The following is a 144,179-nucleotide window of genomic DNA, read 5'->3' on the forward strand; positions in this document are numbered from 1 at the left end:
TACAACACCGATTTCAAACATTTAATCATACACCTTCAGATCAAAAGGTTTTTAAGATCATGAGAAACATTTCTATCAAGTGTCTCCAAACTTTTGACCAGTAGTGTAGGTTCGATTTCAATTCACCAATCCGCCTACTGTTATGTTTTGAGAGGTATGAGGAAAAGGAGTGATGGAGAATCTGGAGGAAACCCAGACAGATAGAAGGAGAACCCCACGTGTTGTGTGAGGGAAATTATTATGATTTTTTTGTTGTTGTTGTTGTTTTTTTTTTTTTTTTACAGTTATGGTTTTTACAGAAGTTTTACGCTATTTAAAATGGCCGTGTGCTGTATGTAACCAATCATTGTTGATTGTTGCTGACACCACAAATATGCAAATAAAAACATTAAACCAGGGTTTAGGAATTTACAGTGTGAAACGTCAGATTCTGAATACCCAGGATTAATCGTTAACCCCAGGTAGTGTGAAACATGATAACCCAGGATTCTGAATGACCCAGGGTTAAAACTATTTCCAGTGTGAAAAACCTTAGCGTGGTCTTCTGAGAAGGAGTTTAAACTGCCATCTACCACAGAACGAGAAAGAATGCTGGTTTAGCTCTATTTGCAGATGTCTCTGGCTTTTAAAACCTAATTAGAGTTTCAACATGTGCAAGTTTTGTTCGTCTAATTTAAAATACTGATATAGTCTTTGCAATGATACATGATTGTTGATTGTCTGAATTACATCTGTGATGTCATAACCTGTATGTAATACTGTATTAACTAAGTTTTGTCTTTACAGATTGTTGGGCTCGTTTAAATGTATTTTGGCACGGTTTTTATTGAAGCTAGACACAAAAAGGTAATCTTGAACTCAATTTTTAAAAAAAAAATACTTGGCATGACACGTGACTTTTCTTTTGTCATCAACCGGACTTTGCGGAAACGGAGAATTTACTCAACCATTTCCGGCTTTACAGGCTCACTCTCAAACAGCTCTCTACTTCCTACATTAGGGCACTTTATACAGAAGTTTTTACTCCCTATGTAGTGCACTATATGACCAAAAGTTGGCTATTTGCTATACGGTTGTGGCGCTTGCGGTTTGTTGGGTCGGAAGGAATCGAGGTGTGTAGCCTAACAGTTTACATAAAGCTCTTTAATACATTAATTACGGTTTTGTGTGGAGTGAACTTATGTGGTATTTATATTTCGTAGTAAACTCGGTTGTTTTTGTCAAGTGTTAACAGTTGAGTGTTTAAGCAGCGAGCTAAATGTACAGGGTCCATTCACACAGGAATGAAGTCGTTCGCCGGTGTTGTGTTGATTTGTCCTGCCTTGTCAGATTTTCCTGCCGTACCGCAGAATAATGGATATATCTATCTTTCTATCTGTCATTCTATCTTACCATATATCTATCCATCCTAGCGCATGGAAAACTCCTACTGCGGGTTTCTGCTTTGCGTCTGTGAGTACGGACAATAATTCAGTGTAACTTTGCCGAAGATTCCTATTAGACAATGATAGGATGATTTTACAGTACAAAACCCCTATCAGATTAGCGATATATAATAAACAGGTGGGTTGATTTTACAAGGCGAAACCCCCGATCAGATTCCAAGTCCACGCGCAAGTAGTAACAAGAAAATTATGGGCGTGTTGTTCAGCGTGACAAAAATGACGCCATATTGATGTGCGCATGCGCAGTAAGCCCTGGTAGGACCATCTGACGGGTAGGATGAAATGTCAGGACACCCCGTGGCTAACTGTGTTTATGTTTAGTAAAATCTCCTCCCTTTTTTTTCTCGGTATAAATTCATTTGTAAATTATTTGTGTGGAGTATTTGGAGCATGTCTTTCATAACATTAGCTAAAAGGGTAACTAACAAGTTGGCTAACGTGGCTAGCTAATGTTAGTGGTCTTGCGTTAGCGGTTTAACACTAGTAGTTTTACGTTAGTGGTTTAATTTGAGTAGTTTTACGTTAGTGGTTTAATTTGAGTAGTTTTACGTTAGTTTAACATTTGTAGTTTAATGTTAGTGGTTTAACATTAGTAGTTTAACAGTAATGGTTTTAGCTTAGTAGATTAACGTTAGTGAGTTTATGTTTGTAGTTTAACGTTAGTGAGTTTATGTTTGTAGTTTAACCCTAGTAGTTTAACGTTTGTAGTTCAATTTTAGTAGTTTAACGTTAGTGAGTTTGTGTTTGTAGTTTAACATTACTGGCTTGCGATTAGTCGTTTAACCCTAGTAGTTTTATGTTTAACATTAGCGTTTTTATGTAGTTTAATGTTAGTGGTTTAACATTAGTAGTTTAATCTGAGTAATTTAACGGTAATGGTTTTACGTTTGTAGTTTAAGGTTGGTGGTTTAATCTGAGTAGTTTAACGTTAGTGGTTTTCATGTTTGTAGTTTAACATTGTTGGTTTAACATTAATAGTTTAATCTTAGTAGTTTAACGTTGGTTTAATGTTAGTGGTTTAATTTTAGTAGTTTAACGTTAGTATCTTAATCTGAAAGAAAACAGGGACGTGTTGTTGTATTCCGGTAATGATTGTCTAGAGAGAGCCACCAAAAAAGAAGACTTCAGCATGGTGTATAGTGTTATATATAAAATCTTTATACAACACTTAATCCAATAATTTGATTGGACGAGGCACGTTCCAAGAGTGATCATATTTAGTATAATGGCACTGGGACATTTCAGTGTGTGTATCACGCGGCTTGTCCCTGTCCACGGCATAAAATTCCAGTTCTAGCAATAGTTCATTCCACTGAAACCGTTACTACACTTACTATGGGCTGCCTGTCATTCAGTCTGTGTGTTGGCATGGCAACATGCAAGCTCCATCCAGCTGTGGCTTCTCTGGGAACTATTTTCGTTGAATGCACAAAAATAAACAAAATAGTTGACCATACTGTGTCTGAAATATCAGTTACTTGATATTAATTTCTTGTTTAGCGAGCTGTTGTATTTGAACAATATGACATGCCTGCAGGTAATCCCCGCCATGCTGATATTTAGTACAACAGCACTCTTTCTTGTGCGATATTACTTAATTATACCACGGCGCTGTAGAATCGTCTAATCTGAAGTTGTTGGTTAATGTCTACGATCTACATGATCTAAGGCTGATTAAAGTTACGTCCCAATATTTAACAAGGAAAATTGTGTAACAGTTTATGTAAGGAGTCTCCAGTGTCAGTGCTTTCTAGCGTCTTCTCAGTTTTCCACCATGGGACCGTCAGGACAGAGGAGTTTGCTTTTCCCTGAGTGCTTGGTAACATGGCAAGCTGTGTCTTTCAGTCCATACAGGATTTCACAGCGTTTTTTGGGGGGGATTGTTGCAGCTAAAAATACTTGATTTTGCTACGGATTATTTTTCTTTTAAAAATTTGTGGCGCGATTTGAGGAGGTTTTTTTTTTTTTGCAGAAAACTACTTGAATTGGCGAAATTGCAATGGCACGAAATTGCTTTGAGCGGTCTTTCGCAGTGATGTTTGTCGGTAAATGAGACCTTTTAGCTCTGCTCACGTTTGGCAAACGTGAATCGAAGGGGGTTTTGGCTGATTGCGCGATGTGATGACGTTGCATGGTGCGTCTTGGCCCAAATCTTAGTAAAATCTGTGGTAATGTTGAAAAATCGCAAGCTCCTGCGAATATTGGGGAGTTTCCTTGATTTTTGCATTCATTTCTGTGATCGTGAAATCCTGGAGGGACTGGTCTTATTGTCTTATTAACTTCAAGGAGAGGGGAAAAGGGGGAAAGACTGTTGGGAACGACTGTTTTATAGCAGCATGCCCTATTGCATTCGTTCCTTACTTATTCATCGGCTTATGACGGACATGAATTTCATGTTTCACTGTACATGATGAAGCACTGAAAGGGAAAAAAAATGAATCTGGAGCTGTAACTGAATGTAGAAATAGTGTCCTTTTTAAAACCATTAGAATATGTTTAATTTTTTTTTAACAATGGAGACATGTAAGACGTTGATTCGTGTTCGTGTTACGATTGAATATCTTGCATGTTCTTCTTCTAGGTACTCCCGCTCAGCTCTTTTATGAGGCTCGTCTCATTTCCAGGCACCAATGGCTGACAATGCACAAGATTTAGTCAATAATGTGGTAGGTCCTGAAATTTTATGGCTTGCTTTATAACTAATATTTGATTTCATTGCTTGTTGAATATGCCTCAGTTTTGCTTTACACTTGGCTAAACAGTGATGTGAGGGTCATCTCCATGAGGATAGCGTTTTACTGCTTGACCCAACCTTTCTGTGATCGGTGCCAGCATCACACCCAGGTGTGGCACAGACGATAAAAGTATAGAACAGCTGCAATTACATAATCATATTGCCTTCTGTAGCTGGAGGCTTTCCTGCCTGGACTTGTCTTTTTTTCTTTCTCTCTACTTCCCTGTTAAGAGTCTTCAGTAGCAGAGATTTACAGTTTTATCCTAGACTCATATTTCTGATAGGCTTTGAAGCATGACTGGGAGGTTTTGTGTTCGGTCACTGATCTTGTTATTGAGAGAAATACAGTCTATTACCATCTATAAGACGCAAATAGAAAGAGGCGATGATAAATAGATAATCATTAATTATCTATCAATTATAGATAATCAGCTGTTGAACTTTGTGGCGTAGCTTAACTGGCACACAGTTTAAAGCTCTGTAGTCATATACGCTACTTACAGCATGTACCTTTAATCATATTGATTTCATAGATCAGAGAGGATTGAACGTAGAAATCGACTTTTAATTACTTTCCTGGAAAGAAGATTCTTGCCTCCTTTATTCCCCTGATGCTTTTGTTTTTTTTTTTGTTTTTTTTTTTATTTTATCCATATGTATGTTTATGTGAACATTTCAGCAAATGACCACTGTACTGATGATCATTCTGCATGCTACTAAACCATCACTCTTGCCATAGAGGCTAGCACAGTGCATAACACCATTCTGATCATTTCCCTTTTGCGTGCAGTCACGTGAAGGAGCAGAGGCCAACCAGCACACGGACACCGGCAGATCTACAGCCCGGCCACGGAGAGGGGTCGAGCTCAACGGCCAGCCTCCTTCCACTCGCGCCCCACAAGTGGTCACCGACAACGAGGAAGAGGAGGACGAGGAGCTCACTCTGAAGTATGGAGCCAAACACGTCATTATGCTCTTCGTCCCAGTCACACTGTGCATGGTGGTCGTTGTGGCAACCATCAAGTCGGTCAGCTTCTACACGCAAAAGGATGGCCAGCAACTGTAAGTCTTGACACTATTCCAGTATTGGGAATGAGTATTCCGCACCACTGTGGCGTGCATTAAGTTTAAACACAGCTACAGAAATGAAAACGAGTTAGTAGTTGTTAGTACGTGTCTTCTGGGCAACTACGAATAAAAACTTGAATATCCCAGACACAGAATCTGCCTGTCGCATGTGCCCAGGCTGCTGATTCGTCTACCCGGTATCTAGCTAACCATGATATCATTACTCCTACAGTATCTACACCCCCTTCCGTGAAGACACGGACACTGTGGGCCAGCGTGCGGTCAATTCCATCCTCAACGCTACCATCATGATCAGTGTGATTGTGGTGATGACGCTGGTACTGGTACTGCTCTACAAGTACCGCTGCTATAAGGTATGGTGTTCTAGCAGTTGATTCTTCTCACATGGTTTTTCCAGACCTTGATTCTCAGAATAAATGAATAATCCATGGTGCTAAATCTTTACAAATAATTCTTTAAAAAGTATATTTTTTAGTGTACTTAATTATTTATTTGTATTTTTTATTTATTTATTTATTTATTTATATGAATTTTTTTAAGTATAAATCTGTGACATTGGTACCTGTGTTATTTGCACATGACTTGCCTTTCTATGTTAGTGGCATCTTAATGACATGTTGTTTTTGCTATTACAGGTGATCCACGCCTGGCTGTTCTTCTCCTCCCTGCTCCTGCTCTTCTTTTTCTCCTTTGTTTACCTGCTGTGAGTCGTGTTTCTGCCTGACATCGTACATACAGTGTCCTCCACTAATAATGGCACCCCTGGCAATTATGAACAAAGAAGAATGTGAAAATTTGTCTTTATTGTTTAACCTTTTGACCTTTTTGTTTTTAAAAAAAAAAAAAATCACAAAACTACTCTGCTCTCATGGATATCAAACAATTACAAACACAACACAAGTTTATAACAAAGTTAAATATAGGTGTGCAGCAATTATTGGCACCCTTTTAGGCAATACTTTGGGCTACCTCCCTTTACCAAAATAACAGCTCTGAGTCTTATCCTTTAATGCCTGATGAGGTTGGAGGATACATGGCAAGGGATCTGAGACCATTCCTTCATACAGAATCTCTCACGCTGGTGGACTCTCCTCTTCAGTTCACCCCACAGGTTTTCTATGGGTTTCAAGTCAAGGGACTGGGATGGCCATTGTAATTTTGTGTTGATTTTGATGTATGTTTTGGATAATTGTCCTGCTGGAAGATCCAACTACGTCCCATTTTAAGCTTTCTGGCAGAGGCAGTCAGGTTTTCATTTAATATCTGTTGATATTTGATAGAGTGCATGATGCCATGTATCCTAACAAAATGTCCTGGTCCTCTGGCAGAAAAACAGCCCCAAAACATTAAAGAGCCACCACCATATTTAACCGTGGGCATGAGGTACTTTTCCATATGGCTACCTCTCTGTGTGCACCAAAACCACCTCTGGTGTTTATTGCCAAAAAGCTCTATTTTGGTTTCATCTGACCATAGAACCCGATCCCATTTGAAGTTCCAGTAGTGTCTGGAAACCGAAGATGGTTGAGTTTGTTTTTGGATGAGAGTAGAGGCTTTTTTTCTTGAAATGCTTCCAAACAACTTGTGATGATGTAGGTGACTTCAGATTATAGTTTTGGAGACTTTCTGACCACAAGACGCAACTAACTTCTGCAATTCTCCAGCTGTGATCCTTGGAGATCTTTTTGGCCACTCAAGCCATCCTCTTCACAGTGTGTTGAGACAATATAGACACACGTCCAATTCCAGCTTGATTCACAAGATTTCCAATTGACTGGAACTTCTTAATTATTGCCCTGATGGGGAATCATTTTTGATAAACATGTATTGTGTTTGCAATTGGTTGATATCCATGAGAGCTGAGAGCAGAGTATTTTTGTGAATTTTTTAAATAAAAGGTTGATTCAATAAAGACAATTTTTCACAGCCTTCTTTGCTCATATTTACCAAGTGTGCCAATATTAGTGGAGGGCACTTTAGATAGCTAGCTGCAGACCTGGAATACTTCCAGAGAGTAAAAATTAGGAGTGGGCAATGTTGTAAAAGTATCATAACACAATAGCTGATAAACTGTGTGCATCATGATACAGTAACTTGCATAAGTATTCATCCCCTTGAGTTTTCCCCACATATTCCATGACCAGATGTGATCTATAACAATACTGCTTAATCTTATATGTCCTTCGTGTCCACGTTGCAGGGAGGTGTTTAAGACGTACAACGTGGCCATGGACTACTTCACGCTGGCAGTGATCATTTGGAATTTTGGGGTGGTCGGAATGATCTGTGTCCACTGGAAGGGTCCACTGCGACTGCAGCAGGCATACCTCATCATGATTAGTGCCCTCATGTCCCTAGTGTTCATCAAGTACCTGCCAGAGTGGACTGCCTGGCTCATCCTGGCTGTCATCTCTGTCTATGGTTAGTAAGTTAGTTAGTCTCATTAACTAACTAATACTCATGTCAAGTGATTTTCTCATACTTTTTTTTCTTTAACTTAATGCTACAGCTTGCAAAGAAAAGAGAAACGTTTTTGTTGGCGAATAAATGGTATGAAAATAATAGTATGGGTATGAAAGTGTATAAAAATACTCTTGTGATGATTATAATAACGTAGATTGCATTCACTGCTGAAACACAAGTTCTCTCCATCCTGCAGTATAAGATAAGACAGGATATAATTTGAGGAAGGTCCAAACAGAGCAAAAAAATAGTGTTACGAGTGCTAATCTAAAGGAATTTTCAACAGAGCCAAATTTCCTGTAAGACCATCCCTCCCACGTGATAAATTACACTCTTGATGTTTCCAAACAATGTTATCTTCAGAAAGCCAGTTATTTTAGGATTGTTTTCACTAGGAAAAGAGTAGATGTGGTGTTGCACTTTAAACTGAGCTCTGCTCTGGCTTTCCCAGTATGAGTACCTATGCGAGGCCTCCTTATATTAAACTGAAATGCCTAAATACATTATCTTGTTTAGGTTTAAGACCGACTTATGTTAAAAAAAAAAAAAAAAAAAAGTCTGTTAGGGTGCTTTCACCTCTGCACTGTTTAGTCTGTTAGAATCAAAGCCTGGCACATTTTCCTCTTTGGTTCAGTTCATTCAGGCAGGTGAGAAGACCTCAATCGCGCTCAGGTGTGGACAAAAACAACCGGCTCAAGAGAATCTGAGCGAAGTGGCCTCGGTCAGGTTCCAAGCAAACTTGAGCATGGTTCAATTGCACTGAGATACGTCTGTCCCTGGGGGCATTCAGAACATCACCAATTAAAAGCTTGTATGTTGAGGTTAATGAACTCTCTCTTTAGAGAATAGACCTTTCAGATTAGCACTGCGATACACAGAAAAGGTATCAACTATTACAATAATCCATTTTATCATGCAGTCTTGGGATATATGGGGAAAAGCTAAGGCATATCCATCCATTTGGACTATGGATTAAGACCCATCTAGAAAATATATAAAGTTGATCTACATGTACTAGGTCAGACATAGTTCTGCAATAATCCCCCCAAATATTTTTTTAAAAACACATAATCATGGGTCTAACAACGGGAAAAAATCTCAAACACATCCCGATGCACCAACACCTCCTAAGTATCCGAGAAAGCTTTCCTTAATACACACCGATATATACAGATGGATCAAAATTTGGAGATTGTGTGTCAGCTGCATTTGTGGTTAACCATCAGAAAAGTGGCATACAGAGTCCCACCACATTACACTTTTTACTGCAGAAACCAATGCTATTATCATGTTAAAACTTCTCAACAACGGAATTTCCTATCATAACAGACTCAAAATCACGTTTTCAAATTCTGGCGTCCCTCAGAAATGAGCATCAGGCTTTTGTCGAAATTTTAAATGGATTGCAGTCCTCCGGGGCATGGAATTTAAAATGAATTTTTTGAGTTATACCAGGGCATTGTGGAATTCCAGGGAATGAGCAAGCCTCGTGATGTTGCTTCATGTTTAGAGCTAAAAAAAAAAAAAAAAAACCTATTCCACCATCAGACCTCAAACCCATTACAAACTCTTATGTCTTCAAAAAATTGTTAACCGATTGGGATCAGTGTAGTACAAATAAACTTTTAAGAACTCAATCCTGTTGTTGGTAGAAAATGTTGTTTCTACTTGGATAATCTCAGGGACCATATCATCTACACCTGTTGCCAAATACGCCACTCCAGACCCAGTCAAGTTTTTGTTAAAGGGTGAAGATCCTATACTTTACCTATATCCTTATCTTTACCATTGACTTTGAGGCATATTTTAATGGATTGTAATGGCTTCAACTCCTGTAGGACTCTACAAAAAAAAATATTTTGAGACCAGATATAGTTTTACATTTGGTATCAAAGATGAACTTAAAAAAAAAAAAAAGAAGGAGATTCATATGTTTTATACACTACCAGCCAAATGTTTGGAGACACTTGACTGAAATGTTTCTCATGATCTTAAAAACCTTTTGATCTGAAGGTGTATGATTAAATGTTTTAAATCGGTGTTTTAGACAAAAATATAATTGTGCCAATATATTCATTTCTTTCATTAGAAAACTAACATTTTATATACTAAAAAAATTCTTTAAATGGAGGACTTTGAGCTAAATATTCTGAAAAGTAGCCAAGAAGTGTCCAGCGTAGGTGGGAACTCCTTTAATACCGTTTAAAAAGCATCTTAAAAAATTTCCTCAAGAAATCAGTTGAAAAAATACAGAGAATACATTTCTGGAAATTCTAGGCAAAAAGGGGGCCTACTTTGAAGATGCTCAAATATTTTTATAAATTTTATTTTATCACAACATAATTCCCATAGTTCCATTTGTGTTACTCCAGAGTTTTGATGACTTCATTATTATTCTAAAATGTGGGGGGGATAGAAATAAAGAATGAGTGTCTCTAAACTTTTGACTGGTAGTGTATGTGTTACGTGAATGAACCGACATGGGAAACCAGGAAAAAAGCACACGCATGCTGTTTGTGCTCTGTTCCGCTATATTATGTTTGGTAGCTCCTTAGGAAATCTAAGAGAAGTGATGATGATCTCACTGTGTAAGATTATTTTATAAGCTTTAACATCACAAAACATCTAAAATCAGTGTTTGCAGTAAACCAGGGTTAAGAGCTAGCACATGTTGGGAGATGATGACCTGTCCTAGAGAAGATGATGTGACTCATCGAGTGTTTTATTTTATCCCCCCCCCCCCCCCCCCCCCCTCCTCTGACAGACCTGTTGGCTGTGTTGTGCCCTAAAGGACCTCTTCGGATCCTAGTTGAAACGGCTCAAGAAAGGAACGAACCGATGTTTCCAGGGCTCATCTACTCTTGTAAGATTAACGGGAAGATCCTAGTGTTGTAGATTCCTAGTGTTACTTTTTATTCGCACACGTTCAGTTTTAACGATGACATTCTTTGTGTTTTCCAGCGACTATGGTGTGGCTGGTCGGCATGGCAGACAACGGAGAATCGAGGAATAACTCTTCAGAAGCTGCCCCCAAACAAGAGGGCGATGGTAAGTCTTATAGTTGGCTGCTTCAGAGGCCAAGAGTGGTTTGTGTAACTCGCTTCAGCTGCTGCAATGCTATGTCTGGAACAAAAACAGCATTTATTTAATGAATTAGTATGCACTATTGACAAACAGTATTTGATATTTTCTTCCCTGCTCTAACTTTAAGGCCTCTCGATGTATCCTGTAGTTGCAACGGCGCCAGTGGCTCAGCCAGAGGATGATGGGGGTTTCACGCCTGATTGGGTCGGCCAACAAGAGCAGCGTCTCGGCCCTCTGCAGTCCACCGATGAATCGAGACGTCATATCCAGGAGATGCCATCAGCACGCCCACTGCCAGCAGATGATGAGGAGGAGAGTGAGTATCAGTGTAGCGGAGGCCCATGGCCAGTCCTCCAGGATAACATAACAGTCTACTACCAGGGTCAAATTTTATGTTACTTGCACACCGTGTAGACAGAATGGATGCTAAAGTCATGCACAATTATTTCATTTAGCATTTAAATGTATTGCGTTTAATGAATTATTGAAATTCGTTTAACAAGACTGGCATGATTAAATGTCTCATGACATGACAGAGTAGAGTGGAAATTGACTTTCTTTGGCCTGAAACAGAACTGAATATCAAGAAATAAACATGTTTGTTGGATGTATTTTATTAATGTAGCCTCAATCCATGCTGGGTCTTACAAAACTTCTGTCCCTTTAAATTGAATACATGTACATTACATGAGCTCCTGTCCAACTTGCCTAACTCGCAGGGCTCAGTCATGGGCTTACCGTAATGAAGCCAAGGGTGCCAATATTTAAATTTTTGGTGAATATTGAAGACTTGTGTTAAAATAAAATTAAGTTTGTAATGCTCATCACTAATGAAGGGGCAATAAGGCAGTTGGCGATGCTAATTTCCAAATAGTTTTGACATGAGACGGTTCCTGATTAATTCCCAGAATGCTGGAGTTTAGACAGTGGCCCTCTGTTACAAATTGCAATTCCCTTTCAACTGTAACTACCCCCAAACAGGGAAGCAGCTGTAGGGCATGGCTCTAATCCATACCGCAATGCTTCGGTGCATCGAATATAAATTTAAATCTGTATTATAGCTTCTTATTATGAGCACTGCTTCTCTAACACTTTTCTTACCTACAGTTTATCTCCTCATTTATACAGTGTTGGATTATAATTAGGGAAAATAAATATGGTAATCAGATTTATTAGAGATTTATTATAGATTGAGTGAAGAGTGAGAGTTTTAAGATGTATATGGTTTTTTTTTTTATTATTATTCTTCCAGGGGGAGTGAAGCTAGGTCTTGGTGACTTCATCTTCTATAGTATGCTGGTGGGAAAGGCTTCAGCTACAGCCAGTGGTGACTGGAACACAACATTAGCCTGCTTTGTGGCCATTCTTATTGTAAGTAATCCACCCACATATTATTATTATTATTATTATTATTATTATTGTTGTTGTTGTTGTTGTTGTGGCATGGTGACCCAGCAAGTAGTGTTGCAGGTAGAGCTTGAGGGTGTGGTTCGATCCTGTGGTTCGATGCTTAGGTTACTGTCTGTGTGGAGTTTCACATGCTTACAGGTTCCTCCGGGTGCCCCCCCCCAAAAAAAAAAAAACAAAAAAAAAAAACATGGCAGTAGGTGGATTGGCTACTCTAAATTGTCCTTAGGTATGCATGAGTGTGTGAATGTGTGCGCGCAGATACAGTAGTTTCCTGTAATGGTCTGGCATTCAATCCAGTGTCTGTTACCTGCATCGGATCCGAATCCACTGTGACACTGACCAGGATAAAGCGGTTACTGAAGATGAAAGCATTTAATGCATGTGTAAATCGGAATAATGAATCATATATATATATATATATATATATATATATATATATATATATATATATATATATATATATATATATATATATATATAAATAAAATAGTAGAAAGGTGTCAAAGATATAAAAATATATGGCGCAATAATAGTAAGCCTTTCTCTAACTGTAACTAAAGCAGTTCAAAGATAATCCAGTGTCCAGATGTGTTACTTGCACTGAATGAAATAATCAAAGTCGAATTTCGCAACGCTGACTGAATGTCCTGACAGCAATTAGCAAGGGATTATTCCCCATTTATTTATCCCTGAAGCAGTTTGAATCATAAGTTGTCACAGGTCCAGGTTTACCAGTAAAGATGAATAGAATTTACAGAAAGGCACATCGATGAGTAATGACAAGAAAATGAATTGGCTCAGAAGAAAAGAATAGGCCTAAACTTTGGAGAAAGCACATCTGTATTCAGCGCTTGGGCAGTTAATGGGTATGACAATGAAAACTCTGATCTATGCAATATCATTAGTAGTAGTTGTAGTACACACATCCCATCTAAAAATATAGGAACGGAAAGTCCCCCCGCTTTGTAATTTTTTAATATTTCGGGGAGTTACACCCTGAAGACATTTGAGTTTGAGATCAAAAGATGAATGAGACGACAGATCAGAATATCATCTTTAATAATTTCCTGATATTTACATGTACAGTGGTGCTTGAAAGTTTGTGAACTCTTTAGAATTTTCTATATTTCTGAATAAATATAAGATAAGATAATACTTTATTAATCCCCAGATGGAGAAATTAGGGATATAACCTAAAATATGACCTAAAATATCATCATCAATACCCTTCTGTATTTCTTTGTGAATTCCAGCCTGGCCTCCCAGTTCTTACTACTGATGAGTGGTTTGCATCTTGTGGTATGGCTTCAAAATGGCTTGGGGTTTTTTTCCCCATAGACCGATCTCTGGTCTTCTTGTTTGCTTATTTAATGCTCTGAATGTCTACTCTTGGTTTGAGGCCAGGCACAGCTGTGCAACAATAAATACCGGTGTCACATGTTCCAATATTTTTGATGACTTGAAAAATGGGTAGGTTCAAACAAAAGGTGCCATCTAACACGTCTAGATTTAAAATAACAGGAAATGAAAGCTTAAATTCTCATCTATTATCAACTCAATCACCTTTTGAATTGGCCTTGCCGTTCCAGTACTTTCAGAGGCGACTGAAGATCTCTATAGAGTCCATTTCGTAGCTATCTATCTATTTTGTTTATTCATGTGCTACCTTGGTTATAGCTGATGACTTTTCTTTTATTATTTATTTCTGTCATTTTTCTTTTTACATTCGACATTCTGTGAAAAATGATTTGTGTGTCTTCATATTTTGCAGGGCTTGTGTCTAACACTCTTGCTTTTGGCCATCTTTAAGAAAGCCCTCCCAGCTCTCCCCATCTCCATTACGTTTGGATTGATCTTCTATTTTGCCACAGACAACCTGGTGCGCCCGTTTATGGACCAGTTAGCTGTGCACCAGTTCTACATATAGCAAAAAGTGTTATCCTACAACTTGCTTCATGCTCTGGTCATACCACAGAGGACCTGAATCTCAGCAGGAAAGGGTGGAATCGATGGCATTGCCATTTCCCTGTTTCCTCTGTGATGGCTGTGTGACTGGATTAAGATTTTTTTTTTTTTTAAGGTTTGGAGTGGGACCTCAAGGAATTCATTCCTCCCATGTGTTTTCCTTGTTCATTGATCTTTGTAAATGCAGCATCTCTTCAATGACCCAAAAGATTGACACTGGCATTTGTGATAATTGTGTAGCAATTGTTTAAGGGAGACAAATTGTGAAAAGGGGACGATCGGCAAAATGGTTAATCACCAAAAAGTCATATTCAAATTACATGAGCGAATGTTTTATAATAACCGGATGAGAAAAAAAAATATGCATGGCTTATTTCTGGGTTGATGGACTCTACTGCATTAATGGAACCATATCTGGGATCCAAACTTGATACAGACATTACATTTTCCATTTACTTGTACAAAGCATTACTTTAGTGACCTTTAATTTGTAAGTGATTTTGACTAAGTGGTTGGTACTGAACACCTTTTCCCTTCTAGCATGTCTAGAATTATGGTTTGGGGTTGAACACTGGCACAGTCCAACCATGTTTGTTAGGTAAGGTATATTGACTTATTGCTGCAGTTTGTGTTAGAATTAAAAAAGGTAGAGGCTACTGTTTTGCTCTCATCGTCCGAGGGCATCGTTCTGGAATGTATTATAAATACGGTCCTAAACATACGTTTCACCAAAGTTTGTGGAAATGTTAGTTTTTATTGTTTTTGTCTGTCTGTTTTGTTGATTGTCTATTATGTTTATAGAATTACCTCTCAACTTTTGTTAATTACAACATTCTTTTCCTACAAAAAAACAGAACAGTATCATGATTGTTTTTGTAATTGGTTTATAACCAACTTATAGTTCTTGAATAAAGGAGAAGCTCTTTGAGCACTTTTCTTCCTCTCCAGTGTAATCTGTAATAGGTTGAGCTAAGTATCTAGCTAAATGGGATTCATTTCTTGTAACAGTAAGGAACATATATGCATTACTTAAATTTAAAAGGTCTTAATAAACAGGTTTGATTCTGTGTCTATAAACCTATTAACCTGAGAGGATTAAAAAGTCTTAAGCAGTTATCCTCTAGTATACCACTACCTCTGTACTGTGAGTCACTCTTATTTATTTACCATAAGGGCCTGGCAGACTACAGGAACAATACAAGAACTCCATGGATACCAGAGCTTTGGTGTTTTGTGTGCCTCCTCCCTGCTGTACCTGAATGAACCTGGCAGCTTACAAAGCTCTCCAAAGTTTTATTAGATATCACCATGAGGCTGGGCAAGCAGCAACACTAAATCTCTATTATAATAGTATTAAGCTTCATGTTCAGCTTTTATTTAAGGACTGTCTCTTCCACTTTACTGCCCCACCTGCGATTTGCAATGATCTGACGAAGACACAGGTAAATGAACTTTGAAATACTCTGCAAACACGGCATAGAAATTCTAGCTTTGATGGGTTTACGGTTAAAAAAAAAAATACATTGAAAACCTACCTTAAATGGAACCCTCTAATTCAACATGTGCTCTGTTCAGTTTTTGCTAACGCTTTAGTAGGACATACTTTGGAAACAATAAAACAAGTATTCTTTGAATTCAGGAGCTAGCCTATGGAGGATTCACTGTCCAGATGAAGCATACTCACATATAGTCTTCTAAAGGGATTTCAAAGTGGAAGAAATACTTATTAGTTCTTGAGAGTTAGTTGTGTTTTAGCTGATTTCAAGTACTCCTTGCTGCAGAACCAAAAGTCCAGGGGTTGGAGTCGAACCTGATCCAGTGCCTCCTTCCTGGGCAGAGTCAAACCAAAGGTCCAAGAAGTGGAGACAACTCAACGTGATAAGTGTGTTTTTGTTTCATGTTGTACAGCATGTTGAGGGTTAGGGTTAGGCTAATAGGAGGATTGAGTTCCCCCCACTGGACTTTTGGTTCTGTACAGAGAACTACCTCTCTAATTTGGACACATGCCAATTCCCACCCACCAGCCCGCTCTCCTCGAGCATACAATAGCTAACAACCAGCGAAGGTGAAGGCCAACTTGTACTTCCTCCGGGACATGTAAAGCCAGCCAACTGCATCTTATCTACCTGCTGTTCATGCTGCAGTACAGCACAGTGTATCACACTCGAAAGAAAGAGCTATCTATCCTCTACCGTATACATGATTGGATAGTGTTTCTGTGATTATCGAGAGAGAGAGAGAGAGAGAGAGTATGACATTCCTCCAAACCACAGCCAATTTTGCTTCCTTGGCTTCCCTTTGCTGTGGCATCATAGGGATCTGTACTTGATACTGATGCACCACTGGGGAGCCCTGATTGTTGTATGCTTTGTATTAAAGCCTTTTATTAAACATTTATTTATACAAATGAGACACTGGGAGTTGCACTCAAGCTTTAGTATTTTTTAAATAGTTATAAAGAAAATTGACATGTTTATCATAATGACACACAAAACCACTTTCATAAATACTGTAGAGGAAAAACAGGAGCTGATTGAGGAGTACCAGCTGGTACAGGACATGCTAAGGTGAGGTTAGCATAGCAACTTGGCATGTGGAAATGGCAGTCTGAATATCTAAATAAGCACATTTATTAATACATTTTGGATAGTTAAGTTAAAGTAGTTTAACATTGAATTAAATGCTATGGGTTTGTTTTTTTTAGGACTCTGGGTAGGTGTAATGAGCAGCTTGTGAAAGATGTGGAGATGTGGAAGTCTTTCACGATGGTTGTAAAAGGGGTCTGGTGAACGAGGCATGAATGTGGATTATAGATGAGTAAATGGCGAATGGAAAAGAGCAGAACTTCACTGCTACTTTTTATGTGGTATGTGGCCTTCTGTCATTTTCCCACTTTGTACTGTTTTATTTTATTTTTAGCTTTAGACCCGATGAAGCAATTATTTGTGGTGGTTCACACCTGTTGCCCATTTGCAAGACTTGTGTTTACATGCACACAGGATGAAGTCTGTGAGCATAATTAGAGGAAGATTATCTAATCAGAGTTAAAATGGCTACCGTGAGACTTGCGTATGAAACACTGATTGCCTGAGTTCCCATGCATGTAAGCCAAACTCACAGATCCACTAGAAAAGCAGCAACTGTCATGACTTTTCACTGACTTCTACATACATAATAAGCAGGAATCGTATGTGCGCATAGATCTTTTCATGCAAGCAAGTTAATGGAAACTGGGGGAACTCTGGGGACCAATGAGCTCTGCAAGAAAACCCTCATCCTGCTTTCCTTTTCATGTGACTTGTGATATTTTATAGGCACACAGAAATGTGACTCTCCCAGAGGCAAAAGCAGATCCACCTTTCAGTCGTCAGGCCTGCTACATTCTCTCTGCAGGCCACAGCTCGAGCACAGCACACATGTTGTTGGTATGACTTAACCTCAAGTGGCTTAATGCCACTACAGATGTATATTTTCACTTACCGCAGCTGTAGTTGGCACCCCTGCGTTAAAGTAGGGAGCCACTTTTGGAAACGGATGGTAATATTTTCCTTTCCGTAGTCTCCATTGTGGCTTCAGTAGTTTCCCCTTGAAAAACGTGTCTATGTATGGATGCACTGTACAATGGCGCCTTGTATATGTTAGGGTTAGATTATATTTTTGCATGTCTGGTGTAAAATAATTATTTAAAAATAGAGTATGCAATATGGTTCATCATTTCATCAAATGTGTGTGGGCGAAAGTGATCTAGTTGGTGTGTCTGTATAATTCTCCCTAATTAGTTCTCAGTTTACAAAGCGTGAGTCACTTTCACTGGTGCTAACTGTGAGATCTTGTGGCTTTGTTGGTTCTAATTGTTCTTCATTTTGCAGATCAATGAATCAGAGAACTATAATTCCATTGCTTGATTTTGGTGTTTTAGAGACAATCTTTCTATCCACCTACCTACCTATCTTTCTATCTACCTACCGACCTACCTATGTTTCTATCTGTCCACCTACCTACCTATCTTTCTATCTACCTACCTATCTATCTACCTACCTATCTTTCTACCTATCTAAATATCTACCTACCTATCTTTCTACCTACCTACCTATCTTTCTATCTACCTACCTATCTTTCTATCTACCTACCTATCTATCTACCTACCTATCTTTCTACCTATCTACCTATCTACCTACCTATCTTTCTACCTACCTACCTATCTTTCTATCTACCTACCTACCTATCTTTCTACCTATCTACTTACCTACCTATCGTTCTATCTACCTACCTACCTATCTTTCTATCTACCTACCTACCTATCTTTCTTTCTACCTACATACCTACCTATCTTTCCACCTACCTATCTTTCTATCTTTCCACCTACCTACCTACCTATCTTTCTATCTACCTACCTACCACCATATATGCATACTCTTTTGCCACATGAAAATAATACTTGAATGCACTACTGGCATGAGTAAAAAAAAAACAACAACAACAAACAAAAAATCTATATGGCCAAAAGGTTGTGGACTCCTGACCATCACACCCATATGTGGTACTTCCTCAAACTGTTGCCACAAAGTTGGGAGCACACAATTGTCTAGTATGTCTTTTTTTATATATACTTTTATCATGTACTTTGTACCATTACAATTTCCCTTCACTGGACCTAAGTGGCCCAAACCTGTTCCAGCATGACAGTCCCTCTGTTCACAAAGCGAGCTTCATGAAGACATGGTTTGCCAAGTTTGGAGTTGAAGAACTCGAGTGGTCTTCACAAAGCCCTTACCTCAACCCCACTGAACTCTGGGATGAACTGAAACACCAACTGCACCACAGGCCACTTCACCTAACATGATCTCATTAATGCTCTTGTGGCTGAATGAGCACATGCCCACAGCAATGCTCCAAAATCTAGTGCAAAGCCTTCCCAGAAGCGTTGAGGTTGTAATAACAGCAAAGGCGACTAAATCTGGAATTGGATGTTCAAAAAGCACATGTGGGTGTGATGATTAGGTGTCCACAAACATTTGGTCATATAGTGTACATACCTACATACAGCTTCGCTTTGTATAATTAAAGAATTATAATTAAATGCATAATTAAAGAATTATCCAAAGATCTGTTGCTTTCAAAAGTGGTTGTATGTAGAATGTTCTACGCGGAACCCTTAAAGAGCTGCTTCGGGTAGGACAAGCAGAAGAACCCTTTTCTAGGCTTTAAATATATGAAGACATCCCTGCTGAAAAAAACCCCCAGTACAAACCATCACGGACATTCGAATGGTTTCCACTACAAATACCATTAAAAACCATCAACTGTTAACCATTAAAACCATTACCATTACTGATCCTTAATGGTATCCTAGGCATAGACATAACATACCATCAGTAGAAGGCAACAAATGACCAGTAGAGACCCACAGGGACCATTACAGTTTCCATTAAAACTAATACAATTCCCATTATAACCATTAAAACCATTACAAATTCTATGAGGGTGTCTATTGTTTGGGGTTTTATTTTTTCAGCATGGATATATTACATTACAATAATATATAGATAGAAAAATCATAATGTATTTATAATAAAATTGTAATACGAATTGTATTAAATTAGTATACAAGAGCGAAATTAAAAACTATTTTTCATTGTGAAATTGCACTATGGATAGATAATGCTCCATCATCTGTCAGTGCTGTACTGTAGGACCAATCCCAAACCACTCCCTCCTCCCTGTACACTATACAGTTCTGGACATGAAATAATGCTACTTTCTACACGTAATGTAACTCACTATCTGTCCAAAAGGGAGCCATTTTGGGATTGAGCCCATGTTTTTTTTTCTTCCCTTTTATCCCCAAAGCCCCGCCCACTTTAGCTGTATGCCGCACCACCGCTTTATCATCATCCCACCAGGTTCAAGCCAAGCGCCCTGGGTCCAAACAAACACACACACACACACACACACACACACGTCGCCAACGTGTGTCACATGGACGTGCTGAAGTAGGAGGATCAGTCCGATTACAGTCAGTCCGATTACAGTCCGACTCCTCCATGGCCTGGAGTTAAAGAGTCGCTCAGAGCTGGAGGGATTCACAACACTGAGCCCTGGCGGTAAGTTTGATCTCTGGGTCGCTTTTCAACTTTCCCTGCGCTTTCGCAAACAAAAGCTGGCTGGCATCGCCTGGGTCTTCTCCTGTCTCAAATGACCCGTGAGAGAAGCTAGAACAAAGCTGTAAGTGTGAGGATCTTTTATGCTTTTGACCTTATATGTGAGATACTATTTTGAATTGAATTTAAACACCAAAAGGTACATTACAGCCAACTTTTTTTTTTTTTTTTTTTTTGCAGCTAGAGCCCCTTTAACCGTACAAAAAAAGGACATTCATTTTATGAACATATTCATAACAATTGAAATATCAGGCTCAATATTAAACTGGGTAGAATAATATAATAATATAATAATATACAGGCTATTTACTGGAGCCACAGAGCTTTTCATTCCAGAAACTGTGCACTTGCAGAACACATTAAGTCCAAATCGATATTATTTATAGTCGAATGACTGAAATCAGGAATAAAACTCAATAATAAATAGAATAACTTTGATCAAAGCGAGTTGTGATTTCCACCACTGTAACAAAATTTATATATATATATATATATATATATATATATATATATATATATATATATATATATATATATATATATATTGACAACCACTGGACTAGACTATGTTGGTACATGTGTACTGTAAGGACTTACCTTCTCACCACTTTGTTGAAATTTCTTTGTCCAGATGTTGTGGATGTACATTTGAATGCAAAATTTGCAGCCCCTGCACTCAGAAAAAAAACAAAACAAAACAAAACCCTTTCCTGATCCTTTATGTGTTGTACTTTTAATATGTATTATTCACTCTATGTGGATATTGTGTACCTGTAAATAGATTTAAGTTGCATGATTGGACTTTGTCTTTTAGAGTAAGGTTTCAAAAGGTACTACAACAATAAAAGAAAGAACTCAAGAACCTTTTCAAGAAACTCCTGGTCTCCAGATTTGATTTGAAGAAGGCAGTGTATGACATCCAGCAGAGTTATAATTGATATGCAGAGATGAATGAGCACAGACTGGGCAGTAAATCTGGGAGAGTCGGACGATATGTAAAGAAGAATCAAGGGGGAATGTTACAGCTCGGAGGACCTGAAAGCTGCTCAGAGGACACAAAAGAGGGTGGAGGTGGTTATAAAAGCAAAAGCTGAGCATACATGCTATTAGAGAATATTTATATTACTTTCAAAATAGGATAGTGGAAACTTTTGAACGGATGTCATTTATATTAATTCCATGGTTAGTGTCGTAGCATGCAGTATATATTTCTTTTAAATAACGAAGGAATATCTGTGAAAACTAACACACCAAAACCAAATGGTACATGATAAATTTCCTAATCTACTTTTTTTTTTTGTCCTAAGGGTATTCAAATTCTCCACCCCACCCATAACACTACATCATGGTGTGCTTTCAGTATTGACTGGTCTGATCAAGACACTCAAAGCACACACTCATGTTAATGCTTTTGATTTGTGTTTGGGTGTTAGTGGGCGGGTGTGCTGTCTGGAATTCAAGAAAACACTGAGTACAGTATGTCCCATAAGATATCAAGTGAACTAATGGTGGTGTGTGGATACCTTCTTTCCTCAGAGTGTAGAGCTTTTGTAAGTAATTCATTGTCTTGTATTTCCACACGTCCTGACACTCAGAGCTAAGATATTAGTCTAGGAAACACCCACTGACTACCAAGTATGATTACTTCCAGCTCTGGAATCCATGCACTAACTCCAAGAGGTGATTTTCAAATATAATACTTGATATATTTACTAGCAATTCATGCACAGTTTTTAAATACCAAACAACATGCCTCCCAGGGCCTGATATTAATGATTGCCAGTACACCTCCAAGATGAAACCTGACAGGCATCAGCATGCACACACTGGCAGGAGCAGCTTGGGTACCTCCCCAAACTGTCTGAATATGTGTATTCTTTGGCTGTGTTTTAGCATTTTGGTTTTCCTTAGATTCGTGTCCAATCAGCTATGCCACCCTAGGGCTTGAATTGTTGGTTATTTTCACTTCCATCCATTAAAGGGTCCTTAGAATAGACATATGGTGGTGTGAGTTCATAACAAATGGGTGAAATTATCACTTGGGACAATCTAGTACTTTCCTGCCATGTCTAATGCCGTCCCAATCTCAATTGACCATTGGTATGAGAATTTGCTTCTCTAAAGGGCCATTGGTAGCTAATGGAGGGCTGTTCTCCTCCATTACAGGGGTGTGCCTCCTTAATAACATCCTGCAAAAAGAAACCAGTTCTCGATGTGCATGAATATCAAAAGACATCTGAACTTTATAATATTTAATAGCAATTTAAAAAAAAAAAAAAAAAAAATCAGTTTAAACCACAACCAATTCTGTTTGGTTAGAAGGTGTTGGTTATTTTTCTATAACAGAAGCTCTGGCAGTAATTCAACTGCAAGGCAAATGACAGGTTTATATCAAAGTGCTCTTTCTAGTACGTTATGATTTCTGTAAGGACTTGTATGGTGGACATTCCACATAAACAAATAAATAAAAAAAGCATAATTGTTGATATGGTTAAGTTGTTTCTGTGAGGAAGTGTTTACTTAGCATTTTTGGAAGGAGTATCCACTGTCAGAGCTTTGTAACAGTAAAGCCGTTCCTTTAAGCTTTCTAACATGGATGGAGGGCGTTTGCGGTTTCTCAGTAACACGACAAGCTGTGTTTTTTGTCTCATTAACTTCAATAGAGAGAAAAAAAGAGAGATCGGTGAAGGATTACAGCTTCAGTATCACTGTGAGTGACAGATTAAATGAAAACCTGTTTGCACTGTTGTCCTCTGGGAGGAATTTTGCTAGCATGGTTTGTGTCCAATCAGTACAATACAAAATTTACTCTGACTTACTCTAATCTTTCATCCTATGCTGAAACATCCATTTCTGTCCTGATGGGTGGATGATCACACCCCCATCTACAGCGGGCGAGGACCTACTGTATAGTTTGATGAGTGTGAAAAGGGTATAAATCATGTCCTATGGTCTTCACGTTCACCAGATCTCAATGCAGTTGAACACCTAGGGGAGTTTTTGGAGTGATGTGTTGATGATCCTCTCCACCACCATTACCAAAGCACCCACTGAGGGAATATCTTTTGGAAGAATCATTTTCATCCTTCCCATACAGTTCCCTGAGACTTGTAGAACCGATACCAAGATACAGTTCTTGTAGCTTGTGGTGGCACCTTATTAATGTTTATTTCCTTTAATTTGTCACCCGTTTGTATGCTAAATAGAAGTGTGTTTGTACTTGTGTGCATATGGTGGTTAAAGTGCCTTGAATGTAAATATCTCAATTAAGCAATTGCATCTTTTGCCACTTCCCATGGAGCCACTGATTTATATTGTAGAATTTAGCAGGCGTAGCACAACCACTGCATGCATCAGAAACCTGCTACAATCTCATCGATTATCCATATGTATCTGTAGACACATTTTTAATGAACTGTTTATCAGGCCAACAGTGACACTCTGTTTTCAGATCGTTGCATGTGTTTGTGAGTGTTTTTGTGGCACCACCACCTACACACATCCCAATGCTCTCCTTCTGCTCGGAGCTTCTGTGACTCACTTGCTGTTGTTGTAGATGGTCCTACATGAATTCCCTAATGATGTGCATTTCCCAAAAGCAGAGTATTTCCCAGACTAACCCTTGTTTCAGTGGAAACTGCTGCTGTAATCATAAAGACTGTCCTGTGCTCATTGCTCATCTGAACAGCATATGATTTCAGCACACATAGTACTATTTGACTTTATAATATGCAGTTGTGCAAGGGTAATGATTTATAGTCTCACTACACAGAAGAGTATGAGTTTTTTGAGTCTGATTCCTGTCACGGTTTGTTCCACATGTCACCTCAGGGATTTTTCCTTGCCTATGGCTTGTTCACATGGACACGGTGAACCAAAGGTCTCCATACACAGGGGACTATGTATGTCAGCACCACGTCAGTCGTGCCTTCGACAGTGGATGTTCGTGGACGCCCACTCCTCAGTTGGTCTGCAAAAGTTGGAGTCTTTTTGAATTTGTTAAGTTTGGCAACAATGTCGTGTGTGACGTGCTCGCCACGTTCCCTGTTAAAGTCCATCGCAACCCTGCGACAGCTTCCTGATCCGGCCATGAGAATGATTTCAATACGTTCTACTTTTGTCAGTAATGTATGAACAGTTTTAGGGGACATTTTTACTAAAAAAGTGTTTATTTCGCCTATGTATGGAGACTTTTGTGACACCCTGTAGATCTAATTCTACATGTAATGCTGCTTTGTGTTAAATGCTCTATGGAAATAAAAGTGCATTGAAATTGCATTGAAACTGATTCAAAACCTCAGTTTTATATCCCTTCTCTGTGAAAGACTGCAGTTCTTGGTGACACTGATTCACGATCAGTCAGATGTCTAAAAATATCTGTCTTGTGAGACTAGCCTAAATCGGAAGGTTGCTAATGCTCCATTTGAATCTCTAATTTGTTACAGGATTGTAGGTGCATGACATTAACCAGCTGTGGGGGAAAAACAAAACAGGTAAACTGGTACTCAGCTTTTCATATAGACATTTTGGTCTTGTCATCCATGTTGATGTTCAACACATGTGACATTCTTCAAGCATTATCTCTCTTCTGTAGTAAAATGATGAAGCTGCTGTTGGCCGTGGCCTCGGTGCAGATGTTTCTGGCTCCGGTGTTCATGGTGAGTGCTGTGACGTATCAGAAATGATAAAGTAGTATGAGTCATAATAGAAGGTTCCAATTTAATTTGCCTTTATTTAAAGCTATACGTATATTCCAAATGTTCTGGCGTCAGGCGTGACATGCCATTAATCTTGTTCGCGTCTTTAACAAGTGTAGTTACTACTCACATAAATGCATGTTGTGTTTTGGCTTGTGGATGAGCTTGTGGCCAAATGATTTACATTTGAACTGCCTTTTAAATTGAAAGATCTTTGGAAATATTTTCAGATAAGTGTGATCACCGTGATATCACTACAGACGCAGTGGATGTGAAAAATGAACGAAATTAGTTTTTTTTTTTAGATTTTTTTTTGTACAGTTTGCATGCAGAGAGTGTAAGTTCATAATGCACTAATTAACCCTAACGTGACCACGGTGCTTTTAGATGCCGAGCGCCGATTACTGGGGCGAATGGGGGCCGTATGGAGAGTGCAGCCGCTCATGTGGCATCGGCGTGACCGTGAGGACGAGACAGTGTGTGAGTCAGCGGTAAGCAGACAGCTCTCATGCACATAATTGGCCAGCATCGTGTCTGTAAATGTCTGTTTGTGTGTTGGTGGGAGATCCCTGGGTGTGTCAGTGCAACCTCAGGCACAGACAAGTTTTGAAAGACAGATATTGTTTTAAACACATAACAGTTTTTTTTGTTTGTTTTTTTTTTTTTTTTGGAGAAAAGCTCACACTTAAGCCAAGCAGACATGAAATATAGAGAATCGCAGGTCTAGCTACTTCATGCTGTCATAGTATACTCCTGTTTTAGACTCTGTTCATGCACGCTTTCTGAAAACAAAAACAAAAAATCCTGAAGTCATCAAATCCTATGTCTGTATCCGGGAGCTCTTTTGTCTTCTCCGTTGAATGTGGAGTAAGATAAAGGCAGGCGTTTCCCGTCTCCAGGCCCTAAAGATGAACATGCAAAGCAAGTCTTAAAGAAATTAAGTTTAAGCGTATTTCTGATCAACTTATTTTTGTAGTATATTATGCAATTTAGATTAAACTTCAATGGGTTTTCAAATGTTTAACCAAGAACTAACATTGACAGCTTGATTTCGTCAAAGGAACTTGTTAACAGTTTGTTTTGATTATATTGACACTGTTGTGATTTCAAAATGGTAAGCTTGTGTAAGAAGGTTGGTTCAATATAGCGTTGTGCCTATAAATCTTGCCCGACTTGGAATCTGGTGTGCATGTTCTCTCTTGCATCTGATGATGAGCACAGTGCTTTTAAGGAGGAGCTGTCGTGTTTGTCAATCCAGCACTCCTCTCCCCTCCCTAGTCGTGTATATTTCATTAAGTTGTCTTCCTGAAACATTGCAAAATGTTCTGTGGTGCCTTTTTAGGATTAATGTTGCAACACGAACCTCAAAGCTACATTAAAAGTGGATCCAGTTTAGTTGCCATGTTTGTGGTGAAACTGGCTTCTTATTACAGAGAAAAACAACATGAGCAGTTGGTATTTGGTCTGCCACTTGATTGAGTGATGCCTGTTTGGATTTAGCCCCTGGGCACAGGAATACACACTGTAGCTATGTGCCTGTGTGTGTACATGTGTGTGTCTTTACATGCCACACAAGCTCTTTTCTCGAAAACAGGCATTGCAAAACCTAGAGTAGAAATTCAGTTACCCAAAACTTAATGCTGCCTGTGAGTGCTTGTGCCTGCACACACATGCGCACATACATACAGTCTCTTAGACAGTATTCCCACAGGATTTTTGTGCTATTTGTTACACAAGAACAATATCCAACCATGGTACCATACGCCATGTTTGTTGCTGCTGTCACTGCGGCGTCTACAGCTAGGCAAGTGATACGCAGCCAGGAGAGGAGCAGTGATTGAAGCAGTGGTGCAGTGTGGCGACCTCTTTCCCACTCAATTCAGAATCAGTACCAGAATCAGTATCGGTGTCAGTATCAGAATTGGTTTCAGAATCAAAATCAGTATCAGAATTAGTATAAGTATCAGTATCAGAATTAGTATTGGTATTACAATCTGTATCAGAAGCGGTATCAGAACCAGAATCAGGATCAGAATCTGTATCAGAAGCAGTACCAGAACCAGAATCAGAAACGGTATCAGAATCTGTATGAGAAGCGGTATCAGAATTGGAATCAGAATCAGAAGCGGTATCAGAATCAGAATCATAACCGGTATCAGAATCTGTATGAGAAGGGTATAAGAACCAGAATCAGAAGCGGTATCAGAATCTGTATGAGAAGCGGTATCAGATTCGGTATCAGAATCAGAATCAGAATCTGTATGAGAAGCGGTATCAAAATCAGAATCAGAACCAGTATCAGAATCTGTATGAGAAGTGGTATCAGAATCTGTATGAGAAGCGGTATCAGATTCGGAATCAGAATCAGAAGCGGAATCAGAATCAGAACCGGTATCAGAATCTGTATGAGAAGCGGTATCAAAATCAGAATCAGAACCAGTATCAGAATCTGTATGAGAAGTGGTATAAGAACCAGAATCAGAAGTGGTATCAGAATCTGTATGAGAAGCGGAATCAGAATCAGAAGCGGTATTAGAATCTGTATGAGAAGCGGTATCAGAACCAGAATCAGAAGTAGTATCAGAATCTGTATCAGAAGTGGTATCAGAATCAGAAGTGGTATCAGAATCTGTATCAGAAGTGGTATCAGAACCAGAATCAGAAGCGGTATCAGAATCAGAATCTGTATGAGAAGTGATATCAGAACCAGAATCAGAAACATGCTTGCTCACAGTATGAACAGTAAACACAATAGCACTTCTTACATTTAAGTATGAGCAAATGCACTACAATAAATAAAGCTTTTTCATTTCTGAACTCTCCACTTACAGAATATTTTCGATAAAAGGGCCATTTCATTGATGTTTACTTCATTTATAGGTCTACTTGTTTTTAACCAGTTCTGCTAACAATTCCAAGAACTCAGTAATAGATATAATAACATTGATAACACTGTGTCATGATTTCCCCCACTCTCACTGAATTAAAAACCACAGACCCCCTGCTTATACTTCTTGGATTCCTGGGGTCCCCGGACCACACTTAAAGAACTATGGCACTAATATACACGTATTTATTCCATGTACACATTTAATTTGACTCTGTTGATAAGCTCTCACGTTATAAGACGTTATAAGATAACCAAGACAAGCCCACATGCAATCTAATTACAGTCTGAACAAAGTCAGATCCTAGAGGCCAGATTTCTCCTCTTGCTTCAGACATCTTAGTGTGTGTATTTGCATGTCTCCACAGTATCTAATACCACACCCTACAGATCATTACGAAATATAATCTAACCCATTCAGAGACAGCACACATCTCTGTATACAATGGCTTGCATAAGTCAGAAATTTCAGGAATAAATAGCACAGTTAAATTGCCAAACTATCATTATGTACGTTTAAATTATATGCTTGATATATGAATAGATGGATTGTGTTTGGAGGGGAGGGAGTCCGTTAGTGCAAGAGGTCCCCTGATTTATGGGATTCACAGCAATGCGGGCAAATACTTAAGCAGTCAGAACCTTTACTTTGTTAATTTGTAAATAATTTTGCAAACTATACTGATCCCTCCTTCCCCCTCAACATGATGTGTTATGTAAACATGATATTTTATCAAAAAATAAAAGTACAAAAGCTCAAGGGGAATGAATACGTATGAAAGCCTCTGTACGCTCTAATGTTGCACTAGCATACTAGACTGACTAAAATACAGACATCTTAATATAACAATAGCAGTAAAAGTTCATCATCAATGACATTTGAAAATGCTCAGTGTTTATATGTCACTTCTTCAGTGTTAATCAGTAATGAGAACGTTTTTCCTTTATGTGAAAACTTCTCTGCTTTCAGGACTGATGGAGGACACAGCTGTGTGGGACCAGATAAATCCTATCGCACGTGCAATATTCAGGTACACGCTTCTTGAACCCATATAATCTGTATGTACGTACACACAATGGGGTTCGGGTTAATGTTGATAATATAATATAATTAAGTTATCGAATTATTACATTTTCTAAATTAAATTTAAAATACACAAATGCAAAATAGAAGCATTTTCACTAGAGGTCTCAGACGTTGGGTCCCCACTGTATGTCTTGTATATTTGAAACATGCAGACATGTCTCAGCCTGCTTTAGTTTTTCCCCTGATTCTTCATCAGTGAGAGTTCATCTTTTCAACACTGTCTTTCTGTGTCTAGTCCTCTATAAATTTTAATGATATTTTTCCTTTTTTTTTTTCTTTTTTTTTTTTTTACACTTCCTGTTTTATTTCACTATCTTATATTTCTTGTGTAGGACTGCCCTGAGAGTTCCAGAGATTTCCGAGAGGAGCAGTGCTCTCAGTTCGACGGCACTGATTTTCATGGAAAACATTACAAATGGTTACCTTATTATGGAGGTGTGTATGTGACTCTCTGTGGCTCTCGAGGCTTCACTGTATATACTCGCGAGTGAATTTCATAAAAGCTTTGCAGCCATCTCTATCTCTAATAGTCTCCCAAAGTACTTTTATGATGATGGGAACTTTGGGTTTTGTTTATTCCCATTTTGAGAAGTGTAAACCTGCTGAGAACATTTGATCTTCTCAAGAGCCAAAAGACATTAATTGCTGTGGGATTTTGTTTTACTTTATAAGAATATGAACTTGATATGTGACAGCTGCTTCAGATGAAGCCCATATTATAACAAAAAAAAAAGCTTTTCCAAGTTTCTACATCTTGTTGTTTTTTCCTATACTTTTCCCTTCCCAAGCATAATTATCAGCAATTTTCTCATGTGTTTGCATTTGGTCTGATCTGCTCCAGCAGAGAACCAATGTGAGCTGAACTGCATCCCCAAAGGAGAGAACTTCTATTTCCGTCACCGGAGCTTGGTGGTGGACGGCACACCTTGTCACCCGGGCAGTAATAATATCTGTGTGGAAGGAGTGTGCACGGTGAGAATGAATGACCTTCTCACCCATCAATACTCACCCGTCATGCTTTATTATTAATTTAAGAAGTCATTATTGGCTTGCTTGTTAAAGAGGGATAAAATAAGTTATGAAGAAATGTTTTGTTCTAAATGAACTTAATCTCACACTGAAAATATGAGAGAGAAAAAAAATCTAAACTTTAATTCAAATAAATATGTTCTAAGAAAATAATCCCTTATCAAAATGTAATGCATGAAGTGTGTAATCATTTACATTTTTTATTTATATTTGCCTGAATGTTTGGGAACTCTTAAGTGGTTATCAGTGGGGAATATCAGTGTGAATTATGACTGTTTCACTGGGGTATAAATATGGGGTGACACAGAGGCCAAATTCCATCATCAGTCGTTCATCAACATGGGGAAGATTCGAGGATACATAAATAAAATGAAACAAAATTGTATTGACTGTCTGAAAGCAGGCAGTGCCTATAACAATATACAGCTAATACCCAGATCCACTGTTAGGGTAATAATTAAGAAGTTTAGAGCACAGTTATGATCCTGACTAGAAGAGGACACAAGTATATTTTGCCCTTACATACAGTGAGGGAAAAACCATTAGACAGGTAAATATTTCTACAAGATTCACAATTGGAGATTTACAGACGCATTTTAGACAATTAGACAACATCTCCATGTCTTTTACTCATCTAACCACAAACGCAAGTTCCTGAAGTTCACTAGACTCTACTTATGCTCACTGTGCATACAGCGTCTGGGCTGTGACAGCATGCTGGACTCTGGGCAGCAGGAGGATGCATGCCTGCAGTGTGGAGGGAACGGTCAGTCCTGCCACCTCGTCAGGAACACCTTCTCCATGAGGGGTCTACCCAAAGGTAACACACCCACACAACCCTAATCACCAGAGATCTATGGTGGCAAATGCATTAAAGGTTTTTCGTTCTGCCTGTTAGGTTATAATCAAATGTTCATCATTCCTGTTGGCGCTACCAGCATTCGTATCACTGAGAGTGTACCTACTCGTAACTACTTGGGTGAGTGTGTGTGAGAATTTAGCTGTGTTATGGCAATCACCCGTAATCCTCTGGCGCTCAAGTGGACGGCATCCCCACTGCACATATGATTTATAGCTAGTGAAAGCTTGTAATGAAGAGATTCTGTAATAAAAGCAGCTATACCAATAATAGTGATGGTGTTTGCAGTATTAGTAGTGCTAGAAGCAGTTATATAAAAGCTTCCTTCCAGTACCCTTTACAGAAAACTTTTGAAAGCTAACCATTGTCCAAATAACACTTGAGAATGCACTTTTTCTAATATTGTACTATTTGAATAGTAGAAGTGGTGGTAGTGTTGGTGTCGGTGTTAGTATAAGTATTCTTTACTCGTTGTGAACACTTACAGCCATCAAGAACCTGCGTGGTGAGTACTACCTTAATGGGCACTGGGTGATTGAATTCTCCCGGAGCACCCCCATCGCTGGTAGTATGTTGTACTACCAGAGAGGAACGGAGGGGGAAATGTCTCCAGAGACAATCACTGGCCGTGGACCAACCACTGAACCTTTGGTGATTGAGGTGAGATCTTCCGTTGAGTAAGGGAAACCCACAGTGATCACAAGTCCAAACGTTCTGACAGTCTTTGACGAGATTTTAGGAATGACCTGGATTCAGAACACCTCCCAAAGCAGGACTTTGGGTGAAAAATGTCTTGTTGAACCGCCTTTGTCTCCATTCAGCTGATCACTCAGGAAGCCAACCAGGGGATCGAGTACGAGTATTACCTCCCCAACAGCCACCCTAGAGAGGGCCACTACTGGAGCTATGGCTCTTGGTCTGTCTGCAGCAAGGGATGTGGCTCTGGTCAGTATCAAACTTCAGCAAGAACATTATAAGACCATTTGAGCATACTGTATCTATCAGAGCACGACAGAGTCATTCTGATTTTAAAAATGTTAGGATATTATAAGAGGTGTAATCATTTTTACCGTATATAACCTGCATCTCTTCAGGTTACCAGTCTCGTCTGGTCTTCTGCACTTTTGATAATGAAGCCTACCCTGACTATTTGTGTGCATCTCTGCCTCGCCCTCTCAATAACCGCACATGCAACGAGCAACAGTGTCCCCTAACCCGCAGGTAGGTGAATTTACCAGTAGTGAGTTTAACTAATTATGTGACTTCTGATGACAACCAGTTCACCAGAACTAATTTAGTGGTTTAGTTGTGGGTACACAATACATATGCAATGACAACTGTTACAGTTTGATTGGTAATTAATTAAACAACCTAGAGTATATCAATTTCCCACTACTTCAGTATTATGGGTTATTTTGTGTAGTTTCATGATATAATCCCAATTAATCCATTTCAGTTCCAGGGTATAACACTACAAAATGTGGAAATGTTCAAGGGGGTGAATACTTATGTAAGTCACTGTACTGATCTGGACTGTGTGATTAGTGGGGAACCACTTCTTCTAAAAAAAAAACCCTCTTGGTGTATTGCTCCTGTTCTGTAAGGATGGCGTATGTGTACCCTCCACAAATATGGACACCCAAGGAAGCAAGACATGTCTATGTTCAGGTGTACAGGTAACCCAGCATGAGGAAAGCTGACAGCAGCAGAATGTGATCTCAAACACTAACTGATGTCTAACTAAGATTCTTAAAGAAAGTACCAGCGTTTGGCGTTTAGGATGCATTAACGCGGGGCAGCAGAGTTCTTCTAGGGATTGAGGAGTTATGATGTTCAGGATGGTAACCTTAGATCTCTCCACTGCACATGTAGCATTGTCAAGATGCCAGGCTTTCAAGGACTCATAATCTTTCTTAGTACTTAGAAATTCCTAGAAGAATTTCGATGAGTTTGGGGTTAACCCTGGACCACTCCTTTATACATTCTCCACACTGAAACTGCTTCCATGCCATGTCCAGCTCTTTCCAAGAACTCATAAGTCTTCCTGAAGACATTGACGTAATCAGTTCTTAGGTTTACTGACTAGTTAGGTACACCAGTGACATGTGTTTGAGCTCAGTCTGTATTGATGTTTTCAATCAATACAACATTGCAGAATTATTAGATAAGTGTTGCAAGTGCCTGTTCTTCCACATGTGGAGATGAACTAAGGCCTTGGGCAACTGTCCAGCTCAGAGCTTTGCTGTATTCATCTACTCCCACTGACTATGGTATGTTTCCGTGAAAGAGGAGGAACAGGAGTGCTGTTTCTGCTCACTGGATGCTTACATAATTCCCTTATTATGAGCCATATCATTGGCCTGTGCATAACTTTTGAGCACCAGCCTTGGAGCTCTGAGCTGGGTTGCTGTCTGTGTGCTATAGAAAAGCCACCTGAGGTAGTACTGGTGTTAGTGGGGCTTTAGGTGCAGACATCATGGGTGTATTTTATGTGAATCTGTAGTCTACAGATCCACTGAGGTGAATAGTGGTTCTTTTTTTAATTAAGTGTGGCCATGAATTACTACATTGACCTCAACATAGGCACGAATTAATGTTACAGAACCCTGAACCGCAAAAAACGTTGAAGTGCGATGTCGTTATTTCTACTTAGTTTCTTAGTTAATAATTTGACTTACTAACTTGTTATTAATAGGTTATTTTGTTGTTAACGTCATAATATCTTGAGTTATGGCATTATTTAGACTTGAAAATAATGTCATTATCTTGATGAATGACTAAATAATGACATAGCACTATATAAAAATAATTCTCCTTCAGGGATTCTGTATAAAATATTTAAAAGTTAAGATTCTCGAGATCTATTTGGTGGACAAAAAATACTCAAAATACTTAACTCGTGGTGACTGTTGTTTGTTAAAATGAGTGTGGCAGAGAGAAATCCATTGAATTAGACCATTGTAGCTACAGAAACCTAAGCATGGGGATGATTGATAACATCACACATGGATAACTTGGAATGAAGGATAACTATGTACTGGAGTCACTGGAGTCACCATTAGCCTGCTTTACCTTAAGAAAATGAAATGCATTTCACATTTTCCAACAAATAATTACAATAATTACTCCTACTTACATAGGAGTAAGTACGATGATGCCACAACATATTAAAAGAAGGGATCAATTTGCGCAGTCTGTGGCCATGACTTTGGTATCTCTGTGGTCACAACTGTTCATAATAATCTTTGACCACGAGATCAATGTATTGCCTGAATCTAATATTAATTCATGGACACACCTTATTAAAAATAACCACCATATCACCTCAGTGGCTTTGTAATATTCTTGGCACTCCACGTTTCATTGCTTTGGTGTGCATTGTGTTCGGAAGGGTATAAAACACATTTGTGTGAGAAGCAAAAAAACACTTCCTAGGCCATAAATAATCAGCGTCGCCCATCTGCAGCAGTGGTACAGTCTGGACATTTTATAAGTTCTTAGCTTTACTGAAACTAGAGCTGAAAAAATATACTTGAATTACTTGACTTGAATTTCGACATTTTATTCATATGGACGTCATCAGATGACTGACAGGGAAAGTGTTGAGTTATTTGAACTATGATCATTAGTCATATTTCCCCTGTGTCTTTTTTTTTTTTTTTTTTTTTTCATATAAAAGTGTATACTTTTCCTTTTAGTTGTATGAACTAACCAATTCCTGACAATGGTCCAGTGTTCAGGTGTGTACTGTGCTGCTTTGGGTTAGATCTGTGGGAGCTGCATGTGTTGGCAGAGCTTTGGGCACAGTTGATATTATACTAGTCATCATTTTACATTGATCCTTTTGCTGATTTTAGTTTGGTTTTTGGTGTGTGTGTGTGTGGGTCACAGCTGGAAGGTCGGTGAGTGGAATCAGTGCTCGGTGACGTGTGGTGGGGGCACTCAGGTACGCAGAGTGGAGTGTATATCTCACGATGTGTCTGGAAGGCGACTGGTAGAAGACTCTTTGTGTGAGGCTTACGCTCCCAAACCTGTCAGCCAGCAAACCTGCAACATGCAGCATTGTGCACAGTACAGCATGTCCTCATGGAGCCAGGTAAACATGTGTGTCCTCAGGTAAACTCTAGTCCTGTATTTTACATGCCCAGGTTATATATAAAAGCATAAACACATGAGGTGTAAATCTATAGGTTATATCAGATTATTTGATCTATTATAAGGGCCCGATATTCTGAATTATAGTGTAGGATGTTGCAGTATTGAGACTTTTTGGCTTGCCTATCAGCAAGGTAAATCTGTGATTTCCTGCTATTCAGTGTGTTTGAAAATAAAACTGTTTATCTAAATTTTGAGTTCAGCAACCTCTCAAGCATTCCCCGTCACCCCAATGACCACATTCATTCTGTTGATACTATGTAAAAAGAGCAGAGCTGAGCAGGTTTGTAACAGCTGGGACGGAGCTAAATTCTGGGCCAGAAATATTAACCTTGAATTCAGGTGTGGAGGAAATTGAATCAATCAGTGTTCAGAAGACCAGGGGCCTCATTTATCAACCGTGCACATCAGTGAGCGGGCTACAGTACTTTTTAAAGGGAAGTTGTTTAACATATATGAAGAATTCATTGTGTTTCTTTATGCAACTGAGTGTAGCCGTGTACGAGCATGCCAATTTAGAATGTGTGGGATTTATGAATGGACAATGCGTACAGCTGTAGCTCAGCATACGTGTGTAATAAACACCAATTTTCTTGTGCGTGTGTGGGTGGGTCTTGTGTACAAAAAAAATAGAACTTGTCTTACGCATGTTTTGATAAATGAGACTCTAGATCCATGCCAAATTCTTTGAGCTTTATTGCCATTTTACGGCCGGACAGATGAACGTACACACACAGTATACCTCCCCCGATTAGTTTATAAACTAGTTTCAGAGACAGTTACACAAGCTTGCAACCCGTCATTCAGCATCCTTGCACATCAAGACATGCATACCAAAATCCACATCCTGCTCAGCACTCTTCACACACACACACCAAAGTCCAATTGCACACACAAAAGGCAGTTAATGACCAACATAGAACAAATTTCATACAAATGATTAATTATTGGTAGTTTTTAAATGATAATGTTATTTATTGGAGCAAAGAAAATATCCAATACCAACTGGGCCTGTGTGAAAATGTATTTGGCCCTGTAGTTATTAATTCCTCCAAATGTATGAAACTGCATTCATAATGTGATTCAACTGGACAAGACGCAACCAGGCCTGATTACTGCAAACCCTCTTCAATCAAATCAACACTTAAATAGAACTTTTTCAACAGCATGAAGTTGGTTAAAAGGTCTTACCCAGTAACACACTATGCCAAAATTTAAAGAAATTCAAAGGCTCTGGGACCACAGCGAGAGCCGTTATCTTGAAATGGAAAAACTCGGCACAGTAGTGAACCTTCCCAGAAGTGACCGACCTTCCAAAATTCCTCCAAGAGCACAACAAAGACTCATCCAGGAAGTCACAAAATATACAATATACAATAAAAGGACCTACAGGCCTCTCTTGCATCAATAAAGGTCCATTGCTCATGACTCCACTATCAGAAAGACACTGGGGAAAAAAAGGCATCCATGGAAGAGAGGCGAGGTGAAAACCACTGCTAACCCAGAACAACATTAAGGTTCATCTGAATTTTGCCAAAACACACCTTGAAGATCCTCAAACCTTTTGGGGGAATGTTCTGTGGATTGATGAGTTGAAAGTGGAAAGTGGAGTTGAAAGTGGAAGACAGGGGTCCCATTACATCTGGCGTAAACCAAACACAGAATTCCACAAAAAAAAAAAACAATACGTATGGTCAAGCATGGTGGTGGAAGTGTGATGGTGTGGGGATGCTGTGCTGCTTCAGGGCCTGGGCAACTTGCAACAATTGAGGGGAAACATGAATTCTGCTCTCTACCAGAACAACCTAAAGTAGAATATCCGGTCTTCAGTTCGTAAGTTGAAACTCAAGCGCAACTGGATTATGCAGTAAGACAATGATTTAAAGCGTAGGAGTAAGTCTTAGTCCTAGAAGTAAGTGAAAGTCTGATCTCCAGTTATCGGAAGGGTTTGGTTGCAGTTATTTCTGCTAAAGGTGACACAACCAGATTTTAAGTTTAAGGGGCAATTAGTTTTTCACATGGGAGATACGTGTTGGATAACTTTATTTGCGTCAATAAAAATAAATAAATAAACAAAAACTACAATGTTGTATTTCTTTTCAAGATCTTAAACTATGTATGTTAGTATGAGATATACACAAAAAAATCAGGATGGGGGAAATCCTTTTTCATAGCATTGTAGTTACCAACTTGGAACAAATTTCATACAAATGATTATTTTAAGTAGTACAAATGATTAATTACTGATAATCATTGAACTCTCAGGTAGATAAATTTACATTTTATTTCCACATAGGAAACTAATCATATTGCTTTCTACTGCAAATCACAGCATTCCTATGACATAGAAGTTATACCATCGTTTTTATAGTTCTAGAGACACTGTTAAACATTACAGACTGCACCTTTAATTCAAGTATACTTGTAAAAAAAACGCTGTTTTATATAATTGTGCATACTTGTACGTGTGTGTCCATGCAGTGCTCTGTGACATGTGGCTCTGGAGACCAGACAAGAGAGGTGATGTGTGTGGGTTCAGCAGGAGGAAGCCGTGTTGCAGATTACATGTGTGCCAGTCTTCCCAAGCCACCAAGTACGCAGACCTGCGAGATGCCCGCCTGCGTAACCCGGATTGGCTGGCACATTGGTGATTGGGGGCTGGTGAGATGGGCTATATTATGGCACTTAGATTTCTAGTTTCAATCAATGTGTGTTTATATACACTTAGCAGTTCATACGTTCTATGCTCTCTCACTCTCTATCAGTGTTCTAAGAGCTGTAGCTCGGGGCTTCGGGAGCGGCAGGTAATCTGTTCAGACTCTCAGAGAAACATTTACGGGGTGGAGCACTGTAACACCTATGCCAAACCCTCTACTGTGGAGAGCTGCAACACGCAGCCCTGCTACAGCCCCCAGGGTACATGCCTACCACACACACACACACACACACACATACACACACACACAATTTAAAACATAGGACTTTATCACCCCCATTAGTTAGCTTAATGGTTTAAAACACACATACCGTGCTGTAAATTCCTTTCTCTTTTATGTGTGTTCTCTCATCACCAGACTCGAACACACTCATGTTCCTGTAGTCACTAAAGGGTGTGAATCTCCCTCTAAGACAATATGGTGCACGTCTCAGTACATAGTGCATAATCTGATACAGCAATACTGGAATAATTATATCGAAGTGTATCGAATAATGATTTGTATAGGTATATACAAATCATTAAAGTGTATCGAATAATGATTCAATACACTTTAATTCACTACTGATCCAATACAATTCAGTTCAGATGCTGATCGATTCAGGCCTGATCGAATATGATTCAGTTCATTTAAATTTAAGTTTTCTACCACAGAAAAGTATTCAGGACAAATGGCTTCTCAATTTTTGGTTTCTCACTAACAAGACAAGCCGAGGTTTGTTTATTTTTTTTTTTTGGATTATTAACTTAGAGAGAGAGAGAAATAGAGGCTGGTGACGGAACTGTTTATAGGTGCTAGAACGCAAGTATAACAGGAACTGACTTGCTTCACTGACATTCCATAACATTATATGTAACAGTAAACTGATCAAATTGATCAAAATGCCATTTTTCTTTAATCCCACCACCACGTCTATAGGCAACGCTGAAAATTTTTGGGGGTTGTCCATTTTCTTAGAGCTCTGAAAGAAATTTGAGCTCTCTTTCTCACACTCTTGTGTGCTCTTTCTCTCTCTCTCTCTCTCGCTCTCTCACACACACACACACACACACACACACACACACACACACACACACACACACACACACACACATATACACTAACTGGTATCAGTATCTAACTGCTTTCTGTTTCGATTTGAACCAGATCTTGACTTATCAATCAACATGGCCTTATGTTGGACCGATTTTCAGATTTTTTTTTGGACACATTATCTTTAAGTCAGTGTTTTAACATAAATATTTAATGATATACAACAAAAGCATGTCCACAGTAGTAACCAAGGTTGGAGGGGCTTAGCAAAGAAATGGTTTATGTGTATTTTTTGACTCGTAGCATTTTTGTTGTTTTGTTGCTCATATTTAACAGTGGTGCCCAGCATGCAAGACACAAGAGGCTATGACAACACCATTTTCGGTTTCTACCCCTACAATCCTGCGGACACTACCACAGGTTCCTCCCTCATTTCCCATCCAGCTGTGTTTGCTCATTACAGTTTAGTTCTGCTTCTCCGCTTTTGGCCTCATCTGTCCTTTCTCCTGTTTTTCCCAGCAGTCCACTACATCACTCCTCTGTCCCTGTACTAGTGAACTTGTCCTGATTGGCATGTTTTTATAGGGGGAGGGGGGGTCAGGGGGGGTCTGTCTTGTGTAATTAAAATAGTTCGGAAGCACTCGACTGTGGCTTGTCTACTCTCAGTGCGGCCTGTGGAAGTCGTATGATGACCTCTCAGTTGTCGTCATGTTTCAGTAGCTTCTGGAATTGCTGTTTGTGTACTAGTGCTCTCAAAATGAAATTGTTTTAGTTTACTATAATTAAATGATTATGTGTCTGCATGCACATCTGACTCATCTCAGTCTTTTGTTCTGTCTGCTTTGTGCTCGGGCCACTCTCATTATGACTGTCTGCATTAGTTTCAGTTTCTCTTTACACTTATCCTGCTGAGCTCTCATTTTCGTAATGCATGATGAATGTCTCCTTTTGCTTTTGTTTTCAATATTATTGTACTGCAAAGTAATCAAAAGCCTACTGATTCTTTATCAGTAAGTGTGTCTCTCTCTTAGTTCACCAGCGGGATGTTCCTTACTGTCATCAGACTGCTTTTGGATGCTGTCAGGATGGTGTGTCTGCAGCCAGTGGACCTCATGGTCAGGGTTGTTACCAAACATCATCCTGTTCCCACACCAGGTACACAAGAGAGTATTTACTTTGCTTCATCAGAATGTTTTTTCTGATTTTGGACAGAAATTGTATACATACTTTAATGGAAATGCAATAACTACTGAACGACTCTTGACTTAAATTGAAATCAAACAAGTTACGGAACCATTTAACAAGCCTAAGGTATGACATGAATTAGGGCAGTCACATACACATTCACATTCCCATTCATAAACTACGGACACTTTGGACATGCCAAACAGCCTACCATGCATGTCTTGATCTGGGGAGGAAACCGGAGTACCCGGAGAAAACCCAGCAGCACAGGGAGAACGTGCAAACTCCGCACACACAGGGCCACAGCGGGAATCGAACCCCCAACCCTGGAGGTGTGAGGCGAACATACCACCGTGCGCCCTCCAATTTTATTATAGAATTTTATTTCACAGGTTTTGTTATCTCCCTGTTAATATGTCTCATATGCATGTCTGCTCGTGACTGCTTCCTGCCCTGTGTACTGATCACATCTCTTAGGTATGGCTGTTGTCAGGATGGCGTGACTCATGCACAAGGACCCAATAAGGAGGGCTGTCCAGAATATGTCCCCTCTGTCCCAGCTGTGAGTATCTACTGTTCTTTATGGATTATTCTGTATAAACATTATCTCTAGCTTTTCTCCCTGCAGCTCTGTCGCTTTCTCTCCCCTCTCTCAGTCGGAGCATGAGGTCTGCAGCAGGGCCACATACGGCTGCTGTTTTGATGGAGTGACTGCAGCTCGTGGTACTAACGGAGAGGGCTGTCCTGTTCCACATGGCAGGGGTAAGTTACAACCATACTATGTACTACATTATACTGTATGTTCAACAAATGTCTTGCAAACAGATGAGATTTAGAATTATTATGAGGTCTGTTGACCAGAACTAAAGTGCTGTGCTTTGATTTGTGTGTGGTTTTGTTTCTTTTCTGTTCAATACCATATTACAAACGTCCGCATTCTTACAAAGGCACTGCATGTATCTTTGTGTTTCCCCACTTTATTTATTTCCCCCCGAGAGGATATTTATCTGTATTTTACGTGTTGCCATTTCACCAGCCCAGCGTGCTCCGTGTGATCTGCCCCACTCGGCTGGATTGTGTGATGAATGGACTGCTCGATATTACTACGACCCCGCCAAGTCCCGCTGTGTACACTTCTGGTACGGCGGTTGCCATGGCAACAGCAACAACTTCGCCACAATGGAGGAGTGCGAGCAGACATGCCAGAGCCATAGGCCTGTCTCCACGTCATACAGCAGCACCTGGAGCCAAATCTGGCCAGATGCTAACACTTCTCAGCATTCCCACCGTCGCTGGATTGAGTCGGTGGTGCGCAGGCCAGCGACCAGAGATGTGCAGGCTAGCAGCCCTAATAAAAGGTAAGAGTGCCATGCAGGAGCCCTCTGCCCCCACAAAGTGCCCTCTGTACCAACCTGAGGAGCTTGATGTTGCTCACTGCTCTCAGAGATGGCCACACACACACACACACACACATTCACACAGAGCTACTGCGCACCTCATAACACAAACACGTTCATACATTTAGAATCTGGCCCCTGTTCAACACACATTCATCAGTCCATACAGGATTTCGATGAACAAAAATGCTTGATTTTGCTGCGGTTTTTATCGAAATTTGTGATGCAGTTTGCTGAGTTTTTTGTGCTTTTTTTATGGAAAACTCCTTGAATTGGCGAAATTGCAATCACACGTAAAAATTTGTTTTGCACGGTCTTTCACAGTGATGTTTGTTGGTAAATGAGACCTTTTAGCTGTACTCCTGTTCAACGCACGTGAATCCGATTTGACTGAATGCACGTTGTGATGACGTCATATGATGCATCTTGGCCCAAATCTGCTGAAAATCTGTGGTAATTTTGAATAATTGCAAGCTCCTCCGAATATTGCAGAGTTCGCTTGATTTTACATTAATGTCTGTGAACGCAAAATCCTGGAGGGACTGATTCATACTCGAGAGCTGCTTAGGCATTCAGATAACAGATTACACACACAGACCCAGGATATACTCACTCATGTAGCACTGCAGAGTCACACATCATGGTGATGATATTCATGAAATATTTTTTCAGAATTAGTGTAACACAAGCATATTACTAAGTTGGTTGGGTGTGAGTCAGTTGCACTCATTACTGGTTTGTTGCTAGTATTTCCCAGCCCATTTTGGTCCAAAATTATGCATGCGTTACTGCTACTAGGCACTCCTTACCACTGCTAGAAGGCCAAACCTGTTTCTTTTAGGACTTTAGGTGGTTTCCTGTCCCTTTTTTTTTACAACTTGATTTTGTGGATGTACAGTATTTCTGTCACCCCACTTGAATATAAATATTTTTATTTTAATAAATGTGACTGTTTTAACTGTCACAACCAAGAATGAACAACCAAGCTGTGGCTAGTAAATGGGAATCGGGATGTTAAACAGTGATGATCATGTTCTAGAGGTTCACATGTAAGCAAACACAAAAATCGTATGAAAAAGGTTCGGTCATTACTATCACTAAAATATTAGCGTGAAATCTAATCATATATATGATGATATGACTGAATATCACCTATTTTCAGCATCAATGGTCACCAAAAAAAAAGGAATAGATTTCCCAAACTAATCTTGTGCGTAATGTTTTGCATGTATATTACAAATCATAGCTTAGGCTATAAAGGATACACACATTCATTCATATATATATATATATATATATATATATATATATATATATATATATATATATATATATATATATATATATTCATATATATATATATTCATACCAATGCAGCTCTGGTACAAGGTTTTTACACTTATACATATGGTACATCATGTATGGGGATGGCTTATAGGCCTGCTGAAATTTGTACACACCTTAATCAGGGTCATATATCCCCATTCTGGCCCTGCACACTCACTTTGCACAGAAGACTTTGACTACAATCAATGCGGCCCTGTTGGACATTGAGCTCTCTGGGACTGTTCCATTTTTCCTGCTGTAGAATTTTGCCTATTCCTCCACATTTGCACTTATGTTTGTGTTTAGAGTGTTAGTGTTAGCCTGGTAGTTTAGTCCTGTTTAATTTTCCCCACCCATCTTCTTCTGCCTTTCACAACACCATGTAAGTGTGGTGTCTTCAATGGTCTTTACTGATGTCATTCAGTGCGACTAATAAAGAAACCTGCTGTGATGCCCCACCATTCCTGCTTCTGTCTGTGTGTCTCTCCCAGGTGTGTGTTCTACAAGTAGGTGTGGGGCAATATGAATACACTCTCAAAAGTTCAAAAGTGAGAGTAGACTTGTCGAATAAAACATAAACCACAGTACCAATTATATTTCAAAGAGTAGTGTCCATGACAGCCTGAAATTATTGCCCCACCCCTACTGCTGACTTCTGTTTAGCTCATAGATACATATTATATTTGTCTCAGCATCGTTTTTTTTTGTTTTTGTTTTTTTTTGCCTTTTACCTGTAGATTTTCTGTGACTGATGTATTCCTGTCACTTTTCTAACTTTTCCATGTAACTTTATGTGTGCATTTATGGCTGAGTCTAAAAGGGCTGAGTCTAAACCAAGGTTGCCAGATATTTCTTGAATAAAAGCATTTTTATTTTTAATAGCTTATAAACCACATTCTTTAAACACAAGTAATTGCTGTGAAGCGCAAAAATAATTCAAGGATAGAAAATACAGACTGAATTGGTAGATCATGTTTTTTTTTTTCTTCATTGTCAAATGCAACATTAAATACCAGAAACAACAAAAAATTTAAATGTACTAATACAATGATATGAAAGAAGATGGCAAGCACTGAAATGAACAATAGACGTCTAATGTCACCAATGCTATACTGCATGAATAATCATTCCATTAATCACTGCAACGTTGGTTTAATCTAACAATATGGCTTCAGCCTTCATTATTCCGCAGCTTATACAATAGCACTTGATGCAGCACATGCTATTTTATTGTTGTTGTTGTTTTTAATTGTTCACCAACAGTTAATTGTGTACACAAATGAATGTAGTCAAAACATACCAAACTGAAATGATGAAATTATCATGTGTGTGCACAATGCAGGTTTTTCATGCTTTAATTTGCCATTTTGAATTGTTGATACTATTAATTAATTAATTAATTAATTAAGTCATGTTTTTTTCTTCTTCCAGTATTTGCCATGAATAGTTGTCTATAGCATTGTAGTGTATTTACAGCTCAAAATATACATTTCAGGATGACATATTGTGGTTGCATCAAACTGTCAACTGTAATACCGCTTCTCGCTCAAGGCAAGATCATCCAGAAAAAAGTCAGAGGTTAGAAATGCTTGTAAATTGAGACAAACCTCTGGTTTAGGCAAACTTCAGCTGTAGCACTTAGGTTTGTAGTTACATCTAATGTGTGAACACTGATGTGTAGTATTTTGGTATTAACTCCTTACGCTAAGCATACAACTCAACTCTGAATATGGCCCATAGTAAATAACAAAATGACAACTTCTTGTAAAATAGTTTCGATGCCATTCTGTAAGTATGAAATTACCAGGAACGTTCATTCATTTTACCCAAGTGCCCCAGAATTTGTGTTGGTTTAGAGCATAAAACGAGCCACAGCTATAATACATATACAAACAGCTATATACAAACTTTGGTGATGGTCAGCCTTCTGTACCACAAGGCAAAGCTATACTGCCTGGACTTGTACTCTTTGTATTTAGCTTGCGATTCTGAGCTCAGTGGCGTGACCTGAACAGAATAAAATGCATGACAGCCCTGGCTGAGGCATACGTAACCTCTGTCCTGAGTAGTCTAAAGGAAACTTGCTCTTTAGACTGAAACAGAATTCCGAGTTTCTGTGCTGGAGTCAGGACAAGGCTGATCTTTATGCTTACTTTGGTGGCTTTTTGCACATGCCATTTTGTGGCCAATAGTACAGCATAAAGTAAATTTCTCCCCCTTCTCTCCCCTTTTCGGTCTCTTTTTTTCTTCCTGCATGTCTTTCCTGTCAAATCTCTGTCTTGCGTCTTTTTCCCTCCTCTACTTTCCTTCTCTCTTGGCCTCCCCTGCTTCAGTTGGCCTGCTGTGGGTGTGAGTATAGACAAGTCGGATCCATCTACGGTGGAGGGTATAGTGGGCCGGTCGGTGGTGTTGCCGTGCAAAGTGAACCCGCCTCCATCGTCTACTGTGACGGTTGAGTGGAGAAAAGATGGTGTTCTTCTTGACCCCTCCAGGTTAGTACAGCATCGGTTCTGCCATTAAATCTTGTCATATTCATCCTGTTCATAACTGTTCATGTTTCATTAGACCCTATTAGACCTTATCATCTGGTAAGTCGTCAGAGCAATTAACTGAACATGTATTTGTATTCATTTCTTGTATTTTGAAGGCTAATTAACACGTTTAAGCATTGGGAATATATAGCCAGCTTACGTCAGTGTTCTCTAGATCATTCAATGTTTTATAAAGCAAGTAGATTTATATTGGTGATTTAAATGCATTAATAAGCAGTTCATAATTATTTCCAAGTGTACATGCGATCTTATATAAAGCGAATGCCCTCATGCACTGTTTACATGGTAATTAATATGATTGACAAGCATTTGATCCAATGATTCTCAATTCTGATTTGTCAGAGGGTGTTAATGACCGTTACAGCTGCAAGACATATCACAAGTTTATCTTTATGCACTTGTGGCCAATATGCAGTATGTGGTCGTTTTATCGTAACTTACACAGAAACCAGTATGGAGGATTAAATAGATTAAAAACATGTTATTCTTAATATGGTGAAGTTTTCTGCGAGGAGAAATTGATTTCTCTTTGTAACAGTCAGAAGAAAAGCTGTTCCTTCAGGTTTTTACACAGGAATGTCTTCAATACAGAGGACTTTGCGGTTTCTCTCTGACATGACAAGCAACATTTTTTGTCTCAATGATTTTATGAGAGAGGGAAAAAGAGGCAGAGGGAATAATTGTTCATACTGTAGCTGGTATAACAAAAGTCGTAACTAGTCTGTGATGACTAGAAGCATGGAAATATGAGGAAACCAGGATACAACTAAAGGCTTTAATACAAGAAAACATAGTTGTAGCAAAAGAGCTGGGCTTCAAGACAAAAACACATGAGGTAACTGGACTGGCATAAAGCAAGAAACGAAAGTAAGAAATGAGAACCAAGAAACAAGAGCACACGATGACTTAAGGGCATGAACTGGGAATATATACACAGTGGAATTAACCAATACAGAAAGAAAGCACTACTAACAAAAGCAGATGGAAAGGAGAAAAAAACAAACATGTAAGCAGTGCTAGGACCCACTATGCATTCTTAAAGAGGTACTGAGGCAACAACATGTACTTGCTTGTTTTGCAAATGTTTTACAACTTGCGTCAAAACAAATTTATTTAGTTTTAAATTTTGGCTTTCCCGTATTGATTTTTTATTAAACATGCAGGTATAGACAGCAGCCAAATGGCTCAATTTTGATGGGCCCTGTAAGGATTAAGGACTCTGGCTGGCTTCTGTGTGTGGCCACACGAGACCGTGAGAGAGATCACCGCTACATTTACCTGTCTGTCTCAGGTAAATCCCACCTGCTACTCTTTTCTAATAAGGGAGTTACGTTGAACTGAATTTGGGAGAAAGCAACACTCTTCCTTCCCAATATATATTCACTCCTCCTTGTGATGCACTGTTTATTGGGATGCATGAGTATACACAGAAGAGTCTTTTGCACTGAATAATTCATACAGCATGTTGTTTTTGTGCTTATAGAGCCCAAAGATGGGGCAGATAGACCAGATTCCGCAGGCTCAATAATTGTCTCTCCCAGGTACTCAATATTAAACACGCACACACCAGCACCTGTATACACCAAAACACACTCACTTATCATACACCTGCTGCATTGTGATTTCTCTTAGGTTCAGTATTGACCGATCAGACTCTTCGCTGGTAAACGCACGTGCGGGTCAGAGTGCCAGGTTACACTGCACCATCCTGCCTTCTTCAGCTGCTAATTCAGTCATTGTACAGTGGACAAAAAATGGAGCTGTTCTCAATACACTCAGGTATGTGTGTATGTACAGATGGAGGACAAATTAAAGGAAAAATACAAAAAACAAAATGATGGCTCTCTTGTACTGTAGGGTCATGTTGCTAGCATTGGTAAGTTTTTACACCCTCCCCCACCTTACCACTCTGATTAAAATTCCTGCCTAAACCGCCACTGAAAGCAGCCTAAGATTTAAAATGCAGATTACACCTGGAAGTAATTATGTTTTATTATGTTGTTCTGGAATTCAGTTCAGCTGATGAGGACACTGGATGTGTTTATCTTTGCTGAGATCCCTGTCCATGAAACATACCCAAGGTCAATAACCAGGCCCAAGGTATCTTTAGGTCAAAATTAATTTGTAATGTTGAAGTTGTTTCGGTCAGAATGTGAACCCAGTGATCCTCCCACAGAGACAGGGATGATATATATATATATATACACACACACACACACACACATCACAGCTATATTCCTTGGTCTTACCCATTGTTATGAATGACTAAGGGAATTTGGCCTATGTGTTACCTCATATTTATACGCCTGTGAAACAGGAAATCATGGTTGAAGAATTTCTTTTTCTAGTCACCCAGGTGTACAAAAAAATTTAAAATATCAATGCGGATATACTTCAAATATATATTTTCTCATATGAATTCATATGGGTGCCAATAACTGAGGCACACGTATTTAACAAAGATTTTTTTTGATAAACCTGCATTGTGTTTGCAGTTGTTTGATAGCCATGAGAGCAGAATATTTTTGTGAACAAAATATCAAAAGGTTAAACAATAAAGACAATTTTTCTCAACTTTCTTTGCTCATATTTACCAGGGGTGTCAATATTAGTGGAGGGCACTGTACTGTATGTATACTTACATTAAGAGCTTCAAGGAGCTCAAGAGTTGGCTAAAGAAACTAAAGGCATTACAAAAATGTACCCAGGAGATTCTTACATGAGTGACTCAAGACTGAACACTGGGTGATCAGAGAGCTCTGCTTAAATGGACCTAGGCACATCTGGAGCTGATTGCCAGTGATTATAAGTAAGAGGAAGCTCTCTTCCTTCCTCTGGTGACACAAGTCAGTCTAGCAATGGTTCTGGTGACTCTCTGCCTCCCTCTAGTGTTGGCACGAGTCTCCTTACATTATTTCATTATAACTTGGTCTTTAGTGTGCATCTGTCCGTTCAGAATAATGACGCTTAAGTGACTACAATGACTCATATATATTACTACAACTCTAGGAAGAGGTGTGCTGTTATAAGAAAGTAATCAACAATGGGGTGGCCTGGTGTGTTACTGGTGTTACTGTTACCAACCTGAATTTGGGTATTTTCCTATAGAGGCACATCTTGAAGTGTTTTATTCCTTTTATACCACAACAATTTGCCAACTTTTTTTTTATTTTTATTAAAGAATGGCATTATACTTTATTTGAACAGTTTATAGCTCGTTACAGAGAAATCACAAAACTTGTTATTGAGAATCACAATGCATAACATCATCTGTCCTTACACTTTCTGATGGTGGGAAAATGTAAAGTTACAGCTGTGTCTCTGATTGTTGTAAAGCAGTCACACTGGAGTCTCATTCCATTACTGTTAAGTGAATGTGTCCAAACAGAAAACTTTCAATATCAAATATTACTAGTCTATCATTGTTAAATAACAGTAATGTGGTGTGTTCACCATACAAGTCCCTGTGAATGAATAAGCTGTTACTATAGAAACGAGAACCTGTTAGAATGAGTGTATAAATATAAACCTGTGATTTGTCTTGTAGTCAGAGCTGCTGTTATAGCAAAATACACAACACCTTCTGACCAATCAGATTGGAGAATTCTATAGTACTGTGGTATAAATGAAAATATTGTAGTGATCATTTGTAATGCTACTACACTAAAATGGTATTAGCACTAAGCTCATCACTAGTGATCAGAACATTTTACGTTTAAGAAACTTAGCCCTTTTACCAAAGTTCCGCAGTTATAATAAAGTTGCCCCTCACCTGTGGACATTAAAACAAAGCATTTTAATGAATATATATAAGAAAGTCTTTCAAAAATTAGGACCTTTTCGTGAATGTGGTCCTTGGTCACCTTTAAAGCACTTTTTTTTATCATGGGCGTATGTATAAGTGTGGTTATGCTTCCACTCTCCTGTTTGACGTTCAACTGGTATTACAGGCACTCTCAGCACTCTGATGGCACCCTGGTGATTAACAGCCTCACGTCTGACGATTCAGGCGTCTATACCTGCACAGCCTCAAGCACTCAACAGCTGGAGCAGCTACAAATCCAGCTCAGAGTCTCTGGTTTGTGATTTTAATGACACTTTAATGTCTGTACAGTCTGTACAGTGTGAATGACAGCTGTGTTTCTGCTCTCTGCCTCCAGGGGACCTGAGGATCACCACAGCTCCCAGTAACATGGAGGTGTCTCAGGGTAGCGTCGTTCGGCTCCCGTGTGTAGCGTCTGGAGAAAATGTCAACATAGCTTGGTCCAGGTTTGAAGAAACATAAAACTCATTTGTAATAAAAAGTTTTGTATTTACTAGTTGATTTATTACTATATATTTTTGCTTTTCCTCAATTCCTGTGCAGGAACGGTGTGCCAGTGAGACCTGATGGGCATCGGGTGCAGGTGGCAGCAGATGGCACTCTGACGCTCTACAATGTGCAGCCTGTGGATGAGGGCTCATACACCTGCAGTGCCTATGCTGGCACACACGCTGTCAGTGCCACTGCTGAAATTCGAGTAACCAAAGGTATAACTTTTCCTGTTTGATGACAAAATAGTTCTTTTTTTTTTTTCAATTTAATTTAATTTATTCTAATCTCAGAAAACATATCCATGACTTGTTCTCATTTATTAACAATGCTGTGATAAAAGAAAATAATAATATTGTCATATTATTATATTAATTATTATATTACTTTTAGTGTATTATTATAAGTATAATACTAAAAAAGTCATTAATTAACATAGTAATACACAGATACACACAATTAATTTTCTTCCTACAATTCAACTTGTATTTAATGGAGGCATTAGAGCTTTTATTCCTTAGCTTTTTCACCCACGGAATCTACACTTTATTAAAATTGCAGTTTTAAAAAATTGCCATTTATACTGTTCATAAACACATTGCATTAAAGTATCCAGTAAGTTAGACTTAGAACTATAAGTAAACAGTAAGTATAACAATTACAACTATAGTTGATACCAATCACAATAGTGCCATTGATATATAACTGTAATAATAATAATAATAATAATAATAATAATAATAATAATAATTGGGACCCTCTGGCCCTACAACACAGACTCAGATTTGAGAACCAAGGTACTTCAATGTATCCCTACAATAGTACATGTAGTTAAAGTCACAGTTAAATTTTTATGATGTCTTTCCTAGATTAGAATGAACCTGACATGCATTAAGCAGTGCCGTGCCGGTGTTGGTATATTTTTGTTCCTTTTAGAAATCTGGTTTCTAAGTCCTCTAGTCAGTAAATGCAATGCTAATAATGAATCGATAAATGTAATACATTTTTTAACATCCACAAGCATGCATTTCAGAACATCATTATAGCTGACACCTTTAGCTGATTATCTATTTAGCTAATTTACTGTAATATTAAATTACTCAGAAAATCATTCATTCATTCAGCATCTGTAACAACTTCATCCTAGTCAGGGCTATCACACATACATTCGTCCACCCAACTAGGGGCAAATTTAGTCTTTTGGGAGGTGAAAGGAAACCCACACAGACTCTACAAACAGTTACCCGAGCTCAAGTTTGAACCAGGGACACTGGAGCTGTGAGGCACATACTTGTATAACTGCAATAATTAGCTGAGTGATTAACACACTAAATTGTTTTATTTTCTCTCCAGAGTATGACAGGGGTCAGAGTCTGTCTCCCGACTGCGTGGACGAGCCTGAGTTAGCCAACTGTCTGCTGATTGTCAGTGCACGCCTGTGTGGACACAAGTACTATTCCAGCTTCTGCTGTGCCAGCTGTTACAACTACTCTATAGGAAAGAGCAGGCCTGGGAGACATGGCTAGGGATGGGCATCTATTGCTAATAGTCTCCCCTGTTCATCTGGACTGTTAGGTCTTTTCGGCATATGCCAGTGAATGCTGGGAAACCCCACTCGTCGTTTGGCCAGACGGACCCTCTATCAGCAGCTTTGGCTTTAAGTTTCTACACTGCTCTCTGTTTAGAGGAACTGACTTTCAGGAATCTGAACCCAGATCAACATTTAGAGACAGAACAATTCTGCTCCAAGAGTACAGAGGACCACATTGGCATGTGCAAATTTAATGTATTGTAAAAAGCAGTTGAATATTTAATTAATCTCATTATTTTTTATTATATATGCATTTTTATTTATAATGGTGTACTGTGCTTTTATTTTGTTTGAATATATTGTGACTATATTGTGTGAGTCCTGGTATTTTGTCAGAGAAACTGCATAAAGGATAATAAACGCACAGACACATTAATAGTTAGATTATTCTTAATGGTCTCTATTCAAGTTCACATTAATAGTTCTAGCATTTGCACGCTGCTGTAGGACAGTTTGGCTGTAGGGCCAAACTTTGCCGCATAGAGTATATTTGATATTTTTTATGTGAAAACTCTAATCTTATTTTAAATGAGAATCCAAAAAGTCCTGTAAGGTCTCAGGATACTATTATTACTACACAATCAATTCGATTCAGTTTCATGGTGGATCTGGAGCCTATTCTGGGAAGTGCGGGGTTGGAATTTTTTACCTCTGTGCTCAGGAGCTACAAAGTGGGGAAAAACACATGGATGTCCCCGCATTTGTCTTTTGATAGCAAAAATCCCGCAAGTTAACTGTGACGAGTGACGTATATTTTTCTCCTCAAAACAGCAGAGTGTATCGTCAGTGTTATAGATTTACCAAGCAAATCTGTCTATAGTGGTGCTTGGAAGTTTGTGAACCCTTTAGAAATTTCTCTATATCTATGTAAATGTGACCTAAAACGTCATCAGATTGTCACACAAGTCGTAAAAGTAGACAAAGAGAACCCATTTAAACAAATGAGACATTTGGTCATTTGTTGAGGAAAATGATACAATATTACATATCTGTGAGGGGAAAAAGTATGTGAAACTCTAAGATTAGCAGTTAATTTGAAGGTGAAATTAAAGTCGGGTGTTTTCAATCAGTGGGATGACAATTAGGTGTGAGTGAGTGCACTGTTTTATTTAAAGAACAGCGATCTATCAAAGTCTGATCTTCACAACATATTTGTGGAAGTGTATGCTGGCATGACATTTATGAGGACCTCAAAAAAAAAAAGAAAAGAGTCTTTGATGCTCATCAGGCTGGAAAAGTTTATAAAACCAAGAGTTTGGACTCCACCACTCCACAGTCAGACAGACTGTGTACAAGTGGAGGAAATACAAGACCATTGTTACCCTCCCCAGGAGTGGCTGACCAACAAAGATCACTCCATAACATGAGGTATAATGGTCTATGAGGTAACAAAGGAACCCAGGGTGACTTCTAAGCAACTAAAGGACTCTCTCAAATTGGCTAGTGGTGACATTCAAGAGTCTACCATCAGGAGAAAAATGAACATCAATAGTGTGTATGGCAGGGTTGCAAAGAGAAATCCACTGCTCTCTACTAAAGAACACTGTTGCCTGTCTGCAACGCTAAAGATCACATGGACAAGCCAGAAGGCTGTTGGAAAAATGTTTTGTGGACGGATGAGACCAAAATATAACTTTTTGCTTTAAATGAGAAGCGTTATGTTTGGAGAAAGGAAAACACTGCATTCCAGCATAAGAACCTTATCTGCTGCAAAAGGGGGTCACACCAGATACTGAAAGCAAAGGTTCACATATTTATTAGATCGTTTTCCTCAATAAGTAGGTGACCAAGTAGAATATTTTTGTCTCATTTGTTTAATTGGGTTCTCGTTGTGTATTTTTAGGACTTGTGTTTTATGGCACCAGAGGGCAGTAGAACTAGACATTCAGCATTGTTACCACTGGGGGCTCGGTTCACACTAGAAATACAGTTTATCTGCTGAAACCTTAATGAACAGGATAGTCTTTGACTATGCTGTGAGTTAGGATTTTCTATATTTAAATACATTTTTAAATGGAGTTTAATCTAAAACATCCAGTTACAGAGTGAAGCTACTCTCTATCTGTGTTTGATTCTCAGTATTGTGACAGTTCAATGGCCCTTCATCATGTGTAAAAGATATGATCAGAATTGTTTTTCCAACAACAATGATCAGCCAAATACATTTTCATCTGTATAGTCTGAAAACTCACACAAGTCTAACATAACAAACTGCTCCATAACTTGTTATAATGCCATTAGTATCTATCTATATACTGTTGTATCTATAATGTTTCATGTTTGCTTCTTCAGTAGTGAAGAATCTACAGATGTAGGCTGATGTTTCCGGCTGAGAGACACAACAGGAAACAAACAATGAAACTGAGATGGCGGTGGTGATGGTGGTGTGTTGTGTGCACCAGAATTAGTTCACCACCTCCACTTAAAAATACATAATCAGTAGAATATAGTCAAATTTAATTGACTTTACAGCAAATATGACATTATCTGGAGAGAGAATATTTTGAAAATAAACACCCTTTCTCAGTCCTTTTTTTTTTTTTGTTATTGTGCTTGATAAGTTGTGGAAAACATAGGATTTTATTATTTATTCATTATTATTATTTTATTCAAGACAAAAGCTATGCAGTCATCTAAAGAAATTCTTTGGATTGATAGTATGTTTCTGCATCTGAGTATACTGTAGTCAGGGTAGTCAGTGATATGCTTTTCAAGGACACTGAAAGCAAAAAGGTGTAATCAATATTTGCAAATCTTTACAGAGTCTTTAATTATGAATGACAAGGTAATTAGTTATGACTTAATAAAGTGAATAAAAGTGTGTACCACAATAAATATGTGTACTGGATAAAATGACACTCTTGTCGTTAGGTTAGAACCTTTTTCTATGCAGTTTTTCACTAGCAATGACCTGATTGAAGAAGCGTGGAGGCAGTCCCGCCTCTTAACCGTGTACCTTCCAAGTTCTGTATTAAGTTCTTGTTTATGCATGTGGTTGCTTTCAAAATGGCGTGTCTGCATGTGATTCTCTACTTTGTAACAATCGACTGGCTTTTTACTAACTGTAAGATCATAATGTCATTATAGCATTGTTGTGAGCTGTTTTATCAGTAATTTCCACCAGCTTTATTTCATCACAGGTCAGCAGCTCATACAGGTCCAACAGGAACCAGACGACCTGGTACTTTCTCCTGGATCATCAGTGAAGGTCTCTTGTGCTATAACCGGCACAAATAATCCAGACCTGTTCTGGTACCGCTGGAATGAAGCAGCAGGGTTTGTACTGGTATTCAGCTCTCGAGGTGCTGGGATGATGGACCCAGTCAGTGAGGGCCAGTTTAAATCTAACAGACCTACAGATCTTCAGATGGTTCTGGAGTCCGAAGGATTGAGTGAGATCGGCTCTGCAGTGTGGTACTGTGCAGCCAGTCCCCACAGCATCCCAGTGTTATCACAGAGCTGTACAAAAACCACTAGTTATTAGGATTTGGTTTCTTGAATAGACAGTTTTGCATGCATTTCACATTGCCAAGATCACAGGACCTTAACTGAGTAAAGCATGACCGTAAGTGATGTAGTCGAGTGTTTGCTTCAGCAGTGAAGAATCTATGAGTGCTTGTCTGAAGCATGTGGGTGAGAGTCAACAGGAAGTTTGCAAACAATAAAACTGAAATTCTCGTTTTGTAACAGAGATGGTGGTGTTGGTTTACTCACAGCTCATGTTTGTTCCTGTGATGCTTGTTTTTTCCTCCTATATATATTTTAATAGTCAATCACAACCATGCAGTTTCTAAGTAAAACATTACTTAAACAGCAAAATATGTTTCATCACAAAATGTTTTTTCTGAAAAATGTTATTCGCAGCACTGTTTTTACTACGTTATGAGCAGATCATGGAATAAATAATTCTACTTTATAGTAGCTGAGGTGAAAATAATGTGAGGTAAAAGGAATTTGAGAACATTTTGCTGTGTCCAGATTCAACAAAACCACCTTACATGTTTCATTGGCTATCATTCAAGAAACCTGGCCTCTGCAAAAGTTTTATCCTTTGGTGACCTAGCCATTTATGTGAATCTGGTCAACTGTTTTGGATCATCTAACAATGATCCACCAATGGCCAAGTTTTCATCTTGTGGCACATATAATTTACTTTAAAATATCCTGATTACCATGTTTACTGTCCTACAAAGTTTCCAGAAACTCTGAAACAAAAGTAATCTACACATTCAGTTCTCCACATGTGACATATAGTACACTGAGCAAGCAGAGTCCCACCCCATAACCCGTAACAACCCATTTCACCACTTAACCAGTGCTAATGTATGTCGCACTACTCAACATGAGGTGTTTGATTCTCTACATTCTGACAATACAATGGTTATTGACTTCATGTAAGCTTATAATGTTGGCAATACTGCATTATTTAGAGAAATTTAAAAAGCAACTTTCAAATAGTACTTTTTCACCATTGCAGGTGTGCAGGTCATACAAGTCCATCAGGAACCAGAGAACCTGGTTCTTTCCCCTGGATCAACATTGAAGATTTCCTGCTCTATAACTGGTATTGATGACCCGTATCTTTACTGGTACCACTGGAACGAGACAGCAGGGTTCACACTGGTCTTCAGCTCTATAGCTACTGGTTCAGTAAACCCAGCCAGTGACGGTCAGTTTAAATCTTACAGACATGAAGATAATCGGATCATTCTGGGGTCTGATGGAGTGAGTGAGATCGGCTCTGCAGTGTGGTACTGTGCAGCCAGTCCCCACAGCATCCCAGTGTCATCACAGAGCTGTACAAAAACCACAACATGTCATTAAGATTGGGCTTCTCATATACACAGATTTGCATACATTTTACATTGTTGAGATCACATGACCATAATTGAATGAAGCACAACTGTAATAGATGTAGTCCCATGTTTGCTTAAACAGTGAAGAATCTATGAGTGTAGTCTGAAGATTCAGGTTGAGAGATTCAACAGGAAGCAAACAATAAAAACTATTACATTCTCATTTTTTAACAGAGATGGTGATGTTGGTTTACTCGCATCTCATATTTGTTCTAGTGATGCTTTTTCAAAGTTCCTTTATTTTTCCCCCAATATAATAATATTCATCATATTCATAATATTCAATATCCTACAGGGTCGTGGGGAACCTGGAGGCTATCCCAGGGGGCATGGGGCACAAGGCGGGGTACACCCCGGACAGGGTGCCAATCCATCACAGGGCACAATCACATACACATTCACACACCCATTCATACACTGCGGACACTTTGGACATGCCAATCAGCCTACCATGCATGTTTTTTGGACTTGGGAGGAAACCGGAGTACCTGGAGAAAACCCCCGCAGCACGGGGAGAACATGCAAATGTTGCACACACCGGGCTGTGGCGGGAATCAAACATGCTACGTGAACATGCTAACCACGAAGCCACCCAGTCACAATCACGTAATGTTTATGTGCAAAACATTTAATACAAAATTATATTGTCTTGAAATAACATTACAAAAAACAACACAAACTTAAAAAAAGATATTATTGGCGAGACTATTTTAGTACTTTATGAACAAATCACAGAATAAATAATTTTACTTTACATTTCTGTGGTCAGGTTTAGGGTTAGAAGAACAAATGTAAAGTACAAAGTAATCTGAGAACATTCAGCTGTGAAGAACATGTCCAGATTCCACAAAACCACCTTACATGTTTCATTGGCTACCATTCAAGAAACATGACCTTTGCAAAAGTTGTATTTGTTGGTGAGCTAGCCATGTTTATGTGAGTTTGTTGGAGTGCTTTGGTGGGGTTTTTTTTTTTTTTTTGGTGTGTGTGTGTGTGTGTGTGCGTGTGTGTGATTTCCTATGGATGATAACACCCTGTCATGGCTTCCCGACGCTTTGAAACCACCAAATAAATAAATACATAAATAAATACATCTCCTGAGACCAACATTATTCTCCAGATGTGACGCAGCGTGAACTAGCACAAGGTCCCACCCCACTGATAAGTAACAGCCTGCTTCAGCATTGAGCCCTAGTTACTACAACTGCTACTGTCTGTTGTGCTAATTATCATGATGCATTTGCATTTATCTCTTTTTTTTCTGACAGTACACTGGTTTTCGAATATATGTAAGCTAATAATGTGATTAATTCAGTATTATTGAGAAAATTTACAGCAGCAACATTGAACTAATTTCAATTGTTTATCACAGGCATGCAGCTCATACAGGTCCAACAGAAACCAAGGGATCTGGTTCTTTCCAAAGGATCATCGTTGAAGATCTCCTGCTCTATAACTGGAACTGCTAACCCGTATCTTTACTGGTACCACTGGAACGAGACAGCAGGCTTCACACTGGTCTTCACCTCTCTAGCTACTGGTTCAGTGAATCCAGCCAGTGAGGGTCAGTTTAAATCTCACAGACCTGAACAGGGTCAGATCATTCTGGAGTCTGATGGAGTGAGTGAGATCGGCTCTGCAGTGTGGTACTGTGCAGCCAGTCCCCACAGCATCCCAGTGTCATCAGAGAGCTGTACAAAAAGTCATTAAGTTTGAAATTCTCAAATAGACAATTTTACATGCATTTCACATTGTGAAGATCATAGGACCTGAACTGAGTGATACATGACTGTAAAAATGTAGTAATGTGTTTGCTTAAACAGTGAAGAAACTGTGAAGAACGTAGTCTCAAGTTTGAGAGGGTGAGAGTCAACAGGAAGCATGTAAACATTAAAACTGAAATTTTCATTTTGTAACAGAGATGGTGTTGTTGGTTTACTCACAGCTCATGTTTGTTCCTGTGATGCTTTTTCCAAGTCACCCCCCCCCCACCCCCCCAATATAATAATATTCATCAGACACAATCACATTGTTTCAATACAAAACACTGAATGCAAAATTATAATATTTTAATAACATTACCAAAAAGCAAACTTAAACACAAAATATGTCCGTCCGTCAACCCCCCCCCCCCCCCCCCCCAAGAAAATAAATAAATAAATTTAAATTTCCACTTTTTTTTTTTTTTAGCACTTTATTAACAAATTGTGGATTACATCTATCTACTTTACAGTATTTGAGGTGAGAATAAATGTGAGGTAAAAGTAATCTGAGAGCATTTTGCTGTGAAGAACATGTCCAGATTCCACAAAAACACCTTACATGTTTCATTGGTTACCATTCAGGAAACCTGGACTGTGCAAAAGTTTTATTCTTTGGTGAGATAGCCACGTTTATATGAATCTAGTGAAGAGCTCTGGATTATCATCCAACAATGATCCAACAATGCCCAAGTTTTAATTTTGTGGCACATACGGTGCTCTAAAATGTCCTGATTTTCATGTTTATTGTCCGACAAAGGTTTCTAGGAACTCGGAAACATAAAATAGTCTGAGAAGTAATTTGCATATTCAATTTTCCACGTGACACACATTGAGCAGGCATAGGTTCCCACCCCATAGCCAGTAACAACGCATCTCTGCACTTAACCAGTGCTAATATACTGTATGTTGCACTACTCATCATGAGGAGTTTGTGCTTGATTCTCTACATTCTGACAGTACAATGGTTATTGACTTCATGTAAGCTTATAATATTGGCAATACTGCATTGTTTAGAACAGTTTCAAAAACAACTTTCAAATAATAAATTTCCACCATTGCAGGTGTGCAGGTCATACAAGTCCATCAGGAACCAGAGAACCTGGTTCTTTCCTCTGGATCATCTTTGAAGATTTCCTGCTCTATAACTGGTACTGCTACCCCATATCTTTATTGGTACCACTGGAACGAGACAGCAGGGTTCACACAGGTCTTCACCTCTGTAACTACTGGTTCAGTGAATCCAGCCAGTGATGGTCAGTTTAAATCTCAAAGACCTGATTGGCTTCAGATCATTCTGGAGTCTGATGCAGTGAGTGAGATCGGCTCTGCAGTGTGGTACTGTGCAGCCAGTCCCCACAGCATCCCAGTGTCATCACAGAGCTGTACAAAAACCACAGCATGTCATTAAGCTTGGGTTTATGCTCAAATATACAGTTTAAAAAAAATGACATTGTTGAATATCACATAACCTGTGACCCGTGAAATCACATTTTTGCATTATTCCCAGAATCTAGCAGCTTTTATAGTCTGCATTTGTTCCAATTAATCTTTGTTTCTGAAGTTTCATCATGTCCCATTGTGTTAATATTAAAACCTTTAATGGCTAAAAGCAATGTATTTTCCAAAACAAACAAACAAACAAACAAACAAACAAACAAACAAACAAACAAAAACAAAAACATGTACAGTTTCCACTCGAATGACTTGGTCACCCAATAAAATGAAAAGGAAAATAATAATTAAATTTCACGCTTTAAGCATCATAGTCGCTAGTACTATCTTAGATTATTTTGGAGCAAAATTTGCCACTGTATTCTAGGAGCCTAAAGTTGAACCATTATTGGATTTTTATTCAAGAAAACGATCCAAAGCAGTGCTTCAGATTCCCCACAGCATCCCATTGTTATCACAGAGCTGTATATAAACCCCAACATCCCATTAAGACTGGGTTTATGCCCAAATATTCAGTTTTGTATAATATTTTACATTGTTCATCTGCACATGACCTTAACTGATGGAGGCTTGACAGATCTGTGAAGTCGCATGTTTGCTTCAATGAAAGAACCTAGTAGTTAATGCAGCCTGCAATTTTGCAACTCCCCCATCAATCTTTTATTTCCTTTATATTTCTTTTAAGTTTCTAAATTAAAAAAATGTTAGTCTTTCAATTTATGTATGGCTAGGAATATATTTTTGACAAACATATAAAGTTCAATGCCCACCAGAATTTTAACGAGCTCTAATAAAACAATAAAGAAAATAATAAATAAAACGTGTGTTATTGTTTATAGTATCATGGATGTTGTCAAGTACTAGTTTATTACAGAGCAAAATTTGTCTTCTAGGAGCCTAAAGCTAACCCATTACTGGATTATTATCAAGAAAATTATCTAAAGCATTTTATTTGCATGGAGAGGGTTTTTTAATTAATTTATTTATTTTTAAAATCTTTTTTCTTTTTCTTCCTGTGAGTGATATCCTGGATTCCAGATACTTTGGGAAAAAAAACCCCTCCTGAGATAAACAGCAGCGTATGTAATCTTCCAGATGTGATGCAGAGTGAACTAGCACATTGTCCCACCCCATTGTTACCGTACGTAAGAGCCTGCTTCAGCATTGAGCCCTATTTACTACAACTGCTACTGTCTGTTGTACTAATTGTCATGATGCATTTGCATTTATCTCTTTTTATTCTGACAGTACACTGGTTTTCGAATATATGTAAGCTAATAATGTGATTAATTCAGTATTATTTAGAAATTATACAACAGTAATATTAAGCTAATACATTAAAAAAATATATATATATATTTACAGGCATGCAGCTTATACAGGTCCAACAGGACAAAAGGGACCTGGTTCTTGCCCAAGGATCATCGCTGAAGGTCTCCTGCTCTATAACCGGCTCGAGTATTCCTAACCTATACTGGTACCACTGGAACAAGACAGCAGGGTTCACACTGGTATTCACCTCTGTAACTACTGGTTCAGTGAATCCAGCCAGTGATGGTCAGTTTAAATCTCATAGACCTGAGCAGCGTCAGATCATTCTGGAGTCTGATGGAGTGAGTGAGATCGGCTCTGCAGTGTGGTACTGTGCAGCCAGTTCCCACAGCATCCCAGTGTCATCAGAGAGCTGTACAAAAACCACAACGTGTAATTAAGCTTGGGTTTATGCTCAAATATACAGATAAAAAAAAAATAACATTGTTGAATATCACATAACCTGTGACCCGTGAAATCACATGTTTGCATTATTCCCAGAATCTAGCAACTTTTATAGTCTGCATTTGTTCCAATTAATCTTTTTTTTCTAAAGTTTGATAACGTCCCTTTGTGTTAATATTAAAGCCTTTAATGGCTAAGTAATGTATTTTCCAATACAAACAACCAAACAAACAAAAACAAAAACATGTACAGTTTCCACTCGAATGACTTGGTCACCCAATAAAATGAAAAGGAAAATAATAATTAAATTTCACGCTTTAAGCATCATAGTCGCTAGTACTATCTTAGATTATTTTGGAGCAAAATTTGCCACTGTATTCTAGGAGCCTAAAGTTGAACCATTATTGGATTTTTATTCAAGAAAACGATCCAAAGCAGTGCTTCAGATTCCCCACAGCATCCCATTGTTATCACAGGGCTGTATATAAAATGGCGCACTTATATAGCGCTTTTATCCAAAGCTCTTTATACTGTGTCTCATTCACCCATTCACACACACACCAATGGTAGCAGAACTGCCATGCAAGGCGCTAACTTGCCATCAAGAGCAACTTGGGTTTAAATGTGTTGCCCAAGGACACTTCGGCATGTGGAGTCATGTGGGTGAGGAATCGAACCGCAAATCCTATGATTAGTGGACAACCCGCTCTACCACCTGAGCCACAGCCGCCCCAATAAAAGATTATATAAACCACAACATCCCATTAAGACTGGGTTTATGCCCAAATATTCAGTTTTGTATAATATTTTACATTGTTCATCTGCACATGACCTTAACTGATGGAAGCTTGACAGATCTGTGAAGTCACATGTTTGCTTCAATGAAAGAACCTAGTAGTTAATGCAGCCTGCAATTTTGCAACTCCCCCATCAATCTTTTATTTCCTTTATATTTCTTTTAAGTTTCTAAATTAAAAAATTGTTAAAGTCTTTCAATTTATGTATAGCTAGGAATATATTTTTGACAAACATATAAAGTTCAATGCCCACCAGAATTTTAACGAGCTCTAATAAAACAATAAAGAAAATAATAAATAAAACGTGTGTTATTGTTTATAGTATCATGGATGTTGTCAAGTACTAGTTTATTACAGAGCAAAATTAGTCTTCTAGGAGCCTAAAGCTGACCCATTACTGGATTATTATCAAGAAAATTATCTAAAGCAGTTTATTGGTATGGAGAGGGTTTTTTTTTCTTCTTCTTTTTTCTTTTTCTTCCTGTGAGTGATATCATGGATTCCAGATACTTTGAAAACAAAGACCTCCTGAGATAAACAGCAGCGTATGTAATCTTCCAGATGTGATGCAGGGTGAACTAGCATATTGTCCCACCCCATTGCTACTGTACGTAACAGCCTGCTTCAGCATTGAGCCCTATTTACTACAACTGCTACTGTCTGTTGTACTAATTATCATGATGCATTTGCATTTATCTCTTTTTATTCTGACAGTACACTGGTTTTCAAATATATGTAAGCTAATAATGTGATTAATTCAGTATTATTTATAAGTTTTAGAACAGTAATATTAAGCTAATACTTTTTTTTTTTTTTTTTTTTACAGGCATGCAGCTGATACAGGTCCAACAGGACACAAGGGACCTGGTTCTTGCCCAAGGATCATCGCTGAAGGTCTCCTGCTCTGTAACTAGCATGAGTATTCCTAACCTATACTGGTACCACTGGAACGAGACAGCAGGGTTCACACTGGTATTCACCTCTGTTGCTACTGGTTCAGTGAATCCAGCCAGTGATGGTCAGTTTAAATCTCATAGACCTGAGCAGCGTCAGATCATTCTGGAGTCTGATGGAGTGAGTGAGATTGGCTCTGCAGTGTGGTACTGTGCAGCCAGTTCCCACAGCATCCCAGTGTCATCAGAGAGCTGTACAAAAACCACAACGTGTCATTAAGCTTGGGTTTATGCTCAAATATACAGTTAAAAAAAATGACATTGTTGAATATCACATAACCTGTGACCCGTGAAATCACGTTTGCATTATTCCCAGAATCTAGCAGCTTTTATAGTCTGCATTTGTTCCGATTAATCTTTTTTTTCTAAAGTTTGATAACGTCCCTTTGTGTTAATATTAAAGCCTTTAATGGCTAAGTAATGTATTTTCCAAAACAAACAACCAAACAAACAAAAACAAAAACATGTACAGTTTCCACTCAAATGACTTGGTCACCCAATAAAATGAAAAGGAAAATAATAATTAAATTTCATGCTTTAAGCATCATAGTCGCTAGTACTATCTTAAATTATTTTGGAGCAAAATTTGCCACTGTATTCTAGGAGCCTAAAGTTGAACCATTATTGGATTTTTATTCAAGAAAACGATCCAAAGCAGTGCTTCAGATTCCCCACAGCATCCCATTGTTATCACAGGGCTGTATATAAAATGGCGCACTTATATAGCGCTTTTATCCAAAGCTCTTTATACTGTGTCTCATTCACCCATACACGCACACACCAATGGTAGCAGAACTGCCATGCAAGGCGCTAACTTGCCATCAAGAGCAACTTGGGTTTAAATGTGTTGCCCAAGGACACTTCGGCATGTGGAGTCATGTGGGTGAGGAATCAAACTGCAAATCCTATGATTAGTGGACAACCCACTCTACCACCTGAGCCACAGCCGCCCCAATAAAAGATTATATAAACCCCAACATCTCATTAAGACTGGGTTTATGCCCAAATATTCAGTTTTGTATAATATTTTACATTGTTCATCTGCACATGACCTTAACTGATGGAGGCTTGACAGATCTGTGAAGTCACATGTTTGCTTCAATGAAAGAACCTAGTAGTTAATGCAGCCTGCAATTTTGCAACTCCCCCATCAATCTTTTATTTCCTTTATATTTCTTTTAAGTTTCTAAATTAAAAAATTGTTAAAGTCTTTCAATTTATGTATAGCTAGGAATATATTTTTGACAAACATATAAAGTTCAATGCCCACCAGAATTTTAACGAGCTCTAATAAAACAATAAAGAAAATAATAAATAAAACGTGTGTTATTGTTTATAGTATCATAGATGTTGTCAAGTACTAGTTTATTACAGAGCAAAATTAGTCTTCTAGGAGCCTAAAGCTGACCCATTACTGGATTATTATCAAGAAAATGATCTAAAGCAGTTTATTTGCTTGGAGAGGGTTGTTTAATTAATTAATTTATTTTTTAAATCTTTTTTCTTTTTCTTCCTGTGAGTGATATCCTGGATTCCAGATACTCTGGAAAAAAAAAAAAAACCTCCTGAGATAAACAGCAGCGTATGTAATCTTCCAGATGTGATGCAGAGTGAACTAGCACATTGTCCCACCCCATTGCTACTGTACGTAAGAGCCTGCTTCAGCATTGAGCCCTATTTACTACAACTGCTACTGTCTGTTGTACTAATTATCATGATGCATTTGCATTTATCTCTTTTTATTCTGACAGTACACTGGTTTTCGAATATTTGTAAGCTAATAATGTGATTAATTCAGTATTATTTAGAAATTTTACAACAGTAATATTAAGCTAATTCATTTTTTTATATTTACAGGCATGCAGCTGATACAGGTCCAACAGGACACAAGGGACCTGGTTCTTTCCCAAGGATTATCGCTGAAGGTCTCCTGCTCTATAACCGGCTTGAGTATTCCTACCCTATACTGGTACCACTGGAACAAGACAGCAGGGTTCACACTGGTATTCACCTCTTTTGCTACTGGTTCAGTGAATCCAGCCAGTGATGGTCAGTTTAAATCTCACAGACCTGATTGGCTTCAGATCATTCTGGAGTCTGATGCAGTGAGTGAGATCGGCTCTGCAGTGTGGTACTGTGCAGCCAGTTCCCACAGCATCCCAGTGTCATCAGAGAGCTGTACAAAAACCACAGCATGTCATTAAGACTAAGATTTGGTTTAAGTTGTCAGACTCAAAGATTCAACAGAAGGCAAGCAAACACAAAATGAAATTCTCATTCCCTTCCCTTTATCACAGTTCATTTTTGTTCCAGACACTTTTTCCCAAGTAACCCTACATTTAATATTGCAGTTAGGTCAATTACATTAATCAGTCACAATTCCGTACAATTATTTCACTAAGAGTAAATTGCATTATTCTGTAATGCTATTATTAATTGATGTGAGTGATACGATTCACATGTACTGGGAAATCTCACTTTCCAAGCTGAGAGTAATAAATATGTTGTACCTTTGCAAATGTCAGTGAATTGGATATAGTTCAGCAGTGAAGATTATCTAGTTAAAAAAAACCCTGTCCACTTTAGCGTTAATGGGGTTTCAATAAAGAAACCTAATCTTTGTGAAAAGTGTATTATTTGGTGAGAAACCAGGTTTATGTGAATCTGGAGGAGTGTGTTGGATTATCATCTAACAATGGCACAGTTTTAGTCTCCTGGAAAATAGTGCAAAGCTTTGCTCTAAAATATCCTGATTTCTTTGATACTCTGTCCTAAAGAGGCTTCCAGATACTCTGAAAGACCAAATGCTCTGATGTATAATCTCATTTGCAATCCTCCTCCCCTAGTAGAGGTTGAGCTAGTACAGGGTTCCACCTCACAACCAGTAACAGTCTATTTCAGCACTTAATCAGTACTACTGTATGTTCCACTGTTTAATATGAGACATTTGTGTTTGAGTCTCTGCATTCTGACAGTACAATGGCTTTTGAGTGGATGTAAGATTATAATGTCATCATACAAGATCATTCTGAACTGTTTAAATGGCAAACCTCTAATAATTAATTTTCATAATTTCAGGTCAGCAGATCATACAAGTCCATCAGGAACCAGAGGACCTGGTTCTTTCCCCTGGATCATCACTGAAGATCTCCTGCTCTATAACCGGAATAAGTAATCCAAATCTCTACTGGTACCACTGGAATGAATCAACAGAGTTCACACTGGTGTTCACCTCAGTGGGTACTGGGGTGATGAATCCAGCCAGTAAGGGTCAGTTTAAATCTCACAGACCTAAAGATCTTCAGATGGTTCTGGAGTCTGAAGCAGTGAGTGAGATCGGCTCAGCAGTGTGGTACTGTGCAGCCAGAAGCCACAGTATCCCAGTCTCATCAGAGAGCTGTACAAAAACCACAACTGTTCAGTAGGCCTAGGACTACTGTCAAATACATCTTTTTGGATGCATTTCACATGGTTAAGATTACAGGACCTTAACTGAGCAAAGCATGACTGTAATTAATGTAGTCATGTGTTTCCATCATCAACAGTGAATGCGAATAAATGAGTGTAGTGTGACATTTTAGGGTGAGTGAGTCAACAGGAAGCAAGCAAACAATTAAACAAGAAATTCTGATTTGTAACAGAGATGAAAGTGTTTGTTTTTCTCACAGCTCATATTTGTTCCAGTGTTGCTTTTTTCCAAGCTACTGATTTTCCCCTATATAATCATGTTAATCAGTCACATTCACATGATATTGTTTCTATGCAAAGCAATGAATACAAAATTACAAGCAACTTTTAACACAAAAACCTTTTTTTTTTTTTTTTATAGAACTTTTCGAACTTTTTTAGTACTTTAAGAACAAATAATTAAATAAAACCTGCTTTTATTTACTTTTTATTTATTTATATTCTTTACTTTGCATTATTTTTGAGGTAACAACAAATTTACAGCAACGGTACTGTAATCTGAGAACATTTTATTGTGAAGAACATGTCCAGATCCCACAGTAGCACCTTATTCAGTGGCTTTCATTTCAGAATTTTTTTGGTGAGTAAGACAGGTTTATGTGAATCTGGTGGAGTGCTTTGGACTATCATCTACCGAGATGATTCTGGGGACTGATTGTGACTGAGTTCGATTTCCCACAGCATTCCAGTGTCATCACACTTGTTATGGAACAAAAGCCTGGGGTTAGAGTATGATAAAATTAACAGTTTGCCAAATTCGCATCATCACTCACATTCATCAATCACAATCACATTAAATTGTTGGTATTGGAACGGGAATTGTCTATTCTCAAAAAAGTGACAATATCGTGCTCTATATCCGGAATTAATTAATGGTCCAGTGAATCCAGCCAGTGAGTGTCAGTTTAAATCAAACAGACCTCATGAGCATTAAATAATTCTGGAGTCTGAAGGAGTGAGTCTATGTGTGTAGGCTAAATGTTGAGGCTGAGAGATTCAACAGGAAGCAAACAAACAATAAAACTGAAGTTTTGTAATAGACATGGAGTTGGTTTACTCACAGCACACATTTTTCCAGTGTTAATGATGTTTTCTTTGCAGTGTGATGAGTCACATTCATCAATCACAATTACATAAAATGTTTTGTTATACAAAACACAGAATAAAAATTGGCATTGTCTATACCTCAAACAATATCAAAATGTAAGTAAGAATCATTATTTAGTACTTTACACACTCTTTTCCACAATAAACAAAACTTGGACAAAATCTAGCATATACATTTTTCTCTAAAATATCCTGATTTTCATGATTACTGTCCTAAGATGGATTCCAGAAACTCTGAAACAGACAATAGTCTGAGAAATAATTTACATATGCAATTCTCAACATGGCACACATTGAGCAAACACAGGGTCCCACCCCATAGCCAGTAACAATGCATCTCTGCACTTAACCAGTGCTAATGCACTGTATGTTGCACTACTCATCATGAGGTGTTTATGTGTTGATTCTGACAGTACAATGGCTATTGACTTCATGTTAACTTATAATGTTGTCTATACTCCATTGTGCAATGTCTATTTTCACATAATATTTACTATTCTGCATAGAAATAAAGACATGTGGTAGGTGTTTTTCTGTCAGAGATTCAAGACAAAGTAATGTGATGTTGGATAACAAAGACAACTACACGAAAAGCACCATGATTAATTTCAATCTGTAGAAATGGTCTGGCTGGCTAAGTTTATATGCAACATTTCCAGGAACTGTAAAAGAAAAAAAAAAGTGATCTGAGATCAACAAATGCGTATGTAATTCTGCAGCTGTGATGCAGGGGGAAGTAGCAAAAGCGTCCCACCCCATTACTACGTATCAGTCTGTTTCAGCACTGAGTCCTACATATGTAGTTACTACAACTGAAGCTGTATGTTCTGCTACATAAAATGATGCATTTGCATTTAACTCTTTTTATTCTGACAACAAACTGGCTTTCGACTACATGTAAGCTAATAACATTATTAGTTCCGCATTACTGAGAACTTTTACAACAGTATTTGAACTCATTTATTTTCATCGCCACAGGTTTAGAGCTCATACAGGTCCATCAGGACCTAGAGGACCTGGTTCTTTCAAAAGGATCATCACTAAAGGTCTCCTGTGCCATAAGTGGTACTAATGACCCATATCTTTACTGGTACCGCTGGACTCCTGCAGAAGGGTTTACACTGGTATTCTACTCTATAAGTGCTGGTTCAGTGAATCCATCCAGTGAGGGTCAGTTTAAATCTCGTAGACCTGATAAGCTTCATATTGTTCTGGAGTCTGAAGGACTGAATGAGATCGGCTCTGCAGTGTGGTATTGTGCAGCCAGTCCCCACAGCATCCCAGTGTCATCACAGAGCTGTACAAAAACCACAACTGTTCATTAGGACTAGGACTACTGTCTGAGGCCACATGACCTTGATTGACAGGAACACAGCTATGTTTGCTCGTGTGCACCCTTTATCACAGTAAAGAATCAGTCAGATTAGTCAAACTTGTATGTTTTTATTTCATAGGGCTATATCTGGCATGTTTTGACTGAGATGACTATATATCCTTCTTTTGACTGAGAAATCAAAGAACGTTTTTAAAAACACCAATCTAGATATAACATGCAAACTTCATTTACCTTTCAAAGCAATAATCATTTGATTAGTCTCTATTGCAGAGCAAAAATATTTGCTCTTGTGTTTCAAACTAGGCAGACTAAACATCTCGTAAGTGTTGACACGTGTGACACAAACAATGAGCAAACTCAAAATGTTGTACACACAATTCACAAATGAAAATGCTCTGCACCAGTTTCCGCACTGCAGGCTTTCTACTTTGCACACTCCTGTGAGCTCTGAGGCTTTGTTTGCAACAGCAGGTGTTAGCTCTGCGGTGAAGAACTGGGTGGAACAAAAGCTTCATTCTGAGACTGTTCTTACCACATCCTCTCCTTTGTCTGCCGCTACATCTTTATCCCGCTCTCAGCAAGCAGCTACCACATCCTGCCCTCAGCCCTTACTGACATACTTTGACATCACATAGGCCTTGCATAGGGGTTGATCTTAAATTTTTGATAAGTGAATAAAAATAACAGTGCACGTACGAACGTAATGTTTTGTCTTTAGTGGTGCTTTGTGGTATTGAGAAAATTGCCACTTGTATTATATTATCACAAGGTAATTTCAGTTAAACTGGAAAAAAAAGCGATTTTCCACATACACGTGTTTTCCTGGCATTATAACATCTGATTTGCATATTAACTACATTTCCATTAGTCATTCACTATACTGTGAATGTACCAATCATACAGTATTAATAATCTTCATGTTAAACTGGAAAATTCAGATATGACCCATGGAACACACCTACACAGTTTCAAATCTGCAGATTTTCCACTGTAGAAATACAGAGTTTAGTAGATGTGCTGTTTCTGAGAAGCCATTATGCTGTGCAGCAAATATTTCTTTTATTGAAACATTCATTTACAGTATACGGGAGCAGTACAATATGGTAGAAAGAAAGAGTAGGCAGAAAACAACTTTAATCAGTATTGCTTTTGTTCTCTTCAAACTAAGAAACATGTTTTTAATAACAATTTACGTTAAGGGTTCATTAATTAACATTTCTTACTGCATGAGATGATATTAATAAACTGTGATGGTTATAAAAGTAACAAAGTAAGTAAACATATGTACAGTATCAATCAAGGTTTGTTAAATGCTAACTAAACACACTAGCACTGACTAACGTTTATTCAATCAATTACTTAAAAATAAGTCCATGCAAATTAGCAAAAATATTACAGTTCCTAAATGATAAACTACGAAAATACTGAAATATTGGGGCCTCAATTCTGAACTTTTACTTTTAAAGTCAATGATCAGCTGCAAACATGTGAAATAAGGTGTACATGTTCAACATTGTAGACTAAATTTTACTTTGAAGGTATAATGAATTAATATATATTGAATGTATAAACATTAGTTAATTCAGGTCTTGATTATGTGGATTATTTGCATAAATATTAAAAGAATGAATAAAATTGTTAATTACTTTGCTAATGTTACTCATGGGATATTAATGTGCAAGTTCATGGTTTGTTGTATAATAATAAATCTACTAAATGATGTCAGTAAAGGACTAAGTGATATTGTATGGTAAGAAATATACAGCAAATAATGAAAGGTTACATAGTACAGTTGTACAGAACATATTAGCGAGCACTATAAATTTATCCTCAGCTATAACAATGGCACTAATGCACTAAAATCTCAATATAATTATATACGTACATCCATCCATCTTTCCATCCACTTTCTATATCACTTATCCTACTGGGTCACAGGGAACCTGGAGCCTACATCAGGGAACACCGGGCACAAGGCGGGGTACACCCTGGACGAGGTATACTTATATACATTAGCTAATAATTCTCTAATTTGTGACAGTGCTTAACAGTTTTATTTATAGGCATATTTGCTGAATATTATTTAGCTGATCATAATGTCTCCATTTTCTGTCATCAGTGTCTTCTCTTTTGTAGCCTGCAGGGAAAAATGCATCCATAAATAAATACCAAAATCAAACAAAGAAAACAAAGAAACAGAGAAAACTAAACAATTTGCTACAGTTGTTTTTTCCCCTCTTAAGCGTTATATTGCATTATGATACTTAATTCATTAATTTCTGAATTAATTAACATGAATGCATCTAATAAAAAGAAGCACTCTGGTAGGTTATGTGTGCAGCCAACATAGCCAAGTGTATATGCAATATATGTATAAGTATACTCTGTATAGAAGATTTAATTTAAAGACTACATAGTGTTTATGACTTGTGACTAGGTTATGTGTTGTTGTACCTTGCATTTCCACACCATAACGCTGACAAACACCGCATACAGCAGGCTCTTGCTAAGAAACATCAAGTAGCCAAACTGCACTGTGTTATACACCCTCGCTAAAATCACAAATAGTCAAATATCAGTTTTATTAATAAAACAAATTGAGAATCAATGCTACTTTTCTCTTTACTGAACATTCATAATATAAACTCTGAAAATATCATGGATGTCCCATCAACTCACGTGGTATTTTGGCTGAAAAACAAACAAAGCAAAACAACTTAAATTAATGCATCTCATACTGGACCAAGTATTTTTAAAGAACCAGAAATATGGGTTCTCAACTCCGTGTTTGTGGTGCTACAGGCCTTCTATTTTCCCCTGGGCATGTTATTACTGCCTTAACACAACTGAATCAACACCACAAAAGTGGATGAGTTTAATACTTTTAGGGAAACAGAACATAACCTTACTGATTGGGATGCCATTTTTTTCTAACTGATATTACATTTTTAAATATGTATGCAAAGGTAAAATATATTTCAAATGTAGGTCCTACATTTGTGTGTCCTACATTTAGCTAAAAAAATCCCAGGAGGAAGAAATATATGTTCTCTCATCTTCTTTGATAGTATAACCGTGTTACACAATTTATAGATTATTAATTTAAATTATTCATTTAAAAAGTTAGAATGTACTTAATGTGAAGTTATGTGATTAGCATGGATGCTAGTTAATCACATCTTGTATGTTTGCTAATTCTAATGCTACTTTTAACACTGCTTCTCATTTAAAATCAACATACAGACAATTGTCAGCAAAGAAACCTGGTAAAATTAAAAAAGTAATGCATAAGATGCATTTTTGAATGATTACATTCCTTTTTATATTGAAAATTGATTTTAAAAATATTGTTGAATTTCTAAAAGTTACAAATGTAAAATGGCAGCCCAATCATGGAATCACCATGCATTTCTGAAATTGAGAACCATGATCTTGATGTCTCAGTGTTATTTTGTACAAATTGTACCTGGTGAAAATTTGATGTTGCTTTGAAACATCAAGTAGTCATGTCCATTGTAGAAAGTAACGATGCATGTGAAATTGTTTTTGATGTTGGTCCATTCAATTTGATCGACTCTCAGTCTGCTGGACATGCTGTAAAGACTTGTGCTGTTAGCTTGTTGGGCCACATGGTCTGTCGCAACATTATTCTTTTTCTCCTTCCCATTCACTTGCCAAGTAATGCTAACATGATCAGGATAAAAATCTGTGGCTAAACACACCAAAGTTACTTTCTCCCGATTTTTCTGGGCATAGCAGAGCTCATCCGGAGAAGGTGGCAGCAACTTTACTGTTGGATTGGTGATGGTCATGTTGGGCTCTTAGAGGAAAAGAATTTTAGGGAAAAATGTTATCATGAAAGTCATCAGTGACATTTTTTTTTAAAAGAAGTGTATTTATGAGATCATTTATAAAGATAAATATTGATTCACATAAAATGAGTTGTGATTGGCTTTAAACTGATTTTTATTGTTATACTGCCATTTTTCTTCATTATTTTATCATCACAAGTTTTTAATAAACCGAAGTAAACTGCATGAAGTGAAAGTGAATTCTTTTGTTTTTGCTATACATTGAAGACATTTGGGTTTGAGATCAACATAGGAATATAAGAAAATAGATCTGAATTTCAGCTTTTCTCTCCTGATATTCACATCAAGACGTGTTAAAATAACACAGAACATGTCACCTCTTGTTTGAGCTCACCCATTTATCGAGTGATCAAAAATATTGGAACATGTGTTTCTTATATAATATAATATAAGACAGGTGTTTCTTGTTGCACAGGTGTGCCCTGTCAGATTGACTGTTTCAACAATAAATAGGTCTGAATGTTTATTCTTGGTTTAAGCCCTGGGTTTCATTTGTGAAGACTGCATTTATTGTTAATAAGGATAAGCCAACATGAAAATCAGAGAGCTGTCAATGGAAAAAGCAGGCCACATTGAAGCTGAGAATGAAGGAAAATCGATCACTGCACAAGCATTGAGCATAACCATTACAACAATTTGGATTGTCCTAAAAAGAAACCACTGTTGTACCAGTCAGATGTTGAACAGGTCGGCGAAGGAAAACAACAGCAGTTGATTACAGAACATTGTGAAACATCAGTCAAGCATGGTGGAGGTAATGTCATGGCTTGGACTTGCATGGCTGCTTCTGGAACAGGCTCACTAATCTTTATTGATGATATAACTCATGATGGTAGCAGCAGAATTATTTCAGAAGGCTACAAAAATATTTGTTCTGCCAATGTACAGAGAAATGCTTGGAATCTAATTTGGTGGATCAATTGTCATTGTCTTGCTTTATCATGCAGCAAGACAGTGATCACATTGCCAACACAACAAAGACTTCATCAGGGGGTCAAAGTGATTGTCTTCAGTGTATAGCGGAAACAAAATAATTGACCTTGCTGTATCCAATAATTTTCAGTATATGAATAGCAATAAATAACAATGATAGTTATGTATTAACATCTGTCATGTATTTCAGTATCATGGCACCTGACAGTATTAACAAAGACCATATGTATTTTGAAAAGTATATTTGGAAACAGTCTTGGCTAACTCAAATTGTAGGCTATAAGGCTAAACATATAGGCTAAGTTTGAGACACTTGACATCAAAGCAACTTGTTAGTGGTGTTGGCTTCAAATTGTCACTTAAAGAACCTAAGGTTTTGGTTAACCTACATTATGCACAAAAAGACAATGTAAATTATCTTTATTAATGCTTCATAAGTATTTTTAATTAACAGAATGAGTTACCAATATATTATCACTATTAATGGCTATTTGCATATGACTCAGTTGTTAATGTAAACTTTTTCCTGATGGGCAAAGGATTACTGTTATAATATTAATTTATCATATTTGTAAGTAGTATACATATACTGTAATATACACAATGGTCCTTTACATACAATTATTACTTAAGTATTAATATTTTGCTTATTTGTGGATTTTAAGCAATATAGTAGTATTTAACTGTTTAACGGTTATAGTAGTATTTAAGTGTTATTGAATACTTTTACATGCATATTTGGGTGGAGTACTGTAAGAAATCTTTTTTAAAAAAAAGGTTATTTAAAACTATATTGACAATTACAAAATTCAGTGCTACATTAAAGAATTACTCTTAATTCTTGACTAGCTAACTCCTTAATCAATTAAATTCATTTGTACTCTATGTAGAGCTACTAAACTTATTTTGTAGGGCTTAAAGCGAGAGTTGTAATGAACTGCATCATCTAGTCACTTTGTAAAAGTCCATTGTGTATAGCGTATTCGTGTAATGATCACTGAATTTTATAATAATAACAGCACAGTAGTTAACTTAGCCGGGACTGTTAGCTTGGTCCCTGGTCCAAATTCCACTTTTGCATAACTAGTATACGTTGATTTAACTCAACACAGAAATGTAATTTATAGCAATAAGCGTTTAATTGGGATTTTCCTATCTCATTTATTAAATTACCATTAAATCACTAAAGAACTCCATAATTGCAAAGTTAGCATGATTGTAAACAACATAAGGTGTATTTCTCAAACCATATAATAACTGACTTTTAGCAGTGGATTTTAATTACATAGCTAGTATGTAACTAGCATCACTAGTTTTCCAATATAGATACAAAAATTGCGTGGCATGTTTGCCTGAATTGTACATGCGAAATATATCATTTAGATTTATGTGAGAGAATGTTATTGAAGAAGTCATGCAAATTCAGTCTTAAACCATGAAACTATTAAAAACAACAACAACAACAACAACACACAGCTGAGGTTATTGAATAGCAGATCAAACTAACTTTATATACGATTACTATGACTATTTACTCTGTAAATACTTTTACTACCAGGGAATAGAAGAGGACAATTAAAAACACAATGATAACTATTTGAGGTTTTTAATCAACTTACTCACCTAAAACTGTTAGTCTCGTCCCAGGCCCAAATTTCAAGTCGGCGAAGCTGACACGCTGACACAAGGCCTGACATAAACTACACCAGCTTAAAGGCACTGATGGCTATCAGCATTTGAGGCCCCTCAGGTATTAGAGACTGGAAAAGACAGAGATTTCCTCTGTACAACCCAAGAGGGGCCTCTCATAACCTTCAGAATTGTAAAGTATCTGCTAGGTCTGATTTGTACCAAATGTTTTTTGGGATCATTTTCATTTTTTTAAAATAAGGAATTGCATCCTCATTTATAGCATGATTTATAGCATGATCAGTCTGGGCTTTGTGGGGTTGCTATCTGGGAAGCGATTTGTTAGCGATTGCTACTGTGGCCTCTTACAAAAAGTCACATGGTCTTCAGATGTTAATCAAATAAAATTTACATGTGGATTTTAGCCATGTAATATGTTTCACACATTTTATGTGGACCTTTCACATGTGGTGCATGTGCTTTTAATTTTTTCAGATGTTTTTTTTGTACATGATTCAGTTATTTTAATCTTTCATATATTGGACACAGGCTATCATGTTGCTGCCTCAGAGTTACTACAGAATTTTACATGTTCTCCTTGTGCACACGTGAGTTTTCTCCTACTATCTAAAAACATGCAGGTAAGTGGCTATGATAAATTACCCCTAGGTTGGAATGTGTGTGTGAATGGTGTACTGGAGTCTCAACTAGGCTGAATTCTCACTCTTTGCTCCCAGTGTTACCCAGATTACCCAGTCAGAATCCACCATGACCCTGACCAGAATGCTTACTGAAGATAAACAGTGAAGATGATGTACTGTAGAACACATGGTTTTATTTATCCCATGTGTTGACTTGAATTTACATGTGATTTCAAGACATAACATGTCGAAATGCACTTTCACATGTTTTTCAAATGTGATCACACATTACTCACATAATCGCATGTGAAAATCATACGATCACATGAAATGTATGTGAAATGTATCTGAAATGTCTGTGTATAATGTTGCAAACATCCTTCAGCAATATGTTTCATGTCATTGACGTACATATGTTTTATTTTAATACCAAATTCCTCACTGTAATGAAGCATTACAAGCAAGCTTGAATAATGTGTACAGTCATAATACAATGGTTTATACATCAAGTGAAAGAACAATTGCTGAGTAAAAATATTTATAATGAAAAATAGTAAAATATGTGTACATTTTGTTAAACCAAGCTGAAGAAAACAGAAGTAAAATCAACAAACTAGGGCAGAATTAGCAAAGAGCTTAAAAATAACCATGCTTTTAAATATAGCACTCATATCTGAACTAGCTGTTAGCATTCTGATATAAACTGTGCATCCTCCTCTGTCATGTGACCATATGGCAGCTCTCCATCATGCCCACACCAGTCTCATCACCTTTACTTCGACATAAAACCCTGTGCAGCAGAAAAGTAGACTTTATATAAAATGATTGCTCTCAATTTAGTAACTGTAATAGTAATAGTAATAGTAACTGTGCATATCGTTAGTGTAATGTGTGGACAGTAACATAATAAAGGTAAATATGATAGTGGTGAAGGAGGCTCTTTACCTGTCTCCTAACGATGTACATGATGAATATGCCGTATGCAATACTTTTGGCAACGAACATGCCATAGGCCAGCATAGTTGTTTTCACTGATCGAACATATGTTTCTACAATCAGACAAAAGAGAGAAGAATTATTAAATTTTTTCCAAAGCATTAAAAATAGTGCATGTATTTAAATAAAGAGGGACGTTTTATCTAAGATTTGTTCAAGACGACCCTATTATACACTATGCCATGTATTGCAATGGAGGATCTTACCGTAGTTATCCTCGTCGATCGTAACTTAATAAAACAACAACAAAGTTTTAAACACATTAGTATTAAGATACAACAACAACAACAACAATAATAATAATAATAATAATAATAATAATAATAATAATAATGCCTACGTTTTGGTCCTGTTATAGAGTCCTGATAATCGATGTCTGTCATATTATTAAAGAAGTTGACAATACAGGTGAATGTTTTGCCTCTAGTCCATTCTGTCTTGTAATCGATGTTCAGTCTGCTGCTGATGGTGTAGTACTTGTCAGAACCTTGGATGGCAGCTTCATCTGTACTAACATCAGTGGTACGATTTACCTCATCAACTTTCCAGTACACTTTCACATGGTCAGGATAAAAACCTTTAGCCACACACACCAGTGTGACGTTTTCCTTTGTGCACACTTCCTTCTCTGAAACATTTAGCACGGTGACATTTGGTGCTTGGATTTCCATGTTTGGGTCTGAAAATACAAAGAATGGAACATTTGTTGTTGTCAGTGTTAAGGCTTATGTCATAGAACAGAATAATTACAGGGCAATTCCAGCATTATTGATGTGACATTTGCACTCACATTGTCAAACAAAATGTCTCACAGCAAAGACAAGCTTAGGATCCATGAGGCAATTTGTATATGTTTTAATTTATCCTCAGACAAATCTTAAAAACTTATGTAGTGATTTAACTGTTTAAAATACAAAGCAGTTTGTCAGCCTTATGGATGTGACATCAAACTGGTTTTGTGTGAGAATACACATTTTCTACAAACTGTGAATTTTAAATACAATTGCATAAAGCATAGTATGTACAACATGATAGATACTTGAAAAAACACAAAAAGTATAGTTTTGAAAATATGTCTTGTTTTGGGAATACATCATCAAAAAAGGTGTCATGGATGTGACATGTTTGCTTTATGGATATGATGTGTCACACACTCTTTTCTGACTAAAGGAACTTTTCTGATTTAATCCAGGACCTCCTTTATCCAGTAGTTAAGAACACTCAGGTACAGTATATAAACAAAAATAGTATACAAATGTACTGAAGGTCACCCTCTATTTATTTTTATTTATTTATTTTTTTAAGTTAAGTGCTTTATGTCATAGAAAGGTGACACATTTTGGGGCATTTAAGGTAATGTTTACTGCTCTGTGGTTGTAAAAACCTATATGCCTCAGTTCTTCCAGTAACTAGTCACAGCATTTTAAAACTTGCTTTTGTTTAAGTATCTAAATTTCCCCCTTTTTAATATATAATTACTGAGTATCCAAACATATTTGTCCAAAATAAGAAAAAAAACATTCATCTTTTTTTTGTTTACTTTTTAGTTTAACTATACAGCAAAGACATCAATGTTGACCATACTGTCTGCAGTTTTAAGCAAAATTAATCTAATCTTTAGTTTGCTATTTCACCCTAATTTTTTCCCCCCACAATTATGTCTATACCTTGGTCTATAATCATTTTCATATTTATAAGAAACCTTTGTTGGTCAAATATACATTACAGCACATTGAGACTCTTCTTTGCATGTCCCAGCTTGTAAGGAGTAGAGTGGGTTAAGGGCCTAACAGTGGTGCTGGTGCTTGAACCCACAATCTTTTGATTAGTAACCCAGAACCTCAACCATTGAGCCACAATATTTTTATACGAATATAACATTTATGATGTTGCAAACAAACATCCTCCTAAGATACATTTACGAGGCCAATAAGCAACTGTAACACTAATTAAATGAATGATATATATGTGCTTATAAATGATGAACAATTACATTGTTAAATTTAATTTAAATTGATTTTTAAAGAAAAATAACAACAGTACATATCTGAATAATCCTGCTCATAGTAGAAATATAGAGTCAGGTTCACAACAAATTAAAATTTTAAATGGTACTCCATTCCAAGATTAATGTTGAATGTATTCTTTTCTCAGTATATCATGTGAATGGTATGCACCATGTCAAAGTTACCACATTATGTTTGCTTAAATGCAAAACTGTAAGGGATGAGTAGCATCAAATAGAAAAGGCAGTGAACATGCATTGTTACCCTAAACAATGCATTGCATGACCTAAGAATAACAACTTTACAAATTCATAATAATGAATTACATTGATTTTTGCCACTTCTATAACTACAGGTAACAGAATAAAAAATATAAAAGCAGTTTCTTAGGTAATCCATAATATATCACGGAATAATGTTTACATTTATACAAAATTACTGTATGCATGGCACTTACAATGTCTTTTACTGAATTGCACTTTCTTGGATTATTCATCTGATGTTACAGTTGAACTCAACTGTCTCCTTGGCAGGAAAACCACAAGCCATTTTCTAAGAAACTACAATGATCTTGTATGTTTTACCAATGTACAAACTCTCTTAAGCAAGTCTTCTAGCATAATTGCCTCTAAGTATATTAAAGCAATTATTACAGACACTGATAAATAAAAATCAGTTCTCAACTATTGTATGCATTATATACAAACAAACACACCATTTTACAGTGATTTTGTCATTGTAATATCTATTATTTTGAAGATTTTACTTGTGGTTCAGGTATTTACCAACTTCTCTGACATGACATAACTTTGTCTAAAAGCCATTACAATGCTTGAATAAAACGGATAAGCTTAATCTTACCGAGAACTGTGAGTTTGGTCCCCTGGCCAAAGTATGCAGGCTGGTTGTTCACACTGAATTTCAATAAGAGTAAAACAACCTGCAGCTCCTAGGCTTGAAAGAAGTCTATTTGATCCATCTACACTTCACTACACTAAATCCTTGGGTTCTTTTCAAATATTGTACTAAAAACAAATTTGTCTACCATGTACTTTTATCTGCTATACAACAGAAGAAAGCAGTAGAAGATGCAGAATAATTGTAAAACAAACTCTAAAAACATGTATTAGTACATAATAGCTTGACAGATCATTTAGAAAGCCCAGAGCCTCATTTAATTAAAATTTTGAGTAAACACTATGAATATAGAAACCTAAAACAGCTAGTCTAGTATCCCTCCACAGCAATGCTTTTATCTACATACTACTGTATAATACTGTATGTTTACTCATAAAATGTCCAGTTCCAACATATTCATTACTCACAGAATGCTGTAAAAGTTAGTTTGAAGGTAATAGCAGAAAAACTAATGCTGAAAGGTACTGTTTTTTTAAAAAGAGTAGTGAATTTCTCACCTATCACTGTGAGTTTGGTGCCACTGCCAAAGTATGCTGGGTTGTTGTAGTTCACACTGATATCATGCTATAGAGAAAACCTGCACTACTCCCATGATCTGCTACACACCAACAATCAAGTCTTTGAAGGGCAATTAATGTGATGGTTAATTTAAATGTAAACTACTCTACGTCAGGCAGTGCATTTAAAAGAGAGGCAAAACTGTTTGCACTGGAGCTGCGATAGACTGTACTGCATCACAACATGTCATTTAAGATTGATAGATTTATCACTTGGAATTACAAACCAATATCAAATAGTTATACAATCCATTACAGATCAACAGAATGGTTAGTGTGTTAAATAGTGATTGGTATTAGTAGCATGATATTTCTTACCAAGGACTGTTAACTTGGTCCCTTCACCAAAGTAAGCTTGAAGGCTCCCAGAGGCACAGCATACACTAATATCTCAATAATGGAGTCAACCAGGTATCATGCTCCAAACAGTCCATGCAAACTACTATTTGCCTATAGTTTAATTATTTTAGTGCATCATCATGCCATTGGCATGTCTACAATGTCTATTTTAGCAAATTTACATTTACTGTATCCAAACAGAGACCAGAATACATTTATTATTATATATTAGCTTAATATATATAAATCTATACATATTGCATTAAAATCTAAGTCAAATAAATAATCCCTTTGAAGAAACCTCAGAAATGTTTAAAACATTGAATCAAACTTTCTCACCTATTACTGTGAGTTTAGTTCCACTGCCAAAATATGCTGGATTGTAGCCTGTCACACTGACACTAAGCTACTGAAAAACCCACACTCTTTGTGCAAAATGAAAATAGCCCTGCTATTACACAATGACACAATTCTTAGGGGCTTATAATGAAATATTAATTTCTTTAGATGTATTTTTCCTTACCTAAAACGGTGAGTTTGGTGCCTGCTCCAAAATATGCTGGCAAACCGGAGCACAGAGTCTCAAGGCTGTATCTTTAACATCTACACTTAGCTTAGCATGTTACAGTATTGGTTTATTTATTTGTTTATTTATTTATTAATTTTGAACAAAATCTGACATTTACATCAAACAAGCCATGTACTTCTTCCACACTTAAAGCTGTATCAACTCAGGTTATTTATAGAAAGATTTGATATTTCTTACCAAGAATGGTAAGTTGACATTACACTGCCTAAGAACAATTACAATGCCTGAATAAAACAGATAAGCTTACCAAGAACTGTGAGTTTGGTCCCCTGGCCAAAGTATGCAGGCTGAGTGTTCACACTGAACAGCAGTAAGATGAAAACTGCAGCATTTAGGCTTGAATGGTTTCTAACATGGAACTATTTACACTGCACTTTTAATTGCAAATTTTATACAGAACCCTTACTATAATGTTTCTCATGTCTGTGGCATGCTATCTGAATCTGCTAAGAAGAGCAAACCCTTTTATAATTATGATTTTAGTTAATCTAAAAAGAACTGTTTACATTGCTTTAAAATGTAGGCCTTTGAATAAAATGAAACATTAACCAAGCGAAAAAAAAAATAAAAATCCTTTCTCACCTATAACTGTGAGTTTAGTTCCACTGCCAAAGTATGCAGGATCTGTAGTTGTCACGCTGACACTGAGCTACTGAAAAACCTCTACTCTTTTTGCGCAAAATGAACGTGAACCTCAATGTAGCTCTGCTGTTATATAATTGCAACATTTCTATGCTCTTAAGAAGATATACAATATAGATATTTTTTCTTACCTAAAACAGTGAGTTTGGTGCCTGCTCCAAAATATGCTTGTGCAGCAGAGCACAGAGTTTCAAAGCTGTATCTTTAATGTCTATGCTTCAGCTTAGAGAATTACTCACTACTGTATTTTTCAGTGTTATTTACAATATCAGACATTTACATTAAAACAAGCACAATGTAAGCAGATTTAGTTTAGAGAATCTATAGAGCAAATTCATATTTCTTACCAAGAACGGTTAGTTTGGTCCCTTCACCAAAGTAAGCTGGATTGTTTCCATAAGCACAACATGAACACTTATGAAAGAAACGACTTGAACTGCATGCGCTTTACTGTAGAACAAACTAGCCTGCTGGTTTATTTTTTAACATAAAAAATAATGTTTTTTTATGTTAGGATTTGCTTCAGGATTTGCCTGCTTTTCACACAATGCATTAAAGGTCTCCAAAACACATCGATTATAATATAAACAGTTGATTGCTATTGATTAGTAACATGATATTTCTTACCAAGAACTGTTAACTTGGTCCCTCCACCAAAGTAAGCTTCACGGCCCCCAGAGGCACAGTGTACAAACTCACTAATGAAATCATCTATTCATTATGTCCTATATGGTTTGTACAGTCTTTCACTTGGCTAATACTTGATTGTTTTATGTGCATCACATGTACTGTATATCATGCACATATTATCTATGACCTGAATGTTATGTCTATGGCATGTCTATGTAGTCTTTAAGGAGGCCAGAAGTTCTTTATAATGATTTTTTCCCCACAGCAAATCAGATAAGATCTGTTCAAATTATTTTAATGCTTTTTTTTTTTTAAAGAAACAAAACTAAACATTAATCGTGGTTTTTAAAACAGTTGATGAAACTTTCTCACCTCTTACTGTAAGCTTAGTTCCACTTCCAAAGTAAGCAGGATAGTTGCCTGTCACACTGATACTAAGCTACTGAAAAACTGAAAAAAGTACTGGATATTTTTCTATGCCCTAAATGGATTACCAACCGTACATCCTTCCTTCTTTTCAAAGGCTAATGATATTAAAGAGTAATTGCAATAGACTACTAACATGATATTTCTTACCAAGAACTGTTAACTTGGTTCCTCCACCGAAGTAAGCTGGATTGACTCCAGAGGCACAGCATACAAGGTCACTAATGAAATCACCCAACCATCATGTGCCAAATAGTCTATGCAAGCTATTGTTTCCCTATTGCTTACTTATTTTTCTGCATCGCATGTACATCATGAACATAAGATGCACAAGTTAGACTTTCATGACACTCAGGTACTGAAAAACTCCCTAAAGAATGAATATTTTTCTATGCCCTAAAAAAAGGATTAGCAACTGTATTTCCTTCCTTCTTTCACAGATACACAAAGCTATTTGCTGATAAAATTAACGAGTAATTGCAATTGATTAGTAACAAGATATTTCTTACCAAGAACTGTTAACTTGGTCCCTCCACCAAAGTAAGCTTGACTGGCACCGCCAGAGGCACAGCGTACACACTTACTAATGAAATCACCCAACCATCATATGCCAAATAGTCCATACCATCCATTATCTGCCTATTGCTTAATAATTTTTGTGCAGCATATATACACTTCATTTTTATGGCAAGTTTATCAAATTTATAAAGAAAGTCCTCCACAGAATAGCATTTTACTTATAGACTACTCTTTTATTAAACATAATAAATAGTCTCAATGAAATTTAAACCTTTATATATATATATATATATTTAAAAATATATATAATTAAGCTTTCTCACCTCTGACTGTCAATTTAGTTCCACTGCCAAAGTAAGCAGGATAGGTGCCTGTCACACTGACACTCAGCTACTGAAAAACTCTCTAAGGACTGTATATACTTCTATGCCCTAAAAAAGGATTACCAACTATATATCCTTCCTTCTTTTCACAGATCTGCAAAGTTAAATTTTGATCAAATTAATGAGTAATTGCAATTGATTAGTAACATGACATTACTTACCAAGAACTGTTAACTTGGTTCCTCCACCAAAGTAAGCTGGATCACCACCAGTGTCACAGTGTACAAACTCACTAATGAAATCGCCCAACCATGTGCTAAATAATCCATACTATCCATCATCTGCCTATTGCTTAATTCTTTTTGTGCAGCGCATATATATCATTTGTATAATTTTATAGCAAGTCTGTCAAATCTATAAAGCAGCTCTCTCCTCAGAATAGCATTTAAATTAAAGATTTAAAAAATGCAGCTCAAGCGAGCAACCTCTTTCAGGAAAGATAATAAATAGTCTCAATGAAATTTAATCCTTTATGTATAGCATACTTGAATAAATATATATATAATTAAGCTTTCTCACCTCTGACAGTCAATTTAGTTCCACTGCCAAAGTAAGCAGGATAGGTGTTTGTCACACTGACACTCAGCTATTGAAAAACTCTCTAAGGACTGAATATTTTCTATGCCCTAAAAAGGATTACCAACTGTACATCCATTCTTCTTTTCACAGATCCACAAAACTATATATTCATAAAATTAATGAGTAATTGCTATAACATATTTCTTACCAAGAACTGTTAACTTGGTTCCTCCACCAAAGTAAGCTTGACCAGTCCCAGAGGCACAGCATACAAGCTCACTAATGAAATCACCCAACCATGTGCCAAATAGTCCATCATCTGCCTATTGCTTAGTTATTTTTGTGCCACACATATGTACATGTGTACATATTTATAGCAAGCTTATCAAATCTATAAAGAAGCTCTCTCCTGAGAATAACATTTCATTTATAGAGTTCTCAACATGCAGCTCAACTGAACAACCTCTTTCAAGAAACATAATATAGAGTCTCAATGACATTTAATCATTTATATATCATACTTTAAAAAAAAGTTTTCTCACCTCTGACTGTCAGTTTAGTTCCACTGCCAAAGTAGGCAGGATCGTAGTTATCACACTGACACTAAGCTACTGAAAAACTTCCACTTACCTCTATAGTGCTATAAATTTTACTGTAATATTATTATACACTGTACCAAATAGATATGTGGTATTGTAGCAGAATTTTAACATAATTAATTGCATTTTTCTTTAATTAATTAAAGAAAAGACTTAATGTTTCCAACACAAAACCCCTTTATAATTTTGAATCTAAGAAGGTTTTGTTCAGACTGGCTTTAAGTCTTCTAATGAACCGTAATCATTTTTAAAAAGTAAGTTTAATCAAAATTTCTCACCTCTTACTGTGAGTTTAGTTCCACTGCCAAAGAATGCAGGATTGTAGTTTGTCACATTGACATTAAGCTACTGAAAAACCTCCACTCTGTGCAAAATGAATGTGACCCTCAATGTAGCCTTGCTGTTATACAATAAGCACACAATATAAACTTTTATTGGATTTTTTTTCTTACCTAAAACGGTGAGTTTGGTGCCTGCTCCAAAATAGGCTTCTGAATATGAGCACATAGTTTCAGGGCTGTATCTTAAATGTTTACACCTTATCTAAGAAAATTACTGGCTGCTTTGCTTTTCTTTATTTTTTAATTTGTTGAGCGCATTTATAGAGTAAGTTGATATTTCTTACTAACCATTCACCACAGTAATCTGGATTTCTATGTCATAAAAATAACTTAAATACAGAGTCTCTACTGTCTGCTGGCTTGCTTGGTTTTGATCATGGTCGGACTGACCTGATTTCCTTAAAGAGCTTGTATACACCTGCTCTTTCCTACAGTAAGAATTGCTAGAAACATTTCAAACAAAATATAAGCAATACTTACCAAGAACAGTCAATTTTGTGCCGTTGCCGAAATAGGCCTCATAATTGGCACAGCATTTTGTTGTCATATCAAAAAGTGTATCTAGAGTCATGCTCTAATGACTATTTATATAATTACAGCTATGAGTGCCATTAGATAAAACTTTTATATTGCTCTTTGCTTAGTAGATTTTTAGCATTTTTTCAGTCACATAATTTCCAGTAAAAGCACGTTCTTACCTAAAACTGTCACTTTTGTTCCATCTCCAAAGTATGCTGGATCATTGAAGTTCACAGTCTGATTGCATTAACAAATTTCCCAGATCTCTCTAATGCTAATTGTGTCAACTTGACACAATCAAATGTTCCATATATAGTAGCCGTGACTAATTAAAATATTGACTTGATTAAACCGGACTTCTATGATTTTAAGACCAAAAACTTTCTTACCTAAAACTGTGAGTTTTGTTCCATCTCCAAAGTATGCTTGATCACGGTTATCACGGTATGATTGTGTGAACAAATTTTTCTGATCTCTCTAATGCCAATTGCCTGTATTTTTGTCTTAACTCTCTAGTTATTCTAGGATTCTGCTATGGTCAAGTGAACAAGTAATCTAGACATAGAAAATTGGACAGGAACCTCTTTCACGTAAAGAAACTGTTTGCAAGCATTAAGCCAAAGCAAAGTTTTTCTAGAATGCCTAATAGATGAACACTTCAGATTTCCAATTAGCAATACAATTTTACAATTTCATATTGGTGATAATTACAAGATCAAAACATTCTTACCTAAAACGGTTAATTTTGTTCCATCTCCAAAGTATGCTTGATAACCACTGTCACAGTATGATTGTGTGAACAAATTTCCCAGCTCTCTCTAATGCTAATACTGTGAACCTAGCATGACAAAGTTTCTCATACATTTGCATTGTATCTGAGGGTTTATAATGTCTTGAGTGCTTCAATGGCTGCGTGAAATAGCAGTTCAGATGTAGAATCATTTATTTAATTCCTAACATCCCGAATACTTCAGAATTTAATTACCAGTCAAATAAATTGAACATTGATAGAAATTTCAAGAACAAAACTTTCTTACCTAAAACAGTGAGTTTTGTTCCAGCTCCAAAGTATGCTGGATTGGCATTGGCACAGTACACTTGTGCAAACAGTTTTCTGAGAGATTTCTAATGCTAATTTTTCCTCAGCTCTCCAAATTTATATCCCTACATAATTTCTCCTGGGTGCTGCTATGGCTAAGTGAAATGGTACATTAAATAAAGAACATTACTAACTTGGATATGACACATTGGCACTTCAAGAAACAATCTGCACCCATTAAGTCAAAGCAAAGTTATTTTCTTCACTAGCTTATGCATGACCACTTAATGAATTTCCATTAAATAAACATTAATGACAACTGCAAGGCCAAAACTTTCTTACCTAAAACTGTAAGTTTTGTTCCAGCTCCAAAGTATGCTTGATAGGTGTTGGCACAGTACACTTGTGCAAACAATTTTCTTAGATCTATCTAATGTTAGTTTTAATAACCTGGTGTAATTGGATTTATAAACCTACTTAGGGCGGATATGGCTAAAAAAAAACGCATTTTAGATTTACAAATCCATAAACATAGACCTAAACTATCTAGTCACAAGCTACATGTTCAATTTTGAATCTGGTGGACTTACCTAAAACTGTCAGTTTTGTTCCATCTCCAAAATATGCTTGAGAGCCAGTGTCACACTGTAAAGCAGTGCTTCAAAATATGCATCAAGTCCTCGTAGTATTCCATAATAAAAGGTAAAAACACGAAACAATACATATCCAGAATGGTTTCCAAGCACTTTGGTGCCAAGTTTTTAGTGATGTATCATTAGAAAAAAATATGAAGAGCTGAGGTGCAACAGTGTGCATTTCCATGATGGAAAAAAAAATAAAAATAAATAAATATATATATATATATATATATATATATATATATATATATATATATATATATATATATATATATATATATAAAGGAGTGCTTCAAAATATGCATCAGGTCCTCATAGTATTCCATAATAAAAGAAAAAAAAACATAATTATTTCCACTTTAAAAGTACTTTGGTGCAAAGTTTAAAGTGATGTTTTTGAACAAAAACGATGAAGAACTGAGATGCAACAGTATGCATTTCCATGATGTAAAAAAATTAAAATAAAATCACCAATAATGAATAGAAAAAGAAAACTGCACATTAAAAAGGATATGTAAAGTCTGGAATTTTAAACTGATGTGAAATGAACCACACGTCCCTGTTCTCGGATCTATTGACACTAACAATAAATTCAGGGAGGTTTTTGTACGGCGGCTCTATGGAAATGTATCATTGTGGCCCCCTGTCCCCACGGTGTTAAAGCATTGAACAAAAACAAAATTTTGTATTCTGCCTCTCACCCGTACCCCTCCCACACCCCACTTTATCTTTATTTCTCATCGTACACTTTGCACACTATTATAATTTTGTCAGGTGTTTTAGCAGGCAGCGTAACCTAAACTGAATGTTGCTATTTCTGTGAATACCAAGAAATCGAGCAGGTGCATCGTATTAAAAAAAAAATCTTCCTCTGTCATAACCTCCACCCACATCCTCATGTAACTGTATCAAAGTATGACAGGATCTGCTGCCTTTGCTGTAACTATACCAGGAGATGGAGACACAGAAGTGTTACATTACAAACATTCATTTATTTACTGATGCTGAAAAAGCCTTGAAATACAGATGATGTACTCTGTGTGAGTAAATTAGATTTTGCAGCATGAAAACATGGAACTAAAATGCTAAAATGGACATATTTGGGATTTTGTCATTAACATGCATGCCATGCATATTTGCCAGGCTGGGACAAACTATAATAGTGCAATATTTAAATATTCTGTGTTGCTTTAAGAACACAGAATATATAGTCTTGCCTTGTTAATGCCCTCCTTTCTGTCCCATAGGGTTCTAGAAAAGTATCAGTTAGGGTTTGCAAAAAAACTGATTTGTGTCTCAGTTAAGCAAAATCAGGGACTTAAGTTTTATGCATGGAATGTTCCTCATATTCTGAGTTATTCAAATCTCTTGTGTTTAGATTACAAATCCAAAATTTCCATATTTTTCATGAGTAGAGATGTCTGAGATGGGGATTTTCTGTAGTGTCAAGGCTGCCTCTTTTAAACACAAGTAGTTGCCTCTGTAAACACTGACATATCGTATAAACTTAAAACTCCACCTTAATTAACCAACTAACCAAGACAATGCTTTATATTAAGCTTAACTTAACTGACTTGATTTACCACATTTGATAACAAGAACAAGCTATAAACGTCAACATTAATGCAGCATAAGTAACATTTACATTGTAACACTTGTATTGATGTGTCACGTCAATTCCAGAAACAATATTGCTTCCCAGACCAAGAAAACACACTTCATCCTACAAACATGGCCACCAACTACAACTCCCAGAGCACAGATCAGACTATAAACATTGTCACCAACTACAACTCCCAGACCACAGATCAGCCTACAAACATGGCCACCAACCACAACTCCCAGACCACAGATCAGCCTACAAACATGGCCACCAACCACAACTCCCAGACCACAGATCAGCCTACAAACATGGCCACCAACTACAACTCCCAGACCACACATCACCTACAAACATGGCCACCAACTACAACTCCCAGACCACAGATCAGACTACAAACATGGCCACCAACTACAACTCCCAGACCACACATCAGCCTACAAACATGGCCACCAACCACAACTCCCAGACCACAGATCAGCCTACAAACATGGCCACCAACTACAACTCCCAGACCACACATCACCTACAAACATGGCCACCAACTACAACTCCCAGACCACAGATCAGACTACAAACATGGCCACCAACTACAACTCCCAGACCACAGATCAGCCTACAAACATGGCCACCAACTACAACTTCCAGACCACAGATCAGCCTACAAACATGGCTGTCGAGGACTACATCACCCAACTGCCATCACAAACACTCTCATGTTCACATTCACCTTCATTCGGATTGTCCACACCTAGTCTTAATGACTACGTTTACATGCACATCACTTTTCCAATATTAATCTGAGTTAGGCAGTATTCTAAATAGTACTGAGTGAAATTTGTTGCATGCAAACACCTTAATCTGAAAATCCACTGAAAGAAGACATATGCACATGCTCAGTCCGCAAAGAATTTTGGGTGCTAACTGTACGTTAGGTATTTCATAATGACAGCGCAGGTATACTTATAACAACCATGTATACAGGGATATTTGGATGCCTGTACGCATGTAAACATTGTATACAGAATATGTCTCCAACTCAAATATAGACCTTAAATCGAATTTGATATGCACTTCATTTGCACGATCACTGCCACACTTTATAAGGACTCACTTTTTGCTAATTTTTGTGGACTTATTTTTAGTCATGGATAAATCATGATATTAATTAACAGAACAAGTTAACAAGATGTTACTACTTAACTATTATGATTATTAATGTTAATTTATACTGTATATCACTCAGTTGGCTGTTAATGAATATATGCTTCATTATTTTCTGATGAGCCAATGATGGGATTAGTGCACGTATTATTATCCCATCCAGTATAAAAACATTTATTTTTATATTATAATGTGTTAAGAATGGTGTTTTTACTCTAAGTGTACCCCATGTGTACTTTATATAACACTGTAACAGTGTAAGCAACAGCAATATTGTAATTTCAAAGATCTAAATATATCACAAATAAAATATTTAAATCTTTTGATTAAATAGTCTTTAATTTGCTAATACTATAATAAGTTTAGAACATGTGATTCAGATGGCTCATGTATTTCTTTGCTGTATTTTACTGTAAATCTTGCTTATTTCCTCATTTCATCCTGCAGAGGTCAGCATATGATCGATAATCCACTTCATGGCACTGTAATTACATCAGCTCTCTCATAATAACCACATAGACATCTTTAGAGTAACCGCAGTTAGGAACTTCATAGATGTTAGACATGAACACCAGATTTAATTACTTATGTAGATTATATTTCTGGTAATTACAGGATATTTATTTCTTCCAGACTGTGCTGTAAGGGAAAGAAGGGAAATGAATGTAGAACATAAACAGCTTTACTGATGTCCCTCAGCTGCATGCTTTGACTCTTCAGTGATGTGAATGCTGAGGTTATTGCTCATTTGTGTAGCTCAGCTAAAACACTGTGCTACTCGATGCACAGAAGTACACAGCTGAATCATTCGCTTCTAGTGCCTTTATCTGCAGGGTCGAGTGTTTCACCTCAGTACGAATCATAGAGTATTTGCTGTCATTGTATGGTTCAACTGTTTGAGCTGTATCTTTCCCAGAAGACATAGTGATCATGTCCATTTCACCCAAACTCCTCTGTCTGTACCAGTACATGTAGTAATGAGAGGTGTCATCATGCTGACATACAATTTCCACTGATTCACCACCTTTCTTGATAAGTAAAGTTGGATTTTGAATAATGCTTACTCCATGTAAAGATTCTGTAAGAGAAATAATAAAATTTCTTGCTTAAAATGTCCTGTCACATCCACTCAAATAATTTACTTCATTTAATACAGATCTAGTAACCTGTTTATTAATTCACAAATATCATACTCGTAATGATAAGCAAGGCAAACCCGACATACTCCAGACCCATGATATGCAGAGGCAAACTAATAACCTGGCTGTTTCTTTACTTCACTGTCATTTTATCAGTTTTCATCAGCAACAGGAAATGACATCACTAAGCTGTTGAAAACAACCAGTAGACTAAGATCTTCATTCATGATCAGTCAGAATTTTTTCTCTACCATATACATAGAGTATATACTATATACTGTATGTACTGTATATAATGTATATACTATGTGTAAGAGGGTATGCTGTTTTAAATGCAAAAGCAAATTGCAATTTGATAAAAATGTTATTGTGATTTTTTTGCTATTGTTGATTGTGTTACTGTTTATAGCTCAATAAAATAAATAATTTGATAAAAAATATAAATATTCAGAAAGTAATGTGAGCTTTACAGGATTTTTTTTTATAAGAGATTTTGCACCACACACACACACACACACACACACACACACACACACACACACACACACGCACACACACTCGATATTCACTGTGACCACACAAAGATATAATCACTGTCCACTTTATTAGGAACACCTGCACCCGCTCATTCATGCAATCTTCCAAGCAGCCAATCATGCAGCTGCAACACAATGCATAAAATCATTGATATGGTGTTGTTTTTATACAACAAATATTGATTTACAAATAGATAAGTTACAAAAAAGGGAATAAGGATGACAGAAATGAATTTCAATGAAGCTCAAACGTACACCATGTCTTTTCGGGGGCTCCGTAATAACTACATACTGTACAATTTGTAAAAAAAACAAAAACAAATAATCTGACAATTCTGGGACTCGGAAGTTGAGACCGGAGTAGTTAGAGGCATGACATTTAGATGTGACATAGAGTTCTCAATGAAAATGTCTTTACAAATTCAAAAGTGATTCAGAAAAAAACTATAAATTGATCCAGTGCATTTTGCCATGTTGTATAAACTAAATCAGAGGCTTTTTGTAAGACTGAGTCCAACTTTTGCTTTACTGTGTCAGGCAGCACAGTAATAAATGCCATTGTCCTGCAGAGACAGGTCTGAAATGTGCAAGCTGAACTTATTCTCAGCTTGGTGTATGGCAACATTCATTTTCTTTGTGGCCTGTTCATACTCCATCATAAGGAACTGTACAGGTGCGCCATAATACGCTTGCCTGTACCATTGCATAGTGTAGGTGCTCATTCTAAACCTTGCGTCTATAGTGCAGTGAAAGGACATGGCACTCCCAGCAATAGCCATCACTGAGGATTGTTCCTGGAGCACTTGTAAAGTCTCACCTGTATACAAAAAAAGTGTGAACTTTATTTAACAGTGAAAAAATAAGTCCTTACATACAGTATATTTTAATAATCTGGGCACAGCTTGAAATACAAATCATATTATTAGTCTATAATTGCAGATTTCAATTCTGTTCTCCAATTAAGAGGTGTAAAAAAAAAAAAAGATAAAAAAATAATCAAATACGCACAAGTGTGCAGAAGCAGCAACACCAGCATGCCCACTGAGAACATTTTCATCAGGTCTTCACTCCTTTTTTCTGAATGTCCTTTTTAACACAAACAGAAACAAGAAGTAAAGTCACAGACTCAGGCACTGCATGAGTTCAGAGGAGGTGGCTTACACATGATACTGATCTGACTCTGTGCTCATGCTTCAGTGTGAAGGAATCTTTGTTCGGGCTATTTATGTTGTGCATTCAACTATAAAATCTGGGTCTTAATAACCTGATAAAGCCATTTATTAGGGTGAATGGACTAAGGTAGAGAATGTGGCAATGGCCATCTTTAGTGCACTGTTCAGTGAGTTTAATTATCTTAGTATACATGGATTAGATGTTTATCTGTTTTTGTTTGTTTGTTTAAACATTATTATTTGAGTATACCATTAGCAAAAAAACAACAACAAAAAACAACGTTTTCTGTTGTCTGTTGAGAATATATGTTCAATCATAATGTTATCTACACTAAAGTTTGAGTAATGCTTTATTTGAAGGGCACCTACAACAGGCCTTCATAACACATTTATAAGCATTATATAAATCCTTCATAAAGTAATGCTGGATGATTTATAGATTATAGAGTGGTGCAGGAATGGCTCCTAAAAGCTGGAAATGAATTAGCATTTTAGCAATTCTGGTTCCATCGTCCCAAAGTTAATGGGTTTTTTGAATGGGTTCTTGGTTAAATGCCGGACAAAAGGTCTGAGGTTAGCACAAGCTCAAGATATTTTTACGTTTTCTATGATATAAAATGCAACAGTAATACCCCACTTGTAATTTTTAAAAAAGCTTTTATGTGTCTTGAAAAAGACGGTTGCTAACAAGTGGCTAAATGGGACTACAGATGTTGTTGGGGACATTACACGTCATCACGCCAAACAGGAAAACTCATCTACTACAGTCTTATTGTGTTTATACTTGCACTGTTTCAAACTATTCCAACTTATATATCTTCCAACTGTAGTGTTTTTTTTTTAAGTGAAGGTTGAAACAGTTGTCAGAAGCTTAGTGGTGGTGATGTTGAAGTCATGGTGTAGTTTTTTTAGAACCTATCTTTATCTTTTTATTTCTGGTGATTGTATGTAGGATTCAAAATTCATAAAGGTTGTGTTCAGTTGTGAAGATTATTTTTAAGAACACAATGTGTACGAATCATAAACTTTTGTTTATCATACAGCTTATTTTCAGCAATAATCTAAAACCCAATGGAAAAATCCTATTCCTATTTAATTTTTGTCAAGGGAACCAGAGTGATGCTGTGGGTGGCTGTGAGTGAGGTGGTAGAGCGGGTTGTCCACTAATCGTAGGGTTGGCGGTTTGATTCCCGGCCCACATGACTCCACATACCAAAGTGTCCTTGGGCAAGACACTGAACTCCAAGTTGCTCCCGATGGCAAGTTAGCGCCTTGCATGGCAGCTCTGCTACCATTGGTGTGTGAGTGTGTGAATGGGTGAATGAGACATAGTGTAAAGCAATTTGGATAAAAGTGCTAGATAAGTGCAGACCATTTACCATTAACTACTGGGCTGGCCTACAAAAATACATCATCCCTGCAGCACTCTATTATGACCATTCATTGATAAGATTCTATCTGGGTGAAGAATGAATGCCAGACTAATCTCAGGTTAAGACGAAACTCATAAGATGACATTTGAGGTTTTATGTAGAATGTACAAATGCAAATGCAAAAGTAATGATCACTTTAATCTGATGGCATGAAATCCACTAATCTGGCTTTATATATATGTAAAACTGCACTGGAATGGTGTTTATTAATAGAGTTAATGTAAATCATTCACCAGCACTTCAGTTGATGAACATACAATTCAATGTTATATAATGCAGATAATGTAAATACACTATAAGCTAAGATGACAGAGTAGAAACTTATTCAACATTTCTCAAGGCTTTGTGAATGTGTAATTAGTAAAAACAAAATTATAACATGTAATATAAATATAAGAAATTACATATACAGCAGTCTCCAATAGTCAACATACACTATATGGCTAAAAGTTTGTGGACACCTGACCATCACACCACATACGATGTCTTTGTATGCTTTTTCCCTTCACTGGAACTAAGCGGTCCAAACCTGTTCCAACATGACAATGCCCCTGTGCACAAAGTGAGCTCCATGAAGACATGGTTTGCCAAGGTTGCAAACCATGCCAAGGTTCCTGACCTCAACCCCACTGAACACCTTCGGGATGAACTGGAATGCCAACTGCATCCCAGACCTCCTCACCCAACACGGCCTCACTATTGCTTGTGTTGCTGAATGAGCCCAAATCCTCACAGCCATGCTTCAGAATCGAGTGGAAAGCCTTCCCAGAAGAGAGGAGGTTATAATAACAGCAAAGGGGACTAAATCTAGAATGGGATATTCAAGAAGCACATATGGGTGTGATGGCCAACTTTTGGCTATATAGTGTATAATGATAATTGATGTGTCCTGTTTTTACTCTTTTATTTAATAGCCACATAACTTGCTCTCTACACATATATCCTACACAAATCCTATCACTTTGCTTTATAAATTTATACAGGGCTTATAAATATATTATGAAGGCCTAATGTAGGCACTCTTCAAATAAAGGAATAAATATAAATTGTAGGTTTTAATTGTAGGATTTTTAAAAATGAAAATACAGAACAACTGTGATTATAATAAGAGTGAGATGACAATATAATTTACAATACCAAGTCTGAAAAAACTTTCAATATAGTGACATTCTCAGGGTAGGGTACATTTCATAATATTTAAAAAAAAACAACAAAAAAAACAAAAACAAGTTGAAATGTATCTTGCATTTTACAGAGCATGAAGATCCTCAACATCAGATCTCCCCCTGCTGGTAAAAAATAGACAGCACCAAATTATACTGTAGAAAGGGTTTATAAGGTAAATACACTGTTAGCTGTAATATGAAGAATATATATTTATAGTAGATTACATTAAAATGCCACAAGTCTGAAAATAGCATCAGTGATGGCAGCAGACAGAGCTCACTGTCACAATTTCCTTATGAAACACCAGATGGTAATATAAAACCTCATCAGATTTAAAAAAAAAAAAAAAGCCCTCAGGTTGAAACAGATGCTGCATTTGTTGTTCAGTGTATTTGAAGTTTTAGTAAAGTGTTTGTGTGAATATACAGCACTGTGCTGACTGGCTGCACAGTAATAAACAGCAGAGTCTGACTGGAGGAGTTTAGAGATGGTCAGACTTCCTTCTGTCATGCTCGTTCTGCTCTGTTTGTACCGATCATTAAATTCATCCTCATAATTTGGTTGACCTATTGCGGTGTTTGTATATCCAATCAGTGCCATGACTGTGCGGCTGTTTTGCACATACCATAGCATTACTTCTAAGTTATTGTCATCATGGCTGCACTGGATTGTTACTTCGCCTGTTTCGTTGGCTAAGAGCGATGAGATCTGTTCAATTTTTACACAGTTTGCCCTCCCTGTTTTAAAAGAAATAAAAAGAAAGAAAATATTTGTCAAACTTGTTACTTTAACTCCAAATCATGCATAAATGTATGTTCAATATACAGTAGCTTACCAAATACCAAAATAAACAGCACAAAATGCTCATAAGTGCCAACCATGTTTCTGTTAACCAGTGTGAGTGAGTCTGACTTGTTTCGGAGCACTCACATTGCCTTTATACTATCATGGAGGTGGGGTCTGTTAACTTAACATAATTTAAGTACTGAACTATCTAAAAACAATTAAAACAAAATTTGTGACTCTCTTATTAATGATAGGTTTTGGTAATTATTATCATTTAGATTTGTTCAGTTGCACATTTATTGCACCAGTGATTTTTGTTTAATTCATATTAATCAGATTTTACAAGTGAAAGCTGAGCTAGATAAGATTTTGTGGATTTGTTATTGAGTATGATTATTTTTTTGATATGTTCAACATGACATAATAACAGCTAAAGTAGCTTGAGGTTAGCATGTTCGCCTCACACCTCAGGGTTGGGGGTTCGATTCCCGTCGTGACCCTGTGTGTGCGGAGTTTGCATGTTCTCCCCGTGCTGCAGAGGTTTCCTCCGGGCACTCTGGTTTCCTCCCTCAGTCCAAAGACATGCATGGTAGGCTGATTGGCATGTCCAAAGTGTCCGTAGTGTATGAATGCGTGTGTGAATGTGTATGTGATTGTGCCCTGCGATGGATTGGCACCCTGTCCAGGGTGTACCCTGACTTGTGCCTGATGCTCCCTGGGATACGCTCCAGGTTTCCCTGTGACCCTGAAAAGGATAAGAAGATGGATGGATGGATGGATAATAATAATAATAATAATAATAATAATAATAATAATAATAATAATAAACCTACATATGAAACCAACTCTGTGTTAATGTCCATGGTTTTAGAATGGACACATATGGGTGTGATGGTCAGGTACCTGTAAACTTTTGGCCATATAGTGTAAATCCTTAAGACCATTAGTAGTTTCATTTTTATAAAAAGTCAGTCTTTGTGGAGTTCAGTCACAATAAACACATTAAATACCAGATGTTATTTTTGTCCAAAACCTCATCAGATAACAAACCTCTTGTGTGTGTAATGTTTTAGTAAGACTGTTGTATAAGTGTGCAGCACTGTGCTTTCTGGCTGCACAGTAATAAACAGCAGAGTCTGATTGACCGAGATTAGAGATGGTCAGACTTCCTTCAGTTGTGCTCTTTCTGCCCAGATTAAACCGATCTTTAAATCCATCCTCGTAGTTTGGATCACCACTGGCTCCAGAAGTATAGCCGATTAGTGACATAACTGTTCGGCTGTTTTGTTGATACCATAACATTACTAGTAAGGTGCCATCATCATGCCTACAATGGATTGTTACGTCACTTGTTTCATTGGCTAGGAGTAATGGAGTTTGTTCAACTTTAACACAGTTTGCCTTCCCTGCTGAAGCAAAAAAAAAAAAGAGAAAGAAGTTAAAATTTAAAACAAAAACCTTCTATAATTTCAATTTACAAAAGCAAATATGAGTCAATAGTCACACATTTGTTCAGATAATCAGTCAAGAGTCAACTACAGTATCTGCTTTATCTTGTTCAGGGTCACAGTGAGATGGTTTCTAAAAAATACCTTACCTAAAAACAAAACAAAGAAAACACAGAGTCCACAAGTACTATACATCATTCTGACGCACAGCCTGAGAAGTCTGACTCATCTAAAATATTTACAATTCCTTTACACTATTATAGGTGGGAGGAGTCTGATGATGTGATGAGCTTACATATTTAAATCAGGAAGTCTTCAAAAAGTAACAAAAATCATAATTTGGAAGTCCCCAAATTACAGTAGCTTTACAATGGTCAGGTTTCGGGCAAGTTCACGTAAAATAATTTTTATTAACATCTGTATTTGTATCTATTTAGAACACTTTATCTCTTCATTCTGAATAATGTATTTGTATTTGGTTACTTCCCCACCGCAGACAGATACAGTTAGCTCCATATTTGGACATTGACAAAGTTATTATTATTTTAGCTGTTTCCCACAGTATATTGGAGTTGAAATTAAAGAATTAATATGAGCTCAAAGTGCAGATGTTCAGCTTTAATTTCAGACTATTTACATCCAAAATGATGTAGCACTTTTACAGCACTTTTTATATATGGCCCCTCACTTTTTACGGGACCAAAATTAAAACTAACCAAATGGAAAAACTACTTTACTTTATTTTACTTCTTGGGCACACGCGCGTTGCAGTTAATGACTGTTTGAAGTCTGGAACCCATAGACATCACCAGCCACTGGATTTCTTCCCTGGTGTTGCTCTGCCAGATCTTTACTGCAGCTGTCTTAAGTTCCTGCCTGTTTCTGTTGTGTTTTCCATTCAGTTTTTCATTCAGCAAATGCATTGGATTCAAGTCAGGTAATTGTCCTGGCCATTGCAGTCCACTTCTTTGCCTTAAAAAATAGTTTTGGGTTGCTTTCAAAGTATACTTTGGGTCATTGTCCATCTGCACTGTCAAAATTTTCTGTCACCTACCACACTTATGGTGTTCCTGTGCTCACCAGTTCCTTCTTTCTTTTTAAGTACATACCAGAGTTGATTTGGCAACACCTGATGTTTTTGCTATCTCTCTGATGGGTTTGTTTGGATTTTTCAGCTTAATAATGATTCCAAATGCAAATGCCAGATTGGAAATGCAAATGTCACACTTGACATCAACTCTAGAATGAAATAATGAGGGAATAACACACATATGGCCATGGAAAGTGGCCCATTAAAAGTGTTGTAATCCCTACACAATTCACCTGATTTGGATGTAAATTAACTAATTTTTTTTTTATTCTGACAACTCCAATATACTGGGGTAGATAGTTAAAATAACAATAGCTATCAATGTCCAAATATTTATGGATTAAGCTGTATGCTTTACAATTAGAAGAGAGACATCATAACCAAGGAAAAGTTCTAAAAATAGCTGTGCAGACTACTGAACTGTGCAGACTACTGAACTGGAGTGTTTAGTGGAGCATATTGTCACCATTTCCATATGAAACACTGGATGATAATATTAAATATCATCAGATTAAAAAATAAAATACTTACAGCATAACTCTGCACAACACGTGTGGGCTACACTATTGCAGATATTTTCTATTTCTTACCTGCATCTGGTCTATAAAATGTTCTGCAGTAGACCCTAGTGTGAATTAATAATTCAGTGGAAGATTAATTACAGCTACTCTGTATGGCACTTTCAGTAATTTCCTCTTATCCACACAGTTCACCAATTTTCCCTTATTTTCATTGTATTCTTTTACAATATTGTAACCATATCCATATAAAATACCAGAAAGTAATTACAAACCTCATCAGATAGCAAACCTCTGGTGTGTGTGTGATGTTTTAGTAAGGCTGTTGTATAAGTGTGCAGCACTGTGCTGACTGGCTGCACAGTAATAAACAGCAGAGTCTGATTGACGGAGATTAGAGATGGTCAGACTTCCTTCAGTTATGCTCTTTCTGCTCAGATTAAACTGATCTTTAAATCCATTTTCGTAGTTTGGATCACTAGTGGTACCAGTAGTATATCCGATTAGTGCCATAACCGTGTGGCTTTTTTGCTGATACCATAACATTACTGGTAAGGTGCTAGGATCATGGCTACAACTGATTGTTATGTCTCCTGTTTCATTGGCTAGGATTAATGAAGTCTGTTGAAATGTCACACAGTTTGCCTTCCCTGTTAAAGAGAGAGAGAAAAAAGGAAATAGTTATACTATATTTTTTATGTACTAAAGTCAACATGAGTGGATCATTAATTCAAGTATTCAGTCAATGAGTTTCCACATTTAAAGCAGGAAGTCTGAGAGAGAGAGAGAGAGAGAGAGAGAGAGAGAGAGAGAGAGTTGTTCAGTTGTTCAGTGTTTTAATTAAGAAACATCTCCCCCTATTGTCCCAAAACTGCATTGATCCTTAGAGATATCATCAGATTCCATCTCTTATGTTACACCTGATTTGGTCCAAACCCTGAATTGCACCGTTTGGTGTTTTCTCTGCTCTAACACACTTACGTCAACTCAAGAAGGAGTGTTAATTAGCTGATTAGCTGAATCATGTGTGCTGAAAGCAAGGAAAACAACTCTGTCATAAAGACAAAAAAAAAAAAAGAAAAAAAAAAAGAAAAGACATTGAGATACAACTTGGGAAACTTTACCGGATCTACCCTTGCACTGCCATGCCAACAGTTGCATCTACTAACTGCTTCATGAAAAAAAAGAACCCTTACCTTAAAAACTGCATGAATTCATGCAAATTTCATAGTGCACTGCATGTTAAATACAGCTGAATATGAATGAACAAAACTTCCTTTCAATAATAATGAAAAAAAAAATTATATACAGTATATTGTTCATGTGATTGCTACGGAGTGCTTGGCTGTTGCTTCAGTGTTCTAGGAATAAGGAGCTGGGTATTTGAAGGTGTAAGGGCGATTGGCTGTTGGGATAATTGGAGGATGTGGGGAGTTTCACCTGTGAGAGTGGTTGTTGGGTATTGGGCACTCCCACTTGTGCAGTTATTAATTTAAACCACGATAATTCTGACCATGCAGTTACTAAGAATCAGTGAATGAAGATGATAACTAATATTAACCAGATGCCATGTTTACATTAAAACATTTGTATTCATAGCTGTACTTATATCTGGTTAGAACACATTAGATAAAATGTCCTAGCATCTAGTAGTAGAACACTAGAGTAGGTTACTTTATTCTCTAAACATTAGAGTTTGAGCAGAGACATCATCCATCCATCCATTTTCCATACTGCGTATCCAACACACCCAGGGAACTGGGGGCACAAGGCAGGGGGCACACTGGAGTGCCCAGACAAACCCCTCAAATACACGAGGAGAACATGCAAACCCCCAACCCCATAGGTGTGAGGCAAACGTGCGAACCACTAACCCACCGTGGCCCCCCAGAAGACATCATATCCCAGGAAATGTTTCAGGAAAAGCTGTTTAGACTACTGTGCTGTAATATTAGCTTGAGCTTGTAGTCAATTTCCATATGAAACACCAGATAATAATATAAATCTTCATCAGATAAAAAGGCTTCTGAAACAGTTTGAAAAGCACAACTCTTCAAAATTAAGTCCTAATAATGCATGAAATAGTAGATTATTTCTAATATAATCTAGGTCACTCTTATATAACTTTTTCAGGAGGTCAAGACCAAATCAGAGAATAATAATTAAAAAAGAACAAGGACAATATCTGCTGGTTTATGCATCTTAAGCTCTCCAGGGAATACTATAGGCTGGTTATCTCTCTCTCTAAATTTCAAACTGTCTTAAGTGAACGATACACAGTTAGTAAGTAGACACCCTTAAAGTCTGACATGTATCCAAAAAAAAGCTATACTGTTGTCTACAACATAACATTATAATCATAATAGTGTTAAGGTAAGACATCCTTACAAAATACCAGATGGTAACAAAAAAAACACTTCAGATAACAACCTTCTGATGTGTGTAATGTTTTAGTGAGGCTCTTGTGTAAGTGTGCAATAATAAACAATAATAAACAGCAGAATCTGACTGATGGAGATTAGAGATGGTCAGACTTCCTTTAGTCCTGCTTTGTCTGCTCAGTTTGAACCGGTCATTTAATTCATCCTCATACATTAGATCACTCATATCTGTAAAGGTGTATCCGATCAGTGACAAAACCGTACGGCTGTTTCGCTGAAACCATAACATGCAATCTAAGTTAGTGTCATCATGGCTACAATCGATTGTAATGTTTTCTGTTTCACCCCCTACAGTCGATGGACTCTGTTGAAATGTTACACAGTTTGCCTTCCCTGTTGAAGCAAAAAAAAAAAAAAAAAAAAAGGGAGTTGTCAAAATTTTAAAAAGATCAACACATTATAATTTCAATGTATTAAAGATTAAAGTGTGAGCTGATATTCATTCATTCATTCATTCATTCATTCATTCATTCATTCATTCAGTCAGTCAGTCAGTCAGCCAATGGCAGTAACTGCATTAACTTTTTCAGGGTTGCGGTTATTTGCTTTTTTAAAAATGTCCTACCGAAAAACAAAATGAAGAACACACAGAGTTCGCATGTATCAATCATCCTTCTGAAGTACAGCCTGAGTGAGTCTGACACAGTTTAGAGCATTTACATTTCCTGTACATTATTACAGGTGGGTGGGGTGTGCCGATGTGATGAACTTCCACATTTAAACAAGGAAGTCCTCAAAAAGCAACAAAAATCCATTTTTGCGACTCAATTCAATTGTAATTTTATTAAAATTAGTGTGCAGTTCTGGACTGATTGATTCTAATATAATCTAGGTCCCTCTCATATAGCTTTTTCAGGAGTTCAAAACCAAATCAGACAATTTAAAAAAAAAAAGAAAAAGGACAATATATGCATCTTAAGTTCTCCAGAGAATACTACAGGCTGGTATCTCTCTCTCTAAATTTCAAACTGTCTTAAGTGAACAATACACAGTTTGAAGTAGGGTTTGAGGTTTTAGTAAGGCAGTTGTATAAATGTGCAGCACTGTGCTGACTGGCTGCACAGTAATAAACAGCCGAGTCTGACTGGAGGAGTTTAGAGATGGTCAGACTTCCTTCAGTTATGCTCTTTCTGCTCATTTTGAACCGATCTTTAAATCCATCCTCATAGTTTGGACTCCCGGTCGCCCCATAGATATAACCAATTAGACCCATGGAACTGATGCTTTTTTGCTGGTACCATAACATATTATTTAAATTAGTGCCATCATGAATACACTGGATAATTACTTCTTTTGTTTCATTGACTAGCAGTGATGGGATGTGTTGAAAATTTACACAGTTTACCCTCCCTGTTAAAAAAAAGAAAATAGCTGTTAAACTTTAATAAGATTCCAAATCAAAGACAAAAGTCAGTGCGATGCAACACTTTAAAAATGTCCTACCAACAATCAAAATGAAGAACACACAGAGCTCACACAAACCATCCATCCTTATGAGGCTCAGCTTGAGTGAGAAGACTGACATGAGACGTTATACCATTAAAGGGGGGTGGGGTGTGTTCCGCTTCCACTTCTAAACCAGGAAATCCCCTAAAAGCATTAGAAGCAAAACTTTTGAGGTCTCGAAAAAATTCCTAGTATTAAAATTGTAATTTTGTTAAAAACAACATGCCGTTCTTGCAATTTATCTGTATTCTTAAGATTTCTAAGAATGAACCTGAAGCAGGGGACCTTAAAGTCTGATATCTATAATAAAAATAATGCAATAAATTGCAAGGATAGCTATTGGTATGTTATGAACTATTCACAGTGTAAATGATGTCCCTCTCATGTAAGTTTTTGTTAAGGAGGTTTGCTTGCAGGCCTACATTTTTGAGAAGGATCTGAGAAGTCAAAGAATTAAAAAAAACAACAACAACAACAAAAAAAAAAACCCCAAGATATACTGTTGTCTACAACAAAACATCATTAGCTTCATTTGTACAAAAACAATAATCATAATGTGCTCAGGAACCAAGTACCATATCCTTACAAAATACCAGATGGTAACAGAAAAACCACTTCAGATAACAACAAGATCACTTTTAGCTGTAACCACTTCTGATGTGTAATGTTTTAGTGAGGCTCTTGTGCAAGTGTGCAGCACTGTGCTTTCTGGCTGCACAGTAATAAACAGCAGAATCTGACTGATGGAGATTAGAGATGGTCAGAGTTCCTTTAGTCCTGCCCTGTCTGCTCAGTTTGAACCGTTTGGTAAATTCATCCTCGTACTTTGGAACACTCGCTTCTGTAAAGGTGTATCCGATCAATGCCATAACTGTACGGCTGTTTTGCTGATACCATAACATGCTATCTAAGTTAGTGTCATCATGGCTACAATCGATTGTAATGTTTTCTGTTTCATTGACTAGGGTCGATTGAGTCTGTTGAAATGTTACACAGTTTGCCTTCCCTGTTGAAAAAAAAGCAAAAAAAGAGACAGTTGTCAAAATTTTAAAAAGATCAACATATTATAATTTCAATGGATTAAAGTCACTGCAAACTGATATTCATTCATTCATTCATTCATTCATTCCTTCAGTCAACTTCAGTAACTGCTTCTGTGTTGCAGTTATATGCTTAAAAAAAAAAAATGTCCTACCAAAAAACAAAATGAAGAGCACACAGAGTCCACAAATACCATACATCTTTCTGACGTACAGCTTGAGTGAGTCTGACTTGTTTTAGAGCATTTACATTTCCTTTACACTATTAAAAGTGGGTGGGGTGTGCCGATGTGATGCACTTCCACATTTAAACTAGGAAATCCTCAAAAAGCAACAAAAATCAATTTTAAATATAGTTTTACAATAGTTATAAAAAAAATTGTGAGGTATTTGCAAGTATGAAGCAAACATGAGGCAGGAGGAGGCAGTTTATTAAAGAACAAGAACAAGAACTTTGTTCTCTGTAGAAATTACATGACAGAGAGAGAGAGAGAGAGACAGAGTAGAACCCAGTATTCTGAGAAACATCTCCCCCTATTGACCCAAAATTGCATTGATCTTTAGAGATGTGCAAGTGAACCTGCAAGTTTTCCTTTCAAAATGCATTACCTACAAAATAACTGATTAAGACTCAAATGAAAAGGACTCTTGTAATAACTTGAGTATTTACTTTAATAATTAATACAACCATTTGTAAAATGGTGCTGAGTTTATATGAGTTCTTAGAGAACACCCGGGACGCATGGTGGCCTAATGTTTAGCACGTTTGCCTCACACCTCAAGGGATAGGTGTTTGATTCCTGCAATGGCCCTGTGTGGAGTTTGCTTTTATAGTGTGTGAATGTGTATGTGATTTTGCCCTGTGATGGATTGGCACCCTGTTCAGGGTGTACCCTGCCTTATGCTCTATGGGATAGGATCCAGGTCCCCCACAACCCTGGTATAGAAAATGGGTAGATGGATGGAGAACTGCCTGTCCCGCACCTTTTAGTGTTTCTCCTGCTTTAACACATCTACAGTATCTCAGCTCAGGCAGGGCTGTCAATTAGCTGATTAGGTGTGTTGAGTCCAGAGGAAACACCAGGTGCAGGAGTGGGTACTTTAAGATGAGGGTTGAAAACCTATGTGTTAACATTCCAAAAAAAAAACAACAACTTTGTTACAACTTATTTCAATATTCAATGTATTTTTAACAGCATTTTCTTGTAGTCAGTTATGTAACACTCATGGTTCAGCTAGGCTGTATAGTTGGTGTTCTTAAATATGTTCATATGTTAACATTCCAATGATTGCTGAATGATATAGGATCTTCATATGCTACATATACAATTTTGTAAGCCGGCATAGAATAGGATGCTCATTTATTCATGTGACCTTTACAGTGCATTGCATTTTAAATAAAGTGGAACATGAATGAAGAAGTTTCCCTTTACACATCATGTTGGGAAAGCATGTACACTCTATGGTCAAAAGTATGTAGACACCTGACCATCACACTCATGTGCTTACTGAACATTTTAAAGCCACTGGCATCATTTATAAGTTGTTGCCCTTGTGCTGCTATAAAAGCTTCCAGTCATCTGAGAAGACTTTCCATTAGATTTTGGAGTGTGGTTGTGGGGATTTGTGCTCATTTAGCCATAGGAGCATTGGTGAGGTTAGATAGTGATGTTGGGTGAGGAGGCATGGGCTGCAGTCAGTGTTCCAGCTCATCCCAAAAATCTTCAGTGGGGTTGAGGTCAGGGCTCTGTGCAGGTCACTCGAGTTCTTCCACTCCAACTTTGGCAAATCATGTCTTCATGGACCTCACTGTATGTACAGGGGTACTGTAATGTTGGAACAGGTTTTGGCCCCTTAATTCCAGTGCAGGGAAATTATAATGCTACAGCATACAAAGACATCCTACACAATTGTGTGATTCCAACTTTGTGGCAACAGTTTGGGGAAGATCCACATATACTTTTTTCCCCATATAATGTATAGTTTGTGTGTGGTTGCTATGGTATTCTAGGCATTAGAGATTTGGTTATTTGTAGATGTGAGGGCAATTGACAGTGAGGGTAATTGGTAGGACTGTGAGGAGAGCCATTAGTTATGTGGGTCATTTGTATTAGTGGTGGCAATTAGTTGTAGGACGACATTTGTGATTGTGGAGTATTTAGCATTTGTGGGGTATTCAAGATGTGGGGTGTACAAGTACATCATTACACCCCTTCATGAAAAGTTATTCACTACAATAATATTTCAAGCATAGACACAAACCCTTGTGAAATGACACAACTTTAGCTAACCTACTTCTACTCTTAGCAACTAAAGTTAGCTACCTGTGAACAAACTCAGCAGATACTGACATACATGTTTGTCACATGGCTTTAACAGCGTATTTTTATGGTCAACAACTGTATGTAAGGATTATGGTACAGGTTATATAGGCTCACTAGTCTTAAATATGCTCAAATGTTGACAGAGTTTCAGTAACATTCTCCAGTGATAACATTCCAGCAATTTTCCTTCCTATTCTTCCTATGTTACATAGATACTATTTTATATGACAACATGGATTTGATGGTCATATAGACTCCTGCACTTGCACTGCATATTCAGTGAAGCTGAATAAGAAATAGATTCTCTTATGTGATTGTGTGATAACCATGCAGAGAAATGGAAGCTGCTTTTGAGAAAATATTCAGAATAAAATTGTGTAGTATTTGTTTAGTGTTTTCCTGTGATCTAAAATAAAGAAAATTTGTTTCTTGGTACAATATGTGTGTTTAAGATGCGTTTATATATGTAACAACATCATAAGCAACATACGTCAACAGAAAAAAGTCAATGTAATTACATTAAATGTAAGAAATTGCAAGGATAACTATTGGGATGTTATAAATTATTCGCAGTGTAATTGATGTCCATCTCATGTAAGTATTGATTTAGGAGTTTTGCTTGCAGATCTACATTTTTGGAGAAGAATTAAAGTCAGAGAATTAAAAAAACAAAACAAGATCTACTGTTGGTTACAACATGACATCATTTGCTTAATTAGTATACAAATTCATCACAGTGGAACTCAGTCTCCATTTGCTTATAAAACACCAGATGGTAATAGAAAAAAAACCACTTCAGATAACAACCCTCTGATGTGTGTGATGTTTTAGTAAGGATGTTGTGTAAGTGTGCAGCACTGTGCTTACTGGCTGCACAGTAATAAACAGCAGAGTCTGACTGGCGGAGATTAGAAATGGTCAGAGTTCCCGCGAGTGTGCCCTGTCTGCTCAGTGTGAACCGATCATTAAATTCCTCCTCATACTTTGGTTCACTCATAGCTGTAAGGGTGTATCCGATCAGTGCCAGAACTGTACGGCTGTTTTGCCGATACCAGTACATACGAGCTAAGTTATTGTCATTATGGCTACAACTGACTGTAATGTTTTCTGTTTCATTGACTAGGAGTGATGGAGTCTGTTGAAATGTTACACCGTTTGTCCTCCCTGTTGAAAAAAAAAAGAAACAGTTGTCAAAATTGAAAACAAAAACAATATCATTTCAATGGATTAGAGTCAATACGATCTGACGTTTGTTCGTTAATTAATTAATTCATTCATACAGTCATCAGTCAGTCAACTACAGTAACTGATTTATCTTGTTCAGAGTGACATGCGCTTTTTTTTTTTATTATATTTTTTTAAATGTCTTACCGAAAAGCAGAATGAAGATAACACAGAGTCCACAAGTACAATTCATCCTTCTGATGCACAGCCTGAGTGAATCTGACAAATTTTAGTGCATTTATACTTCCTTTACATTATTAGAGGTGGGTGGGGTCTGGTGATGTGATGAGCTTCCACATTTAAACCGGAAAGTCCTCAAAAAGGAACAGAAGACAATTTTTAAGTCGTCAAATAATTAAAATATTACGATAGTGTTAAAAAATTATGGTCATATAGATTCTGGCATTTGCACTGCGTATTCAGTAAAGCTGAATATAAATAAATAAAAGCCCCATTACACAACTTCTTTTATTTAGTTATTTATTTATTTATTTATTTATTTATTTATTTTTACATAAAGTGTGTATGTGTCATCAGACACGTATTTAAAACTACACACTGGATAAGAAATAGATTCTCTTATGTGATTGTGTGATACCCAGAGAAATGGAAGCTTCTATTGAGCAAATATTCAGAATAAAATAGTGTAGTAACTGTTTAGTGTTTTGTTTACAACATAACATCATTTGCTTAATTTGTATAAAAAGTAAAATAATCACAGTGGAACTCAGTCACCATTTGCTTATAAAACACCAGATGGTAATAGAAAAAACCACTTCAGATAACAACCCTCTGATGTGTGTGATGTTTTAGTAAGGATGTTGTGTAAATGTGCAGCATTGTGCTTACTGGCTGCACAGTAATAAACAGCAGAGTCTGACTGGCGGAGATTAGAGATGGTCAGAGTTCCTGCAAGTGTGCCCTGTCTGCTCAGTTTGAAGCGATCGTTAAATTCCTCCTCATATTTTGGATCACTCATAGCTGTCATGGTGTATCCGATCAGTGCCAGAACTGTACGGCTGTTTTGCCGATACCATAACATACGATCTAAGCTATTGTCGTTATGGCTACAACTGACTGTAATATTTTCTGTTTCATTGACTAGGAGTGATGGAGTCTGTTGAAATGTTACACTGTTTGTCCTTCCTGTTGAAACAAAAAAGAAACAGTTGTCAAAATTGAAAACAAAAACACCATAATTTCAATGGATTAGAGTCAATACGATCTGACGTTTGTTAATTAATTAATTAATTAATTAATTAATTAATTAATTAATCAATTCATACAGTCATCAGTCAGTCAACTACAGTAACTGATTTATCTTGTTCAGGGTGAAATGCTTTTTCATTTTTTTTAAATGTCTTACCAAAAAACAGAATGAAGATAACACAGAGTCCACAAGTACAATTCATCCTTCTGATGCACAGCCTGAGTGAATCTGACAAATGTTAGTGCATTTATACGTCCTTTACATTATTAGAGGTGGGTGGGGTCTGGTGATGTGATGAGCTTCCACATTTAAACCGGAAAGTCCTCAAAAGGTGAATGTTCTGACTGAGAAACAGAAAAGTCCTCAAAAAGCAACACAAGACAATTTTTAAAGTCACCAAATAATTTAAAATTTACAATAGTGTTAAAAAAAATTATGGTCATGTAAATTCCTGCATTTGCACTGCGCATTCAGTAAAGCTGAATATAAATTAATTAAATCTCCATCACTGGACATATTTAATTAATTAATTAATTAATTAATTAATTATTATTATTATTATTATTATTATTATTATTATTATTATTATTATTATTTTTTTTTTTTTTTTTTTTTTTTTTTATTTATTTTTTTTTACATAAAGTGTGCGTGTGTCATCAGACAAGTATTTAAAACTACAACCTGAATAAACTCAGTCTCCATTTGCTTATAAAACACCAGATGGTAATAGAAACATACCCTTCAGATAACAACCCTCTGATGTGTGTGATGTTTTAGTAAGGATGTTGTGTAAGTGTGTAGCACTGTGCTGACTGGCTGCACAGTAATAAACAGCAGAGTCTGACTGGCGGAGATTAGAGATGGTCAGAGTTCCTGCAAGTGTGCTCTGTCTGCTCAGTGTGAACCGATCGTTAAATTCCTCCTCATATTTTGGATCACTTTTAGCTGTCATGGTATATCCGATCAGTGCCAGAACTGTACGACTGTTTTGCCGATACCATAACATACGATCTAAGTTATTGTCATTATGGCTACAACTGACTGTAATGTTTTCTTTTTCATTGACTAGGATCGATGGAGTCTGTTGAACTTTAGCACAGTTTGTCCTCCCTGTTGAAACAACAAAGAAACATTTGTCAAAACTGAAAAAAGAACACACTAGTTAATATTCATTCATTTATTCACTCAGTTAACTACTTCAGAAATTGCTTTATATTGTTCAGGCTGATATGTTTTTTTTTTTTTTTTTTTTTAAATGTCCTACCAAAAAATAAAATGAAGACAACACAGAGTCCACAAGTACAATTCATCCTTCTGACGCACAGCCTGACTAAATCTAACTAATTTTAGTGCATTTACACTTCCTTTACATTATTAGAGGTGGGTGGGGTCTAGTGATCTGGTGTTCTGATTGAGAAACAGGAAGTCCTCAAAAAGTGAGTGTTCTGATTGAGAAACATCTCCCCCTATTGACCCAAACCTGCATTGATTCTAAGAGACATGTAACTGAACCTGAATATATGAAGAACATTCATTGTTTATGGAAAACCTGATTCGGTTTCAAACCAAAGCAACTTTCCTAATAACTAGAACAATCAATTTAAATGGAGATGAGGTTTATAAGACATATTAAATGATAATGAAATCTCAGCTATTAACACCATGGTTAGCAACCCTGGTCCTAAAGAATCCGCTGTCCTACAAATTGTTGTGTTTTCTCTGCTCTAACACATTCACTTCCACCCAGGAAGGTGTGTTAATTAGTTAATTAGTAGAATTCTGTGTGTTGAGAGCAGGGAAAACACTAAAATGTGAAGGTCAGCGGGAACTCTAGGATTAGAGTTGGGAAACTTTGCATTAACAAATCAGAAGCAACTCTGTCACATAGAAAAAGACATCAGATTCTAGCATTAGCATTTATTATATTAGCATTTTTTGCATATTAGCATTTTTTGCATGTTAATAAAAGCCCATGTTTTTATGTTATCGGAACAACTGGGATTACCTGCAGCCTCATGCCTTTTTTTTGAACTGTTGTGTTTTTAGTTTTGCAGTGAGGGCAAATTTGCTGTGTTGGTCAGTATCTGTACCTGTTTTGAACACATTATCTGTTCATTCTGAATAATGTATTCATAATCGGTTACTTTGCTACTCTAGAAAGATATGCTTTAGAGTTTGAGCAGAGACATCCAAACTAAGGAAATGTTTCAATAATAGCTGTTGAAACTAGTGTAGCTGCATTGTCTAAATACTGCTGTAATATTTAATTTAACTCATTCTCACCATTTACATATGAAACACCAGATGGTAATATAAAAAATCAGATAAAAACACTGTTGTTTGAAACAGATGCTGCATATGTTGTTCTGTGTATCTGAGGTTTTAGTCAAGGGTTTGTGTGAATATACAGCATTGTGCATTCTGGCTGCACAGTAATAAACAGCCGAGTCTGACTGGAGGAGTTTAGAGATGGTCAGACTTCCTTCAGTTATGCTCTTTCTGCTCTGTTTGTACCTAACATTAAATCCGTCCTCGTACTCTGGCTTACTCGTAGCCGTATAGGTATATCCAATCAGTGCCATAACTGTGTTACTGTTTTGCAGGTACCATAACATTGTTTGTAAGGTATTGTCATTGTGACTGCACTGGATTGTTACTTCTGTTTCATTGACTAGGAGAGATGAGATCGTTTGAAATTTGACACAGTTTATCCTCCCTGATGAAAAAAGGAAATAGTTGTCAAACATCAATCAGATATTTTAATTCCGAATCAAATGCACGAGTCAATAAAATACAATGTTAAAGAAAAAAAAAAACTCATACCAAAACACAAAATGAAGAACACGATGAGTTCACAAGAACCATCCATCCTTATGAGGCTCAGCTTGAGTGAGAAGACTGACATGAGACGTTATACCATTAAAGGGGGGTGGGGTGTGTTCCGCTTCCACTTCTAAACCAGGAAATCCCCTAAAAGCATTAGAAGCAAAACTTTTGAGGCCTCAAACAAATTCCTAGTATTAAAATTGTAATTTTGTTAAAATCAATATGCCGTTCTTGCAATTTATCTGTATTCTTAAGATTTCTAAGAATGAAACTTAAGCAAAGGACCTTAAAGTCTGATATCTATCAAAAAATAATGCAATAAGTTGCAAGGATAGCTATTGGGATGTTATGACCTATTCACAGTGTAATTGATGTCCATCTCATGTAAGTATTCATTTAAGAAGTTTGCTTGCAGACCTACATTTTTGGAGAAGAACTAAAGCCAGAGAATAGAAACAAAACAAAACTGTTGTTTACAACATAACACCATTAGCTCAATTTGTATAAAAACTCAAATAATCTTAGTGTAGCTCAGTCACCATATGCATATAAAACACCAGATGGTAATAGAAAAACCACTTGAGATAAAGAACAAGAACAACAACAACAACAACAAAGAAACGTCTGATGTGTGTGATGTTTTAGTAAGGATGTTATGTAAGTGTGCAGCACTGTGCTTTCTGGCTGCACAGTAATAAAGAGCAGAGTCTGACTGGAGGAGTTTAGAGATGGTCAGAGTTCCTGCAAGTGTGTTCTGTCTGCTCTGTTTGAACCGATCTTTAAACCCATCCTCGTAGTTTGGCTCACCGGCTGCTCCATAGGTATATCCAATCAGTGTTATAACTGTGCTGATTTTTTTCTGATACCATAACATTACTTCTAAGTTACTGTCATCGTGACTACACTGGATTGTTACATCTCCTGTTTCATTGGCTAGTACAGATGGGATCTGTTCAAACTTTACACAATTTGCCCTCACTGTTGGAAAAAAAAAGGAAATAGTTATCAAACATCAATAAAGTACTTTTTTTATTATTTATTTCTAAAGCAAAGACAAAGGCTAATATGATGCCGTGTTTTTTTTTAAATGTCTTACCAAAAAACAAAATGATGAACACAAAGAGTTCATAAAAACCATCCATCCTTATGAGGCACAGCTTGAGTAAGCACACTGACATGAGCCTTATACCATTACAGAGGGGTGGGGTGTGTTGAGCTTTTACATATAAACCAGGAAATCCCCTAAAAGCACTGAAGGGACGACTTTTGCAGTTCAGTTATTTCTACCTGCACCAGTCTATAAAATGCAGTAATTTTCAGTCACTTTTATTGGGTCATTTTTGCCCCATTTATTATTGAGTAAGGTTTAACGATCATATTAAATAATGTTTGGAGTTGTACATTAAACAGGAAAGCCTTCTGTTGGTGCCAGTGTTGCAGAAATGCAACTGTGGAGGAGATATACGCTCTTAGAGTCACGCCTCTTAAGTATTCACAAATGATCTCTGACACTAATATAACAGTGGTGTAGAAATTTCAATATGTTTGGAAATGTTTCATAAGGTTCACGTCACTGTGTTGCCATTGAATCGGAACTGAAAACATGTTTTGAAATTGAATACTTATGCTCATTAAGCTCATACACGTTTAATATTAACTTAACACTTAACCCATCTGAATTGAAAATGGCCGGTGAACGAAACAGACTAATACTGTATGCACAGTCCCTGCTGCAACAGATAAAACTTTTCCAAGGTAATGTGGCATTGAACTGAATATATTTGCACCCAGTCAACACTTATCAATACTATGTATATTATATTATTAACCTACATATCAAGCTTATTATACTGTATCTGTTTTTGCATTATGCATGCCTGTTTATTAGTAATAATACTAGTTACATCAGTAGGCTAAGGAGCAATAGCTTAGCTAGATATGTCTAGGTTAGCCACAAAAATGTATGTTAGTTAGTATTTTACAATAGCTCATTAGATATTTATTTAGTAGTATGTACAACTAAAATAAATATGAATAGTAATGCACTAGGAGAGGTTGTAATGTTAATTTCTTTAAGTTGCTAAGATAAAACTAAAACTCCAAATGAGCAACCAGAATGAACCAGTTCATTTGTGTAAGTATAATCATAGTGGAGTTCAGTCACCTTCTACATATAAAATACCAGATGGTAATATATAAAACCTCATCAGATAACAAACCTCTAGTGTGTGTGTGTGTGTGTGTGTGTGTGTGTGTGTGTGTGTGTGTGTTTGTGTCTGTGTGTGTGTGTGTGTGTGTGCGTGTTTTAGTAAGGATGTTGTGTAAGTGTGCAGCATTGTGAATACTGGCTGCACAGTAATAAACAGCAGAGTCTGACTGGCGGAGACTGGAGATGGTCAGATTTCCTTTAAGTGTGCTCTGCCTGCTCTGTTTGAACCGATCTTTAAATCTATCCTCGTAGTTTGGATCACCGTTAGCTCCAACGGTATATCCAATTAGTGCCATAATTGCAAGGCTGCTTTGCTGATACCAATAAATATTATATAAGTTACTATCATCATGACTACACTGGATCGTTATGTCACTTGCTTCAGTGGCTAGGATCGATAGAGTCTGTTCAAATTTGACACAGTTTGTTCTCTCTGTTGAAAAAAAAGAAAGAAATAGTAGTCAAAAAAAACCCCACAATAATTTCAATAAACTAAAGTCAATATGAGTTTATATTCATTCATTCATTCAACTCCAGTAACTGCTTTATCTTGTTCAGGGTCACAGTGATATGCTTTTAAAAAAAATGTCCTACCAAACAACAATATAAAGACCACACAGAGTCCACAAGCACCATACATCCTTCTCATGCACGTCCTGAGTGAGCCTGACTCATTTTAAAGTATTTACATTTCATTTACACTATTAGAGGTGGGTGGGGTCTGAGGATGTGACAAACATCCACATTTAAACCAGGACCAGGAAATGTTTTGAGTGAGAAACATCTCCCCCTGTTGAGCCAAAACTACACTGATCCTTAGATACATATGTAGCAGAACCTGAAAATATCACAGCAAAATTCATTGCTTAGGCAAAACTTGATTTGGACTCAAACCACAACAAGTCTCCCAATAACTATATTAATTAATTTCATGCAGTAATTAGTGAAATAGAGCTGAGTCTTATAAGAAACAAATAAAGTTTTAGAAGAAACTAAATGGCACTGAAACACCATGGTTATCAACCCTGGTCCTGCACCTTTAATGTTTTCCTACAAAATCATTTTAACTCGGGAAGGAGTGTTAATTAGGTGATTAGTAAAATCAGGTGTGCTGAGAGCAGGGGTTACATTAAAATGTGAAGGACAGCAGGTCGGGAAACTTTGCATTAACACACCCGAAGCAAATTCTGTCACATAGAAAAAGACATTTAGCTACGGTTTATCTGTATTTTTAACATGCATGTTTTTTAAGAGCACATTCTTATGGTCAATTATGCAACACTCATGGTCAAGCTAGGCTATATAGGCTTAGTAGTCCTAAATATGTTCATATGTTGACATTTCAATGATTTTTGAATGCTAGGATCTGTATATGCTTCATAGATGCTATTTTATAAGCCAACATGAATGTCATGCTCATACTGAGTCCTATCTATGATCCAGAATATAACATATTGCATTTAATAATGTAGTACACTATATATTTATATACAGTAGTTGCATCCACTAATAGTTTCAAGAAAAAAAATTGTGGTCCCTTTCCTGAAATACTGCGTTATTCACTACAACCTTCATTGTGAAATGTGTAATGCATGTTAAATATAGACCTTAATTGTGGGAAATACAGAAAATGAAAAGGAACACAATCTGCTGTTGTATGCTGCTTCTTATGGCTTTTTAGCTAAAATACTGCATGTGTCTTCCAGAACCTTCTACTGTCCAGTTTTCACATGCACCACATTAATAAATAAATATCAAATGTCTTCCAAGAAAACATTATAATCCAATGGCACATTAAGAGCAGCATAAATACAGAGCATGGGAGCATGAGTGCAGATACTGAAACTTTTCACTATATACCATTTCTGCTGAACATGAGATTCATACAAATAGAACACTTTAAGAAAACTTACACAAATTAATGGAAATATAACACAGTATGCCCACAAATGATTACACACAACTTTTTGAACAATTGTTAACAGCTATTAAGATCACCAGTTGCCTTATTTGTATGAAAACCCAAATAATCATAGTGGAGTTCAGTCACCATATTCATATAAAATACCAGATGGTAATATATAAAACCTCATCAGATAACAAACCGTGTGTGTGTGTGTGTGTGTGTGTGTGTGTGTGTGTGTGTGTGTGTGTGTGTGTGAGATGTTTTAGTAAGGATGTTGTGTAAGTGTGCAGCATTGTGCATACTGGCTGCACAGTAATAAACAGCAGAGTCTGACTGGCGGAGATTAGAGATGGTCAGGCTTCCATTAAGTGTGCCCTGCCTGCTCTGTTTGAACCGATCTTTAAATCCATCCTCATAGTTTGGATCACCCGACGCTGTAGCAGTATATCCAATTAGTGCCATAACAGTACGGCTGTTTTGCTGATACCATAACATAGTATATAAGCTACTACCATCATGACTACACTGGATCGTTATTTCACTTGTTTCAGTGGCTAGGATCGATGGAGTCTGTTCAAATTTGACACAGTTTGTCCACTCTGTTGAAACAAAAAAAGAAATAGTTTAAGCGCACACACACACACACACACACACACACACACACACACACACACACACACACACACACACACACACACACACACACAATAAACTAAAGTCAATGAGTTTATATTCATTCACTCATTCATTCAACTGCTTTATCTTGTTCAGAGTCACAGTGATATACATAAAAAAATGTCCTACCAAACAACAAAATAAAGACCACACAGAGTCCACAAGCACCATACATCCTTCTCATGCACATCCTGAGTGAGTCTGACTCATTTTAAAGTATTTACATTTCATTTACACTATTAGAGGTGGGTGGGGTCTGAGGATGTGACAAACATCCACAATTAAACCAGGACCAGGAAATGTTTTGAGTGAGAAACATCTCCCCCTGTTGAGCCAAAACTACACTGATCCTTAGATACATATGTAGCAGAACCTGAAAATATCACAGCAAACTTCATTGCTTAGGCAAAACTTGATTTGGACTCAAACCACAACAACTCTCCCAATAACTATATTAATTAATTTCATGCAGTAATTAGTGAAATAGAGCTGAGTCTTATAAGAAACAAATAAAGTTTTAGAAGAAACTAAATGGCACTGAAACACCATGGTTACCAACCCTGGTCCTGTACCTTTAATGTTTTCCCTACAAAATCATTTTAACTCGTGAAGGAGTGTTAATTAGGTGATTAGTAAAATCAGGTGTGCTGAGAGCATATGTTCATAAATATGTTCATATGTTGCCATTTCAAGGATTTTTGAATGCTAGGATCTGTATATGCTTCATAGATACTATTTTATAAGCCAACATGAATGTGATCCTCATACTGAGTCCTATCTATGATCCAGAATATAATATATTGCATTTAATAATGTAGTACACTTCATATATTCATATACAGTAGTTGCATCCACTAATAGTTTCAAGAAAAAAAATTGTGGTCCCTTTCCTGAAATACTGTGTTATTCACTGCAACCTTCATTGTGAAATGTGTAATGCATGTTAAATATAGACCTTAATTGTGGGAAATACAGAAAATGAAAAGGAACACAATCTGCTGTTGTATGCTGCTTCTTATGGCTTTTTAGCTAAAATACTGCATGTGTCTTCCAGAACCTTCTACTGTCGTTTTCACATGCACCACATTAATAAATAAATATCATGTCTTCCAAGAAAACATTATAATCCAATGGCACATTAAGAGCAGCATAAATACAGAGCATGGGAGCATGAGTGCAGATACTGAAACTTTTTACTATATACCATTTCTGCTGAACATGAGATTCATACAAATAGAACACTTTAAGAAAACTTACACAAATTAATGGAAATATAACACAGTATGCCTACAAATGATTACACACAACTTTTTGAACAATTGTTAATATCTATTAAGATCATCAGTTGCCTTATTTGTATGAAAACCCAAATAATCATAGTGGAGTTCAGTCACCATATTCATATAAAATACCAGATGGTAATATATAAAACCTCATCAGATAACAAACCGTGTGTGTGTGTGTGTGTGTGTGTGTGTGTGTGTGTGTGTGTGTGTGTGTGTGTGTGTGTGTGTGTATGATGTTTTAGTAAGGATGTTGTGTAAGTGTGCAGCATTGTGCATACTGGCTGCACAGTAATAAACAGCAGAGTCTGACTGGCGGAGACTTGAGATGGTCAGACTTCCATTAAGTGTGCCCTGTCTGCTCTGTTTGAACCGATCTTTAAATCCATCCTCGTAGTTTGGATCACTCGACGCTCCAGTAGTATATCCAATTAGTGCCATAACAGTACGGCTGTTTTGCTGATACCAATACATATAATATAAGCTACTATCATCATGACTACACTGGATCGTTATTTCACTTGTTTCAGTGGCTAGGATCGATGGAGTCTGTTCAAATTTGACACAGTTTGTCCTCTCTGTTGAAACAAAAAAAGAAATAGTTTAAGCACACACACACACACACACACACACACACACACACACACACACACACACACACACACACACACACACAAACAATAATTTCAGTAAACTAAAGTCAATATGAGTTTATATTCATTCATTCATTCATTCATTCATTCATTCATTCAACTGCTTTATCTAGTTCAGAGTCACAGTGATGTACATTAAAAATGTCCTACCAAACAACAATATAAAGACCACACAGAGTCCACAAGCACCATACATCCTTCTCATGCACGTCCTGAGTGAGTCTGACTCATTTTAAAGTATTTACATTTCATTTACACTATTAGAGGTGGGTGGGGTCTGAGGATGTGACAAACATCCACATTTAAACCAGAACCAGGAAATGTTTTGAGTGAGAAACATCTCCCCCTGTTGAGCCAAAACTACACTGATCCTTAGATACATATGTAGCAGAACCTGAAAATATCACAGCAAAATTCATTGCTTAGGCAAAACTTGATTTGGACTCAAACCACAACAAGTCTCCCAATAACTATATTAATTAATTTCATGCAGTAATTAGTGAAATAGAGCTGAGTCTTATAAGAAACAAATAAAGTTTTAGAAGAAACTAAATCGCACTGAAACACCATGGTTATCAACCCTGGTCCTGTACCTTTAATGTTTCCCCTATTTAAACAACCGCTTTGTTTATTTGCTATGAAGTAAAAAAGCTTGGTGAGCATACATTAAATGTGGTGATGCCATCATTTATTTATTTATTTATTTATTTATTTATTTATTTTTTTGCCAGGGGTTGCAGCTACAATTCTGAATTCCAGAACTTTCTTGTTTTCACATGCACATAAATAAATAAATATCAAATGTCTTCCAACAAAGCATAATAATCCAGTGACTAAGAACGGCATACTGTAAATAGAGAGCATGGGAGCATGAGTGCAGATACTGAAACATTTCACTATATACCATTTCTGCTGAACATGAGATACAAAGAGAACATTTTTAGAAAACTTGCACAAATTAATGGAAATATAACACAGTATGCCTACAAATGATTACACACAACTTTTTAACAAATGTTAACAGCTATTAAGATCACCAGTTGCTTTATTTGTATAAAAACTCAAATAATCATAGTGGAGTTCAGTCACCATTCATATAAAATACCAGATGGTAATATATAAAACCTCATCAGATAACAAACCTTGTGTGTGTGTGTGTGTGTGTGTCTGTGTGTGTGTGTATGATGTTTTAGTAAGGATGTTGTGTAAGTGTGCAGCATTGTGCATACTGGCTGCACAGTAATAAACAGCAGAGTCTGACTGGCGGAGATTAGAGATGGTCAGACTTCCATTAAGTGTGCCCTGTCTGCTCTGTTTGAACCGATCTTTAAATCCATCCTCGTAGTTTGGGTCACTCGACGCTCCAACAGTATATCCGATTAGTGCCATAATAGTTCGGCTGTTTTGCTGATACCAATACATACGAGTTAAGCTACTATCATCATGACTACACTGGATTGTTACATTGCTTGATGCATTTTCTATGAGCGAAGGTGTCTGTAGAAATTTTACACAGTTTGTCCTCTCTGTTGAAAAAAAAGAACAAGTTATCAAAATCAAAAACAAAACACACTATAATTTCACTTGTATTAATTTCAAAAATCAGTATCAGTCAACGTTCATTCATTTATGTATTCAGTGAACTTCAGTAAGTGCCTTATCTTGTTAAAAAAAAAGTCCTACCAAAAAACAAAATGAAGAACACACACAATCCACAATTACCATACATCCTTCTGATGCACAGCTAGAGTGAGTCTGAATGCTTTTATTTCTTAAAGCATTCATGATGCATGTCTACTGTACTACTGGAAGTGGGTGGGGTGTCATGAGCTTCATTTAAACCAGGAAGCCCTGTTTTTTACATCTCCAAATATGTTTGCAAACATTATTTAAATATTATTTGCAAACATTATTATTATTATTATTATTATTATTATTATTATTATTATTATTGTTGTTGTTGTTGTTGTTGTTATAATTATTAAATTGTTCACTGTAGAACTCATAAAACTCATGCAAGAGAGAGAGAGAGAGAGAGAGAGAGAGAGAGAGAGAGAGAGAGAGAGAGAGTGTCAGTCTAATTGCTCTGATTGAGAAATATCTCCCCCTATTGATCCAAATCTAAATTTACACTGCTTATGTAATATTTGATTTGGACTCAGACCACAAGAACCCCCCCCCCCCCCCCCCCCCCATCTGCAATAATCCATTTAATACAGTAAAGTTTTATAAGAATACCAAGTACAACTTCAACTCATAACAAATCAGAAGTAACACTAATGGTTCAGTTAGACGAAATAAGCGTAGTAGTCCTAATTATATTAATTTCAACATACTTGGAACATTTCCAAATGACAGCATTTCAATGACCTTCCAATCCTAATATTTTATACAGATGCTATTTTATTGAATAAGCCAATGTGGATGTAAAGTTCATATAGAGTCCTGTCTATGATCCAAAATACAGTGTTACACTGTTTCCCAACATGTACTTTGCACTTTGCCCAATCATAAACAGCTTATAGTATGTTCCTATAATATGCATTTGTCAAAAATGTCTGCCTACTACCCAGATCTTACTTAGCCTTACCACTCTAGCCTTGCACTTCCATCCTCTCCTTACTTACACCATATCCAATAACAGTTGCAAGAAAAAGGTTTGTAAACTCTTTGGAATTACCTGAAATACCTGCAAAGAAACTGAAACATCATCCCCACCATAGACATTGCCTAGAGTCAGTGTCATTAGAGCAGCTGGTGAGGTTACACACAGTTATCGAGGATCACTTCAGAGTGGAGGAGAAAACGGTGTTGTTCCCATACACCTGAGGAAGACCTTGACCAGATCACTGAGGCAGAGCTGAACCAGCACCAAGACCATGATGTTTGAACATAATCAGTGCTGCAAGGATGACCTCTGGGGAGACTTTCCTAAAACAGCTGGAATCAGTCAGATGAAGACCTTTAGATTTAAGCAAAAGACAATACTGAAAGACAATTCTGACAATATTATTTACATTTATCCATTTAGCAGGCGCTTTTATCCAAAGCGACTTACAAATGAGGAAATACAAGCAATGTGATATATCAAGCAGAGCATAAAAGTAGTGCTACCATACAAGCTCTATTAACTGAGTTCTAGTAAAGCAAAGTGCACAGAGTAGAGGTGTAAGAGCCAGAGTGAGTATTTATTTATTTTTTCTTAAGGATAATCTGGGATTGACATTTTAGGGGTATAAACACTATTTCCCATACCGGGAAATGAACGCAGGCAGCCCGGGTGAAAGCCAGGAATCCTAACCACCAGACCATATGGAACAAAATAAAGCTGTTTGTTAGGTTTGTTAGGTATGTGCTGCTATAGCTAGGCAAAAAAACAAACAAACAAACAAACAAAAAAACTGCCCAAAAAATTAAATTAATATGACACAATAAAGCATGAAATGTTGAGCTTGTTACTGTATTTTATTGCATTTATGTTTTCCTTTATGGCACACTGATATTTTATATAACTTTACTAATAAATGCCAATATATAGAGTACATTTCCCTTATTTTGAATTTATTGCTATGTATGAGCTACTGGAGTACATTAAAATGTATGTACATAATATATCATATTATGAAATACTGGAGAGTGAGAAACATAAAGCCCACTGAAGCAGAAGCAATGCTTGTGTGTGTATTTATGTGTGTAGGGAACAGAAAATGAGAATCTATTTGGAACACATCCCTGAATTCCTCTAGCAGATTTTTTAATTACAGGGTTGTGACCTAGATTTGAATTTAATAATAGATGGAGCTCATTTAATTTTTTTCTGAATGGCAGCAACGACATTCAGATCAGAGACACTGATGAGTTTCGTATCCAGGTGATGACATCATTCAACATCCAATTCTAATCATTCTTACGTATTCAGAGCGCCATCGCTGCTGGAATTATACTTCGGCTTTAAAATGTGAAGAGCAGTGAGATGAGCAATTAAGCGCGTTGTGTGATATATAAATATAAATAAATAAATAAATATATATATATATATATATATATATATATATATATATATATATATATATATATATATATGACACCTGTGAACCGTGCCGTCGGCCTTATTATCTTGAGTGAGACTGCATGTCGGTTGTTTGTGTAAAGTAACAAAGAACGCGTCATTTCCGCAATAGATTTTCTCAAAATCTCTGGATTTTTCTATCCCTTTAAAAAAAGAAGAAAAAAAGGAATGAGTGAGAGAGAAAAATATGAGTGAGAGAATTCAGGAAGTGTGTTACGGCTTGCTCCCGTTTCATCACGGGGAATAGTGCACACTTTCTGTGTGAAGTGTCTAGGGCAGAGATGCCCAACTAGGGCCCGTGGGCCAAAGTTGGCATGTGGTGACTTTTGATTTGGCCCGCCATGCAATATGTGAGAAGGGGCTAGGGGGGAAATGTCATCGACGCTGATCTTCATTTCTAATTTAACATATTTTTTATTATATATTTTTGAGCTACAAAAAATGTAAATTGAAATTAAATGTAGAGAATATAAGTGAATTTGACTTTTATTTCATGTACATGCGTACTTCAATGCCTGCGTGCTTTGTGACAGTCAACAAACAGGTGATGATGGAGAGATCCAGGCAGTGGCACACAGACAAGAGGAAATTTAAAAAGGTTTGGCAAGATGATTTTTTATTTACTGAAATCAATTCAAAGGCAGTGTGTCTAGTTTGCAAGGAGTCAGTTGCTGTTTTGAAAGAGTACAATATCTGTCGTTATTATGAAACAAAACATTCTTCATCTTTTTCAAAGTACAGCGGCGAAGCGTGAAAACAGAAGGCTAACGAGCTGCTTGCTAAACACCGATCTGAGAAGAGCACGCTGCTACGTTCTTCATCAGCTCAAGAAAGTGCCACACGGGCCAGCTATCAGATTTCCACACTAATTGCTAAAAGTGGAAGAGCCGTCGCTACTGGAGAGTTTGTCAAAGAGTGCCTTGCAGTGGCTGCAGAAGCAGTGTGCCCTTCTCAGATACGCATGTTCTCGTATATCAGCTTGTCAAGGAATACCATTACCCGACGCATAGAGGGCATGTCCCAAGACATCGGCGAGCAAATCAAGGCAAAAGCAATTGCCTTTTCTGCCTTTTCAATAGCTTGCGACGAGAGCACTGATATATCTGATTCTGCACAGCTGTTGGTATTTCTGCATGGAGTAAATGAAAATTTTGAAGTGACTCCAGAGCTGGCTGGCATTGAGACTCTTTCTGGTACTATAGAAAATATTTATGAAGCGTAATCAATATGTGTAACTAACATTTGGATATGTTAATGAAGTGTATTCAATATGTATAACCAACATTTAGAATTATTACGTAAGCATAATTGAATAAGAAATATTAGTTAAAAAGCATAATCTATATGTATAATCAATAGTTAGAAGCATAATCTAAATCCATAGAACAATCTTTGATCCACTATATTCTGAGTGTGGATTGAGTTGGATGAACTCTGTGTTTTACTGTACAATAATTGTACCAGCCTGTATCTTCCTCCACAGAAGCAGTTAACTTTGAGGCCCAATACCAACTAACGAGCTAGGATAAGACTTTAAAAAAAAGGCGAGTGTGGATCAAGGTCAGGACACACAAGCCTGTGTGAAACCTTTTTAAAATAAGAAGAAACCATGACCTCATGAAATTGTTTTGAGAAAAAACAACTAACTGCGTGTGCTCCACAAATTTAAGATGACACATAGACATGAATATTTAATTGTGGCAAAGAAAATTAGTCTGTTTTAATGAGGAAAGGCAAAACCCCACCTACAATGACTACAGTGTGAAGGAAGGTATATAAAGTGCTGTGTGTATTTGCATAATTTGGACTTTCTGCAGACTGTCACACTTTATTAGTTTTCAATAAAGTTTATTTAATTTTTGACATCTACTAAACTCTCTGTCTGAAGTTTCTGACTTAGGCTAAAAAGGTTGATTTATCAACGACAGTACTACTAAAGGAGAGGATTTTTATTTTTTATTTATTTTTTATTTATTTTGCTGTTGAGAGAGTGTTAAAAAAGAATGAATTAAAGTGGGGGAATATGGCTGGCATTACAACTGATGGAGCCCCGGCAATGGTAGGGCAGCAATTTGGCCTTGCTACATTGGTGTCTCAGAAAGTCAGTGAATGTGGAGGGAAATTAGTAAAGTACCACTGTATTTTACATCAAGAACAGCTATGTGCCAAATCCACCGGGCTTGTGGACGTGATGTGTGACATCAAAATTGTGAATGATATACGCTCCAAGGCGCTCTCTCAATGGCAGTTCAAGGTACTGTTGAATGAGATGGATGCACAATATGGTGATGTGTTGTACCACCAGGAGGTTAGATGGCTGAGCCGAGGAAAAGTTCTCAGGAGATTTTTTGATCTGCGTGATGAGATCAGAGCTTTTCAGGAAACCAAGATTGGTAGAATTCAAGTGCCCATGGATAAGAAATGGCTTTCTGACCTGCCCTTCCTGGTGAACGTCACAGAGCTGCTCAATGTTTTAAATGTTCAGCTCCAGGGAAAAGACCAGATTATCACCAATCATTTTGATCATGTCAGGGCCTTCAAACAAAAACTACTGCTGCTCAGAAGACATCTCTCAGCAGGTAACATTCACACTTATAATATTCACAATAGTTTTATGTGCAGATATTATTATTATTATTAATAATAATAATAATAATAATAATAATAATAATAATAATAATAATATTGTTATTAATAATAATACTTATATTTAGTTTGCATTTATATCCAGTGGTGTCCGCTTTGGTATTTTTTGCTAATCAAGCTGATAAAATTTGTGTCAAAGTTCTCTTAAATTATCATGGATTAATTTCCTTGTTTTGTCAGTTTTTTGTTTTTTGCCTCCCTCTGTTTTTACCTCTGTTTTTTTGCCTCCCTCTGCTTTTCTCTTCTTTCACTCCGAGTCTCACATTGTTCCTCTCTCTCTCTCATCCCCACATCCAGGAAATTTAGCCCATTTTCCCTGTCTTAGAGAGGCAGGCATGATGAAAGAGACTTTGAGTTGTTTGCTCAACCCTTCACCATCAGTGTGGACACGGTCAGTAATGATCTTCAGATGGAACTAATTGAGCTTCAGTGTGATTCAGAACTCAAACACAAGTTCAGGTCCCTTCCCTTGAGAGACTTCTACAAATATGTCCGAGCAAACAGGTACCCAAAGATGTGCAAACAGGCACAAGTGATGCTGTCTCTGTTTGGCAATACCTACCTCTGTGAGCAGACTTTGTCTGATGAACTTGAGCAAGTGTAAACTGAGAAGCAAACTAACTGACTCTCACCTACATAATATCCTGACTTTGCCAGTAAGTCAGCTGCAGGCCAATTTGGAAAAACTTTTGAAAAATAAGGACCAACTTCATGTCTCTCATTAGAGGTCACTGATATTAGATTAATATGATTGTATTGCTTATAGCTTGAATAGTTGTATTAGGCATTGAACATGCTGTACTATAAATCGGATTGTTTCTATGTTTTCATTATACTATAAGTTTCATTGAACTATAAACTCTGAAAATAAAACTGCATTGGTTAAGCAGATTACAGACTAATGTTTCCTACTTATTTAATTATTTGTAAATATTATAAAATCATAAATGAGGAGAACCATGGCAACTTTAATTTTTTATATAATACAGTTTGGTATAATGCAACGTTTACTTTCGGCCCACGGCCCTCAATCAAGTTTGATTTTTGGCCCTTCATAGGAAAAAGTTTGGGCACCTCTAGGGGGTCGAGCAGGCGATGACGGCCTCGAGAAGTGTCTGACTGCGCATGGTAACGCCTACATTAAGCAGCTCGACTCGCGACTCGCGCTCTTCTCGGAAGCCGAAGTGAGTTGGGTTTCAGAGCCTCGCGGATCTGGGCCGGCCTCGCGGATCTGGGCCTAACCGTCTCATGTTCGGGGGATCTCTTATGGATCCCGAAGAGGAGCCGGAGACGAGCGCTGCTGGATTTTGGAGATCACGTCGCGACTCCTACTTCCGCTATGGAAAGCCAAAAATAATAGTAATAATTCCTCTCTGACTCCGAGGAGCCAGAAGGATGTGCTAAAAACTGAAGGCAGCATATAAAGAGCTGCTTGAAGTGATTACTAAGGCTGGATGAGCCTTTTTCTCCCCAGTGAAAGTAAATCCCTCACACTGCAGAAACTCCCCTTTCTTCCAGAACTGCATGACAAAATATCAACCTTCTGGGGGAAAACTATGCATAAGCCGTATTTATCCAAGATGTTGGATTATTCGGCCATTGTGGGGAATGAACTTCATGGCTATTTAGCTATGCTGAAGGTGGAGGAGGCGCTTGCGAGCTACCTCTCTCCATCGACGGCAGGTAATTGGGGGGCCGGCTTTGCCAGCCAAGCCACCGTGAAAGGCCACCATGGCATTGGTGGGCAAGGCCTATGCAGTAGTAGTCTTGCTTGTGGGTCACTGCAGACAATGACAGTGTTGCAGGCCTGCTGAGTGAGCTCGACATACAGTGGCATTCAGCCAGCTCCTTCCCTGTTGTGTCGAGTTCACCCGGGCATCCATGAGTGGAGCCCGGACCAGCGCTAGTGCGAGGGAGACACAGATGGTGAGTATGGCAGCCCGCCCACCCCCGCAGACAGCTAGGGGAACTGGGTGGCCACAGTCGCGGCCTGCTACTAGGCCTGAACTGAGAATGGTCATAAAGGCCAAGCAGACAAAGAAGAGCGAGGGGCTGTGGAGGGACATATCAGGGGACATGAGCTTGGTAGGGCAGTTAGCCCCCAGTGCTACTGTAGGGCCTCCCATAGCCAAGGCGGTCCCCAAGTTTGCAGTGTTCTCTGGTCAGCGAGCAGCCTGCAAGACATATGCATACTGAAATATACTGAGGTTTACATGGAAAATACAAGACACACAAACACACACACACTCACACACACACACACACACACACATCACAAGAACTTAAATAGTATTCTTAAATAGAATACAATAAGTACAACAAACATACAATATATAAAGTATAATATACAATACGCATATGTAGGGAAAGAAGATAATACATAAGAAGCATATACGCACAAGTTGTGTTGCACAAAACTTGGTGTAAAGTGACGACGTGTATAATGGATACTGCATGTAAAGTGACTTAGTCCTAGCCAATTGTCCGTGACTGGATGATCTGAAAGTGTTTGCTGGATGGCAGTCTGGAGATTTGACTGTGTTCTGGGTGTCTGAGGGCCGAGGCGATTTTGTGAGCTATCCCCAGGCACCATGGCTGATCTATCTCAAGCCACTGATTCTTACCACTCAGCATCTCCCTATCAGAAGTCCTGTTGCGCATGAAAATGCTAAGCCTAAGGCTTATATGCCAGCATTTAATTTGTCATAGTTTAATGATTAGTTTTTTTTCTCTTAATTTATGTGTGTGTGTGTGTGTGTGTGTGTGTCGGCTGATGTATTTTTTATATTCTTTCATTAATGCCAATAAAATAAATCAACTGGTTTCCATTAAATGTTCTTGTGTCCCTTATGTAGTGAACTAGCATGAGGATATGTTTTTGATCGAGACTCCAAAACTCTTCTATACATTGCTGTGGACAAGGGGGTCTGCTAAACACTGTAAATATACTAAAACTATACCGTTTAAACACCACAGTTTATACCAGATATAAATGTGCAGTGATACATGCAGATTATATGATCTGAAGCCATTTTAGTTGAGGTTTATATTAGTTATTCTTCTTATTTATATGCACCCAGAAGTTCTTTGGGTACAAACAAACGTTTTTCAGAATTTCAGGATTCTCATGAATACCAAAACGCTAAACATGTAAACACTTTCACGAATGTTTCCTGAATAAATCTGATCATATCCAGCTTGATAAATGAGACCCGTTGCCACATAAATTTTCTTTTTTACGAGGCGTGTGAGAGCAGTGTGCATCATCTGTAGATCTGCTGTAGCAGTATGCAAACTGGAGACGGTCAATTGTTGCTCAGATGTATGTGCAGATACATGTTACCTGGTGGCTCAAAGCAGTTCATGAGAGTGGCGGTGAGGACAGGATTCTTGGGAACTATGGATTTAATGGTCCTCTTGAAACATACAGGGATGACTGGCAGATGTAGGGACAGACTGAAGATATCACAGAAGACTTCCACTAAATGGATGGTGCACTCTCTTTTTCCTGAAGGAAAAATTTCTTCTATTTCTATTCCCAATAGACATTACAAACTTTCTCAACCCAAAACACTTTGATTAACTCAGTGACTCATGGTTTGTATGACTAGAGTCATGGGAAAAAGAAAGTACACCCTCCTTTAATTCTGCTTTTATATGTTGTGGCCAAAATAACAATGATGTGGTCCTTACCAACTTTTATAAACAAACAAATAGAGGTGGGTGGAGTAGGCAAATATTCTACTCAAGTACAAGTAAAACTACTTATAAAACATATTACTCAAGTAACAATAAAAGTAATAATGTTAATAATGACTTGAGTAAGAGTAATAAAGTGTCCAATGAGAAGACATCACCAGTGCGCTTATGTCCAGTACACACTTATGTACCACAGGTTGTGAAAGAATCTGTCAAATAAGTCCTCATCTGCTGTATCAAGGATTATCTTCCAGGCTGTAGTTTTAGAGTAAGTCTGGAATTTCCTGATAGCATCCATATTCCATAAATAAACTATATGGAAAACCAGTTTATCCTGTTGAGTTTTTGTATGCAGACACCTCACCAAATTATGTGCGTGAGACGCCTTTCTAACTGACGCTGAGGCTGAATAACAAAAGTAGAACGTCTGATCACCTCATACATGTACAGGTGGGATTTCAGGTTTCAGTTTTGTAACCGCTATTGTGTGTGGTATGTGAATTGTTGAATGAGAAACAGTCAGTACATTTACATGGACAACAATAATCCAATATTAACCTGATTAAGACAAGACTCTGATTAAGAAACTACCATGTAAGCAGCAATTTTTAATTACCTTAATCCGATTAAGGTCATACTCGAAGTAAACACAAATCCAACTAAGACATGTGGAGTGTTTCTGTTTTAGTCGCATTATCGATGTGTTACAGATATGTACACACCTTAATCACACTATTAAGGTCGTGTAAGTTTTCACCGCATTTTTCAACAGGACACGGTCACACACGGCAGTGCTCAACCATTTATACGGCAAACAAGAGAGCACGGCTGCGTTCCAAACCGCATACTTGCCTACTATAGGCCTGTATACATGCATTTCGGCTACTATATAGTAGCTAAGTACGCGGTTTGGAACACAGCCCATGGTTTCAAGCAGTCGTCTATTTGCACGTACAGCATGACAAATAATTAACTGCACTTGAAGCATTTGTAAAAATTTTAAATGAAAACACCCAAAACTGAATACGGTACCATAACGAAGACGAACTGTATGTTGATACGGGAAATTCTGGAGGGAACTTCAGACGGTGTGGTGCGGAGACGTAATGACGTGTGCCATTAATCGAACTATGTTCTGTAACATGTAAAACAGGAACATGAAAGTAATATTCTAAACACGACTCATGTAAACACCTTAATCACAATATTGTATTATTCAGAATAAGGTCAATAAGTAGATTACTGCTGTCCATGTAAACGTAGTCCGTGTAAAGCACTTTGTAGAACTGCTAAGTTTAAAGGGCCCTAAATATAATTGCAGACAACTTACCACTCACAATAGACTGAACATGACCTTGTATCAAAGTTGAAAGAAAAACTCTTCAAAAACCTAGAAATCTGTTGTGTATTTTTACTACTTTGTTAATAATGCACTGCTGCCTGCTGTAATAACTCTATTCAATTCAATTTTATTTGTATAGCGCTTTTTACAATAGACATTGTCTCAAAGCAGCTTTACAGAAATATTTCTATTTCTATTTCTATTTCTATTCTATTTCTATTTCTATTTCATCCTGGCTTTAATTTTTTGATAGGGGCTTGTTATGCCACAGTCCCTTTCATTGTTATCTTTGTTTTTACTTGCTGTTTCGTGGACCCAAAGCCGGAGGATAAAGTCATGACAGGCAACTCCACATGTGATAGATTTTGCTTCTCTGTTCTCATAGCCTTGATCTGGCTGTTTCTCTTCTATTTCGATGGCCGATATGTCGCTTGTGCTTTCTCACATTGGAGTGGCGTGTACACTGATACTGGTGATTTAAAGTGGTGCAAGTCAACTGGAGATGAAATGTTGTTGTTTCAGAGACAGCAGGAAACTCAAATTTTAATCAGCATATCTCAGATGAGTTCTGAACTACACACAGCAAAGCATTTTATATATATATAAATGTATAACAAAAACACAAAAAAAGTTTTCATTATTCTTTACCAGTATGAGTTAAATCGGTGTGCTCTTATTGGCTGAAATATTATAGAATCCCATTTTTCAGTATTTGGTGTTTGTTAGGAATTAAATACACTATATGACCAAAAGAATGTGGACACACCCATATGTACTTGTTGAACATCCCATTCCAATCCCTTTAATATGTAGTTGCTCTACTTTGCTGTTATAATTACCTCTTCCACGCTTCTGGGAAGACTTTCCACTAGATTTTGGGCCGTGGCTATGGCGATTTGTGGTTATTCAGCTACAAGAGCGTTAGTGAGGTTGAGGTCTGGCACTGATGTTGATGTGAGTAAAGCTCCAGTTCCAGTACATTCACAAAGGTGTTCAGTAGGGTTGAGGTCAGGGCTCTGTGCAGGACACTCAAGTTCTTCCACCTTCTTCCAACCTTCACACACCACGTCTTCATGGAGCTGGCTTTGTGCACTTTGTGTCATGCTGGAACAGATCTGGGCCTCTTAGTTCCTGTGAAGGGAAACTGTAAAGCTACAGCACACAAAGATTTTCTATACAATTGTGTACTTCAGACTTTGTGGCATCAGTTTGGGGAAAGAACAAATATGGGTCTGATGATCAGGAGGCCACATTGTTTTGGACATCATTATTGTAGTTGTGTACCAAAGAATATTAGAATTTAAATTAAACCACAATCTTAAGCCCAGAGTGCAGACTTTTAGGTTCAATTAACAGAATAATTAATTACATTGGCATTTTTAATACTTGGTTGTAAATCCTTTGCAGTCACTTACTGTATGAGTCTGGAACTAAAGTAATGTTTATTTATTTATTTAAGTTTTTATTTATGTATTTTATTTTATTCATGTTTAATGATGGGAACTTGGAGCACTTTTATAAGATTTTTATTATTACAATTTTTTTAATATAAGATTTTTTATAATATTTAATTAACCAAATCTACCTACGGGTACAAATAAAGTAACCTGAACCTGATACACATCATCAGACTTTGGGTTTCTTCCCTGAAGATGATCTGCCAGGTCTTTACTACAGCTGTCTTCACTTCCTGCTTGTTCCCATCTGCACATTTGTCAGTTGGATTCAGGTCAGGTAATTGATGCGTCCATTGCAGAACATTCCACTTCTCTGCATTAAAAAGTCTTTGGTTGCTTTTCAAGTACACATCAGCTCCTTGTCCATCTGCATTCCTCCCAACGAGTTCTGAAGCACGTGACATCCTGCTGCTTTTATCCGCAGTCACATCGTCGATAAATACAAGAGAACCAGTTTCACCGGCAACCGTACACGCCCAAAGCATAAGATGAGGTTGTTTGCCCGAGATCATCAGAAGTTCTTTCCTTTCTCTATACCAGAGTCCATGTCCAGAGCATGTTGTTCCAGAACTGTAAAGGCTTTTTTAGATGTTGTTTGGCAAACAAATTTCACATGCAGTGTAAATGCTAATTCCGCGACCGACGTTTAGTAGTTCCCACTCAGCGTGGCGCAAGGTCCCTTTCCAGAACCTTCACACTAACTGTTCCTCAGTGGTGGAATGAACTTCCAACCTCAATCCGGACTGCAGAATCTCTCACCATCTTCAAAAAACAGCTAAAGACCCGCCTCTTCCGTGAAAACCTAACCAACTCATTAAAAAAAAATTAAAATAATAATAATAATATTTTTTTTTTTTTTTTAAATGGTGCACTTACACCTCTACTCTGCACACTTTGCTTCTTCTGGAACTCAATTAAGGGATCTTGTATGGTAGCACTTTCTCTCTGATTTAGATTAAGCAGCGGTGACTCAGTGGATCACATGGTTGTGAGCTCAAATCCCAGGACTGTTCCATGCTGTCGTGTTGTAAAGTTAGATAAACAAGTCCGTACACTTTAAAAATAAAACAATATATACAAATATATAAAATGATGTGCTTCATATAACTGAATATAAAAGTGTAATTTTTTTGAAGTTCATGTAGTACATCGACATTCGTGTTCTGATGAGTTTTTACACACTTTTACCTTTTCTTTCTGTACATTTAGGTATATATTTGTGTTGTGAAGTAATCTGAGACAAACTTCCTGTAATCTCCTTATTTACTCTGTTTTAACAATACAAAATAAAATGAATAAAAATTATGGACTCCTTTATAAATTTGCATAGTTCTGTTAAATTGTGATTTAAAAAAAAATGATTTGTTCTGTACAAAGCCTTGGACCTCATCAGTTAAAAAACTTCTTAAAGCAAATAAAAAGGCCACGTCGTGGCGATTTATATTTAATTTTTGATATATTTAAAGTTTGATACATTTAAAGTTACCAGTCCAATTCTTCTGCATTTCCTTTATTTCTCCCCTCAGTACCATCTGTTTTGATTCCCCAGTTTCAGTCAAATAAAGTGAAAGAATAAAGAGAGAGAATAAAGAGAGAGAATAAAGAGAGAGAATAAAGAGAGAGTATAAAGAGAGAGAATAAAGAGAGAGCATATAGAGAGAGTATAAAGAGAGAGAATATAGAAAGAGAATAAATAGAGAGCATAAAGAGAGAGAATAAAGAAAGACAAGTGAGGGAAGATGAGGAAACGTCTGGGTTACGTATTTACCCCTGTTCCCTTTCAAAGGGAACTTTGATGTTGCGTTTAGCATAACACTATGGGAACGTGAATACCGTCATACCGAGGTACGGCCTGTTCAAAAAGACCCAAGCCCGAGGGTCACTGCAAGACACTTGAGCCCAGGGTGGAATGAACATCCAGGCTGTAATAATGAATGAATGTGTGTGGCATAGACCACCCTGCAGCAGCACACACATCCTGTACGTATACCCCTTTGGACAAAGCCTTTGCGGAGGCGACCGCACTAGTGGAATGAGCCCTATACCCAGAGGCGTAGCGAGATCGCGTGCCTCATAAGCAATTGAGAATGTTTCCACTATCCAATTAGAGATGCGCTGCTTTGACACAGCATCACCTCTACTGTCGCCGCCAAAGCAGACCAGCGGATGCTCCAACTTACGCCACTGGCCAGAGCGGTGGACATAAGTACAGAGAGCCCTTACAGGACACAGCAGGTACATTCTCTCTTGTTTCGGTGTGGGAAATGGAGGAGGGCAGAAAGCCTGCAACACCACAGGGTGGGCAGCCGATGAAGGCACTTTAGGAATATAATCCTGCATAGGATACAGGAAGGCCTTGGCTAATCCAGGAGCAAATTCAAGGCAGGAAGGGGCAACAGAGAGAGCCTGTAGGTCTCCTACTCGCTTGAGAGATGTCAGGGTAAGCAGAAGAGCTACCCTTAGAGTCAGAAGCTTCTCAGAGGCTGAGCCTAAGGGCTCAACTGGGGTCCCTGACAGACCTTCCAGGACCACAGAAAGGTCCCAGGAAGGTATGCGTGGCCTGCAGATGGGCCTCAGCCGCCTGACACCAGGCATAAACCTCGAAGTTAGAGGATGCCGCCCCACAGAGGCTCCATCAACAGGGGCATGGCTGGCTGAAATGGAGGCCACGTAAACCCTGATTGTAAAAGGAGCCCACCCCGCTGAGAAATGTTCTTGTAAGAACTCCAGGACTGTAACTATTGCGCAGTTCACTGGGTCTACAGTGGGTCGCTGTGGATGGGAATATCCCAAGGAGTGCCATCTTTCAGGGATATTATCTCTCAGAACCATATTCGAGCTGGCCAATAAGGTTCTACTAGCAGCAGACATAGACTGTCTTGGCGAAATCTTGCTAGAATCCCAGATCCGCGAGGCTCCGAAACCCAACTCACTTCAGCTTCCTAGAAGAGCGCGAGTCGCGAGCAGAGCTGCTTAATGTAGGCATTACCATGCGCAGCCTCTCGAGGCCGTCATTGCATGCTCCATTCCTAAATACTTCACCCAGAAAGTGTACAGTATTCCCCGTGATGAAACGGGAGCAAGCCGTAACACACTTCCTGAATTCTCTCACTCATACTTTTCTCTCCCACTCATTCTTTTTTTTTCTTCTCTTTTATTTAAAGGGATAGAAAAGTTCTGAGATTTTGAGAAAATGTAGAGAGGAAATGAAGCATCCTTTGGTTTCTTTACACAAACAATTGGCGTGCAGTCTTTCGCTGAAGATAATAAAAGCTGATGGCATGGTTCACAGGTGCCATATTTAAATCACGCGACGCACTTAATTGCCACGTCACCTGATCATGGCAGGCCTGGCTGGCAGGTGAAAGCCTGGCTGGATTAATGCACACTTGTCGCATACCGTTGATATGAAATAATTTATATTTTCTTTACAGAACCAAAAAGATGAATAAAAAGTTGTTGATAATTAAACCTTGATATTGAACTTAACGAAAAACTGCTTGTTCTGAATTGGCATGCAAGAGCGTGGTCAAAAAAGATGTGTTTCCCAGTTCCCGATTTCCATCGCCCCCCACCACAAGGTTAACCTACATCATATATACATTTCCCCTATTACACATGACCTATGACATCAGAGCAAATGCACCGTTAAATACAACAAAATGTTTATTAATAAATAAAAGATTGTAACTGTTGGTATTGTAACAGTAACTCCACTTAAACACCTTCCAGTATAACGGGTACAACAAAAACATGTTGGGAGAATGGTTGAGGTGTTTGAACGTATTTTAGAAACCAATAACTTACATTTGCTTGTGTGCGTGTGTGTGTTATACTTCAGCAGCCGTTCTGCACTGAATTGTGAGATTTGAAGGTTTTTCTCTGTGCAGCAGCAGTGTGACAGTGTTTAATCTCCCTAGTGTTTTATATCAGTTCTAAATCTTTTACTTTTATTACTGTTTCAGTGTTTTAAGACTCCTTCATACTGATCCATCAACACTGAACACACTGCACTTTACCTCTCTCACAAACCCAGTTTTACTTTTAAAAAATACATAAAAAGAAACTAATTTTAAAAGCTTTTAACAATATACATAATACATTATGTAGAAATGAGAGAGGTGTGTGCAATAATGGAGTTCACACCTCACACTAATGAAACTCTTTCTCTCTCTCTCTCTCTCTCTCTCACACACACACACACACACACAGGCTCACACTCTGCTCTATGCTGTTAAAACACTAATGATCCGTGTGTGCGTGTGTGTGATGTTTTAGTAAGCCTGGTGTATAAGTGTGCAGCACTGTGTTTACTGGCAGCACGGTAATAAACAGCAGAATCTGACTGGAGGAGCTTAGAGATAGTAAGGTTTCCTTTAAGCACGCTCTCTTTGCTCAGTTTGAACCGATCTTTAAATCCATCTTCATTGGTTGGTTGACCCGTACCATAGGCATAAGTGATGAGGGACAAATCTGTACTGTCACTCTTTTCCTGATACCACAGCATAAGCAGTAATCTACTGCCATCATGACTGCACTGGATCATTATGTTATCTTGTTCCTTGGCTATAAGTGATCTAGGGATCTGCTGAACTTTTACACAGCTTGCCCTCCCTGTTGAAAAAAAAAATCAACTTTAAGAAACACTGTAATTGAAATAAGTCGAAAGAAGTCAAACACAAATAAAAAATTATATCTAAATAGCCAATATGATTTTAAAAATGTCCTACCAAAAAACAAACTGAAGAACAGACAGAATTCAAATAGCCTGGACATCCTTATGATACACAGCTCGAACATCTGATGATGCACACATTCATACCCCATTTATACAGTTTTAGGTGGGAGGGGTGTGTTGAGCTCCGACAAATCATTTACAATATTTGTAGGGCTCCATGTTATCCTAATTTAAAATAGTTATTTTTAGCTGTACTGCTTTAGTAAACCTTTAAAATAAAACATAACCTCCAGATAGGTAGTGGAGCTATTATGTTTTTGTGTCACAGCCCAGTACGATCAGAACTCAAATTCCCAAGATGCAATACTCACTTCTCAGGCACGCATGCGCTCACCATCCTCGGAGTTCTGATCAGACACAGCTGGCACCAATCACACACACACACACACACTAGTACTTAGGGAAGACATCCACCCAGAATCTATGCGAAGTATACGCTCAGTAGCTTAGTTCTCTGCGTTACCAAGCCGTTCTAGTTCGTTTGTTTCTCGTGATCCTCGAACCTTGTTTTCAGTCTCGACTACGCTTTCTGGATATCCCCGTGTGTATTGTTCGTCCGATCTCTTGACCCTTGCCTACTCTACGACTACGCTTCTTGAACTTCCCGATCCTACGCTCTTCACCTGCCTCCCGCTCCTGCTTCTGTACCGTTTCGAGGTTTGTGACAGAATACTTCGCCTGCTAACGGAAGCAGCGGGAGATCGCTGGCCGCACGCCATCGAGGGGCATGGCCGGATGATTAGTGAACATGATCACCATCTCGCCCACCTAACTGAGCAGGTAGCTCGGTTAAATCAAGCTGCGCCGTCTTCTACGACGCCGACCCCACGCTTACCTCCCACTCCAGCACCGGAGAAGTATGATGGAGATCCCGCACGTTGTCGAGGTTTTCTACTCCAGTGCTCCCTGTTTTTTTCCACGTACCCAGACATGACGGAGAATCAGAAGATAATCCATTTCATGGAACTTTTAACCGGGAAAGCTTTCCTCTGGGCTACAGCGGAATGGGAACAGGAGGGGAACCGTATCAGCACGTTTGAACAGCTGACATCACGCTTCCGCACTGTATTTGATCACTCTCCAGACAGCCGGGAGACTGGGGAGGACTTATTGTCCTTGGTGCAGGGATCACATAGTGTGGCGGATTATGCCCTCGAATTTCGCACTGTGGCCACCCGGAGCGGATGGAATCAACCCGCTCTAAAAGCTATGTTTCGCTGAGGATTGAATGCTGACATCTTAAAGGAGCTGGCTTGCCACGATGATCAGCTGACCCTCGACTCACTCATCAACGTAGCTATCTGCCTGGATCGTCTACTACGTAGCCGCCGCCCCGTACGCGGTGAGGCGGAAGCACCGACATCTGAGAGCCCTAGTGAACCCATGCAGCTGGGACAGACTCGGGTGAGCATACAGGAAAGAGAACGACGGCGCCGTGAACACTGTTGTTTCTACTGCGGTGAGAGGGGCCACTTCGTGCAACAATGCCCTCTCAAACAGGGCTCTACCCGAGGGAAACCAAAACTGCCACACCACCTCAGGCAGGGGTGAGTTTCGAACCCATTACCCAGCACTCTGTTCGGTCTGCCTTCGTATTGCCTGTTATATTGGGTTACTCAAGTGTTTCCTGTATTTTAGAAGCGCTGATCGACTCGGGAGCGGCGGGGAACTTCACTGACCAGGAGACCATACTCCAATAGAAAATCCCCGTTCGTCCTCTCTGTACCCCCCGCTGTGTCCAAGCCATTGATGGGGCCCCCATAGGAGATGGCTTAATCACCCACTGTACCGAACCCATTAACCTCTGCACCAGCACTCTTCATCAGGAGAAGATCACGTTCCATGTCATTGTGACTGCCCGGCACCCAGTGGTTCTCGGTCTCCCTTGGCTCGAACATCACAATCCACAAATTTCGTGGAATCAAAGGGAAATCACTCGCTGGTCAGCTCACTGTGTGAATCACTGTCTTCAAGTCCCTGTGATCCCCGTAGCATCCACATCCATTGAAAGCCCGGACAAGGCAGACAATGTTCTGATCCCCAGTGTTTACCACGACCTCGTAGAAGTATTCAGTAAGAAGAAGGCTAGCGGACTACCTCCCCACCGTGATTACGACTGCGCTATCGATTTGCTCCCAGGCACTACCCCACCACGAGGGAGGGTCTATCCGTTAACAATCACTGAACAGAAGGCCATGGAAGAATACATTCAGGAGGTGTTGCACCAAGGGTATATACGACCATCCACTTCTCCAGCATCCGCTGGGTTTTTCTTCGTGGAGAAAAAGGGAGGAGGTTTACAGCCTTGCATCGACTACCGGGGACTAAACCAATGTTGCATCAAGTACCGCTACCCACTCCCTCTAGTACCATCTGCTCTGGAACAATTACGCACGGCCACCATCTTCACGAAACTAGACTTACGCAGTGCATACAACCTGGTCCGGGTTCGAGAGGGAGATGAATGGAAGACTGGGTTCAGCACAACTTCAGGCCACTATGAGTATCTGGTCATGCCGTATGGGCTTTCTAACACTCCCTTGGTCTTCCAATGTTTAATTAACGACGTGTTACGTGATATGCTGGGATGTCATGTGATCGCCTACATCGACGACATTCTGATATACTCTGACTCCCGGGAAGAACATGTTTGCCAAGTTCTACAACGCTGCGCCGTCACCAGTTATATGTTAAAGCCGAGAAGTGCGAATTCCATAGAACCACCATTGCGTTTCTGGGATACGTCATCAGCCCTGAGGGGATCTCCATGGACCGAGACAAGGTGCAGGCGGTAGTAAGCTGGCCCACACCCTCGACGGTCAAGGAACTACAAAGGTTTCTGGGGTTTGCGAACTTCTACAGGAGGTTTATCAGGAATTTCAGTGCCATCGCCAACCCCCTCACGTCCCTGCTAAAGGGGAAACCCAAACGCCTGGCATGGAATTCAACTGCCCAATCCGCCTTCAACAGGCTCAAGAAAGCCTTCACTACTGCTCCCATCATCAAACATCTGGACCCATCCAGACCGTTTATAGTGGAGGTGGATGCGTCAGAGACCGGGGTAGGAGCCATTCTGTCCCAACGATTTGGAGAGTAGCCAAAACTCCATCCGGTGGCCATTCTTCTCGCGGAAGCTTTCCCCCGCGGAGAGATACTACGATGTGGGAAATCGTGAACTTTTGGCAGTTAAGTTAGCGCTGGAAGAGTGGAGACGCTGGTTGGAGGGGGCTACACATCCATTTGTCGTCTTCACAGACCATAAGAACCTGGAGTACCTTCGCACTGCAAAGCAACTCACACCCCGCCAGGCCCGATGGGCCCTATTCTTCACCAGATTTCATTCCACGTTATCCTACAGACCCGGGTCCAAGAACACAAAAGCTGATGCTCTGTCTCGTCTCGACCAGACAGAACAAGTCAAAGAGCATGAGGAGTACATCATTCGTCCTTCATGTGTTATCAGTGCGCTAGAGTGGGAGCTGGACGCGGAACTAGAGCACATTCCCCAGCCCCAAGTACCCGTAAAGTGTCCGCCAAACAAACTATTTGTACCCGAGGAGTACCGCCAAGAACTCATCATCTGGGCACACACGGTACTCGGTACAGGACATCCAGGAACACAACGCACACACCATCTCCTAGAAGAGAAGTACTGGTGGCCCAATATGGAAGGAGATATACACAAGGTGGTGACGTCCTGTTCATCGTGCGCACAGAATAAAGTACCTTGGACCCTCCCAGCTGGGAGGCTCAAGCCCTTACCTATACCCGAACGCCCATGATCACACACATCTGTAGATTTCGTAACAGACCTGCCTAGATCCCAAGGAGATACCACAGTTCTAGTCACAGTGGACCGGTTCTCCAAATCTGTACGTTTCATTCCCTTACCCGCTCTCCCCACTGCATTCAGGACAGCTGAACTTCTATTCCAGCATGTGTTCAGGTATTATGGCATTCCGGAGGAGATTGTCAGTGACAGGGCCCGCAGTTTAATTCCAGAATGTGGTCCAGCTTCATGACCAAGATGGGAGTGGCAGTGAATCTCACCTCTGGTTATCACCCACAAGCCAATGGACAAGCCGAACGAGTCAATCAGGAACTGGGGCGATTCCTCCGTACTTTCTGTGCCAATAACCCAGAGGATTGGAGCAAGTTCTTGCCATGGGCCGAGTACGCCCAGAACTCACTACGTCATTCGGCTACCAATTTCACCCCTTTCCAGTGCGTGCTCGGTTACCAACCTCCACTGTTCCTGTGGAACGCAACCCCCACCGCAGCTCCGGCCGTTGACCACTGGTTCAAACATAGTGAGCGTGTCTGGGCTGACACCCACCGACGCCTGAAGGAGACCACAGACACGTACAAACACAAAGCAGATCGCCACCGCAAAGAACACCCTAATTACCAACCAGGCGATATCGTATGGTTGTCCACAAAGGACTTGAGACAAGCTCACGGCTGTAAAAAACTAGCGCCAAGATATACTGGACCATTCAAGATCTTCAAGCGAGTCAATGAAGTCACCTACCGTCTGGAACTGCCACGACACAGCCGCATCTTCCCTTCATTCCACGTATCACATCTCAAACCTGTTGTCAACGGTCCTCTAGCCACTGAAGTACCAGCTGAAACTCCTCCGACCCCTCTGGAAATTGATGGACAACCGGCTTACCGCGTCAAGAACATCCACAAATCTAGACGCAGGAGGGGCAAGCTGGAGTATTTGGTCGAGTGGGAAGGTTACGGACCTGAGGAACAGTGCTGGGTTCCCAAGCAGGATATACTGGATCCACAGCTTACCAAGGACTTTCACGTCACTCATCCTCATCTCCCAGGTCCACGACCCCGGGGGAGGCCAAGAAAGAACTCTGCTCCCGGAGTGAGCCCTTTGGGGGGGGGGGTTCTGTCACAGCTCGGTCCGATCAGAACTCAAATTCCCAAGGTGCAATACTCACTTCTCAGGCACGCATGCACTCATCATCCCCGGAGTTCTGATCAGACACACCTGGCACCAATCTCACACACACACACACACTAGTACTTAGGGAAGACATCCACCCAGAATCTACGCAAAGTATACGCTCAGTAGCTTAGTTCTCTGCGTTACCAAGCCGTTCTAGTTCGTTTGTTTCTCGTGATCCTCGACCCTTGTTTTCAGTCTCGACTACGCTTTCTGGATATCCCCGTGTGTATTGTTCGTCCGATCTCTTGACCCTTGCCTACTCTACGACTACGCTTCTTGAACTTCCCGATCCTACCCTCTTCACCCGCCTCCCACTCCTGCTTCCGTACCGTTTCGAGGTTTGTGACATTTTGCTTTTCTGTGTAGAAGTCTGAGATTTTTGTTAACGCAGTTTCTCAAGAACAAGCGGTTAAATGTTTGTAGGATTTCCATATATGAAATTATCATTGTAACCACAGGATGAACTGATTTGATTTTGCAATTGATTCAAACAGGGTCAAGGTCCCAGCAAGGACATATGTCTGAAATAATAGATTCCTTCTTGTGGATATTTCAGAAAAGAATACTAGTCTAGCATTATTTTGCTTCTAAATCACTAAGGTTAAGGTAAAAATATAGTGCACTAAAACAAAATTATGAGGCAAAGGGAACAAATGGTTCTTAATGAAAGTTCTTACTAGTAAAAATGCAGAGCACCTGGTTGTTGCTAACCATGTACAAACTGTCAGATAGTCTCTAACTGCAACGTTACTTATCAGATTTTGTGAGTATTTTAGTAAACAAATGATTGGAAATGTAGCACTGTGTGCACTGGCTGCACAGTAATAAACAGCAGAGTCTGACAGGCCGGGGTTAGAGATGGACAGCTCTCCAGATAACGCATCCTGTCTGGTCATTTCAAACCTCTCATTGAATCCAGGCTCATAAAATGGAGTTCCAGTACTGTAGCCATAACTGATTAGGGTTAGATGTGTGCTTGCTCTCTCTTGGCGATACCAAAGCATCACAGTTAATGTTCTGGCATTATGGCTACATGAAATCTTTGCTTAGGCAGTTTGGCTGACAATCAAGTGTGGATCCTGTCGAAAGTTTAGGAACTGGGAAAAAATACTTATGTATTCTGTGCCGTGCAGGCAATAAAGGAAAGGGAGTAAAGTCATCTGAAAGACTAAATTTTTCACCCATGCTTGACGTATGGCCTTGATAACTTGGTTACCACTGTCAGCCAATCAGCCTCTACCTCTGTGTCTGTACCCTACACTGGCAGTTCGATATTTGCATGTAAGGTGAGCCTTCAGATAGCCCCTCCCTTTCAGCCGATCAAATGCTAGCATGCCTAAATCCCTGAGCTTCTGGGAGAATATGCTATGGAATTTACATGACTTCACTCCAAAGATAATGCAAACGGAGTTCACGCAAATATTGGTAGGGACATGTCCCTACCGTCCATATGCAAACGCCCTTGCTCTCACCCCTTACACACTAACTACTCACCACTCACACATTCACTCGTCTCACGCACTCACCACTCTCACCACTCACCACTCTCACCACTCACCACTCTCACCACTCACTACACTCACCACTCATACCCTCACCACTCATACCTCACACCCTCACCACTCACACACTCACCACTAAACCCCAAGTTGATGGAATGCTAGTGCGTGTGGTATGTGAATTGTTGAATGAGAAATGGTGTAAAGCACTTTGTAGAACTGCTAAGTTTAAAGGTCACTACGTATAATTGCAGATAATTTAAGACTCGCCAATCAAAATAGTCTGAACATGACCTTGTGTCAAAGTTGAAAGAAAAACTCTTCAAAAACCTAGAAATCTGTTGTGTATTTTTACTACTTTGTTAATAATGCACTGCTGCCTGCTGTAATAACTAAGGTGTGTTGTGGTGCTTTTCTTTGAATCTTTTGAATCTTTCTCTCATCTTTGTTTTAATGAGAAATGAGGACCTTTTGTGAGGTTTCATTTTCTTATGGCTTCTTTGTGTACCTGATATAGCTTTATGTTGCCTCTTCTACTAGACAGTTTTGTTTGAAAGAAAAGGGAGGAGAGACGACTGACACACAGCAGGTTATACAAGACAGCAGGTATTAAAGCATTACCAGAAACTCACGTAAGGGACAAGAACAAGGACGTCTTATTTACATCTATTCCCTGCATCACTATCCTGTCACCATGACTGTTGGGAAACCTGTCACTGAATTTTTGAGGGGCCGTGTTGGAAATGTGGGGATCTCCAGTCTTGTTCTGGTTGTTTTGGAGAAACTGGTAGATACAGCTTTTGTTTGTCCTTGCCACCATGGCTTAAAATTTTTGATAGGGGCTTGTTATGCCATAGTCCCTGTCATTGTTATCTTTGTTTTTACTTGGTGTTTCGTGGACCCAATGCTGGAGGATAAAGTCATGACAGGCAACTCCACATGTGATAGATTTTGCTTCTCTCTTCTCATAGCCTTGATCTGGCTGTTTCTCTTCTTTTTCGATGGCCGATATGTCGCTTGTGCTTTCTCACATTGGAGTGGCGTGTACACTGATACTGGTGATTTAAAGTGGTGCAAGTCAACTGGAGATGAAAGGTTGTTGTTTCAGAAACA

At 37.9% G+C, this 144,179-nt stretch overlaps 3 protein-coding genes and 2 gene segments (V, D, J or C); 4 read left to right on the forward strand and 1 right to left on the reverse strand.

Annotated features, from left to right (window-relative positions):
- Positions 1-961: 961 nt before the first annotated feature.
- Positions 962-15,126, forward strand: psen1 (presenilin 1). 4 transcript variants are annotated; one of them, XM_017476223.3, is made up of 11 exons: positions 962-1,112; positions 4,027-4,111; positions 4,970-5,241; positions 5,480-5,621; positions 5,904-5,971; positions 7,469-7,689; positions 10,496-10,594; positions 10,693-10,779; positions 10,943-11,131; positions 12,068-12,186; positions 13,997-15,126. In XM_017476223.3, the coding sequence occupies exons 2-11, from the start codon at positions 4,076-4,078 to the stop codon at positions 14,150-14,152; spliced, it is 1,389 nt and encodes a 462-aa protein (XP_017331712.1). In that variant the 5' UTR covers positions 962-1,112; positions 4,027-4,075; the 3' UTR covers positions 14,153-15,126. The 4 variants fall into 4 exon arrangements, with proteins under 4 accessions (XP_017331712.1, XP_017331716.1, XP_017331714.1 ...); XM_017476227.2 differs by having other exon boundaries at positions 10,964-11,131; XM_017476225.2 differs by lacking the exon at positions 962-1,112 and adding an exon at positions 1,662-1,717.
- Positions 15,127-20,103: 4,977 nt separating this feature from the next.
- paplna (papilin a, proteoglycan-like sulfated glycoprotein) lies at positions 20,104-51,487 on the forward strand. 6 transcript variants are annotated; one of them, XM_017476220.3, is made up of 29 exons: positions 20,104-20,415; positions 24,797-24,844; positions 24,927-25,009; positions 25,436-25,539; positions 28,906-28,966; positions 29,355-29,457; positions 29,864-29,994; positions 30,748-30,871; positions 30,950-31,030; positions 31,398-31,570; positions 31,732-31,855; positions 32,005-32,131; positions 32,515-32,586; positions 34,802-35,006; positions 37,547-37,726; positions 37,831-37,981; positions 39,151-39,234; positions 39,846-39,969; positions 40,477-40,561; positions 40,656-40,761; positions 41,036-41,357; positions 45,056-45,214; positions 46,438-46,565; positions 46,758-46,815; positions 46,907-47,053; positions 49,225-49,352; positions 49,435-49,543; positions 49,641-49,804; positions 50,940-51,487. In XM_017476220.3, the coding sequence occupies exons 3-29, from the start codon at positions 24,950-24,952 to the stop codon at positions 51,110-51,112; spliced, it is 3,483 nt and encodes a 1,160-aa protein (XP_017331709.1). In that variant the 5' UTR covers positions 20,104-20,415; positions 24,797-24,844; positions 24,927-24,949; the 3' UTR covers positions 51,113-51,487. The 6 variants fall into 6 exon arrangements, with proteins under 6 accessions (XP_017331709.1, XP_017331704.1, XP_017331708.1 ...); XM_017476215.3 differs by having other exon boundaries at positions 24,946-25,009; XM_017476219.3 differs by having other exon boundaries at positions 20,104-20,294.
- Positions 51,488-65,543: 14,056 nt separating this feature from the next.
- Positions 65,544-66,433, forward strand: LOC124628472 (T cell receptor beta variable 30-like). The segment is given in 2 exon segments: positions 65,544-65,710; positions 65,793-66,433. Coding segments are annotated over 2 exon segments (405 nt in total).
- A 1,638-nt stretch (positions 66,434-68,071) lies between these two features.
- Positions 68,072-68,649, forward strand: LOC124628515 (T cell receptor beta variable 30-like). The segment is given in 2 exon segments: positions 68,072-68,186; positions 68,268-68,649. Coding segments are annotated over 2 exon segments (405 nt in total).
- Positions 68,650-69,667: 1,018 nt separating this feature from the next.
- LOC108270014 (M1-specific T cell receptor beta chain) lies at positions 69,668-92,610 on the reverse strand. Its single transcript, XM_053682677.1, has 12 exons — positions 92,339-92,610; positions 84,767-84,827; positions 77,037-77,375; positions 76,903-76,926; positions 76,646-76,749; positions 76,477-76,490; positions 75,803-75,833; positions 75,054-75,156; positions 72,092-72,445; positions 71,305-71,316; positions 71,080-71,177; positions 69,668-70,762 (listed from the first exon to the last, which is right to left on the reverse strand). The coding sequence occupies exons 1-12, from the start codon at positions 92,576-92,578 to the stop codon at positions 70,709-70,711; spliced, it is 1,434 nt and encodes a 477-aa protein (XP_053538652.1). The 5' UTR covers positions 92,579-92,610; the 3' UTR covers positions 69,668-70,708.
- Between the last annotated feature and the right edge of the window lie 51,569 nt (positions 92,611-144,179).

This window comes from Ictalurus punctatus, chromosome 9, assembly GCF_001660625.3.
Source record: "Ictalurus punctatus breed USDA103 chromosome 9, Coco_2.0, whole genome shotgun sequence".
Lineage (NCBI taxonomy): Eukaryota > Metazoa > Chordata > Actinopteri > Siluriformes > Ictaluridae > Ictalurus > Ictalurus punctatus.

Bases quoted from the DNA above. Each gene is read 5' to 3' on its own strand.
- LOC108270014 (XM_053682677.1), bottom strand. From the start codon at position 92,578: ATGGCTATTGCTGGGAGTGCCATGTCCTTTCACTGCACTATAGACGCA. The intron at 84,828-92,338 runs GCCTGACACAGT...TCAGTAGCTTAG, and splicing joins ATGGCATTTATTACTGTGCT to TGTCAGTGTGATAACTACGA. The intron at 72,446-75,053 runs GTGAGTAAGTTG...TTTTCCTCTAAG, and splicing joins GACGAGACTAACAGTTTTAG to AGCCCAACATGACCATCACC.
- paplna (XM_017476220.3), top strand. From the start codon at position 24,950: ATGATGAAGCTGCTGTTGGCCGTGGCCTCGGTGCAGATGTTTCTGGCT. The intron at 28,967-29,354 runs GTACACGCTTCT...TTTCTTGTGTAG, and splicing joins ATCGCACGTGCAATATTCAG to GACTGCCCTGAGAGTTCCAG. The intron at 40,762-41,035 runs GTAAGTTACAAC...CCATTTCACCAG, and splicing joins TCCTGTTCCACATGGCAGGG to CCCAGCGTGCTCCGTGTGAT.
- psen1 (XM_017476223.3), top strand. From the start codon at position 4,076: ATGGCTGACAATGCACAAGATTTAGTCAATAATGTG. The intron at 5,622-5,903 runs GTATGGTGTTCT...TTGCTATTACAG, and splicing joins ACAAGTACCGCTGCTATAAG to GTGATCCACGCCTGGCTGTT. The intron at 11,132-12,067 runs GTGAGTATCAGT...TTATTCTTCCAG, and splicing joins AGCAGATGATGAGGAGGAGA to GGGGAGTGAAGCTAGGTCTT.